The sequence below is a fragment of the Hibiscus syriacus genome, unplaced genomic scaffold, assembly GCF_006381635.1.
Source record: "Hibiscus syriacus cultivar Baekdansim isolate YM2019G1 unplaced genomic scaffold, ASM638163v2 tig00111166_pilon, whole genome shotgun sequence".
In the NCBI taxonomy this organism is placed as follows: Eukaryota; Viridiplantae; Streptophyta; class Magnoliopsida; order Malvales; family Malvaceae; genus Hibiscus; species Hibiscus syriacus.
Genome location: NW_024063008.1, coordinates 1,588,334 through 1,703,883, shown reverse-complemented (window position 1 = coordinate 1,703,883; position 115,550 = coordinate 1,588,334). Strand labels below are relative to the sequence as shown.

General features: G+C 34.7%; 4 protein-coding genes, 1 non-coding gene and 3 pseudogenes across 7 annotated transcripts; 2 read left to right on the top strand and 6 right to left on the bottom strand.

Annotated features, from left to right (window-relative positions):
- Window positions 1-46,931: 46,931 nt before the first annotated feature.
- LOC120155326 lies at window positions 46,932-48,739 on the bottom strand (annotated as a pseudogene).
- Window positions 48,740-49,371: 632 nt separating this feature from the next.
- On the bottom strand, window positions 49,372-52,492 carry LOC120155327. The gene is made up of 3 exons (XM_039166878.1): window positions 52,256-52,492; window positions 49,618-50,897; window positions 49,372-49,554 (listed from the first exon to the last, which is right to left on the bottom strand). Exons 1-2 carry the CDS (start codon window positions 52,367-52,369, stop codon window positions 49,644-49,646), a joined length of 1,368 nt encoding a protein of 455 aa, XP_039022809.1. The 5' UTR covers window positions 52,370-52,492; the 3' UTR covers window positions 49,372-49,554; window positions 49,618-49,643.
- Window positions 52,493-57,126: 4,634 nt separating this feature from the next.
- On the bottom strand, window positions 57,127-57,198 carry TRNAT-UGU. The gene has a single exon. It is a non-coding gene; the product is annotated as a tRNA-Thr (tRNA).
- A 1,557-nt stretch (window positions 57,199-58,755) lies between these two features.
- Window positions 58,756-61,676, bottom strand: LOC120155328 (probable E3 ubiquitin-protein ligase RHB1A). Of its 3 annotated transcripts, none has more exons than XM_039166880.1 (5): window positions 61,456-61,676; window positions 60,234-60,371; window positions 59,196-59,571; window positions 58,996-59,105; window positions 58,756-58,897 (listed from the first exon to the last, which is right to left on the bottom strand). In XM_039166880.1, the coding sequence occupies exons 2-5, from the start codon at window positions 60,297-60,299 to the stop codon at window positions 58,868-58,870; spliced, it is 582 nt and encodes a 193-aa protein (XP_039022811.1). In that variant the 5' UTR covers window positions 60,300-60,371; window positions 61,456-61,676; the 3' UTR covers window positions 58,756-58,867. The 3 variants fall into 3 exon arrangements, with proteins under 3 accessions (XP_039022811.1, XP_039022812.1, XP_039022810.1); XM_039166881.1 differs by lacking the exon at window positions 61,456-61,676 and having other exon boundaries at window positions 59,196-59,325; window positions 59,362-59,571; window positions 60,234-60,645; XM_039166879.1 differs by lacking the exon at window positions 61,456-61,676 and having other exon boundaries at window positions 60,234-60,645.
- Window positions 61,677-61,981: 305 nt separating this feature from the next.
- Window positions 61,982-64,482, bottom strand: LOC120155330 (annotated as a pseudogene).
- A 13,639-nt stretch (window positions 64,483-78,121) lies between these two features.
- Window positions 78,122-80,366, top strand: LOC120155141. The gene is made up of 8 exons (XM_039166714.1): window positions 78,122-78,221; window positions 78,296-78,317; window positions 78,739-78,795; window positions 78,881-78,962; window positions 79,424-79,519; window positions 79,608-79,732; window positions 79,825-79,843; window positions 79,926-80,366. The coding sequence occupies exons 1-8, from the start codon at window positions 78,122-78,124 to the stop codon at window positions 80,157-80,159; spliced, it is 735 nt and encodes a 244-aa protein (XP_039022645.1). The 3' UTR covers window positions 80,160-80,366.
- Window positions 80,367-81,677: 1,311 nt separating this feature from the next.
- LOC120155303 (V-type proton ATPase subunit E-like) lies at window positions 81,678-89,944 on the bottom strand. Its single transcript, XM_039166861.1, has 9 exons — window positions 89,839-89,944; window positions 88,074-88,079; window positions 87,851-87,942; window positions 84,900-84,970; window positions 84,407-84,563; window positions 84,262-84,272; window positions 82,462-82,644; window positions 82,068-82,167; window positions 81,678-81,778 (listed from the first exon to the last, which is right to left on the bottom strand). The coding sequence occupies exons 1-9, from the start codon at window positions 89,942-89,944 to the stop codon at window positions 81,743-81,745; spliced, it is 762 nt and encodes a 253-aa protein (XP_039022792.1). The 3' UTR covers window positions 81,678-81,742.
- An 11,917-nt stretch (window positions 89,945-101,861) lies between these two features.
- LOC120155253 lies at window positions 101,862-104,346 on the top strand (annotated as a pseudogene).
- The last annotated feature ends 11,204 nt before the right edge of the window (window positions 104,347-115,550 follow it).

Here is a 115,550-nt window from a genome sequence, read left to right as displayed (position 1 = left end):
CTTCATGTTGTAGATGTTAGAATTGTTGAACAATTGAATTACTATAGCCAAAATCGTTAATATACAATTAAATGTTAACATTCAAACTTGATTACAATCTCAGGCTTAACATTGACTATGTACTTAATAAACTACCTTTGTTGTATGACCATTTTCTATTCATTTGGGTAAGATGAATGTCATTACACTTTGCTGACTTTTATTTGTCTATGATTTAACATATAAGCGTACAAAACTTTAATCTCATTTTCTTCATGTTGTAGATGTTATCCTCAGAACAAGATTATATGAATTTATGCATTTTTGTGTAGACAATTTTGTTGTTGACATTTGGTCTTCCAATATGTGGTTAGAATTGTTGAACAATTGAATTACTATAGCCAAAATCGTTAATATACAATTAAATGTTAACATTCAAACTTGATTACAATCTCAGGCTTAACATTGACTATGTACTTAATAAAACTACCTTTGTTGTATGACCATTTTCTATTCATTTGGGTAAGATGAATGTCTTACACTTTGCTGACTTTTATTTGTCTATGATTCCTACATATTTATGTTCGACTGTTTGTGAACAGGATAATGCAAAGTGTAAAAAAGACGATAATGTTACCTATTGTAAAGATCTCAATGATGTTTGGAATGTGTTTCTTGATTTTAACGACCTAAATACACTGTTGGTCGATGATTCAACGGAAAAATGATTTATAATCCGGTAAGTTACATGTATGCAATATGTTTTTCCAGTTAAAAAGGTGTTCATACATTGATTGATTAATAATTTATGTGTTTATATAGAAATACAATTACATATGTCCACATCCCTTCGACTGTGCTTCTCATTTGGTCGACAATGCTCTAGGTATGACACAAATTTATTCCTGCTTATGCGAATTTAGTTTCTTGTTAGTAAAATTGCACCTCATTAGTTTGATAATTAAAATCATTTATAGATGTCCTCAGAAAAAACAAAACATAGTATTTGGAAAATTACTTGAAGGCGCCTAATGTCCCGACTTCGTTAGAAATAACCATTTTTCATCGGATTATTTCGTTGTGGGTACATTATTTTGAACATTGTTATGTATAAATTTGTTGTGTATATTTTGGTTTGATTATATTGTGTGTATATTTTCATTCGATTCAAAAATATTATAACATATAACACAGTTGTCAACACACCTTTTTCGTCCTACTAGGATTCAAACTCTCAAAAATAGGATAGAATTCTGCTAGGATTCAACTCCTAAAATAGGATAGAATTTGCTATGTTTTAAACTCCTAAAGATAGGATCCACAAGCACTATAAATAGCCATTGTAGCTCACTATTGTAACACCGATTGGCATACGAAATTACCAAAAAAATACGAGCAATAGATTGTTTTGAAGCTATTGTAAACAATTCAGGAGCAATAAAAGGTGAAAGCTTTTACCTTTCGCATTCTTTTCTTCACTTGCATGTGTTGTTATTCGTCTTTGTGCTTGAAAAAAAAAACAGTTTTGGAGGAAAAGGGGTTGTCGTCGAAACTTTTCTTTTAGATCTACACAACCCGAGGCCGCTTTGGAAAATACTAGGATATTTAAAACGAAGAAAAGGTTTGCGCCGATGAACGCCCTTATGTATTATTTTCATATTTTTTATTTATTTCTTTTTGATAAATCATATTATTAAGTATATATTATTATTATTTTTATTCTAATATATTTAATATTTTTTAAGTTATTATATATATAACTATTATTTTTTTTATTTACTATTAACGTATAAAATATTTTTTTCTCTTTGTTACTATATTATTATGTATATTTTTTTTTTACTTTATTAAATTATTTTTTTTCGTTATTATTTATATATATATATTATATTCATAATGTTTTGTTTATTCATTCTTACTATATTATAGGGATACATCACACTCATTTATTAACTACAGTTCCACCCTTATTGTCTTTTTCCTTCCCGCAGTTATACTTCACCAAACCTTGACTTTCTTTTTTTACTTTTTTTGGTGTGATTTGCGTTTTTTTATTTTACTACTTAATCATTATATTATTTGCACTTAATAATTATATGTTTTTATTCCTCTTTTGTTTTTCATCATTTTTTTTTATTTTTTTTAAAAACAACTGGAAATTACGTAGTACCGAAGGGCGGTTCAAGGGTGCTAATCCTTCCTTGACCGTAACCGACTCCCGAATCCGATATATCTTTGGTAAGACGCAGATCAGGTAAGATATAAGGTATCCGATTAACCTATTTATTTTTTTAAATAAATAATCGGTGGCGACTCCAATCACATTTTTCAAGTCGAAGCCCAATTCCGGGAACCAACCGAAAGACGGTACGACAGCTTGGCGACTCCCGCTGGGGAGACAAGTAAGTGAGTCAGGCTAAGGTAATTTCCAGTTGTCTTTTTAATGAAAAGGGTAAGTTTAAATTTTAAGATACTTTTGATTATATTTTCAAGTAAATAGTTGTACTGACCGTTTTTAATGATTTCAGCCCTTAAAGATTTTTCATCTAAGGCTCTAAACCCGAGCTCCAAACCCTGCTTTAAGTGGGGGTGAAAGCGACACCTTCGTGTGAATTTATTCACCGTGCGGGCCTAGCAAGTAGCCTTCGGGATTCATATACCTTATGTCTTCGTGTGAATTTATTCACCGTGCGGGCATAAGTGAATGTGTCCCCTCGAGTTTAACTTAGTCCACACAAGCCTGCGATGGGTTTAGGACTAAGGGTCTGGCAAGCCCAAGGGGCACCGACAAGGAGAACTCGGGTACCGTTTTTAGAACCTAAACTGGGAGACCATGGAGAATTAGAGCCTACCTCGAAACCACATTTCCGAAACCTAGGATATTTTTACCTTAACCATGTCTTTTTTTTTCCTTTCGTCATTTATTTATTTATTTATTTATTTATTTTACTAACATTTCTGCCTTTGTGTTTGTTTTTTTTAGCATTTGCATCATAACAAGAGGCTATTGATCCTTAAAAAGCGTTTGTTATACACAAAATAATCTGAATTAATGGACAAAGGTGTGTAATACAAGAGATTAAGAATGCCGAGCACGGACTAGGTCCGAGACTTTAGAAAGAGAAGGGAGACAATCTTCAGGGGAACTACGTGTCAGAGCTGGTTAGCTATGCCTCTGTCAGCCTGAAACAGAATGATGTCCAAGAGTTGCAAAACATTTGGGACAGTTGGAAGAATGACAGAAAGCAGAAGTTCAGCCAACGATATGGTGATATTGCCCTCTTACTTCATGTCAAGACTGATGAGCCCCTGCTCCGAGCATTGATTCAATTCTGGAACCCGGGATATAGTTGCTTCACCTTTAACCGGGAGGACATGGTGCCCACTATTGGAGAGTAAACTACCCTACTGCACTGCGAAAACATCAGACTAGAGAGGGCATATATCAAACACATCAAGAGTCAGCCTTTCAAGAACGGACTAGCTAAGATTGCAGGGGTTGATGAAAAATGGGTGACTGATCGACTTTGACACAAAGGTAACGGGGAAGGAATCGAGTGGATCCATATAAAGCAACTAATGAAGAACCACCCTAATGAATGAAAGACTATAGATCTTTTTGCACTGGGTCTGTACAGTTTGATTATCTTTCCGAAGACCTTGGGGTGCATCGACGCAGCCGTATTAGAATTATTTAAACAACTTCCAAGGTGAGTCAACCCAGCGCCGACCATCTTAGCCGAGACCTTTCGGTCTCTTAATCATTGCAGAAGAACTGGTGGAGGAAGGTTCATTGGATGTGTTCAGCTCCTTCAAGTCATGATTCACAACCAATTCTGGAAGACAAACGGGGTTGCCTACCGCCGATTCAGCACTACCTATTCACCATTAGGAGAGTTCATCACTATGAAATGGTATGAAGGAGCTTCGAAGGAAAAATGGATAAAGGTCTTTACGCATCTTCAGGATCGTGATATTACCTGGAGAGACCCCTGGTTGTTCCACAGTGATGTTCTTTTCAAGTGTAGGGATTCTGACACTATGACCCTATTTGGACTTTGGGGTACAGTTGGGTATGCTCCGTTGTTGGCACTTAGACAGTATGGAGCACGTCAGTTTGTCCCAGCAACATATGGATTATCTACATCAGAATTTATGTATCAGGGTGACAGTTATAAGAAGATGATTAAGGAAGTAGCCGAGTCATGGAAGAAAGTATCCCACATGGATGTTGTAGCAGCCAGGGACATGCTTACTCCGGATTATGTGGAGTGGCGAAGAGTGAGGAAAAATGACAATATTCCGGTACCAGACTGTGAGAACACCCGTACCATGGAAGAACATCTCAGGCATGCCCCTTCTGAAGTCGATATAGCCAAGACAGAGTTTGAAGCTGTGAATAATGAGCTGAAGCAGAGGATAAAGGAGCTTGAAGCTGAGCGCTATCAGTGGAAGCTAGATGCCGACTCTCAGAAAGATCGAGCAGACAAACTTGAAAAAGAACAAAAAAGAGTCCGTTTTGAGCTCGAAGACTTGAGAAAGGGGTATCAGGATACGGTTAAGGATAACTCCAAGTTGAAGGTATCTTATGAGTACTGGAAAGATGAAGCTCACAGCTTGAAGAGAAAGTTCGAAGGACCTGATGAGAGAGCCTGGAAGGAACAGATAAAGACTGCCCAGAGGCGTTTAGCAGACTGTCAGTATCAAAACCAACGCTTGAGAGTCCAGATGGCTGATCTGGAGAAACAACATGAGAAAGATGGTAAAACAATAGCTGAGTTAGAAGCCATTGTAGAAGGATTCAAAAGCAAGCAAGCGAGCTTCAGATAGTGCCTTCGACGGGGGTTTGCAGTGGCGTTTCCGATGGGAGCAAGCACAACAAAGGGTGAAAGCCCAGACGCGGTCATCCGAGATTTCCTGGATCAAGTACAGAAGGCAGCTCGCCATCTACACGGCCTGGCAAGGAAGCGGGGAGTGGTCCGACAAGGTATACAACCGGTGACAGATGAAGGCAGAAGACTTGTCACCTAATAGAGGCTGTTCGGGGTCTAGAGGATTTAGTCCGAGTGTACATTGATTGTTTTATGTCTCTTACAAGATAAAACATTTTTGTCTAAATAAAGATTATTCATAAAACAGGCACATTTCTTGGATCAATGCTCGAACATTTCATGCATTCTTGCATTTTTGCATCTTCATCTACATTTTTAAGCATTTTCATAAACATGAAATTAAGTCACGGAGGATTCGATGAAGTGGTCTTAACCACATTACACCACATGAAAGCAAGATTTTAACAATTAAAGAAAAACTGAAATCAGTACAGGGGGAGCTGGATCAGCTGATTGTAGGACTAAGCCTGCCAGGATGATCTGAGAAAAGAGTACTCATCTCCTAAGGGCTACGATGTTGAAGCTGTTGCCACATAAGGATTCCCAAAAATTCTTCTGAAAACTGTAAGGCGCTTGCCGAAGAAGGGGGCATGGCATATACCATTTGTACTTATAGGATTGTTTTGTTTGAACACATCTTTTAAACGATTGAATTCATGTTACTTTCTAAGGTGGAGCAATTGAACAAATTTTAATCGTTAGTTCTTTGAATATTAAATGAATTAAGGATTCTTTTAATTCTTCAAGAATTATAGATTTTTGACACATGATAAGATTAGACCTTTCTTACCCTGTCTCAAACCCTAGAATAAAATACCTTGATTCTTTACCCAAAATAACTCATGGTCATTACCAAAAAACCAAAATTTGACATTACCTCCATTTAAAATTCTTGAACATTACCTTTATCTTTTTGATACACCCATACCTTTCTTTGAGTCAATAAGATCACACATCTGTCTTTTTAGACTCAAAATTAACCTTTTTTACCATTAAAACCCAAGACATTGAGTTGTTCATTTGAACATGAGCATTCTTCCAAGATACAATTTGGGGCATCTCGCCGGGAGCCTGAACATTGAGACATGATGGGAGCAAGGAGCAGAAAAAACAATTCATTCGAAATAATTCTATCATGCATTAATTGCACTGTTTTTATGTGAATAGAATTAATCCTGAAAATCTATCCCCCTGGGGATACCTCTCCTGTGAAGACTTACATGTATGAAATGATGAACGGTTTTCTTTCTTTATCCCTTCACAGCAGGAGAAAATATATATCCCTTGCGTCCCCTTTTGAGCCTATAGTATTTTTTTCTTCTGATTCAACCCTAACCAAGGATCACCCTCCACACTGGGGGCCAAGATGGAGAAAATCTGCTCATGTGAGTGAAGACATTGATTCAGATGAGTTACCGAAAGGTGAACCAAATGCCAAGTGCGATGATTCAATCAGAATAAAAAGGGCAAAAAGAAAAAAGAAAAGAAGCAAAAAGGAAAAAACAAGAACAAAAATAAAAAAGGGGACAAAAAGCACATGCAAAATTCCCTAAAGACAAATGGTGCATCAAGCTTCAATGAGATTGATCAAGCATAATCATTCCCGAATCACTGAATCCCTTCACTCAAAGATCATAGAGCATCAAGAGAAAGAGACATTTTGAGCAAGACAAGATTGATGGCATCAGAATGAATTGATCCTTGGTTCAATACCCTGAAACACTTGTTTGGGCCTATTTATCCTTTTCTTTCATAACCACAAACCTTGGCCTACATTACGTGCCTTAAAAGTCCCTTCTAATCATACATGGATTTCTAAACAGAAGAGACTATCTTCAGATTTCATCCCGCCCATCAGGATTAATCTTTGTTTGCAAAAAAACAATGTAATTAATGTATGGTAGAGAAAATAACAAAGGGGGGTTCAAGACGTAAATCCTGAATAAAGTCTTGAAACCAAAGGAGGATTCGAGTTGAAAACCTAAAAAGGCGGCTCGAATATAAAAATTGTGCAACTGAGGCGATCACACAAATTCCTTGATAAGGCATCGCACAATCCGAGTGTGACAACGAAGGTTGGGAGCCAGAGAACACTTCCAGTAGAGAAGCATGCAAGCTACCCCATCAATCCTTTGAGCATCAAATACCAAACCTTTGAGCATCAAATGCCAAACCTTTGACCAAACACAATGACCTGAGACTTTTTATCCTTTCCTTACTTGACCATCTCTCAAAGATAGCTTTGATCTTGACACTTGTCAAATAGCTATAATTTATTGAAGGATTAACATTGTAATTAATTCTTTGATATCCAATGAACTCTAGTTTTATGATTCGTCTCAATTGTAAAACCGTGAAAGGGCATATTTTAAAACTTGGGATTAAACATTTTTTGAAACTCTTTTAATTGATATTAAAAGAGAAAGAAAAACATTTTTTTCAAACAAGACAGTCTTTCTAGAGTGAATCTTGGTAAATGACATGTGACTCTTAGACACAAAACTCATGCTCAGAATCAATGCTGAAGCAAGAAATGAGGAACATTTGGGGCATCTTTGAAGATTCAACATGAAATATTGGGGCATTTTTTGGGCATCTTTGGGGATTCAACATCCTAATGCGAATTATCAGACCTTTTTCAGGAGATAAAATATAACCAATTCATGTTACATGCATCTTATGCATACATTTTAGATCGTCATATCTATCATTTTCTTTCCACGTACATAATTTTTACAGCTTTAGAGTCAAGTTCGACTTCAAGACGAAGGATACTCGATTCAAAAGCACCTTTACAGATTGGTGTCGGTTGCTTAGCTCAGCAGCAAGAAGCTACACTTCAACCATCTCGACAGATAGAAAAGATCGACATTCATTTTCAGATTCGACATTTCCAATATAAATTCTGTCTCACTTGAGACAGTCTCATTTAATGCAGATGATTATCTCACTTGAGATTGCTTTTTTAAAACAGACTTTGTCTCACTTGGGACTGTTTTACTAGAAAGAAGATTTATTTCACTCATGATTATTTTTCTTAAAACAAGATTTGTCTCGCTTGAGACCGTTTTCACTAGAAGAGTTTTGTCTCTCTTGAGACAGTTTCCCTTGAAACAAATTTTGTCTCTCTTGAGACAGTTTCTCTTTAAACAAATTTCGTCTATCTTGAGACAGTTTCCCTTTAAATAAATTTTGTCTCTCTTGAGACAGTTTCCCTTGAAACAAAATATTTGAATATGTTTTCTTTGAAACAAATTCCGTCTCCCTTGAGACAGTTTCTTTTGGAACTAAGTTTTGTCTCTCTTGAGACAATTTCTCTTGAAACAATTTTCATCTATCTTGAGACAGTTTCCCTTGAAACAAAATCTTTGAATTTATTTCCCCTAAAACAAATTTTGTCTCCCTTGAGACAGTTACTCTTGAAACACAAAATCTTCAAATTTATTTCCCTTAAAACATAATTTTGTTTCCCTTGAGACCCTTTCTCATGAAACAACAAATATCTTTGAGATTGTTTCCCTTGAAACGAGTTCTGTCTCTTTTGAGACAATTTCTCTTGAAGCATCATCTGAACTGTTACACTCAGCTCAGGCACATACTTGGGATAGCATTTCTCAAATCAAAAAATAGAATGTGCACATCAGATTTGAACAATTGAAGAATTTGAGACCATGGATCAGAACTTGAAGATTCCAGAACCAAGATTCTAGAAAAACAAACCAGAGATCGAGATTTCTCTCCTGAGCCCCAAAATAACATATGTTGCATATGCATTTTAGGCATACCTAAGAGCATTGCATCCATCTCATCACATATATGCATAACTTTTTCAGGTTTTAGCTAGAGTCAATTTTGACTTCACAGCGAAGGATATTGGACTCGAGACAATACAAGTTCAACTTCACAATGAAGGGACGGCTGGTTGTCAACAATAATTTCCCAGTTTCAGGGCCAATTTCAACTTCACGGCGAAGGATATTGGACCCATGACAGCACAAGCTCAACTTCACAGCGAAGGGGCGGCTGACTGTCGACAAACAATTTCAGAGCCAATCTCAACTTCACAGCGAAGGATATTGGACCCAAGACAGCACAAGCTCAACTTCACAGCGAAGGGACGGCTGACTGTCGACAAGCAATTTCGGAGCCAACTTCAACTTCACAGCGAAGGATATTGGATTCGAGACAACACAAGTTCAACTTCACAGCGAAGGGACGGCTGGTTGTCAACGAACAACTTTTCAGTTTCATCCACGATTTCAACTCCACGACGGAGGATATCGTGCCACTCGAGACAACACAAGTTCAACTTCACAACGAAGGGATGGCTGGTTGTCAACAAACATTTTTCAAATTTCAGAGCCAATTTCAACTTCGCAGTGAAGGATATTGGACTCGAGACAACACAAGTTCAACTTCACAACAAAGGGACGGCTGATTGTCAACAAGATTTCGTTCAGAGTCAATTTCAACTTCACAGCGAAGGATATTAGACTCGAGACAGCACAAGCTCAACTTCACAGCGAAGGGGCGGCTGACTGTCAACAAATAATTTCCCGGTTCCATAACCAATTTCAACTTCACAGCGGAGGTTATTGGACTCGGAACAATATTCACAAGCTCAACTTCACAGCGAAGGGGCGGCTGACTGTCAACAAATAATTTCCCGGTTCCATAACCAATTTCAACTTCACAGCGGAGGTTATTGGACTCGGAACAATATTTGGATTTCAACTTCATGGCAAAAGATATCCAATTCTCAGGCTCAACTTCACGACGAAGGGGCCCTGTACGATTCTAATTTCACAAACAGATTGACCCAACTTCACGACGAATGAGTCATATGTAACGCATCAACACCGAAGTCTTCAGGTCAAGTTTCACCTTCACGACGAAGTATTGATCCAGAAGACGATTCAAAGGCCACTCGCCAAAGCTTTGAGTTCGATTCCAACTTCACGACGAAGGTATAGTGCTCAGAAGCTTCCAGATGAACTCGACTTCAGACGGAGGAGTCATCCGTAACTCAACTCGACAGGGAGTTATTGAAACATCAGAGTAATTTCAACTCCACCGAACGAAAGTGTGTTTTCAATCTTTGCCCTATCCCCATTACACGACTATGGGCAAAGAGGGGCAGCTGTCAACACACCTTTTTCGTCCTACTAGGATTCAAACTCTAAAAATAGGATAGAATTCTGCTAGGATTCAACTTTCTTCACTTGCATGTGTTGTTATTCGTCTTTGTGCTTGAAAAAAAATAGTTTGGCCGAGGAAAAGGGGTTGTCGTTCGAAACTTTTTCTTTTAGATCTACACAACCCCGAGGCCGCTTTGGAAAAATACTAGGATATTAAAAACGAAGAAAAGGTTTGTCGCCGATGAACGGTCCCTTATGTATTATTTTCATATTTTATTTATTTCTTTTTGATAAATCGTATTATTAAGAATATATATATAATTATTTTTATTCTAATATTATTTAATGTTTTTTTAAAGTTATTATATATATATATATTTATAACTATTATATTTATTTTTATTTTACTATTAACGTATTAATATATTTTTCTCTTTTGCTACTATTATTATCATTATGTATATTTTTTTATGTATTTTATTTTATTTTTACTTTTTTGAAACATATGCATATATATTTAATTATATTTTTATATTTTATACTTCTTTATTTTTTTTGTTTTCATGTATTTATATTATATTACATTATTATTATTATTACTTTATTAAATTATTATTTTTTTCGTTATATATTTTATTATATATATATATATTATCATAATGTTTTTGTTTATTCATTCTTACTATATTATATGGATATATCACACTCATTTATAACTACAGTTCCACCCCTTATCGTCTTTTTCCTTCCCGACAGTTATACTCACCAAACCTGACTTTCTTTTTTACTTTTTTTGGTGTGATTGCGTTTTTTATTTTACTACTTATATCATATTATTATTTTGCACTTAATAATTATATGTTTATTCATCTTTTAGTTTTTCATCATTTTTTTTATTTTTTTCCTTCTATTTTTTTTATTTCATTTACTCTTATTCCTTTTTCCTTTAACGCGTTTCTCGACTTTTTAAGGGTACTCTTTCAAATTGATCGGAGGTAAGTAATTTTGGACCATAGTTACCTTTAAATTTAACTTTCGATTTTCTTAATTAAAAACAATGGAAATTACGTAGTACGAAAGGCGGTTCAAGGTGCTAATCCTTCCTTGACCGTAACCGACTCCCGAATCTGACATATCCTGGTAAGACGCAGATCAGGTAAGATATAAGGTATCCGTTATATTTATTTTTTTAAATAAATAATCGGTGGCGACTCCAATCACAGTTTTCAAGTCAAAGCCCAATTCCGGGAACCAGCCGAAAGACGGTTTCAACAACAGTAATTGTGTATTTTAATATTTCACAGTATAACATGTGACATATATGGTAAATATTCCATTCAGATGGGTTGTGCATAACAAAACAATCTATCTAACTCTTCCATATGAGTACTTTATTCCTATGTGACAAGTGTGACAACCCCATCAACTCACAACTCAGCTTTGAACTGAATCAATATTATCTTTTACCCGCTTGATGGTTCATAACGCATGTAATTTGAATAGTATGAAACAATTATGCAATTTCCATGTTCAATTTAACACTGTATTTCAAGTTCGTTTCATATGTAATTGGAGTTTGAATTTAAATTTCAATTTGAGTTTGAATTTCAATATAAATTTTGGCTCCACTATAAATATTACCCGAGCCTTTGTTCCGACAACAACTTACTCAATGGAAGCATCGGTAGTGTTTCAAATTTCATTTCTAAGGTAACAATTTACCTTTTTCAAAACTTATTAACTTAGACAATGTGCATGTTATCATTTATTATTCCTAATTTCCATTGTTTTTTCCCAACTTTAAACGCGAGGGAAATCCCGACCATCGTAATTTTTGGTTAACAAGCATGAAGATTGGATATCCGAAGAATGCCTTCCGGATACTATCCATTTCAGCCTGCTCATTGAGGTAGGTTAACCCTAAACCAAAACCGTCTTAGCCAAACATACTTGATGTAGAAGCAGCTATAGATTTAAAATCTCAACGGTGATGCATTTTGTTCTCAAACAGTTAAAGCGTCAGAAACGTTTCGGATGTATGATCTGGGTGGTATACGGGAAATGCAACAAATGTCAACTAAAAATCCCGATAATTGAGGGCTATAACTTGTAATAATAACAAAAATAATTGAAGGGTACACGTGATAAACTATCGATACTTTGCTAAATTAACAATGTAAAAGGTAAAATTCTACCGGTGCAATGATAATAGGCGTACATGACCAGCGTATGAACTTATCATTTACGACTATTTTTATTATACCGGAGAACTTTTGTCTTTTTACATTGTTAATTATATCGGGGATTATGCTTTATGTGTGTATCTTCCATTATTTAACATTATTATTAAAAGATCTAGCGTTTAATTCTCGAGAATTTTTTGATGCATTTTGTTGCATTACCCGTGTAACACCCAAATAATAAGTCTGAAATCCTTCCGATGCTTTAAATGTTTGAGAACCAAATGGATCTCCTTCGAGATTTTAAATATGCAGCAACTTCTACATCAGGTATGTTTCTCTCAGACGGTTTCGGTTTACGGTTATCCTATCTTCGTGAGCTGGATGAAATGGATAGTATTTGGAAGGCATTCTTCACATTTCCTGTCTTCCTTCTTTTTACTCAAAATTATGATGTTCGGGATTTCCCTCGCGTTTCATTTAGGTTGATTGCTCCAAAAATATAATGACATTTGATCTCTGAATCGTTGTTGGATGATTGGTTGGGCTTTTATATCCATATTTGCTTCTCTGTATACTGAGACATTTGAGGATTGTTGAAATATCAATACTAGTTATTAATGTATTTTATATCTGCGTGCAAATGTATCGAAACAAATTATTAAAGAATCATTTTCAGTAATCTCCAGAATGAATGCCCAACCGAGGTGCACGAATAAAATGTCGATACATTTATTAAAAGTATCGATTGCAAAAATATCGAATATGATAATTATAATGTAATAGGTAAATTTCCAATGTAACCGGTAGATATATACCGGTTAATTAGAAAATAGGTCTACATAATATATCGACACTTTTTATATTGTGTTGATATTTTTTGTCCAGAATGAATGACCAACTGAGGTGCATGAATAAAATGTCAATACATTTATAAAAAGTATTGATCCCAAAACATCAAATAAGATAATTATAATGTAATAGGTCAATTTTCCAATGTAATCGGTAGAAATATACCGATTATTAGAAAATAGGTCTACATAATGTATCGACACTTTTTAAATTTGTGTCTATACGTTTTGACCAGAATAAATGCCCAACGAGATGCATGAATAAAGTATCAATACATTTATAAAACGTATTGACCCTAAAAACATCAAAACCAATAAATATAATGTAATAGGTAAATTTCCAATGTAACCGGTAGAAATATATCGGTTTTATGAGAGAATAGGTCTACATCATGTATCGACATTTGTGGAATTTGTGTCGATACTTTTTGTCCAGAATGAATGCCTAAAAGAGTGCACGTATAAAGTGTAGATACATTTATAAAATGTATCGATCCCAAAAACATCGAAATCGATAATTATAATGTAATAGGTAACTTTACAATGTAGCCGATAGAAATATACCATTTTTATGAGAGAATATGTTTACATCATGTATCGACACTTGTGGAATTTGTGTCGATACTTTTTGTCCAGAATGAATGCCTAAAAGAGTGCACACATAAAGTGTTGATACATTTATAAAACGTATCGATCCCAAAAACATTGAAACCGATAATTATAATGTAATAGTTAAGTTTACAATGTAACGATATAAATATACCGGTTAATTAGAAAATAGGTCTACATAAAGTATCGACACTTTTTAAAATTGTGTTGATACTTGTTGACCAGAATGAATGCCCAACGAGGTGCACGCATAAAGTTTCGATACATTTAAAATTGTATTGATCCCAAAAACATCGAAACCGATAATTATAATGTAATAGGTAACTTTACAATGTAACCGGTAGAAATATACCGATTAATTAGAAAATAGGTCTACATAATGTATCGACACTTTTTAAAGTTGTGTCTATACTTTTTTAAATTACGCATGTTTTTTTCCTTCATTATTTATATGTAACGCTATATAAACCCCAAATCGACAAACCTTAAAAGCAAAAGAGAACTCTTCCTCTCCGACGAATACCAGCATTCATAACAGTTACGATCAGTTCTTCATGTAAATTTATCGATATTATGGTATTCAAATTAGTTTTTGATTGATTTTCAGATTGGACACTTTTTCCTTTCATGTGTTCGATAGGTATGTTGTCGAAACCCTAATTTTTTAGAATATTAGTCTTCGGAAAGAGGGGTTAGGTTTTAAAGTTTACTTTTTTTAAATGGTTATAGGCTGAAAGTTCAATCTTTGTTCGCGAATATGATGACCTTCAAATGGAGCCCTAACGTATTAATATTGAAGAAAATCGAAAGCGACCAGTAAGTATCAATGTATTCATGTAATTATTCTTGAAGTGGTAATTGAATTAAAGTATTTAATCTAATTTAATTTACTGCAGTCTGACTGAATGCAAAAGAATAAAGGAAGCTCATAATCATGTTGACTGCATAGCCAATAAAACCCCTTGCAGGGTCCAAATGGTAAGTTAGGAATTGGTAAGGCAAGTTTTCTTTGAGAGTTTAGGGTTTATAGCCCTCCAACGTAAGGAGTGCATGATTGAACATTACATATAATAGTTGTATTCAGTTGTTGAAAAATTGTTCTTAATTTTATATAAGGATAGTTGTAATGATATACGTTCACATTTCGAGACCAATTAGTTAGATGTATGCTGTACCATATATCCTCGAGGCAGAGCACAAGAAATCTGGCACTTAAAGATTTACCAAGAGCGGTAGTTTTTGCTCTGCATGAAGACCGAACCTAGATTCAACTTTGCAATTATGCCTATACTACTGAAGAGATCCTGCTGAATAATAGGATTTGCACACAACTGCAAGCATTTTAAACCCTAAACCCAACTACTCACATGAAAAATTATGCAACAGAGATGTCAATCATTTTATAGGAAATCCTGACATCTCTGTTGCATAATTTTTCATGTGAGTAGTTGGGTTTAGGGTTTAAAATGCTTGCAGTTGTGTGCAAATCCTATAATTCAGCAGGTTCTCTTCAGCATGATAGGCATAATTGTAAAGTTGATTATAGATTCGGTCTTCATTCAGAGCAAAAGCTACCACTCTTGGTAAATCTTTAAGTGTCAGATTTCTTGTGCTATGCTTCGAGGATATAGGATACTGCATGCATCTAACTAATTGGTCCCGAAACGTGATCGTATATCATTACAACTATCCTTATATAAAACTAAGAACAATTCTTCAACAACTGAATACAACTATTATACGTAATGTTCAACCAACCACTCCTTACGTTGGAGGGCTCTAAACCCTAAACCCTCAAAGAAAGCTTGCCTTACCAATTCCTAGCTTACCATTTGGACCCCTAGGTTTTATTGGTTATGTAGTCAACATGATTAACCTGGATAATCCCATTTACAGAACTGATTCCGGCCATGATTACGGGAGACTCTAGTCTACAGATTGTTTGGCATTTATGTGATGATGCAGATGGAATATTAAACGGTCTCGTAAGCTACAATCAAAATAGACTAAGAGAGAAAATTTTGTTAATGTAGGGGAAATTTTGTATACAATTCATAATTTTTTATACGATTTATAATTTTGTATGTGAATGTAATTATGTATGAGATGAGAAAAGTTAGCAATATGTTGTTGTGCATGTTTCTTATACACAATAGGAGTCATGTTGATACTTACGATATATGGAGATCGTTGTCATCACGTGCGGGACTGAATGGCCATTCCATTCCGTCTTCGAAAAAATCAGTTGATGTAGGTTGTGTTCTTGTATTCAAACTGAGCTTGACTTGAGGACATGTTAGTTTGTTATGTCCCTTACCGTTGCAGAACCCACATCGCCTAATTTTCTTCTCGACCTTGTTCTTCAGTACTTCTTTTCACTTGCGTTATCTTCGTTGAGGGTCGCAAACGTTGTTTACTACACTGCTCTGGTTGACTGAATCATTTAAACCAAACGAGTTTTCAAATTCTTCTGTTAGTCTTTTCATCTCATCTCTTGCGGTTTTGAAAGATGCGTCTGTCTTTGATGCAATGTAGTATAACCTACTTGATGTTGCACGTAGAGCAGCGAACCTGGCCATTTGCATTACTTCTGGAGGCACATTCAAGTCAACAAAACTGGGTGCAGAAGCCTTCGCATCCTTAGTCTACCTACTTTGAATCAAAGTCTAGGGCAAATATATGTAATCCAAGTGCTTCAAAATGTGAAGTTGATGGCAACACAGAAGTCCGACGGTCTTGAATTTTTTATAGGAACAATTTAGGGTTTCCGTATGAGAATAAAAACTAATTTCAAATGTCCTATTTTTTTCTTTGTACTTTGTCAAAATATAGTTTTGACATTCATGTGATAAGGACTAAATTTCTTCTTGAATCCGGTACAATGTCTCCCATTGAAGTTCATCTTGGAATACGTGAAAAGATTCGCGTGTATAAATCTCAGCAGTATGGCTTTCAAGGTCAACCAGTTTTGTGATCTGGTAGGATTCGTCTGGGAACTTAAGTAATCCGCTTTCAACTCATTCATACGCATTCTACTAATTCTATCTTCAATTGCATGAACAACATCTAAATATGTCTTCTTGTGTTTTAGTGCAATCGTGAGTGAAGCATTCATAGACTCGCACCTTTGTGTTGAGCGAATATTGACAAAGAAATAACCGATTAGATATGCTTGTGCCCATAAGTACCGAGTATTTCCATTCTCAATCACCCATGGATGCTTTTTGACGTTGAATTCTGAAATAACCGAATGCCATTGAATATCAAATTCCTCGATTGTCCACCAGGAAGCCATGCTTTTTGAGAATGTTGCTGTAAATTTTGGCAATGTTAGCTTGTGCATTGCGAGAAAGATGGAAAGAACATAATTTATGCTTAGCATAAGAGATAACAGATTTGATAGCCCTCTGCATTGCCCTATCCCCATCGGTGACAACTGAAATAGGCGATTTATTCATCATGGCTTCTAAAAAATTATATAGCACCCACTAGAAAGATTAGGACGTCTCGTCATCGATTATGGCAGTGGAAAACACAATTATGTTATGGTGATGATTGATACTGACAATAGGCATAATTGGTCGACCATACAAATTATCTTTGTACATTGTGTCGAACGCAATTACATCATCGAAACATGTATAATCTGATCTTGATGTAGAATTCGACCTAATAAGATTATGCAATGCACCTGATTCGTCTACCGAGTATGTCATAAAAAACTCGGGATTATCATGTTTCTTATAATCAAAGTAAGCAATAAGCGCATTCACATTCCCATCGATGATTTCCTTTGCTTTACCTCTTTGAAGTGCATTGTAGAGGTCTTTATGTGTAAATCCAACATTATGATAGCCCCCTGCCTGCTGCGTTAAATAGTTCATTACTTGTGACGTGCCAACACCGACCTTTTTCAATGATGTTGCCTCATCGATATCAACCTTACTTATAGCTCTATTAGAACGCATAAATTATGTCATAGCAGGTGTGCAAAATGCATGATTATGTTTCTAATAAGACTTACTTATAACCTAGTGATCGTTTGTATTTGTTGTTGTATCTACGACTCCAGCATTTCATCTTGTTCTTGTGACTAGCGTATGAGCATGTTGACGATCAACAATATTGACTTTTGATACTCAAAACTCTTATTTGGAACAACAAAATTCTTGTGTTTTCATATTCCCTTCCACGTCAAGCCATGTTGTTCCCTTACGTGCACTAAACCCATGTTCCCGTGCGAATCCCTTGTAAAAGTACCAAGCTTGATCACGTGAAGAGAAGAGCTGACCAACCAATCTGTCAGATTCATCAACATTATGTACTTCATGGCATTCCTCAGTTGGCTTAACATTGTCTGCATCAGTATGATCCATGGCAAAAAAAAATTTGTGCAAGTTCAGTGGTTCCAGAGTTGATGGAGATGTAAGTAAATGTTCATTGAACAACATGTTTCAGTCGTGCTTTCAATAGGATATGGTATTGGTAATTGAAGACACTCAATTTCGACCACATAAATTATAAATTATAATATGTATATAATATTATAATTTATAATACACATGGAATTTACATTTATGTGTTATTATTTATAATACATTTGTGTATTACATGATATACAACACATTTATCCATTTGGGTTTACATGATACAGGCCCAAGGAACTACAAGCCCAACAGCGATGATCCAAGACCCGTTCCAAGATCAGGGTTTCCAGAAAACCCTAGTGCGCCGCTCTCCTTCCATCGCCTCACCCCAGCGCCACTTTGAGACTCTAACAGCCCACGCCCGCATTTCACGGCAACACGTCCCCATGTCTGATTTTCACTGCGCCAACGTCATCACCAACAACCAAAAACAAATAAAAGCATTAGAGTTGGAATATGACTCTAAAAATAGGATTTTTACTCCTATAAAATGCTATGTAATTAGACCTATAGGAAGAAAACGATTTTCACGAGATTACTGGAGGCACAAATCTACAAAAAACATCACGAAAATCCTAGGTATTTTGTAACGAGTTTTCGAAGCAAATAAAGGTATTCTTTTTTTCTTTTTACCTTCGATTCGGCGTGTTCTTGGTATGTATGTGACTCTTCTTGATTTTGTTATGACGATCTTGATTTGAAAAACTCAAAAGTAAACACTTTTTTGGGCCGATGAACATAAGGGAACCGAGATCTTTTTCGTAGATCTACGGTTCCCCGAGGCTTAATTGTAAATAATATTTCGATTTTTGGAACGAGGAGGTCAAGATCTTTCAAACGAGGTGAAAAAGTTGGGGGGTTCGTCGCCGATAACCGACGGCCGACGCCGATCAACGACAGTCGACGAGGTGGCACAACCGTAGAAATCTAGAAATGCCGGCCCTTGTTCTTCGTATAGAAGAACAGATGAGAGGATTTAGAAATGGGGGAGGGGTGTTTGGCTTGAAGAAGAAAAGAAATGAAAATTTTAAAACCATTGTTGGCATATATACTCGACCCGTTGGACCGTCCATGACTCGACCCATAGCATGCATACCCGCACATTTTTTAGGATTAAGGGGTAAACCACGTTTTGGTCCCCCGCATTTTCAATCTTCCATTTTACTCCTTGTTTCGATTCTATCCCAAAATCCTTCTAAATTGGCCCTTAAAATTTATCTTTTTTCAAATTAATCCTCTTATTATTACTATTATATATACATTTCATATTTTTATTATTTTATTTATTTCTTTTTTATTATAACTATTACGATTATTGTTTTTTTATATATATATAATTATATTTCTTATTTTGTTTTCTATATTACCTTATTTTTTTGTTTTTTATTTATTTATATTATATTATTTTTTATTATTTTCTATTTTTACTTATTTATGTATTTTATTATTTAATTTCTTTTTTTTATTTTTATTCTTTATTTTTTATCTTTTTATCTCCCTTATATTTTTTTAAAATTATTTGTATTTTCTTCTTTATTTTTTTATTAGTTATGTATATATTATTGTTACTACTTTCGTTCATTTTATTTCTTTTATTTGCTTCATTCATTTTTATCTTCACTTTATTTTTATTTTCTGTATTTTTTTTATTTTATTTCATTTCTTTCCTGTCTAATGCATCTCTTGAGGGTACATTTTCGATCAATCAGAGGTAAGTTTTGGATCGTTATTTTACCTTTTGATCTAAACTTTCGATTTTATTAATTTAAGACAACTAGAAATTATGTAGTAACGAAAGTGCAGTTCAAGGGTGTTAACACTTCCTTGACTGTAACCGACTCCCGAATCCGATATATCACAGGTGAGACGCATATCAGGTAAGAAATAAGATATTTGATCAACCTATTTATTTTTTAAATAATGATCGGTGGCGACTCTAATATATTTTCCTAAGTCGAAGCCCAATTTCGGGTCCACCCGAAAGACAGTTATGACAGCTTGGCGACTCCAATGGAGACAGGTAAGCGAGTCAGGCTAAGGTAATTTCCAGTTGTCTTTTTAATGAAAATGGTAAGTTTAAATTTTAAGGTAATTTTTCGATCCTTATTACTTACTTTTGATTATTATTATTTTTTCCAAATAAATAGTTGTACTGACGGTTTTCTCAATGATTTCAGCCCTTAAAGTCTTTTTCACCTAAGGCTCTGTCGAAACGATTTTTCCCTTAAAAGGTGAAAAGGGGTGATTTTAAAAAATCACATTAATTTTTAAGTTACCTCCTTTTAATTTAAAAACAAATGCGATTTAAAAAAAGTGAGATTTTAAAAACCACATCAATTCTTAATTATCTCTTTTTAATTTAAAAACAAATGCGATTTAAAAGACCTCTCATTTCGAAAATTTTTGAATTTCCTTTACGATCGAAAAATACGGTTCGAAGAGTCGCCACCAATCTTTGATTAGGGTGTGATTGGGCACCCAAAAAATGTTTTGTTATTTTAAATAAAAATTAATTTTAATTAAAACAACAAATTAAGGTCTGCGTTACCAAAATCCGAGTTCGGGAGTCGGTTACGTGCAGGGAAGGATTAGCACCCCCACAACGCCCTAAAACGGTACCTAGTTGATTAATTAATGTCTTTGCAATGAACTTTACAAATTTGAATTTAATTTGATTTTTGATCCCATAAAATAAAAATTTAAATTTAAAACATTCAAAAGCACTCAAATAAATTAAATTAAATTTACCGAATCGTTTTAGAAAGATAAAGATGTTCGATTATTTACAAATATCGAGACCAGATCTTAAAAGTTATAACAACCTTTTCTCGATATATTTAAATAAACGAACATTTCTTTTTCTCTCGTTCCCAAATTTTAGGTGACGAATCAATTTTTTGTTTCACTTTCGGGATATACTTTCATTTTAAAATTATTAAAAGCGGACCTCAAATCAGTTATGACTACCCACTTCAACAATTTTAAACTGAAAGGATATTACCCTTAGTCCAATTATGAATACGGTCGAGTGATGCACGTGAGGCTATCATGCATATTATGCAAAATAATATCATGTAAAAACTAATTAAATAGTATCCTATATTCAAATGAACACCTAAGTAAAAATAAGTATGATATGGTATACATGCATACAACGACATTGGCATACATTAGAATAAAACAAATATATACAATAAAAATACTATTAGTAACTCGATTTCATATTCAAAATTACCATAAAGGACCAGAATAAAATAAAATTAAACTAAGCATGCAAAATAGAAATTAACTATTAAATAAAAAAAAACATGCTAAGTGACTAAATGGTCAAACAACCAAAATTACAAATTACATTTCAAAAATAAAACATAAAAACATTTCAGGACTAAAATGAAAAGCGCTCATAAATATGAAGACAAAATTAATAAGGTGCAAAAGATTCGTTTAAGGACCAAAATAAAAGTTCCGTAAATTACACAACCAAGGTAAAAATAGTACGAAAATGGCTCTAACATGATTCTGGGCTAAGATATAAGACGTTTAAAATTAAGAGACCATATTAAAATAACAACAAATCTCGAAATGCCTGATTTTGGGGACCGAAATGGAATGCGCGCAGAATACTGGGTCAGAAATAAAAACTAGGAAAGTATCGACTGAAACGACGGCGTTTTAGCTAATTCTAAGATAAAATCTAACCTAAAAACAAAACCCTAATATCTAAACCCAACAGATCCCTCACCGTTATCTCTATCACTCTCAACTCTCTAACCCTCTTTCTTCCTCACGCAACCTACCAGAAAAAGAAACCAGCTGCTAAATCTCTTCCCTCTCCAATCTCCTCACCTTCTCGCCTGTCACCGAAACCCCATAACCAGAAAATAGCCAAGACCCACACTCCGGTTGCCTTCTTTGGTGATTCGGTGAGACCAAGAGTGAGCCTAATAACCCCAAAGTGTTCAAATAACTTCCCGGAATCCCGATCCAGTATTGACATCACCAAACACTCATAAATGGCCCCTAAATCTCCTTGACTTCTCGGCTATTCACTCTCCCCGACGACCTTTATCTTCTCTCGTGCTATGCTCAACAGTTCAATAATGGTGTGATGCTAAAACATTACGGTAAGTTTTAAACCTTATTTATTTCTATTTTATTTTTTATTTTTTTGAAACCCCGATAGATGATAACCCATGACCCAAAAAATGACATGCAAGGACTCAAATCACTCATGGTAATCCTACCCAACTTCGACGATCTATCACCTCGACAGTGGAACTCTAGAGTCTATGATCCATTCAATTTCAACAACAAAGCTATACCGAAGGTATCTACTTCTATTTTCAGATTTTTTGATTTGCACAAAAAAAAATAATAATAATAATAATTAAAACAATTGAAGAACAGATAAAAAATTAATGTAAATAACAACGAATAAAAACCTTGTATGAATTGAATTTCTCTTTGTATTGCTCTGGTTCACCGAAAGGAAGGAATTCCTCTTTGATCTTCAAATGAAAAAAAAACAATACAATATTTTCTGTTTGTTACTATTTTCTGTCAAAAGAAACGATAAGGAATGTTTTTTATTCTACTCTCGATTCCTTGCTGATATGCCTCTTTTTTTCTGTGTGTTTTTGATCTCCTTCTGGCGGTTAATTTTTGTTGTTGTTGTGGAATGCTTCCTAGTTTTCCTCTGTTTTTTTTTTGTTAATCTCCCCCTCTGTGCTCTTCCTCCCTCTGGTTCCTCCCTGGTAGCCCCCCTAATGCTCTCGTTTTTTAGTGGTTAAATGTCCCACGTTTCTGGTAGTTATTTCCCCACTATCTTTTTTCTGGTTTTTAACTCCTAAAAACTACTTTCATTTGCCCATGATATAGGCCCAGACAAATTAAGCATCTACAGCTGCCCCTCTTTGCTCATTGTTGTGCAACGAGAATAGAGCAAAGATCAATAGATGATCAAGTTTGTCCGGCCATTAGAACTTCAGAAGATTAATCCACTTCTCTGCTATTTCAGGATAAGCGAGACTTGAAAAAATCTTCAAATGGCGGGTTTGTTCCCTATTCTTTCATGGAGTATAAGACTCGAACAATCTTCAGTAAACGTGTCTGCTCCCTATTCATTCAGGGAGTATAAGACTCGAATAATCTTCAGTAAACGTGTCTGCTCCCTATTCGTTCAGGGAGTATAAGACTTGAACAATCTTAAAAAAAAAACGGGTCCGCTCCCTATTCCTTCAGAGAGTATAAGACTCGATCTTCAATAAACGTGTCCGCTCCCTATTCCTTCAGAGAGTATAGGACTCAATCTTCAACGAACTTGTCCGCTCCCTATTCCTTCAGAGAGTATAGGACTCAATCTTCAACGAACTTGTCCGCTCCCTATTCCTTCAGAGAGTATAGGACTCAATCTTCAACGAACTTGTTCCTTCAAAAAAAAGCCATTGGATATTTGAATCTGCTTTGACTCAATTTTCGTCTGAACAACATTCTTGTCAAAATCTCAAGACCAGTTATCTTCATCTCGATGCTTCAAACTCTTCAATCTTCAACTATCATTGGGAAACCTGCAAATGCTTAAGTCATCATGTAATTATGAGTGCCATGATCCTATTCATGCCTAAATGTATGCAAATATGCAATTTGATGCACTTTCTTCTTCGAAGGAACTCTATCTCCTTTGATCTCGATAGAACTCGGCTTCATCTTGGGCACAGAACGTTTGACCAGTTCACCCCAGTTGACACTCTCAATTCCATATCTCTTGCCTTAACAGTACCTTGACTTATTTCTTTCTTGAAACCCGTCAGTACCCATGACCAACTTCTTGATTAATGGTAACCTCATTGGGTCATCTTTTAATGGCTGAGATTTTCTTTGAATTTGAGGATTTTAGTTTCCCATGGCCACACAAGCTTACATGTTTAAACCATTGTCAACTTCAGAATACCTGCATTTTCCAAAACCTTGTGCACAATAATACAAAATGATCTTATGTACTTCAAGTTAAGCCATATGTTTTAACCTTTCAAAATAAGATGTTTGCAAAAGGGAAATTATCAAGAAAAGACATCTCTTTATTTATATAAATACAGAGAATTTTAGGCAACTAAATGGAAAACTTTTAACTGGAAACAGTAAAAGAACAAAAGAGTAGGCGTCTTCAAATATCAATAATGCAAATGCTTTTGAACTGGCACGCCGTTAGAATGTCTCGAGCGTAGCTTCTGTCAAAAAGATCTTCAAAATTGTGATGCTTAAGAGTATGAAGCTACTTCTAAACTCCTAAATCTCATCATTGAATGCTCTAAACCAGTATCGAATCTCATATGCATTCAATTTTTCTCCTGGTTGTTTCAATCGAGACTCATTAATCTTTGGTCTCATTCCTGATCACCAACTGTCATTGTTACTATCCATATCAGGAGCTCTTTCCACTTTCAAAATTGATTCAGAACCTCCACCCTGCACGAATTCTGAATTTCAAACTCAACTCAAGTCGCCCTTTGCGAGTTTTCAATTTGAGACCTCCTTTGGTTCCAAGACGCCCTTTTCGGGCTTTCGTCTTGAACCCTCCTTTTATTTCTCTTTTTTTCATTTTTCTCTTTTTACTTTTCTTTATTTTTTTTCATTTTTATTTTTTCTCATTTTTTCTTTTCTTCTTTTTCTTTTTCTCATTTTTATTATTATTTTTTTTCATTTTTCATTTTTTTTTCTCTTTTATTTCTTCTTCAAGCGAAATATCTCTTAACAGTGTCGGAATTCACTGGATATGGTAATTCTGATCCGTCCATTTCAGTTAGGACTAGAGCTCCCCCAGAAAAGGCCTTCTTGACAACATAAGGTCCTTCCCAATTGGGCATCCATTTTCCTCTAAAATCCTTCTGAATAGGCAAAATGCTTTTAAGCACCAAATCTCCCTCATGGAATTCTCGAAGGCGAACTTTCTTACCATGTGCCCGTATCATACGTTTTTGGTACATCTGACCATGACAAATAGCTTTCAATCTCTTTTCTTCAATCAAATTCAACTGGTCATACCTAGCTTGGACCCATTCTGCCTCATCAAGCTTTACCTCTGACAAAATCCGAAGTGAGGGAATTTCCACCTCAATAGGTAAGACAGCTTCCATCCTATAAACCAAAGAAAACGGAGTTGCCCCAGTTGAAGTTCGTATTGAAGTTCGATAAGCAAACAGAGCAAAGGGCAACTTCTCATGCCAATCCTTATAGGTCTCAGTCATTTTCTCTATGAGCCTTTTGATGTTCTTATTGGCCGCCTCTACTGCCCCATTCATCTTTGGGCGATAAGTAGTGGAATTATGATGCTTTATTTTGAACTGTTTACAGACCGAGTCCATCATCTTATTATTTAAATTCAACGCATTATCGGAGATAATCCTCTCGGGCAAACCATATCTACAAATGATCTCCTTCTTCAAAAATTTGTATATTGTAGACTGGGTAACATTTGCGTAAGAAGCTGCTTCTACCCACTTGGTGAAATAATCTATGGCTACCAGAATGAAGCGATGACCATTTGAAGCTTTGGGCGAAATTTGTCCAATAACATCCATGCCCCACATTGAGAATGGCCACGGAGCTGTCATTACATGCAACGGATGAGGAGGAGTATGTATTCTATCTCCATAAATCTGACATTTGTGACATTTTCGGGCATAATTGATACAGTTTGTTTCCATAGTTGACCAATAATACCCAAATCTCATAATCTGCCTAGCCATAGCATGCCCATTAGCATGGGTACCACATATTCCCTCATGCACTTCTTCAAGAATCAATTTGGCTTCTTTCGCGTCAACACATCTTAACAAGACCTGATCCAGACTTTTCTTGTATAGGGTCTCACCATCAAGCACATACCCTGATGCCATTCTTCTAATGGTTCTCTTATCATTCTCAGTGGCCTGTTCTGGATAACTCTGATACCTTATATATTGCAAGATATCATAATACCAAGGGTTTCCATCTTCTTCCTCTTCGATATTAAAACAATGGGCTGGATACTCATAAGCCTTCATTTCAATGGGCATCATATTTGTTTGCTCGTTCATCTTAAACGCTGCTGCCAGTGTGGCTAAGACATCTGCCATTTGATTCTCTTCTCTAGGGAGGTAATTGAAAGTTACTTCTTCAAATTCTTCAACAAGCTCCATAACCAACTTACGGTATTCTACAAGCTTGGGATCTTTTGTCTCCCATTCTCCTCTGAGCTGGTATATTACCAAAGCTGAATCTCCATACACCTTGAGCATTTTTACTTTGCGTTTAACAGCAGCTCTAAGACCCAGAACACAAGCTTCATACTCAGCCATATTGTTAGTACAATCAAAATTAAGCCGACTGGTGAAAGGATAATGCTCTCCCTCTGGTGAGACCAAAATTACCCCGATTCCATATCCCATGGCATTTGAAGCACCATCGAAGTTTAATTTCCAATATTTGCTAGTGGATGCAACTGTTTCTTCTACCGAAATAGCCATTAAATCTTCATCTGGGAAATCAAAGCTCAACGACTCATATTCTTCCGAAGCCCTGCTTGCAATGAATTCCGCTATAGCACTTCCTTTAATTGCCGTCTGGTTTACATACTGGATGTCAAACTCGGACAATAAGATCTGCCAACGAGCTAATCTTCCAGATAATGCAGGCACACCCATTAGATATTTCAAGGGATCAAGCTTGGATATAAGCCAAGTAGTATGATACAACATATATTGTCTAAGCCTTCTGGTAGCCCATACTAAAGCGCAACACAACTTTTCAATGGGTGAGTATCTTGTCTCACATTCAGTGAACTTCTTGCTGAGATAATAAATAGCCCTTTCTTTCTTCTCAGTTTGGTCACGTTGCCCCAGCACACACCCCATTGAATTTTCATAAACCGACAAATACAGAATCAAGGGTTTGCCTGAGATGGGTGGTGCTAAAATCGGAGTGCTCGACAAATATCTCTTCACTGCTTCAAAAGCTCTTTGACAGTCCTCACTCCATTCTCCTGAGTTATTCTTGCGAAGAAGGCGAAATATGGGATCACACTTTTCGGTCAGCTGTGAAATAAACAGAGCTATATAATTTAATCTCCCCAAAAATCCTCTGACTTCTTTTTGTGTTCGTGGGGGTGGCAAGTTTTGAATTGCCTTTACTTTATCTGGGTCTATTTCAATTCCTTTTCGGCTCACTACAAATCCCAACAGCTTCCCAGATGTCACCCCAAAAGTACATTTATTTGGGTTGAGTTTTAGCTGGCATCTTTTTAGTCTTTTAAAGAGTTTTCTCAAATTCCCGATATGTTCTTCCTCTGTCTTGGCTTTGACTATCATATCATCGACATAAACTTCTATCTCTTTATGCATCATGTCATGAAATAACGTCACCATGGCCCTTTGATATGTTGCCCCTGCATTCTTCAGTCCAAACGGCATTACTTTATAGCAAAACGTTCCCCACATGGTAACAAATGTCGTTTTTTCCATATCTTCAGGGTTCATCTTAATTTGATTATAGCCAGAGAAACCATCCATAAAAGAGAACAAAGAATTTCCAGCAGTATTATCCACTAGCGTATCTATATGTGGCAAGGGAAAATTATCCTTTGGACTAGCTCGGTTGAGATCTCTGTAGTCAACACACATTCGAACTTTCCCATCCTTCTTCGGTACTGGGACAATATTAGCCACCCATTCAGGATATTTGGCCACTTTAAGAAACCCGGCATCAAATTGTTTCTTCACTTCCTCTTTAATCTTAAGCAGCATCTCAGGTCTCATTCTTCTCAGTTTTTGCTGTACCGGTTTACATTCAGGCTTTATTGGCAGTTTGTGAACAACCAACTCTGTATCTAAACCCGGCATATCTTCGTATGACCAAGCAAACACATCTTTGTATTCTTGAAGCAATTCTATCAAATCATATCGACCTCTAACTGACAGAGTGGTACCAATCTTTATTTCTCTCTTATCCTCATCCGTCCCCAAATTCAAACTTTCAGTAGACTCTTTATGAGGTAGAATCTGCTTATCTTCATTCTCCACCATTCTCAGTAATTCAGAAGGTAGTTCACATCCCTCATCATCATCACAATCCTCGATTTCTCCTTGACATATAGGCTTCTCGAAATCAATCTCCGGGTCAGAGTCATTAGCATTCATATTATTGATATTTGAGCTCCTGAAAAAAATAATGAAAGAGAATATATATATACATATATACATATGGGAGGATCTTTTCCCATATAAATAAATAGAAAGAAATAAATACATACATATATACAACAAAGAATGAATGAATGAAATGAATGGGAAAATGTTTGCCATTTGGAACTAACAGAATGCATCTTTTATTGAAAGCAAGAAAAAACAAACAGCTTAACCCTTTACATAAAATCACCTATTGCCCCAGGGTATGAACAACAGGGAGAAAGTTCCAGTGCATTACTCTGTAACAGATTTGTAAACTACAGGCAGTTCTTCCGCGGTCCAATTGTTCAACACGAAGCCCGGTGGTGCAGGATAAATGCCCATAGCTCTCATTTCCTCGGATTCATCATCAGTTATAACATTAATGCCTAAATCTCCCTAGGCATTCTCAACCATCGTCTCAGTGTTCTTTGAATTCCCTTGAAATATATGCCCCCCAGACATGAAAATGCTACTCAACGGCGGGAAGGTCATGGGTTTCCAGCTAAGGTCTTCACCAGCCCATCTGGCCTTTCTGATTTCTTGGACCTTCTTAATTCCCCTCATCTTATCCCTCGAAGTTGGCTGATATCCCAAACCAAATCGATCTTTTTTAGTAATAGGGCATATGGGATTCACTGGTCCTTGCAACTGTCGGCCTAAACCCTTTCCAACTTTTGCTCCTCTTCCAAGAGTCAATTTAAGCCCTATCTTGGTACAGTTTGACAATCGAGGCTTTGGTATCTTCTTGCCTTCAGCCACAAATGTAGCATTGACAAACTCCAACGATCTGAAAAAACACTCGACGGCTTGCTCATCAACTTCAATATACGGAGCAGTAGTAGAAACAGAAGCAATAATGTCCTCTTCAGCATGAATACATACCAACCTTCCATCAATCACAAATTTCAGTCTCTGGTGTAATGTGGACGGAACTGCACCGGCCTGATGAATCCAAGGCCTTCCTAACAAACAATTGTACGTAGGCATAATGTCCATTATAAGAAATTCCACTTCATAAGTTGCTGGACCAATATTCAGAGGAACATCAATCTTGCCCAACACTTCTCTTTTAGTCCCATCGAAAGCTCGAACCACACTTTGACAGGTTCTCATAAGTGTGCTATCTAATGAAAGCTTCTTCAAAGTCACTAAGGGCATCACATTCAAAGCTGAACCATTATCAACCAAGACCCAGGACAACACATACCCTTTAGATTTAACTGTAATGTGCAAAGCCTTCTGACTACCAATCATCCCAGAAGGGATCTCATCCTCAGAAAAAGATAAAAAATTATCAGCTTGTATATTGGAAACTAACCGATCCAACTTTTCAATGGGCAACTCTTTCGGAACAAAAGTCTGGTTCAAAACCTTTAACAGAGCATTCATATGGACCTCTGAACTCAAAAGTAATGATAAAACAGAAATACGGGCAGGCAACTTGTGTAACTGTTCCACAACACTGTATTCACTGTGTTTCAAAAACTTCAAAAATTCTACCGCTTTACTCTCGGTTACTGGTTCATTAATAACAAGCTTATCCTCTTCTATCTGCACATCCACTTTTTCCCCTTTATCAACTGCAACCTTCTTCTCAGACTCTTTAGGTGGATTAAGAGAATAACACCTACCGCTTCTAGTAAAGCGTCCCACCTCATCTATTTCCTCATTCTCTTTTGTTACATCTCCCATCTGGCAATTATATCTCCAAGGCACTTGTTTATTATCCCGATATGAGAATGGAGATGGAGGTGTAATAACCACTTTCGGGGCTACCTTCTCAGCAACTCGATTTTTGGGAGTAATAATTAGGGGACAACTGGCATTGTATACCCCTTTAGACGATCCTTCTGAAGCGCAAACTTCTGCTTCCTCTTCTTCAGCAATCTCTCTAAAGAACTCAATTTCTTTACTGTCCATCATGTCTTGTACCAAAGATAGGAAGTCAGGACATTGTTGAATATTGTGTCCCTCACTGTTATGATACTGACACACCTCTCCACTGTTAAACTGTTCACCCATCAAACTGGGTTTCAACAATCCTACATTGACCATCTGGAACCACACCCAACTCATGGGTGATACCACCTCACCAACATTCCTTACAATTCTCTTTCCTTTCTCTTCAGTAATCGCATTAACTCCTGCCCCTGCATGGCTTGGCAATGGATTCTGAGCTATATTTTGCTGCTCACTGTCACCAAAGTTGATGACATTCCTAGTTCTCAAAGCTTGGACAACCTTCTTAAAAGCAGTACAATTCTCAATGGAATGCCCAGGGTTCCCTGCATGGTACTCACACTGAGCACTAGCATCATACCATTTGGGAAAAGGAGGTTGCATTAGTGTCACGTGATACGGCGAAACCACATGTCGATCATACAAAATCTGAAACAATTCCTTATAAGTCATCGAAATTGGATCAAATTGAGGCCTCTCTCTCCTCTGGTCCCTTGCCCCTTGTCTATTATCATTTTGTGTTGACGACCCTGCTCCTTGAGGATGGGAAACAGTGATGTTATTAGAATCGTACTGCCTCACATTACTAACTTTGCCTTCCTTTTTCCTCGTTGGTGGCCTCTTACTAGACTCTCCTCCCTCGAGCTTCCCACTCTTAACAGCCATTTCAATCATTTCTCCCCCCGTAACTACATTAGCAAAATTTCGATAAGGATTACCGATAAGATGCGAGAAAAAAGGAGCCTTTAAGGTGTTGACAAAAAGCATATTTGTTTCCTCCTCTTCCAATGGCGGGTGGACTTGCACTGCTACATCTCTCCATCTTTGAGCATATTGTCTAAAACTCTCGTTAGACTTCTTTTCCATTCCTTGCAATATCATCCTGTTGGGCCTAACATCCTTCACATGTTTGTATTGCTCAAGAAAGGACTTAGCCAAGTCTTTCCACGATTTAATATTAGCTCTACTCAGCTGGTTATACCATCGGATTGCCGAGCCAGTTAAGCTTTCCTGAAAGTAATGTATCAACAATTGATCGTCCCCTATGTATCCGGTCATCTTCCTACAAAACATTGTGATATGTGCAGAGGGGCACCTGGTACCATCAAACTTTTCAAAGTCAGGAACTTTAAACTTTGGAGGCAAGACCAGATCGGGAACTAGACTTAACTCATTTGCGTCAAATCCATAGACATTGGTATCTTCTTTCATGGCTCTGACCTCTCTTTCTAACTGCTTCCATTTCTCTTCCAACAGATTATTTTGGTCCTTCTTGGCTTCTTCATCAAGGTCCGGAACTTGATGATATTGATGTTCTTCCTGATACGAACTAGATCCAAGTTGAACGTTAACAGAAGCACCGACTGGATTAATGTGCACCTTCCCGACATGAACAGGGGTCACTTGAACATTCTGAGATTGTTCTGGGGTTAACCCTGGATGATGAAGTGGGTCATCAGTTACACCTTCTGGCATAGGGCTTTTCCCATGTTCTGGATTTCTTCCTTCCAACATACTCGCAAACTTGGCAAACATCTCCTTTTGGGCATTCATCATATCTTCTTGCATTTTCTTGATATTATCTTGTAACTCCGACTGAGCTTTCTCAATTTGGGCAAGTTTGTCTTCCATAACTTTCTTCCTGGTTCTGTAGATATGCTTGGGATTTTCCAGTATTATTCTGTCACAGAGTCATTTTGTTATCGCTGATATTTATTAGTGAATATGAAACATATGATTATGAATGAATAAAATGCGATGCAAAAATTAAATGCATTAAAAATGCATATGCAAAATGCAGGGTGTTGATCCTGGAACGACTCCTTAGAACAACTCTTTATATTAGAACGACGTTCAAGTACAAAGTTGAAACACATCACAAATAAATCTGCACCATTTCTCCTATTTGCTGTACATGTGCTAGCAACTCCATGATCTTCTGGTTTTCTTCAGCCTCAGGATCCAGTTCTTCAGTCACATCAGCAGCTTCCTCAGATAGAATGACCAAATATTGAGCTATTCCCCGCGCGTGGTCTAGGTAACAAGCAATAAAATCCTCTATTTGCTTAACTCTCGCCTGAGCTCGCTCCCACCGAAAACGCCACTGTATATCCCCCTCATAAGGGACTATCGATAGCTCACTTGCTTGCCTCTGAAAATCTTGAACCATGGCTTCAAGCTTGCTCACTTGTCTCTTTAAACTTTCAACCTCCCCACGGCTCGAGCTACCTTCCTTGTTTCGGTATCGTCGTAATGCAGTCTCTAAACTTGAAATTTTCTCCTTCAACTTCTCATTCTGGGCTTGACTCTTTTGTAACCGCTGCTCTAAAGAATCTTTTTCTTTCGATAAAATTTTCACTTGGTGCCTGCTTTGCTTGAGCTCTTCTTGACTCTCTCCGGCTACCCTTTTGAGGCTCGCCACCTCTTGCCTCAATTCAACAGACTTACTCGAGCTAGAACCTGTCTGAGCTTTTACCATTCGCTGATAAGGTTGACCGAAGATCGTCAAAGTCTAGCCGAAGTTGCTTCTCCATTTTTTCAATTCGATCTGCTCTACTCTTCTGAATGTCAATCTCCAATCCCTTTTGATACACTTCATCTTCCAGTTTCTGTAGAGTCATTCTCCATTGTCTCCGTTCTGCTTCGAAATCGCGCTTGGCTAACTCTAATGGAGATGGCACCACTCTCAACTGTTCTTCCACCGGCTGAATATTTTCAGGATTCACCATCGGGATATTGTCATTTACTCGACCGCTTCTCCACTGCTCGTACTCTTGAGATAACTCGAGATCATAGGTGAACAAATTCACGCGACGAGTTTGCTTCCAAGCCTCAGCAACCCCTTTAACTTTACCCTTATACTGATCTCTTTTGAATGAAAAATCCGACCCTACCAAGTCCCATGTGGCTGGAATGAACTGCCTTTGACCCATACTGTCTGGAAACTAGTAGCGGTGCATACCCAACAGAACCCCATATACCTGGCAAAAGAACCCAATCTCGCTCTCCACATCGGTAAAGTATATCCGAAGAAGTATTCCACGAAGCTCGCCACAAAATATCTCCATCTCTGATATCCTTGAAGATGCCCATCCATTTTTCTTCAGTAAAACCCCCAGGCCACTCTTTAGAAAGAAAATCCTTCAAAGGTGAGAAACCGTCTAAAAATACTCGTCCTGGTGCCCTTTCAACATGTTTGAAATGACTCAGAATCCACACTAGCAGCAAAGGCGCACATCCTATAAAGCGTCATTCTCCCTCGCGCCTACAAGAACTCAAAGACCGGAACGTCTCAGCTAGAATAGCTGGAACAAGATCCACGCGCTTGTCTAATCTTTCAAACAGGTCAACAACTGATACGTCTACATATCCTAGCACTTTTGGAAAAATAACGAGCCCATAAATCCCTAAAGCAAACAAGTCAAGCTTCTTTCTCTTATCAGGATGATGAGCAATTACTTCTTTCAAAGCAGCCCAAGAGATGCACTCACTGTCTCCCTTCTTCTTAATGTTTCTGATTACCCAATCTTCACTCATTCCGGTCATCAATAGTAATTTCTTCTTAAATGAAGGAGTGACTGGCAACTTGGTATATATTTTATCTATCTGGGACCTCGGACAACGGACCAAAGCTTGATATTCCTCTATTGTTGGTGTCAGGTCCACCCTACCAAATGTGAAACAGCTATAAGCCGGATTCCAGAACTGCGCCAATGCTCTAAACAGATTTCGATCAATATGAACATCCAGAAGATAAGGAATATCGTCGTACAACTGATAAAACCTCTCCTTATCGGCTACTGTCCATCTTCCCCATATCTCCTTTAGCTCACTTAGATCATTCTGACGCACGTTGATGTGAGTATAACCAAATAACTCCGACACGTATCCAGGCATCACGCTGTCTCCATTGGTCAATTGGGACTGTTCCGACCACCTCAGAACATATGCATTGTCCTCAACCTCTTTCTGAACTGTTCGTTCCATATTACTAGCCTTCTATATGGACATCGACCCCAAATCAACACCATGTAATGGACAATGCAATGCAAAACAGAAAAGAAACAAGGCAAAAACAACAAAAGATCGGTTAGTAAACATGAAGCAATTAATTCAAGATAAAAAATCCTACCCACATATGCTGACTACCCAATCATGCTTTATCAGATCCTACCCAACATGATATCTACCCCCATGCTTTGTTATTCACGAAAATAAATCCTAACCGCATGATATCTAATTCGCATGCTTGTTCAAAAAATAAACCTAACCGCATGATATCTAGTTCGCATGCATTTATTCGAAAAAATGAAAATAAATGACTCAAAAAAAACTTTTCCTTGTGTACCCTCCTCACGGGATTCTTAAGGTTCGGGTTTAGCTCAACCTAAGTTCGGGCTCTACGTTCACTATATGCCGGGTTAGGTTCTAAAGTAATAGGTTCTCGAATTGTCCTTGTCGGTGCCCCATTGGGCTACCGAACCCTCAATCCTGGCCCATCACAGGCTTTAGGGGATCGAGTTCAATTTCAAGGGAACACACCTCCTTATGTCCATGCGGAGGTGATTACCATCACGAGGACCATAAGGCGTGAGCTCCAGGAGCGATCCACTATCCCATGCGGAGGTGAAAACCACACGAGGGCATAGTCTCTCACTCCTACTTAAATAGGACGGAGCGGGGTTTTAGCTCATGTTATGATAATGCAGTTGTGCAGTGTGTGAGGAAAAGCGAAAAAACAATCAATAAAAACACTCAAAATCAATTCCTAAAACAAATAATTATTCTGAAACCATTAGCAAACAGATTAGTACAACTATTTAATTGTTAATCGAATTAAATTAAAAAAATCAAAATATAAACAAAACTTATTAAAAAACCAAACAAGGGATCAAAAATCAAATTAAAACGAATTTGTAATTTTCAATTGCAAAGACAATTAATTAATCGACTATCGGCTTGACTCTCTAAAAAAGATCCCCAGCAGAGTCGCCAAGCTGTCGAAACGATTTTTCCCTTAAAAGGTGAAAAGGGGTGATTTTAAAAAATCACATTAATTTTTAAGTTACCTCCTTTTAATTTAAAAACAAATGCGATTTAAAAAAAGTGAGATTTTAAAAACCACATTAATTCTTAATTATCTCTTTTTAATTTAAAAACAAATGCGATTTAAAAGACCTCTCGTTTCGAAAAATTTTGAATTTCCTTTACGATCGAAAAATACGGTTCGAAGAGTCGCCACCAATCTTTGATTAGGGTGTGATTGGGCACCCACAAAATGTTTTGTTATTTTAAATAAAAATTAATTTTAATTAAAACAACAAATTAAGGTATGCGTTACCAAAATCCGAGTTCGGGAGTCGGTTACGTGCAGGGAAGGATTAGCACCCCCACAACGCCCTAAAACGGTACCTAGTTGATTAATTAATGTCTTTGCAATGAAATTTACAAATTTGAATTTAATTTGATTTTTGATCCCATAAAATAAAAATTTAAATTTAAAACATTCAAAAGCACTCAAATAAATTAAATTAAATTTACCGAATCGTTTTAGAAAGATAAAGAATGTTCGATTATTTACAAATATCGAGACCAGATCTTAAAAGTTATAACAACCTTTTCTCGATATATTTAAATAAACGAACATTTCTTTTTCTCTCGTTCCCAAATTTTAGGTGACGAATCAATTTTTTGTTTCACTTTCGGGATATACTTTCATTTTAAAATTATTAAAAGCGGACCTCAAATCAGTTATGACTGCCCACTTCAATAATTTTAAACTGAAAGGATATTACCCTTAGTCCAATTATGAATACGGTCGAGTGATGCACGTGAGGCTATCATGCATATTATGCAAAATAATATCATGTAAAAACTAATTAAATAGTATCCTATATTCAAATGAACACCTAAGTCTAAAATAAAGTATGGTGATATGGTATATACATGCATACAACGACATTGGCATACATTAGAATAAAACAAATATATACAATAAAAATACTATTAGTAACTCGATTTCATATTCAAAATTACCATAAAGGACCAGAATAAAATTAAATTAAACTAAGCATGCAAAATAGAAATTAACTATTAAATAAAAAAAACATGCTAAGTGACTAAATGGTCAAACAACCAAAATTACAAATTACATTTCAAAAATAAAACATAAAAACATTTCAGGACTAAAATGAAAAGCGCTCATAAATATGAAGACAAAATTAATAAGGTGCAAAAGATTCGTTTAAGGACCAAAATAAAAGTTCCGTAAATTACACAACCAAGGTAAAAACAGTACGAAAATGGCTCTAACATGATTCTGGGCTAAGATATAAGACGTTTAAAATTAAGAGACCATATTAAAATAACAACAAATCTCGAAATGCCTGATTTTGGGGACCGAAATGGAATGCGCGCAGAATACTGGGTCAGAAATAAAAACTAGGAAAGTATCGGCTGAAACGACGGCGTTTTAGCTAATTCTAAAATAAAATATAACCTAAAAACAAAACCCTAATATCTAAACCCAACAGATCCCTCACCGTTATCTCCATCACTCTCAACTCTCTAACCCTCTTTCTTCCTCACGCAACCTACCAGAAAAAGAGACCAGCTGCTAAATCTCTTCCATCTCCAATCTCCTCACCTTCTCGCCTGTCACCGAAACCCCATAACCAGAAAATAGCCAAGACCCACACTCCGGTTGCCTTCTTTGGTGATTCGGTGAGACCAAGACCGAGCCTAATAACCCCAAAGTGTTCAAATAACTTCCCGGAATCCCGATCCAGTATTGACATCACCAAACACTCATAAATGGCCCCTAAATCTCCTTGACTTCTCGGCTATTCACTCTCCCCGACGACCTTTATCTTCTCTCGTGCTATGCTCAACCGTTCAACAATGGTGTGCTGCTCAAACATTACGGTAAGTTTTAAACCTTATTTATTTCTTTTTATTTTTATTTTTTGAAACCCCGATAGATGATAACCCATGACCCAAAAATGACATGCAAGGACTCAAATCACTCATGGTAATCCTACCCAACTTCGACGATCTATCACCTCGACAGTGGAACTCTAGAGTCTATGATCCATTCAATTTCAACAACAAAGCTATACCGAAGGTATCTACTTCTATTTTCAGATTTTTGGATTTGCACAAAAAAAAATAATAATAATAATAATTAAAACAATTGAAGAACAGATAAAAAATTAATGTAAATAACAACGAATAAAAACCTTGTATGAATTGAATTTCTCTTTGTATTGCTCTGGTTCACCGAAAGGAAGGAATTCCTCTTTGATCTTCAAATGAAAAAAAAACAATACAATATTTTCTGTTTGTTACTATTTTCTGTCAAAAGAAACGATAAGGAAGGTTTTTTATTCTACTCTCGATTCCTTGCTGATATGCCTCTTTTTTTTCTGTGTGTTTTTGATCTCCTTCTGGCGGTTAATTTTTGTTGTTGTTGTGGAATGCTTCCTAGTTTTCCTCTGTTTTTTTTGTTAATCTCCCCCTCTGTGCTCTTCCTCCCTCTGGTTCCTCCCTGGTAGCCCCCCTAATGCTCTCGTTTTTTAGTGGTTAAATGTCCCACGTTTCTGGTAGTTATTTCCCCACTATCTTTTTTCTGGTTTTTAACTCCTAAAAACTACTTTCATTTGCCCATGATATAGGCCCAGACAAATTAAGCATCTACAGGCTCTATACTCGAGCTCCGAACCCTATTTAAATAAGGGTGAAAGCGACGTCTTCGTGTGAATTTTTTCACCGTACGGGCCTAGCAAGTAGCATTCGGGATTCATATACCTTATGTCTTCGTGTGAATTTATTCTCCTTATGGGCATAAGGGAATGCTTCCTCTCAAGTTTAATTTAGTCCACATAAGCTTATAATGGGCTAAGGACAAAGGGTTTGGCAAGCCCAAGGGGGAACCGACAATGAGAATTCGAGTACCTTTTTTAGAACCTAAACCGGGAGATTACAGGGAATTAGAGCCCACCCCAAAACCTCATTGTAAACCCTAGACTGCCTTGTTTTTATTTCCTCCTTTATTTTATGTTCAAAGCATGTGAACTAGAAATGTATGATGTTAGAATTTATTCAAAATTAACATGCGGATAGAGATCATGTCCGGGTAGGAATGATAAGTATGTGGGGTAGATATCATGTAGGGTAGAACTTTTATTTTCATGATCATTTTTTTATCTTTACCTTACTAACTCTTTTCATTTTTATTCTCTTTTATTTTATTTTCATCTTTTGCATCATCATTCAAAAGAGGTGTTGATCCACTAAAAATGTGTTCGTTAAACCTAAATAATTTGCATTAATGGACAAAGGGGTTGTAATATAAGAGGTGAAAAACACAAAGGTCCGACTATGCTCAGGGAGACAATATGCAAGAGAATTCAACCAAGAAGACATGGCACCCGTAATCGAAACTATTCCACTTTGCTGCATTATAAAGGTCAGAATGAATCGGGTTTTCACCAAGCACAACAAATATCAACTTTGGGTTGGCAGAGGTTACAGGGGCAAGATGAAGGTTATTTATCTTGGGAGTCCCTCCAAAGACAACAATGGTAAAACGATAGTTGAAATTGGAGACCATTGCTGATGAATTCAAGAAAGATACAGATGAACTTTACATAGTTCCTATTATTGAGGGCTCCCATGACGTATTCGTTGGGAACGGGTTCAACAAAAGATAAATGACAGAGATGCAGACATTCGAGACTTCTTGGACCAGTACAAAAAGCAACTCAACATTTGCACGGCTCATCCAGAGAAACCAAAGCAGTTCGACAGGTTATTCAGAAGCTGTCAGGATATTTTTGTCTCTTAAAAGATAAAACACTTTTGTCCCTAATAAGGATTATTCATAATAACAGACACCTTTTTTGGATCAATGCCTCGGGCATTTCATGCATCATGCATTTAGACATATTTTGCATTCGCATTAACTAATAGAAGCATGTCTCATAAAAAAGGAACACATATTGGATACACCACCTCAAGCATTGGACACACCTCATCCGCATAACACCCACCTGAAAAAGAAGAAGATGGAAGAGAATATTAAAATATTAGAAGATCAAATGAAGATGGTCCAAGGGGATCATGATTATTATGGAGTGGACGCAATGGAGCTGAGCCTGGTTCTAGATTTGGTGCTCCACCAATGTTTAAAGTTTCTGAGTTTGAGAAGTTCGATGGGAGCAGCTGCCCTTCAGCTCATATCACTATATTTTATCGGAAGATGATGGGATATGGGGGGAAATGACCAACTCCTGATTCACTGCGTTCAAGAGAGTCTGTCCGGTTCAGCTATCTGGTGGTACAACCAGCTCAACTGAACTCATATCAAGACATGGAAAGACTTAGCCAAGTCTTTCTTAGAACAGTACAAGCATATCAATGATATAAGACCAGACCGAGTTATGCTGCAGAGCCTAGAAAAGAAGCATAACGAAAGTTTCTGACAGTACGCACAGAGATGGAGGGATCTGTCTGTACAAGTTCATCCATCTTTGGATGAAAAGAAACTAGAAAGCTGTTTGTACAGACCTTGAAGACACCTTACTTCGGGCACCTGGTGGCAATTACATTGGGAACTTTCTCAGATCTATTTAAAGCTGGTGATATGATCGAGCTAGCTATAAAACAAGGAAAAATTGAGGGAAGTGACTCCAGTGAGAAGCCTCACATGAAGAAAAAAGAGCGAGAGATCAACAATATCAACACCTACAACGCCAACAAAGGTGTTACGATCTCAACTACTGCAGTTGTACCATCCGGTACTTCTAAGCGAATTCAAAGAGAACCAATGAACGAAAGGGAATATTACCTGAATAATCTGGGGATTAGACCTCATAATGTATTCCAAAAAAAAAGACTCGTATTAGTCCAATCCCAATGACATATAAGGAGTTGCTCCCAATGCTAGTTGAGAAGAATCTTGTGACTCTGGTTCGATCCAAACCAAGAAATGCCCTATATCCTGAAGGTCATGACATTAACGCCATATGCATCTATCATATTGGGAGCTCATGACACACCACAGAGAAATGTGGGGCATTGAAACGTAAGGTCCAAGATCTGATCGATTCAGGGGCATTTACTTTCAATATGTAATGGGGCATTCTGATCGAGAGTTGGATGGGGTATCCATCATGAATTTTGTTGCATTATCAAGCATATCATCTTGTTTGAACTTATTTTTCTTTCGTACTTCTTATGCGTGAACATTTTTAAGTCACTTCACGTTTAAACATTTTAAATAAAATGTTTCCTTCTTAGGAAATGAGCAAATTTTAATCTTGAACTCCTTGAATATCACCTTAATTAAAAGTTGTTTAGGTTGTAAATCTTTGACGAATGAAACAAAGACCCCTTGGTCCTAATTTAAAAGATACATCATACTACATGTTTTTCTCTTACCGAGCCAAGTTTTCTTTTCTCATGAAGAGTCCATCCAAGGTTTGGCATTCAGACACGTATTAAGAGCGAATAGAATGGGGCAAATAGCACATGATATTGCAAAACTAATTGGTTATACCTTTGTCTATGACGTTTGGTGATGATAATGATCTTCACAGATGGAATAGTCGAGTAAGCAAATCTAGTTTAGGTCAGTTGTTTGGAAATTGAACTCTAAAGATGAGATCCCTTAACTTTCAAAAAACACCTAGACTATAACAGGTTCTTCTTGACAACCTTAAATTTGTAAAACTGAGCTATTCCACTAAGGCAATTGGTTATAGAGGAAACTCGAAAGCCATGGCTTTATGAATAGATTTCATTCAAACTATGATATCTTTATGGATTCGACTAGCCAGATAACGATAAATTAAATCTAAATAAGGACGTTCGGTAAAAATGGACTAAGGGAATTAAGAACACATGTTATAGTCAAATACACACGAGCACTCAAGAATTTCATTTTTAGACCGATATTTCTGCACCACCTTTGTTAGAGGAGCTTACAAAACTTGAACAAATGAAAGATTTTAGAGAACTGAAATAGAAGTTTTCTAAAAGGTCTAGCCATTGATTATGCTAGTTGTGTCATTTTGGTCGCATCCGATTAAAATATCAAACCAAGAAAGAGGGGCGAGAGAATTTCATTTTAGACCGATATTTCTGCACCACCTTTGTTAGAGGAGCTTACAAAACTTGAACAAATGAAAGATTTTAGAGAACTGAAATAGAAGTTTTCTAAAAGGTCTAGCCATTGATTATGCTAGTTGTGTCATTTTGGTCGCATCCGATTAAAATATCAAACCAAGAAAGAGGGGCGAGCCCTAACCAAATCGATGAAACAAACCCACCTCTAAATCAACTTTTTCGATTTTGATATTTGTCAAAGCTTTGCAGCTATCAAAGCTTAAAAGAGAATTTGATTCTTGTGATATCCAATGAACTCTTGTTTTATGATTTGCTTCAATTGTGAAACCTAGAAGGGGGTAATATTTTTCAAAATTCCTTTTGATATTTTTCAAAATTCAAAGGAAGAAAAGCATTTTCAAGCAAGATAAGTTCTCTGGAAGCATATCTTGGAATTCAACAAATATCACTCCGAAGCTCAAGGTCGAAGATGAGACAAAGGAAGCCTTTTTTGGGGCAAAATTTGGTAGGGGAATGAAAAAATTGTCTTAGGTTGAGGTTTTCAAGAGTACACCCTGGTGAAAATGAAGACAAACTGAGTCAGGGATAGATGGAAAACTGCTCACATATCAACATTTTGCATTGATTTAAGCATGCCGAAGAATCTAAGATCAAGAATCAGAAATTCAAGATTCCAGAGTCAAGAGTCATCATGACTGACAACCAGTGATTGAGATTTCTCTTAATATTTCATATATACATCAACACATGCATACATTACGCATGAAATTTGTATCTTTGCATTCATCATCATGTGCAATAAAGACTTTGATTTTTTCTCTTTTGAGGAAAAATTCAATAAAAAAGCAAATAAATTTCATCTTGGCATACATCAAACATCCATCATCAGGATAGTTACATCCAGATACATTTTACAGATCTTTTAGGAGAAGATGAGATTAAAAGACAACAAGGCATCCTCATCAAGAGGGAACAATCATCTTCAAGATTCAACATTTCCCATACAAATATTGTTTCGCTTGAGACAGGCTCATTTAATGCAGATGATTTATCTCACTTGAGATTATCATTCTTAAAACAGACCTTGTCTCACTTGAGACTGTTTTACTCAAAAGAAGATTTATTTCCCTCAAGATTTTTTTTTCTTAAAACAGACTTTGTCTCACTTGAGACCGTTTTACTCGAAAGAAGATTTATTTCCCTCAAGATTGTTTTTCTTAAAACAAGATTTTATCTCTCTTGAGATAGTTTCCCTTGAAACAAAATTTGTCTCCCTTGAGACAATTTCTCTTGAAACATAAACATTGAAAACATTTCCCTTGAAATGAATTTTATCTCTCTTGAGACTGTTTCCCTTGAAACAAATTTTGTCTCCCTTGTGACCGTTTCTCTTGAAATATAAACATTGAAAACATTTCCCCTGAAATGAATTTTGTCTCTCTTGAGATAGTTTCCCTTGAAACAAATTTTGTCTCCCTTGAGACAATTTCTCTTGAAACATAAACATTGAAAACAGTTTCTCTTGAAACAAAATCTTTGAATATGTTTTACATTAAACTAATTTCGTCTCTCTTGAGACAGTTTCTTTTAGAATAAAGTTTTGTCTCTCTTGAGACGGTTTCCCTTGAAACAAAATCTTTTGAATATGTTTTACATTAAACAAATTTTGTCCCCCTTGAGACAGTTTCTCTTGAAACACCAACCTTTGAATATGTTTCTCTTGAAACAAAATTTGCCTCCCTGGAGACAATTTCTCTTGAAACACAAAAAAACCTTTGAAATTGTTTCTCTTGAAACACAAAAAACCTTTGAGATTGTTTCTCTTGAAACACACACAAAAAACCTTTGAAAATGTTTCTCTTGAAACACAAAACCTTCGAGTTTGACTACGCTCAACTCCAAGGGCATGTCAAATTTACAGTATAGCTTAAGTCGAGAAAAACTATATGTTAATAAAAATTGTCGAGTTCGATTCCATTCAACTCGATGACACATCATTCACACTACTTGCCGGTTGTACTCGAGGTTTTCAAGTCGAGAAGAAGACCTGGCTTGACTATAATTGGGCAACGAGAAGCCGCATTCTGATTCAAATTCTGAACGACAACTTCAGTTCCATATCATTTCAAGATTGACCCAACTTCATGACGAAAAAGTCATTTATGACACAACAACACCAAAGTCTTCAGGACAAGTTTCACCTTCACGACGAAGTATCTTGAGCCAAAAGACGATCAAAGAGTCACTTGCCAAAAGCTTTGAATGCGATTTCAACTTCACGACGAATGATATCGTGCTCATAATTTTCTAGTTCAGCTCAACCTCACGACGAGGGAGTCATTTCATGATTTAAATTGACAAACCAGTCTTGATATCGGATTTCAACTCTACAACAGAGGATATTCGATATGACCAAAATTTGTGTCTTTTAATCTTTGCTCTATTGTCGTTACACGACAATGAGCAAAGAGGGGCAGCTGAAGACACTCAATTTCGACCACATAAATTATAAATTATAATATGTATATAATATTATAATTTATAATACACATGGCATTTACATTTATGTGTTATTATTTATAATACATATGTGTATTACATGATATACAACACATTTATTCATTTGGGTTTACATGATACAGGCCCAAGGAACTACAAGCCCAACAGCGATGACCCAAGACCCGTTCTAAGATCAGGGTTTCCATAAAACCCTAGTGTGCCACTCTCCTTCCATCGCCTCACCCCAGCGCCGCTTTGAGACTCCAACAGCCCGCGCCCGCATTTCACGACAACACGTCCCCATGTCCGATTTTCACAGCGCCAACGTCCATCACCAACAACCAACAGCAAATAAAAGTATTAGAGTTGGAATAAGACTCTAAAAATAAGATTTTTACTCCTATAAAATGCTATGTAATTAGACCTATAGGAAGAAAACGATCTTCACGAGATTACTGGAGGCACAAATCTACAAAAAAACATCATAAAAATCCTAGGTATTTTGTTACGAGTTTTCGAAGCAAATAAAGGTATTATTTTTTTCTTTTTACCTTCGATTCGGCGTGTTCTTGGCATGTATTTGACTCTTCTCGATTTTGTTGTGACGATCTTGATTTGAAAAACACAAAAGCAAACACTTTTTTGGGCCGACGAACACAAGGGAACCGAGATATTTTTTCGTAGATCTACGGTTCCCTGAGGCTCGATTGTAAATAATATTTCGATTTTTGGAACGAGGAGGTCAAGATCTTTCAAACGAGGTGAAAAAATTAGGGGTTCGTCGTCGATGACCCACGACCGGCGCCGATCAACGACAGCCGACGAGGTGGCGCAACCGTCGGAATCTGGAAATGTCAGCCCTTGTTCTTCGTATAGAAGAACATATGAGATGGTTTAGAAATGGGGAAGGGGTGTTTGGCTTGAAGAATCAGAGAAATGAACATTTTAAAACCATTGTTGCCATATATACTCGGCCTGTTGGATCGTCCATGACCCGACCCGTAGCATGCAGACCCGCACATTTTTTAGGATTAAGGGGTAAACCACGTTTTGGCCTCCCGCATTTTCATTCTTCCATTTTGACCCCCTTATTTCGATTCTATCCCAAAATCCTTTTAAATTAGCCCCTAAAATTTATCTTTTTTCAAATTAATCCTCTTATTATTACTATTATATATACATTTCATATTTTTATTATTTTTTATTATTTTATTTATTTCTTTTTTTTTATTATAACTATTACTATTATTGTTTTTATATATATTTAATTATATTTCTTATTTTGTTTTCGATATTACCTTATATTTTGTTTTCTATTTATTTATATTTTATTATTTTTATTATTTTTTAATTTTTACTTATTTATGTATTTTATTAATTTATGTATTTTTTTATTTTTATTCTTTTTTTTTATCTTTTTATCTCCCTTGTATTTTTTTAATTATTTGTATTTTCTTCTTTATTTTTATTTATTAGTTATGTATATATTATTGTTACTACTTTTGTTCATTTTATTTCTTTTATTTGCTTCATTTATTTTTATCTTCACTTTATTTTTATTTTTTGTATTTTGTATTTTTTTATTTTATTTCATTTCTTTCCTATCTAATGCATCTCTTGACTTTTTAAGGGTACAGTTTCAATCAATCAGAGATAAGTTTTGGATCGTTATTTTACCTTTTGATCTAAACTTTCAATTTTCTTAATTTAAGACAACTAGAAATTACGTAGTACCGAAAGGGTATTTTAAGGGTGCTAACCTTTCCTTGACTGTAACCGACTCCCGAATCCGATATATCATAGGTGAGACGCAGATCAGGTAAGAAATAAGGTATTCAACCAACCTATTTATTTTTAAATAAATGATCGGTGGCGACTCTAATCCATTTTCCTAAGTCGAAGCCCAATTTCGGGCCCACCCGAAAGACGGTTACGACAGTAGTAGTAGTTGAAGGATGGGTACAACATGAAATTAGCAAGACATATTTAGGTATGTACAATAACTACCTAAATATGTGTCGATACATTTTCTAAAAGTATTGACCCAAAAACATCGAAACCAATAATTATAATGTAATAGGTAAATTAACAATGTAACCGGTATAAATATACTGGTTAATTAGATAACAGGTCAACATAATGTATCGACACTTGTGGAATTTGTGTCGATACATTTATTAAAAGTATTGATCCCAAAAAATCGAAATCGATAATTATAATGTAATAGGTAAATTTACAATGTAATCGGTATAAATATATCGGTTTAATGAGAGAATAGATCAACATAATGTATCGATACTTTTTAAATTTGTGTCGATACATTTTGTCCAGAATGAATGTCAAACGAGGTGCACGCATAAAGTGTCGATATATTTATTAAAAGTATCGATCCCAAAAACATCGAAACCGATAATTACAATGTAATAGGTAAATTTACAATGTACCTGATAGAAATATACCGGTTTTATGAGAAAATATGTCTATATAATGTATCGACACTTTTTAAGTTTGTGTTGATATTTTTTTCCAAATGAATGTCCAACGAGGTGCACGCATAAAGTGTCGATACATTTAAAATTGTATCGATCTCAAAAACATCGAAATCGATAATTATAATGTAATAGGTAAATTTGCAATGTTACCGGTATAAATATATCGGTTTAGTTAGAAAATAGGTCAATATAAACACTACCTATTACATTATAAAAGTGCTACTTAATATGTTATTGTACTTTATAATATTTCCGGTTAAATACTTATTTTATTATATAAACGCTACCTATTACATTATATAAGTGCTACCTAATATGTTATTGTACTTGATAATATATTAAATGTATAACATAACCAGTCTAAATTTTAACCGATCATGTCGGTTTTTAGCCGTTTTTTAAGCGCCGCACAACATAAGTTCCCGAATGGAAATGGAAGGCATAAAACTTCATACAACAGGAAGCAGAATCCCAAGACAATCACAAACAACAACAGTAATGACAATTCACCACATTTTGAATATGGCATTAATAGACTAAACAACAAAAGGCCTGCATCTTCTCATTTATGATTCAATAGTACAGAAATCTAATATGAATTCAATCACCAAGAACCAAATCTATGACTGCAAACAATTTTTCTTTTCTTCATTCTATGACTGTAAACAATGTCCTATCTACAACAGCTATCCAACAATACATTTATAATTTAAGAAATAGCTTACTGAGTTCTAGTTTGATCAACATTCTTCCATGCTACCACCAATGCCTCCAAAGTTTAAAACCACCTTGTCGTCGAACCCTGCCAAATCTCGACAGCTTGCTGATCCTTACGGGTCACAAACATCTTGTTTCCACCAAATGTCAAGTTGGTTATCCTCAAGCCTCCTGTATCCTTCACTCTCCCCATCAAATTCTTCCTAAAAACCCTTCCCTTTAATTGACCCTCACTGGTCTTCTCTGAACCCATCACGACCTCCGACCAGAACTCGATATCTCCTCCTTTACTGCAAAACACGTAATTTCCATGACTCTCAATTCTGCACCCAAACCCTTCTTTCTTCCCATTAACAACCTTCCTTCTATCCCCAACACAAATCCATGGATTACTATTATCATCTGCATCATTATTCACACTCCCTAAACACCTCAAATCCGCATTAAAAACCTCCCCGGAATTCACTCCAACCTTAAAGAGCACATTCAAATTATCCGAAACACAAACATCAGCAAAGCAATCAACTTTCTCCTTCAATTCAAAGACCACATTACCAGACCTATATCCCAAAACCTAATATTCCCTGTCACACCCGATAATCCGCGCTGTGACCCGGATGCCATAAGTAATCCATAACTCGAAACCCGTTTCAGCTTTGTAGCAGGGATGGCTGAATCAAGATCAGCCCCGAAAATCTCGTTATGCCCGATCTCAATAACAGGGTTCAAAGTGTTCAAATCATAAACCAGGATAGAATTGGAGTTTCTCCTACTGGATTCAAAGCTAGAAAACAAGAACTCGCCTGATGAACCGATGGCTTGAACCGTGGAGCCAGAGCGGGTCGAATTCACCCAGTTGAGAACTTGTTTGACGCACCCTTCATGGAGGTCGAGAATATGGAGCCCCGGGAAATCTGTCGCCCCGGCCGCCGCGATATCCTGGGATAAAGCGAGTAAGGAATCAACGGCTGTGAATTGGGTCAGAATCGTTGACTTCCTTGTCAGCGACCTATCGAAAGATGTGATCTTGCTACCGTGGGAGACATGCAAGGACCCAAACGGCGTCGAGGCGATCGCGGCCGTTTAAGGGCAATACGGATTACTTTTGGAGGGCAAACCCGTCAAAGTGAGAACGGTTGGTCAAAGAGCTGGTCAAGAGGGACTCGAGGCCATAGAATCTGGATTCTTCGATGAGGTCACGGAGGTCGAAATCCTTGACTTTGGAAGGAAGGGTACCGCTACGGAGGAGGGAGAAGCGATCCGGGTCTCGGTCGACAAACCGGTCTGAACCCGTTCCCGCAATTTGAGAAAGGAGAGATTTAGGGCCGGCTTGGGTTAGGGTCTGCTTGGTGGTTTGGAAAATCTGGCCGCCGACGTTGATCGACACGACATTGCTGTCCAACTCCGGTTCTGATTCCAAACACTGCATTGCAATCGATGACATGATTTTTCACCACACAAACTCTTGGAAAAAGATGAGAATGTTGGGTTTTTGGCTATATGTTTTGAAGAAGACGTGGGTAATAAGAGAATATAAAGGGGGGTTGATTGTTGAGGTGCTGTAGAAGGCGACAGAGTTAGGTTTGTTGTAACAGAGAGAGATGAAATCCCAGCTCCAGAATGCATATTTAACTTCAACCGAGTGAACCGAAACTGATTAAACTTGCCGTCAAACTCCAATCTGGGCAGACTTTTTTGTTTGATTTGGTTTATTTGTGCGGAACGAGAATGCTGTTTTGTTTTCTTCTTCTTCTTTTTCCAAGTATTTCTTTCATCATTATTATGGAAAACATGGATGGATAATCTTTTTTTTTTTTTTTTGGATATTTGTTATCTTTTTCCAAGTACATTTGGTCTTGTTGAGAGAAAATAAAAAGAATTAATTGATAAATATTATTTTATTATTTAAATTTTATTTAATACCTTTCGAATTTAGTTTATAAATTTTGATAAATCAAAAACTTTAAATGTCTAAGTTAAGACAATTTTTTATAATATGATTAAATTTTAAATTAAAGCTTATATATCGAAAGCATATGTATAAAACATTTTTTCAAAGTAAAATAAGAGATTTTAGTATGGTAAAATAGATTTATTAATTTAGTATGGGTCTCAGAAAAACTTGCAGATAACTGCAAATATCAGCATAAGTAGACATTATCCCCGGAGCGAATATAATTCAATCCATTTGCAAATATCAGCGTACTAAACATTACAAAAATTTCACTTCTTTAACTGCAATCCTGTCATTCATATTTTACATAGGAGGGCACAAATCAAAGACTGTTTTTGATATGATATCTATCTGCTTATGTTGGAGACGTGTACTACATCTATGAACAACAAAAATATGCCTGAGACCCTGTTTCTCTTAATCGGCAAGGACTCGAATACATTCTTCATGCAATACGCCATCCGAGTAAAAAACTAACATTATAGTTACCTGTCGTATAGTTGATTAATTGTTCCCTGTTGCTTTTACCAAATTATTTGGATAGCGGATCGTCTACAACGCATCTAGTTCCTAAAATGATGTGAAAATCACAAGGCATCTACTAAAATGCATACCGGTTAGCTAACTCCTGACTGCATCATGGGGAAGAAAGACCAATTCCTGGCTGCACTGTCGTCCTTTCCGGCTACCTTCTCATTCGCCCACCAATCAGAACTAACAATAGGCTTATGTGCATCAACTCCATCAACATTGTCAAAATTGAATTCTTTAGCTGACCCACGTGTTGGGCACTGATTCTCATGGTGGTGTTGTGTGCCTTCCCCATCTGCTGGAGCTTTCTCTGGTCTTTCATTGGATGTTTCACCAACACGACATTCATGATCATCCACAACCTTCGTTTCGTACTCTTCTCTTTCTCTTATTGCTTCATTCCGTAGAGATTCTGACACGGCTTCAGATGGTGTTGCTGCCTCTGTTTCCACACTTATAACTTCTCCAGTAGTCAAATCAAATGAGACTCTATAATTAACTGCAACCTGATCTGTTGGATAAATATCCACATGAAGATGTGACACAGTTTCAGAGATCGGTCTATCCAGAAGAAAACCACTGCAAGGTGTGGACGTTGTAGCATCTGGGGTTAAAGTCCCAGAACCATGACATGATATCCATTCACGGTTGGAAAGTTTATCAATGTCAAAGAGCTTAGGAGGATCACCCATCCGGAACTCGGGAAAGCGTAAACCAGCAGCAAAATCATAATCAGGGAAAGGAGATGATGTGCCAGAACCCGAGATTCCTGAGCTTGGTGAGATCAGTTGGCCAACTGGGCTCCCAGGTTGAAGCTGATAAGACTGAAATTCATAGTGGGATATGGGGAATCTCTGTCCAGCCTCTCCAAACTGAAAGGTGGGGCCAAGGAACTGAGCAAATGGCACCTCAGGTGAGGAAGGCGTAGTCAAGTGCATCAACTCGGGGGGAGGAGTGAAGGGAGCAGTTGATGGTTCAGTGGTGAAGGTCGAGAAAACAGGTGGTGAAACTAACTGAGTTTCATGAGCATAAGGGCCAATTGCAAATATAGAAGCAGGCCCTGGAGAGTACATACTAGCAGATATAGAGGTGAGAGACACTAAACCAGCTGGAGACTGAATAGCAGAGGGGGGTTCAGATGGAAGGAATGACGCAGGAGAGGAGGGTGGTGCAACAAAGGGAAGTGTCATGGCAGGTGCTTGGGTTCGAATTTCAGCAGCAGGCACATTAGCATGGGAAGCACTCATTTCAGAAACAAGAACAGCAGGTCCAATTCGCTTTTTTTGTTTGTAAGATCCAAAGCACCAATATTTGCTCCAGAAACCACCCCATCTTTTCTTCTGAAACTCAAGATAAAATGCATTATTACAGGAAATCATACTAAATTCTTAGGTAGCTAGAAGAAATCAAATATATGACAGGTACGGTTAATGAAAACTTTTCTTCTAAAAGACATAAAGGCATATTACAGCAACAATACAACCAATCCTCATTGAACTTTACCAAAGTGTATCAAGTAATGAAACATACTAAAGTATATATGCTCAAAGGTTATTTGGCATCATGCTCTAAATGACCTTTCAACACTTTGGCGGAAAGAATATGAGCTTGTGGCTTCTTTTTCCATTTCAAAGCTTTTAACCTAGAAGATAACATAACCCATTTAAACCCAACCTTTTAACATCTAAGTTAGGGTCAAGGAGCTGAGGCACCTCTAGTTTAAGTATTTCCGAACCTTTCCCTCAGTGATTATAGATTACTATTCTTCAACTAGACATCCAGGAAATCATACCTATGGGAAGAAGTTTATATTATTCAGAACCACTAGCTATACCCATATCATGGCCATATCAAAGATTGCCTAGTACAATTAGCAACTATATCAAGTTCCAAATTGTACAATATCAGCGTGACTATACTCTTCTTTTGTTTCTTTTAGGAACTTCACTGAATGAAAGTAAAACTGGAAATAAGGCATGAGGAAGATCATCTAAATGCAAGATGTTTTCAGGGTAAACAGGGGACCAAAAATTGTTATATATGCCATATATACAAATTAGAACTGTTTCATCAACACTGACTATTCTCAGTCCCCGACCTGCCAAGCAGGGTTTTAAATAACGGTCCGCGACCGTGATAGCGCCCTCAAAATAGCGGTAGCGCTGCCTTACGATATACCCGCAATAGCGCCATCTATGGCCGCAATCGCGGTAAACGAGACATGACCGAAAACGCGACCACAACCGCAATTTGAATCCCTGCTGCCATTTCAAAAGGTTTAAAAAAAACATGTATGTTTTGAAGTACCAAAAAACAATTTATAAAAGCAAAAACTGCAACATCTACACCTAAGTATCCCTAAACACGAGCAACAGTTAAAGATTCTTGATTCACGAACAAGTCAACCTTAAACAAAATCTAAGCCTAAAATCAAAAGCATTTAACTTACCATTTCTGAAGCAAAGAAAAAGCCTCAATTTGAGCAAAGATATAAGTTCACTAAATCAGCATATAATATAATCAAATAAAAAAAAAGAGAAACAATCAAATCGTGCAAAAACATATCACAAAATGAGTATCAAAGAAGTTTAAAACACATCTGGAACTCAACCAAATCGAAATAAATTCAATTAAAACAATAAAGTCAATGAAAACAACAGTATTAAACATACATAAAAAAGGAAAATAAAAATTTTACCTGACCATTAGATTGTGGAACACGATTCTCAGCTGAAGCGATCGCGTTAGCAGCAGCAAGTATAGTCTCCGAAGGGTTATTCATAGCTCTAGATTCTTCATTTGCGCCTCTCATTTCTACTTCTTTTTGTTTCTTTTTTCTATTCTTTCTGGCGACCCAAACAGCTCAAAACTATCTTCCGCTCGGATTGTCAAATTTTCTCGAGAAAAAAAAAACGAGAGAGAGAATGTCGAGAAGTAAACTGTTGTTTATAGAAGAAGCTTCCGTTGTGGAATCGAAAATGAAAAATATATATATCAGAAATCAAATCTTTGAACTCTTAAATCTAAATCTCACTTCCATATTTTTATAGAATTATATGTTCTATATGTGAATGTTAATGAGAATTTTTATAATTAATCTTGTATGAAATATAAAGCAAAGGCTATGGAGGTCAAACACGGCAATCACTTGGTTTTCCAAAATTTGGCTGTGATTAAAGAAAAAGGCCCGAGCTTAGGTAATGTTTATAAATTGCCTAAGGTTTTTCTACATTTACTTAAATGCCCTTCCCCGTTCACATTTATATATTTATATACTATTATGATTATTAATTTTAGAGGCTTAATTATAATATATAATACGCTAATTATTAACTTTAAATTTTCATCATACACATATCCCTGTAAAATGAATTAAAAATAATTAGTATTTTTAAATTTAATAAAAAAACCAATCATAAAAAAGAGAGAAATAGCTGTGAAATCGAATTGGACCAGATTATATTAATGTTGGTAGGGGTGAAATTAGATTTGATGTAATGAAGTGGTTGTGGAAGGTGAGCACGTGTGGCCATCCACGTGTTGATGGGGTTTCGTGCGCGGCCCTAACACCACCGCATATAATAAATAAAGTAATAAAGGCGAGGGGGTCCCATTCCATGGACTTCCTCGAAAATTCTACCCTTTTACCTGCCACTTCGACTATAACTCCTCCGTGGTCCCACCTTTCTATCGATTTCTTTACCTTCGGGATACTCGTACCATCATATAATATGGACCTAATTTTAAACAAATATTATAGTTTTGCTAAATTACATTTATTACAAATACTTAACGAGGAGTTAATAGGATAATTAACAGAATTAATATAATTGTATATTTAATCTTTATTATTTATATATTATATAATTTTAATTTTGATTTTAATTTAATTTTAAATTAGATGATAACATGTGTTACTAGTAATATTTTTCACAACACGTATCGATATCTGATTAGAAGAATTATTTAAAAATATATTATTTTTATTTAAAATAAATTAAATAAATTAAAAAAAAATATTTTATTATTATTTCGGATCGGATCGGATCGAGTGAATGATGTAGAATTTCGGGTCGTATCAGGTTGACCGAAACCTACTCATGCCCATCATTAATTCCATATATGCATGGACTAAAATACATAAAATGTGGGAATACCTTGACCTCCGGTTTTTATGTTGAATTATATTTTTAAATTTCTAATAATTTTAACATTGATTAAATTATTTTTTAAATTTAAATATTTTTAAGTTTAAACCAATAAACTAAAGTATGATTTTTTTTAGTTTATACACTTTTTATATACTAAATCAACTTTCTTAAAAAAACAAATTTATCTTAAACGTTTCATACTTTCATCCAAACTTTATATTTAGAAAATGACATAATTGAACTAAATAACATAAAGAAAACATTGATATATAAATATATTTTAAAACACGATTGTAATAAAATAATATGAACACATCAACTATCATATATTTCACTTATACGAGCAAATGTTACCACTTGTCATTCTTTCTAAAGACAGATCAATATGTCTTTTTTTATATAAATGGCCAACTTTATGTTGTCGTTTTACAAAAATATAGCATTATTGACAAATCAACACAAACTTAAGATTATTTTAGAAAAAAAAAATATATGAGTCGATGATAAGACGTTTTCGCTAGACTCATATTCGATGGAAATTTTTCACTATTATTAAAACTTAAATTAAGAAATAACAATAATTTCAATAATGGTAGTAAAGATTAAGTAATAATTTAGATTTTTTTAATAATTATATTTTTTATTAGGGTGAAGTAAATAAATGGTCCCCGGTTATATTATATAATGTTGCTTTGTTGAGTCTATTAACTTTTTTTATAAAAAAAAAATAAGTCCATCAACTATTAAAAGGTATAAAATAATCCTCTAATTATAGGACGATTTTTCTTCTGTCTCCTTACTATTAAGAGTTATAAATTTGTCACTCGGCTATTCATATTTCCAAACTTACCCATTTTCGTTAAAAAAATGGCGTTCGTTTGAGCTAGACGTTAACTTGTTAGTTGGGATACGATAAAATTATATTTTAATGATGTTTACTGACATCGTCGTTGCTTTTTCAAGCACCGACTCGACAACATAATGGATCGAGCAGTGGTTCGACGACATAATATAAATAAAGAGTCGATCCATAAAATACAGCTCAAACGGTTATGAGATCAAATTTTATTATATCACAGTTAGTAGGTTAACGTTTAGCTCAGACGATCGCTGATTTTTTAACGGAAAAATACGAGTTCGAAACATATGAATGATTGATCGACCATTTTGTAACTTTTAATAGTTGAAGACTCTACAAATCAATGTCCTATTGTCAATAAACTATTTTATAACTTTTAATAATCAAAAGACTTAACAAAATATTATCTTATATAATTGGAAAACCATTTGTGCAATTATTAATGGAGAAAGGTGCAGATATAACTGAAAAGGCAAATGAAATCCCTTTTGACCAACAAGGAGAGCGTCATCCCCATCTTATATTGCAAAGCATGCCTTTCAAAAAGCTGTATTCTTAAGTTTGCTTATTTTCGTCATACTTATTTCCTAATTATTGAAATTGAAACTTTTTAGTCAACATTTTAGGTCAAGAAAAAGGCAGGTTTAATTCTCCCTTATCAACCTTTTAATAAAAGTGTACTTTTCATAAGGCGCTTGGGGCGGTAGAAGTTGAAAGATTAAAAATTATAAAAATTTTATAAAATAAAATAAACACACATGATATTATATAAAAAAAACATGTAATTGCACAAATACGAACACATGTTGGACGATGACTATAATGCATGTGTATAAATATTGTATTTAACCACTCAATGGGTGCTTGTTTAACCTATTATATTTAAACGCCTTATAATCTATATATATATATATATATATAAATAATATGAGATTTGAGAAGTTTGTGACCAAAATGTTATTTTAAGCTATCAAAGATAGGTCACGAACTTAATTAGACCAACGTTGGCACATCAGTAAAAGATAAATTTTGATATCGTGATACCAATAATTTCGAATGTCGACAACTAACAAAGTTTAGGACTCGAGTTTGATTAAATTCATAGTCTATCTTTAACGGCTCAAAATCAACATGTTTGGCCACACTTCTCTAATCTCATATTGGTTAGATATAATTTTTTAAGTATTTAGATATATTTTTTTAGATATATAATAAATGAGTGATTAAAGATAAGACTAATGTGTGCATCTTATCACCATTGTTTGGTTTGTGCTCGTACATGTGCAGTTACGCGCCTTATACATACAGTACACGTGTTTATAAAATCCGCATAATTTTCTCATATTTTTAGTCTTTTAGTTTTTCCCCTCCACCTATAATTATACTCTTACAATTATATTGCCATTATATAAACAAAAACATATGTTTGACATAATGTGTTTTGATCTTGGTGACAAAAGAAATACTAATCATAAAAATAATATGGAATTAATGTTAATCTCGGAAATAATATTTGTTAGGATGATATTTTGATAAATAAGAAAAATCACAAAGGGGAAGGGGGTTAAGATGAAGATAAGACTTTATACCTTAGCAAATAGGAAAGGAGTTGGGAGAGGTGAAGAAGGCGGAACAAGAGAATGGAAGAGTTTGAAGTAGTCATAGGACACGTGCAATTAATTCCTCTTGTGCGGAAACAAAAACGATGGCTATTGAGCTGTTGCAAGTGTACGAAATTAACCCCCCCCCCCACCAAAGAAAAGAGTGGGGAGCCAGTGCAATTAGGGATAGTACTGTAAATCGGCGGGGGAGAGGGGGTTGTTCTAGTCTTCTAGATAAGAGAGTTGACCATTGACTTAACCTCCCTTCCCTTGGCTTTCGTAGGCCATCAGATATAGCACTCTTTTTAACATCTGCTTGTGACTTAGTAGTGGCTGTGTCAAGGACGCCCGTTGAGGCCGAGAACTGGTCCAAATCCTGGAACTGACATTTGCCTGGGAATATGCTTCTCACAAAGCCCAAAACGTGCCATGTCTATATTATTAAAATAAAAAAAAGTTAATTCCATCATTCTATCCCCAAATCATAATCCTAGTTTTAAATCGGTCCTTCTATATTATTACATATTTTTTTCGAGATATAACTCCTAATTTTTAATTTATTAATCGATTAATCTGAATCGGATACTATAAAAGCAAGGGCGACCTTCCAATCAAGTTTGCTCAAACGCCAAGATTCGAATTCCTAATCTTACTTAAAGGATTTAATGTCTTATCTTACTAGATCAACCTATTATAAGTAATATTGGATATTTATTTAAAACACATTAAGCACGTTAATTTTGTATTAGTAGCGTATTTAAAATCAGTAAATATACAGTTTTGGGTCAGTCGTGTAAAAGTCAGAAAGCTGAGGTTTTGATTGTCAAGGCAAATCATGTTATGTTGGACTGGGAAAGAGAATCAACAATGGTAGGAAATGACAAAAAGCCTGCACCTTGGAACAAGAAATCAGCCGACAAAATTAACTACCTGTTTTCTTACATGATTAAGAACAATATGCCCTCACGCAGGATTGAACTGCGGACCTTCAGTTTACAAGACTGACGCTCTACCACTGAGCTATAAGGGCTAATTTGAATGTTACGGCCGAATTATCCTACACATCTTAAATTAAACTACGAAGATAAGATGATGAAGAAACACAACATTTTGGGGCACCGAGATTCCGCATTCCATGTACTTCAAACTTTGTTAAGCATATATGTTAGTATTTATTATTCTTGGGTTGGCGTAATTAGTTGAGAATTCATTTAGTTAATAAATGATTAAAGAATTATCAAAAATTAGTTAATTTAGTGAAGGTATTAGAATTTTTTATGAAGATTAAGAGTTCAAATTATAGTAGTGTGAATGAAATAGACTATACTGAAAGAGTTGCACTCATAACTTATAATGGACTTTTGGAATAATATTCGATTCAAATTAATTAATCAATAGATCGAATAATAATGACTAAACTAAATAAACGACTAAAAACTATTATCTTAAATGATAATTAATTTTATTATAATGTACATCTTTTTATATAATTTTTAAATAAATCAATTATATAACATTATTTAAATTGAACATGTATCATGGACTTGGTCAAATTTATGCACGAAGTTAATATATTTGTTCAATCAATCTGTTTTTTATTCTTGCATACGATAACATATTAGTATATTTTAAATGTCTATATTGTGGTAATAATTTTTGTGTGATATAAATTATATAATATAAAATAATAAAACAATTACAATATATTACTTAGAGAATGAGTTGGATTAGAGCTTGAGTGTTAGATTCCAAACTTGGCCCATATTTAAAACGAGCTTAATTATTTTTTCACTCATTTTTAGATTTAATATTTTTGTCAAAATCCTCCCATTCTTTTAAGTGAACCTCCGGATTTTTGTAGATACTTTAGCATTTTAACAAGTCAAAATTGATCACAATGTAAGTCAATTTGTATAAAAATCTTTTATCACTTTACCTATAATAATTTTTTTTTATAAAAATACACATTTTATAAAAAAATATTTTTTATTTAAATCATATTATGGATGTAATAAAATCTATTACTAATAAGACACCCACTGAATAAACATAGCAGAGATTATAATTTGTATATTATTATTTATATTGTAATATTATTTGAAAAATTATATGTTAATTTAAAATTTGATTAGCTAATAATCCATCTTATATCAATTGTAATAAGTTCATGTATGAATTTTAATACGTTCGTTACCTTTTTCAAGTGAAAAAGAAATTATGAGACGTCAAGTCCTTTGAATAATATCCACTATTCTGCCATCAAGCAAATTTTCACATAAAGATGAACCGGAGATGATTGCAGACACATGCCACTTACAGAAGCAATCCTAAAAAACAGAGACACAACATTGGCTGATAAGATCCAAGTTTCCAGACTCATGTGAAAGATGTATATATATATATATATATGAATGTTCGTGCGTGCGTGCGTATGCAAGAAGAAAAAGTGCTTCTATGGACAACTAGGAAGGTTTTCTGGACAAACAAGGCACTATAAAACTACCAATGTTCACAAATAGGCAAGACTCCCTTATAAAAAGGAGAGAAAATCCAAAACAAAATCTACAGCAGCCACTAAATATATGATGATGAATGAGGGGTAAACAGTAAAAACTGAAATTCTGATGGGTTTAGTAAGCTGTAACCTTTGCAACTAAACTTAATTACAAGCAGTCAAACTTGAGTCCAGCATCAGGAAACTAATAGGTGGGTAAGTCAAATACCATTTCCTGCATTAGAAGATTAATAGGACCTTCTTGTTATCCCCTTCGTTATATACAATAATTCCTATTGACTTATAAGAGATGAAAATAGTTTCAAGACAAACCTTATCACACACAGGACATGTCTCACTTCTTTCCATCCATTCAAGAATACACGCAAGGTGAAAATGATGTTCGCATTTTGTGATAATTTTTGGATTTTCTGCTTCATATTCTGCAGGAGAGAACAGTAAAAAGAAACTGGGCTGTAAAACTTTTTTTGCAGTATGCACAGAAGTTCATAAATTGCAAGGGGAAGACATACCTTCTAAACAGATTGGACAACAATCGTCCTCCTTTGTAGACACAATTGGTTCAGCTGGTTTTGAAAATTCCAATTCCTTTGCATCCTCAGATTTTATAGAAGTTTTTTGAGTGCTGACAGCAACTGTTTCTTGAAAGAAACAAATATTTGTAGTTTGCACTGCGTCATCCCTCTTACTGTTATGAATTCCTTGGGCAGCTGAAGGAGTTTGAGGATGTCCTAAAGCTGCATCGAATGGAACTGGAGCAGGAGGAGGTTGGTAAGCATCAGGAACTGATACCTCCAGATTTGTGTCAACCAACAGCCCGGAGGAGAGGGCAGAGGCAGTAGCATTGCGAGAAGATAAAGGCACATGCCTATCGGAGCCTCTTGGGTTCTGTTAAAAAAGGAAGTTCAACTCAACAAAGATAATGAAAAGGATTTCAATACGATGAACAATTTGTTCAACATAGTTCCCTCTTTAAGATCACCTTTGGATAAGTATTTAAGCTATCCATTTATAATAAATAACAAGTATGAAAGCAGACAGGTCAACAAGAAAATCCAATGTTCATTTTTCAGTTTCAAGTTGTTCTAGAGTTTAACTATGGCACAAGTGTATGCTGGTAGAAATATTTTACTCGTGAGCAACTTAAAAACGAGGATCAGATCAAGATTCATGAGCAACTTAAGGGTAATAGAGAATTAACTATTGGAAATATCTATAACCAGTTGCATCCAGACACCCATTTAGTACCATAAGGAAAGATAGAAATGAAAAGGCCCCAGCATTTCAGCACGTTTAAGGCATCTTCATCCTCTCAAGTGCACAAGAGAGTTCAGTTTAACTAGTTTTTTAGTCAAATCATACATTCGCCATAAATTTTGCACTGAGGCACTTAATAGAATATATGGTACCCTACACTAAACCTGAGGTGAGCTGAAGCCAAATTTGAAACATAATAAGTCAATTGCACCATGAAAATGAGGATGAGAAACTAAGCTGAAAAAAAAGCAAAAAATAGAGAACAATTCCATGGTGGAAGAAATTGTACTAACATAATAATATGCCGGTGCACTATTTTCAACTCCTCTAGAAGAGAAACAACAGCAACAACCCCCCATTCCTTTTACTTACGCATATAACAGTACTAGTACTTTGTACATTAGAAATCCACACATCACAAGGAGAGAAATCTGTTATAAGAAAAACATTAAATCACTCTTGAAGATATAAAAGGCAAACTGTTTCATTCAGTAAACCATATTCATGCCAAATGCCGCATGAAAATGTGAAAAATATTGTAGATAGTATACCAAAAAAAAAAGTTAGAAGCAGTTAGATGTACCACACCCATATACAAATAACATAATTTCTGATAGATAGTTCCTGAAAATTAATGAACAGCATGAAGTTTTCTGAGCAAAAGTAAATTCGAAAAGAAAGTGACAAAATTACTTATATCATCTCACTCACAGACAATAATAGAATACACAGGAAATAGCCCAAACCAAAGTCAAACTGCCTGATACTCTTTACATCACATGCTACAAACATTCTTATATTCTGAAAAACTAGTAGCAGAATTATAAATGCAAAAACAAATGCAGCATTCATTTCTAATTGTCAAACACAAATACCATTTAGAAACTTTCCCCTTCCACTCTGTTCAATTGTTCTGTTACAATTCCATATCCAGAATTTCAACATGAATTCATCAAAATAGACCGATCAAGTCAACTGAAAACCAAACCAGATTCTGATAACAGGAGAAAGTAGAAGAGTAGGAGCACTGTAAGTCTGTAACAATCAAGGATGGTCTGAATCTCAAATGTATAATCAAAGCACAATTTCTTCTGGACAAAGTTTAATTAATATATGTGGTGAAACAATAACGAGATATAAAACAGGTAAATTCAGTAAGAAACCAGTCAAGAATCAATTGCCTTCAGTTCTCTTCATCAACTAGCACCTAAAAGATTTTTTAATCAATAACAAATTCGCATGGAAATTACTAAAATGATAAGAGCAATAGAGAAACTATAAAATAATCTAAACAAACAAAATCAATCTCCAACGCAAAACCTATAACGACAACACAAACAGCTAAATTTCATAACGTTGAGAAACAAATCCAGTTAAAATTTTAAAACAAGTCTAGAGCTAGTAAGAAAATAAAATCTTCTGCTTAGTGAAACCCTAGGGATAATCATAATTTAATCAATAAACAGCAATCCAAATTCCAAAATAAGAAGAAAATTGAATAGGATATGCAATCACCTCTAGATTGAAACTTCAACCGAAAATGAATGCAATAATTTTCCAAGCGAAAATTCAATGATAAAATAAAGTTTAGTCATTCATTTTTTTATTGGTTAGGCTTTGTTTCGTGTATGGAAAGGATTTTCAGTGAGAATGAAAGACTTCCCAAATTTCAAGCCTCCTTTTAAAAACAGATTCCACTATTTGCAGAATTTCATAGAAATGCTGTTTCTTAGTTTTCCATCCACGCGCCAAGCTCTCACGTTTATTCCACGCGCCATATTTAAGAGAATAATTTTAACAAAATCCGGCTAAAGACGACGTTTTTTTAACAAAGTCGGAGGGCGTTTGGTGATGACAGTTAGTATCCTCCAGAAAACAGACATTGAAATTTATCTTTTTTCGTAACATCTTCAAATAAAAATAAGACAAATTTATTTAGGTTTTTATTCTTTTCTTTATTTTATAAATTTATTTTTTTCCTTTATAAAAATCACCATATCTAATTGAAAGAAAAAAAAAAGCAAGTTCAGGGCATGTCATTAACATAAACATTCAAGATAGAAGAGATAGAAGGGCGACATTTATAATGATACCACATTCATTCATCTATGGTAGCCACTGTCATCACCATACAAGGAGTGCTCTGAGTGTGCCCTCCTATACAGAGTCATAATTAGGGCTTCTCCTTCCATAAGGAAAAATATTCGTCTCTCATCTTCGATGACCACCATCATCACCGGACAAGGTGTGCCTTTTGCGCCTCCTATATTAGTCATGATCATCACTTTGCTTACCATATGGAGAACGGGAACAGGATCTTCCTTGTCTACCTTGAATGATAATCTCTATCATTTCGTCTAGGTGAGTGGCTACGAGATCGTCTATGACCTTGTCCTGCAAATGTTTGGCAAGTTGATCACCATATAAGAAAAAGTGACAGATGAGAATGTTCAAAATTTAAAACTTTAACATGCTCAAAGTATCGAAGCAAAATAACTTGAAAACGTAATAAAGAACTTCCAGAAAATGCAAGAGAGACAATGATACTGGTATCTACATCTTCTATCTCGCAAGCCTTGATACCTCCCAGGTGTTGGTGTTCTTACTCGGGACTTTTTGCCTGCATTGTTAGGACAAAAGCAAGTTAAAATATGGTAAGATAAAGCAAGCCGTTGATATACTCGAACTAATTATTATTGCCGCAACATACAAAATCTGAAACTTTCTGCACTATTAAAGTTGACTACATAAATTATATAGAACTATGTAAGGGGTTTACACAACCAACAAGAAATTCTAAAATATTAAACGTGTGTGAAAGCCTCAAGTTGTTAGGCAAGAATTTTAAATGACGCATGAAAAGACCAAAACATAGATGAAATGTGTATGTCAGGACGGTATTTCAAAAATGACAGAAATAATAAACAGTTTCTCCAGATACTGCTACTGGTGTGTAGAAAAGGACAAAAAGGGATGCAACCCTTAGCAAAATACTTGAGTTTGAATCCATGAGTTTGGAATGTCGATGCAGAACTCAGGTCATGAGAGGGTACAGGTTGAACTGTTAAGAGCTTAGTTTTCGATGAAGCTATACATGCAAGACCTGCTGCCAAAATTTATCAGGCAAAACTTCTGAAGAAAGCAAAATTTAAGATGAAATTCCTCGCATGATATATCTTCACTATAAACTAACAACAAGATCCTTTGTATGAATTAATACCTTTTCCACAGTGATCAATCCACCTTCAAATACTGAACATCCAAATACTTGATGCAGCAGACTGCACCCTCGACAGTTTCCATGGTCACAAAACCAAATCCACAAGATTCTTTAGTGTGTGGACCGGTGACTAGATGGCACTCCACAACCTAGCACAAAAAAAAAACTCGTGATATAACTCCAGAGACAAATCACCACAACAATCCAGACCCACTTATAATCCTAAGGCGACTCTTGTTATAACAATTTAAACCTTTCTATCATCATGAAAGTTCTACAAAGGCAAAGGAAAGAACAATTTACACCCTTAACATAAACATGTTGAAGGTTCATACTGCAACTTTTAACGCAACACCAAAAGAAATAGAATTACTTGAACAAACAAAGCATGTTATCTCCACAAAATATCACTTATACCTTTCCTTCATTGCCGAAATACTTCTCAATATCACCAGCGGTTACTCTTGTGGATAAGCCAGTAACATATAAGGTAATTCCTGGATTGGCTGCATCCTGAGAGTCGCAACTCCTGGGGCGATAAAAACTAAATCACTACAAACGATTTGAACTGCTAAAAAAACAGAAAAAATATGACACTGATATATTATATGAACCAAGATAATAAGATAAACAAATAACTAAGCTCTTATATAGCTGGACCTAGAGCGACTCCTTCGGGACTTTGGCTGACGTCCACTTCCCGGAGAAACTGGCCTGAAAGTGTCAGTTTGAAGGAAAATTCAATTTATTTACATTGATAGAAAATCCTTTAAGAAAAACTGACCTTCCTTCCCTTGAATATGACATCTGCCAATACAGCCAAAAAAAATCAAAATGTTAACATTAAAATATGCACTCCCTTACCTTGCTAATTTTAAACATTCCTATATTTTCTTTTCATTATTTTCTTCGCTATCAGACATTTTCGCAGGCCGCAGCAACCAAACATAGTAATTTCAGCCTTTTAAGTTATAAAATACTTTTATTCATGATTTCCATTAAAAATTGCATAAAATTTATGAGTTTTTCCTCTTGAATTTAATACTAGAACATAACATACAAAAAATTGAAATCATAACACAGATTCACAACCATAAAAACACTGAAAATGTTTGAAAATATGATAAATTTAATTCTAGACAAAATGATATTTTACTAAACTGGTGAGCCTTTACACATTCAAAATAAAAAAAAATGAAAAAGGAGTCGAGGAATAAAAAATTGAAGATTTACCTTTTTATCCTTAGAGAATTTGCCTGAGTCCACTCAGATGCCCCAACTCGGTAATGGCTGGTCTATGCCGAGGGAAAGACGGGAAATCAACGATGGTTAAAGTGAAAATAAATAAAATTGGGAACGTCAATGATTAAATAATATGGCACGTGTTATTCACGTGTTTATACCGGACGGATTGGGTACTTGGGCTTATTCCGGGTTTGAGAAATAAATTTTTATAAAAAAAGATTAAGGTGAAGATTAATTTTAATTTATAGGTTATAATAGAAGTTTTTAATAAATTTATAAATTATTGAATATTAATGATAATAATAAGAGGAATAGAGTGTGCTGATTGAATTTAGTTTGATTTTATTATTGATATAATACATAAAATAATGTGAAATTACGTGTCAAAAAGAATTGTTACATGACGATTTTGTTTAAAATTAATGAAATGACTTTACTTTCGCAATAACATTTAACTTTTTCTTAAAATAATCATTTAATAGTCTTAAAATGTTATATTTTTCTTATTATCTACCTAAATGTCTGTAGTGATAAAAGTATGAGTGAGAGAGTTAGAGAAAATCTGATAGGTAAAAAGTCATTTGGTGAGGAATGGACGGCGTTTGTCGATAGTCTTAGCAAGAGAGTCTCTAGGAGAGCAGTCAGGGAACTATTCCATCATCAAGGTAATTTTTTACAGGTCTATATTCTGAATGTTTCCAACAAGCCAAAATACAAGAACCATACATTTGTGTTTGTTCAGTTCGAGAAGGAGGAAGGTTTAAGGAAGGCAATTGTGAACATTAATGGAACATGGATAAATGGTAAAAGAGTTTATATTGGGGCTGCAAAATACCAGAGTTATCGGTCCAGTTTAGCTGCTACTTCCAATACCCAAAAAGAAGTAAAGAAGTCTAAAAATGGTGTAATCATGAGAAGAAGTGAGGGGCCAGAGCCTTCAGGTAGTTTGAGGGATGGAAGATCATACAAGGATCTTCTGGTATTAAATGGAAGGACGAGGGATGATCAGGTGATTGAAGATATCAGTGAGGGTCGTAAGGGGAGGATTTCTGGGATAAGAAATGTGTGGGAGATGCACATTCCTTCGGTTAAATCGGATTGGGTCAAAAGGTCTTTAACAGGGATCATCAAACCTCTCTTTGACTTGGAACTGGTCCAAAAATGGTTTAGCTATTGATGAAATTAATGTTATGATAGAAAGCTGGGCCTATGCTTGGAATTCTTGCATTGTCACCTTCAGTTCGGTTGAAGAACAAGCAGAGATATGGTCGAAGAAAAAGGAGGAATTTTTATTTTGGTTCCAATGGCTAGAATATTTGTTGAATGAGGATGGTATCCCTATAGCATTTTATTCGGTAGAACTAGTCGGAGTTCTTTTGTTATGTTGGAATATTCAATTTATGGAAAAGATTGCTGGCCAGTGGGGGAAGTTGATGATCATCCAGGAGTCGACGACAAATAAAAAGGACATGTCAGCAGCAAGGTTACTGTTGAGGGTGGAGAGCCCTTTTGATGTACCTGAAACAATCACGATGGGATCTTATGAAAGATCTTTCAAAGTAAAAGTTAAATTGGGTTCGGTGCATAAAAGACAATAGTTTATGTCTGAGATGTCATCTGAGGTTGCAGAAGAGGGCGTGTTCAGAGAGATTGCAGCTTCAAAAGAAGAAGAAGAAGGAAGTGCAACAGATGAGGGTGGCAGACCTGACCTGGAAGTTGAGAATACTAGGTTAAGGGTAGACACTTGGTTGGAAGGGGTGGAGTATTTGAATTTTCAGGCGGCAGTGGGGTCCAACAGTTAATGCGGTAGGAGAGAGAATGTGAACAAAAATAAAATAGGAATGTCATATTCTTTTAACTTTGGGAAAAATTATAGTGGGGATTTTTGGGGATTAGGGTTAAGGAAAATTATCAATTTGGAGGGAAGCAATCAAGCCTATTCAGAAAATAACAGTGAGCCCATTTCCACAGATTTTAGAATGGTCCCGTCTGGGCATGTGTTGAACATAATAAAAATGGGCTATAGAGGCTCAAATGAGATACGGGTGAAGCCTCCAGAAGTATTGAAGCATGTTGTTCTAATGGAAATTGATCGAGGGAATGTCATAGATGATGAGGGTGGTAGTGGTGCAGCATCAGAAAAAAATGATAACCAGAAGAAGTTCGTCGTCCCATCTTTGAATCGGAGAAGATCAAGAAGTGTTGTTAATATTTTTTATGACAGATTATACAATCGATCGAATAGGAAAAAAGCTGCAGAAGAATCAAAGATGTGATTTTCTATTTTGTATGCTTCAACAGAAAATAATAAATTAGTTTCTATTTGGCAGGTGAGCAGTGTAACATCCTAAACTGCGGGTTAGTGACTAAATCATAAATTTTCAGAATTTGGTGATTAAAGTGGAAAAGTTGAAAGGTTCAATGATTTATTTGAAAGTATTTCCTGAAAGTGTTTAGTAATTATCAAAGGAAATAAAGGGGCAAAATGGTCATTGAACAAATAAAAGAATAAAATAATATTTGGGGTTATCTTATAACCCACGTGGAAGAGAAATGTGGGAAACAAATGTTTCCAGACATTTCTCTCATCTTCTTCTCATTCTTCACCGTGGAAGCTAAGCAAAGGTAAGTTTTCGGTTTAGCTAATTATTTGTTAATTTTAATATTGAGTTATGATCATTAGATGATAACTAAGCTTAAAGAAAGCTTAAGTTATCTTAAAATCAAAAGATAAAGGAGTTAGGAGAGATTAAAGATTTTGAGTTCTTGAGTTGAATCTTGAAATAAAGTTGATAAGTTGAATTTGAAGTTAAATTTGACTTGTCATCAGCTTAATTAAGAAGTATTAAGTGTTAGACTTGGATTTGAAACATGTTGAATATTTGGTATGATTTTTGAAGTTTATATAGAGGAGAAGATTTTGAGGTTTAAGATGTGAAATGATAAATAATAATGCACATGTTATATAATACTATAGCTATAGGTATAGTTGGCATGCCAAGAGTCGAGGGTCTACGTGGTCCTACGAGACAATTCTACGTGGTCCTTCGGGACATATATGTAATTCAGTGGAATATGTATGTGGTACTTTGGTACACTTATTTGGTCCATTGTATTATGTATATGGTTCTTAAGGAGTGGTCCTTCGGAACAAATGTGATATGTGGTCATTCGGGACATTTCTACGCGGTTCTTCGGGACAAATATTCAGTGCCCCTAGTGGGAATTTATACGAGCTGTGGTGACAACATTAATGCACAACCTCAATGTACTCACATACCTTCCGTTCTCAACAGTGTACATGGGCTAATAAAGAAATTTAATAAGTATACTGAATATGATATGTATATATGATTTATTATATGGAATAGATCACAGGATTTATGAAATGGTGTATTGCTTGGTTAATGCATGATATGTTATGTATAAGGGTGTTAAATTATAAGAATTAATGATAATGAATGTGAAATGTGAAACGTGTTGATAATGATATATGTGTTTCATGATCTGTATAAAAATGTTTATATGATAAAAAGAATTAGTGACATGTGTACATGAGTTAAAATGAGATGATAACAAATACATTATATATGATATGAATATTGGTAATATGAAATATGTTATAGAAATTACATGATGATATGTTTATTCCTTTGGTATAGTGATATATGTGTTATATGATGAATATATGGTAAGTAAAAGGGATTAATGATAGTATTTGCATATGTATACCTTTTGTTTATATGAAATGTTATATGGTTATATAATATGTTTTATATGACTCACTAAGTCAACGACTTAGCGTGTGATTGTTTCACGCGTAGGTTTTGAGAAGAGAAAAATTGATAAAAGTTATACAAGACAGGTCAATTCCTCCTTTCCAAAGATCAGATCAGAAAATAAGTTAATAATATGTATTTTGTAATGCTTATAGTGGTTGGCATGTAAACAAAAATTTGAATCCGATATGTTTTAATCGGTTTTGTAAAGTCATATGATTGAATTTTGTAATGTTTTAAATGTGTATATGTAACTGGTAATTTTATACGGATGAAACCTAATTTATATGAATTTATACGTATTTTATGGAAGTACTACAACAGTACTGTAGCAGGGTAATCGGTTCCCCGATGACAATTTGGAAAATTTCAACATTCGAGTATTGCAGCAGTGTACTGTTCACGATACTATTCATACCATATTTTACTATTCATAAATACGTTTTTCCCTCAAAATTTTATAACAAACACAATTCAACAATATATGATCGTATTTTCTTAAAATGAGTTCAAATGTTTTGATATTTTGTAAGAATATCATTTTTAAAAGTTAATGTGACATCTCGGACTCGTATTCGGGTCGGGTACGGGTTAGGGTGTTACAAGAAGAATGTTGGGTGTATCATTTAGGGGGTGGGAAAAAGGTGTTTGCTCAGAAGTACTCGAAATTGAGCCAGGGGAAGGAGGATGAAAACTAATTTCATTCCCTGTTTTAGGTGTATGAGCAATTGAAAGTATGATTAAGTTTTCTTGTGTTACATGGAACATTAGGGGTCTAGAGAGGAAAGAAAAGGTTAGGCAATAAGAAAGATGGTTGTTAACAGAAAGCCACTTGTCTTATTCCTGCAGGAGACGAAAGTTGAAGTGGTGAGAACAGATTTGGTTAGACGTTTAGGGGGAAGATACTTCAAGGGATTGCAGTTTCTCCTGCAGAAGGATCTTCAGGAGGTTTAATGAGCCTTTGGGATGAAAATTATTTTGAGTCTCAAATAATAGAAGTTTTGAAACAATTTGTGGCAATAAAAAGGAAATTCAAGGTTGCAAATGAGAATGTATGTTTAGTAAATGTTTACGGACCCATTATAGAATCGGAGAAGTAGGTCTTTTTTTAGGAGTTACTCAGTTTCTTAGGCGATGTGGATTGTCCATTATGTATGGGTGGTGATTTTAATTCGTATTTATCTCAGGAGGAGAAGAGAGGTAAATCACATAATTTGCATTCGATGAGAGTTTTTCGAGATTTTGTATTTCAGGCCAAATTGGTGGATTTACCGATGATGAGTGGTAATTTCACATGGAGCGACAATAGGGATGATCCTGCTTTTGTTAGATTGGATATGTTTTTAGTGAATGTAGATTTTTTGTCGATGTTTACAGATATTGATCAGATCCTACTTCCGAAGTCCTTATCGGACCATAATATAGTGGTGATAGAGAGAAGAGATGTCAATTGGGGTCCGAAGCCTTTCAAATTATTCAATTACCTTATGGAAGAGGAGGGTTTCCAACAGATGATGGAGTTGAAGATTAATGAGGTGAAGAAGGTTAAAAGCAGAGGAATTGAAATTATGTTAAAAGAATTGAAGAAACCTATTAAATGTTTGTCCTCTAATAATCATATGAAATTATCGAATTTGATTGTGAGGCTGGAAAATTCTATTTCTGAAATAGAGGTAGCAGTGTAATAGGGGTCTTCTTAGGTGTCGATGGAATCCATTGCGAAAGCTAAGAAGGAGCTGTGGTTGTTGTACAAAAAAGAGGAACATATTTGGTTTCAAAAATCTCTAGCGAAATGGATTCAAGATGGATATCAGAATTCTCGATATTTCTATCAGTGCTTATCAAATATGGGAAGAATAAATGGCCTAAAGGAATTGAAAGTGAATGGTTAGGTTATTTCGAATCCGTGAGAGATAAAAATTAATGTCTGTGGGTTTTTCAAGAAAAACTACAATTTGAAGCCAACTTTGGAGGTGTTGAAATTTGATTTGCCTTTCAAGTACTTATCCGAGAATCAATGTTCAGTGCTGGAAAGAAAGTTTTCAGAGGAGGAAGTTTGGGAGGCTATTAATTTGTCAGATAACAATAAGTCCATGGGTCCGGATAGATTGAACATGGTTTTTTTTAAAAAAATTGGCCTTTACTAAAAGAATATATCTTGAAGTTCTTTGAGGATTTTTACTTGGGTAAGAAACTGCAAAAAAGTGTGAACCATACGTTTATTACTCTGATTCCGAAGAAGTCAAATCCGGTTGGAATAGAAGACTATATGCCAATTAGCTTGGTGGGTGGATTGTATAAGATTTTGACAAAAGTTCTTTCAATGAGGCTACGGTTGTGCTTAAATTACATGATTGACCATTCACAGTTCGAATTTATCCCGGGGAGGCAGATATGTAATTCTCCTTTATCGCGAATGAAGCCATCGACTATTGAAGGAGAAAAGGTAGGAGATGTATCACTTTCAAAGTGGATTTTAAGAAAGCTTATGATTCAGTTGATTGTGATGTCTTAATGAAGATTATGGAGCACATGGGTTTCGAACAGAAATTGCGTTCTTGGATCTTCGAGTGTATTTCATCTTCTACTATTTCTATCTTGGTAAATGGCTACCCGATAGAAAGTTTTAACATATCGAGGGATTTACGTCAAGGTTGTAGTCTATCGCCTATGTTATTTAACTTAGTAAGAGAGCTGTTTAATTTGATGCTATCAAAGGCAGTTGAGTTGAGTTTGTTTAATGGCTTTCAGATTAGTTGTGACAGTAATTCGTTTCTGTTATCTCATATGTAATTCGCTGATGATTTAATTAATTTTTGTGGAGTGACTGAAGGTCAATTGAAGAATGTTAAAATGATTTTATTTGTTTTTGAGATGTGCATATGTTTAAAGTTAAATCTTTCGAAAAGTAAAATTTTTTGGGTAAATTTAGAGACATCGATTGTTAATGATTGGGTAATGTCTATTGGGTGTAGAGCTGATGTTTTTCCGACTAAGTATCTCGGGCTCCCTCTTGGATACAACCGGAATTCGACAGTTTTATGGGAGCAGATTATCAACAGATTTAATTAGAAATTAGCTGGTTGGAAAACTTCAAAGATTTCCCTTGCTGGAAGTGTTGTGCTTGTGAAATTTATCCTCTCGGCGCTTCCAATATATTATGTGTCTTTGTTTAAAATGTATTCTCAAGTTGCTAGATTGTTGAATTCAGTTATGGCAAATTTTTTATGGGGTAGTACTTCACATAAGAATAGAGTTCATTGGGTTAAATGGTCGCAAGTTTGCAAAGAAAAGAAGTTTGGAGGGTTGGGGATCAATGATTTAAAACTTATGAATAAAGCTCTATTAGGTAAGTGGGTTTAGAAATTTGGAAGCGAGAAAGAAACCTGGTGGAAAAAGATGGTGTGCTTTAAGTATGAATTGGATTGAAGAGATATAAGGTTGAGAAGTAGTTTGTGTACCCAATCTTCTTGGCTTTGGAAGTGAGTTTTTAATAGTTTTTGGTCTGATGACATGTTTAGCATAGGGTTTCGTAATCTTTTGGTGTTGCAAGTAGGGAAAGGGAATTATGTTCGATTTTGGCAGGATGTATGGATCGAAAACCTTCCTCTTAGGTTGAGATTTCCTATTTTTTTGCTTTATCGATTAACAAAGATGGGGTTATAGTAGAATTTGGGTCACTTAATTATGGAAGATGGGTGTGGGATATTCAGATGAGGAGGAATTTGTTAGACTGAGAGGTGAATCTTTGGGTTAAATTGCTTTCGATATTAGACAAAGTTAGTGTTGGAGTAGGTGATGATGACTATTGTGTGTGGAGAGGAAATAGTGAAGGAGTCTATTCGGTAAAATCAGACATTAAAGCAGTGTCAAGCTCATCGATTTTGAATTCGCTTTGGTCGAAGTTTGTTTGGGCTAGTTTGGCTCCTCCTAAAGTTGAAATTTTTTATGGCAGATTTTTCACCATAAAATGGAAGTTAAGTCTGCCTTAATTAGGTGGGGTGTTAGCGAAATCGATGATCATCTTTACCCGTTTTGTGGTTCGAATGTCAAATCGGTTAGTCATTTATTTTTATCTTGTAAATTTGTTTGAGGGGTGTGGATGAGATTCCTGAGGATGTGGAACGTTTGTTCAACTTTGCCCAATTGTCCTAATGATTTCATTTTCGTGTGGGTTGATTTAGTTTCGAATTCTGAGATTTGGAAATTTATTTCATTAGCAGTTATGTGGTTTGTTTGGTTACGTAGAAAAAAATTGGTTTTTGAAAATGGAAGGTTGTATCTAACCAGAAAAACCAATCTATGTTTTCTGGTTAGATATAGGGTGACTTCTTGGTTTTTGACGAAGAAGTCTGGTTTTCCAATTTCTCTTGATCTTCTGGTAGGTAACCTTACGCTGACAGATGTGCACAAGGGCAAGTTGAAGAAATTTTCAGCATTCACAGGTTGGTGTCTTCCCCCTTTAGGTTGGTTTAAAGTTAATGTGGATGGGGAAGTGGGCTATGATTGGAGGTGCAGTGGTATTTGTGGGTTGCTTAGGGATACAGAAGGCAAGAAGCTGGAGTATTTCTAGGTCGTGTCAGGACCTGGTCTGCCGGTTCTGGCAGAGCTCAAAGCTATTCAAGCAGGGTTGAACTTGTTTTTAGCTTCAAAGTGGAAAGATAAGGGGTGTCTTATCTTGGAGTCTGATTCTCTGGTTGCTGTGAATTAGATAAAAATCCCAGAGTACTGCCCTGATGTGTTTAGCAATCTGGTTAAAGAAGTAGCGAAGTGTGTGTTGGATTCAAATGTGTCGCTTAGGTTTGTGAAGAGAAGCAATAATTGGGAAGATGATGCTTCAGCTAAGGCGAGAATTGGGTAAAGGTTGTTGTGGTTGTATTATGTTTTAGGAGTTTGTTTGGAATGTTAGTTTTCATTCCTAGTTAAGGTGTAGTTATCTATGATAGGTTGTAATCTAGGGGGTTTTTCTTAGGATGTACTCTATGTTTCTATTAATAAAATTTGGGCACTCTTTTCCTCATTCCAATGCTCGTTAAGATACCTTGTATCTTAACAGTTATGAAGGGGATTTTTAACGAGACCTCTTCTTATCAAAAAAATAATAATTATGTGCCTAAATAAGCTTCAAAACAAGAGAAAATTGAATTATGACTTGTTAGAGTTTGTGTTTAGACAAATTATCTGATTATCAAGTATCTAATTTGAATATAAAATAAATTAAGATACCTTGTATCTTACAGTTTGAAGGGGATTTTTAACGAGACCTCTTCTTATCAAAAAAAATAATATTGCCTAAATAAGCTTCAAAACAGAGAAAATTGAATTATGACTTGTTAGAGTTTGTGTTTAGACAAATTATCTGATTATCAAGTATCTAATTTGAATATAAAATAAAATTAAGAAATCAACTAATTTGAAGTAATTATATATAAATTAAAAAAAACTAAAATAGAGTAATACATATAAAATATTATTATTTTAACAAAAGGGATCATAAACAATGAGGGGAAATGATTTATTTTAGGGTAAAGTATATAAATGGTCTTCGATTATAGGGTGTTGCTTTGTTGAGTCTCTTTACTATTAAAAGTTATAAAATGATTCTTTGATTATAGGACATTGTTTTGTTGAGTCCCCAGACTATTAAAAGTTATGAAATGGTCACCCAACTATTCATATGTTTTAAACTTGTCCTTTAAAATTGACGATCATTTAAACTGAACGTTAACCTATTGACCGAGATATGATAAAATCATATTTTAATGATGTTTGTCGACACTGTCGTTACTCTCAAGCACTGGCACGATAACATAATGTTTCAAGTATTGGCTTGATAACATAATATAAATAAAGACTCAGTCTAAAAAATACAACTTAAACAGTTATATGATAAAATTGTATCATATCTCAGTGAGCATATTAACATCCATTTCAGACGGTCACTAATATTTTGAACGAAAAAGGAAGAGTTTGGAATATATAAATAGTCAAGTGATTATTTTGTAACTTTTGATAGTCAAGGGACTCAACAAAGTATCACTTTATAGTCGAGGGACCATTTTATAACTTTCAATAGCTGGGGACTCAACAAAGTAACACCCTATAATCGGAGGACTATTTGTATATTATACCATTTATTTTAATGGTATTACTATTTATATTATTTGTATTGCACGAATAAGATTTAAGTAAGAAAACCAAAAGGAGGATAACGTTTGAGGCAATGCATATAGAGAAGTTGAATAATATATATATAGTAATTTTAAGGCTTAAACTAAAAATAAATGTTTAAATTATATTTCCTCTGTTTTATTAATTTCATCTTATGTTGATAAAGTATATAGTTTTAGGAGATAAATTCAATAGAATTAACGGAGGAGTACATGTTTTTACTTTAAATTTTTAATTTATTTTTTTGTCAAAATAAATCTTTAAACTATTATATATAACCACTTTAATTATTAAAATTATTTTTTTGTGTTCAAAATGACTCTCCAAATTCTGATTTTTTTAAGTTCTTAATTTTTTTTTATCAAAATAAATATATAATTCGGTGTAATATGTTAACATCTCATTGGTTGGAAAAAAGATTTTAATCGAGAAATATCAAAACTTAGAATGATTATATATAATAATTAAAAGATCTATTTTTTAAAAAAACAATTTAAAAATGCAAAGAAAAAAACAAACAAAGTTCAGAAGTACAACACCCAAGCCCACATGTAGAAGCCCAAACTCGACATCAACAGTTAGGATTTTTCACCCTAAGGAAAAGCTACCGCCGCCAACAACAGATCCAGGTTGTCCGATGGCGTGTGTGATGCACGCGTCAGTCCTTTTATCTCCCCGCTGCGTGAGCTTCACCGATCGCCTCTCCAGCCTCGTGAGCTGCTGCCGATAACTCCCACACCGCCATCGCCATCAACATAGGTCAAACAGTGAAAAACATGCAACCAAATAAAAAATGAGATCAAAAACCCATTAAAAATCGAATTAAATATCGAAAAATCAGATATTTCACCTGTTCAAAACTAGGGAAAATCTTTACTCTACAACCGACTGTTATCACCAAAACACCACCATAAATCAAGGGCAACAACCAAAAATCGAGTGGGGCTATTTGGTGGAACAAAAAGGGAGAAACCAGAGAGATTTTTTCGAACAGGAAAAGGGGGATTCGAAAAAAAGGGAGAGGAAGATTAGAACCAAAAAAAGGAAAAAAGATCTCACCTTTAGGATACCCGACAACAGATTTATTCACCGGAGCAACCTTATCCCACCCTCAAAGGAAAATATTTTACATTTAGTGATTTGGTTTACCATTTTCGGGTATGGGTGCTTTTGGGATGGGTTTTAGGGGAAATTATAAGGGATGTTTTAGGAGGTCACTCTAAGTGTTATAAGCCTTGTGGCCACCGATTTGCGGTGGTCGGGCCTCGGGTTTTGTCCCTGACGACGGAAGGGAATAAAGGAGGAGGGAGAGAGCATTTTGTCAAGGTTCTCTTAGTCTAAAGAGTAAAATGGGGAAAATGGAAATGGCTAGTTTTGGCCCTTAAATTTTACCATATATGGGGCTAGCCGAACTACGCCGTTTTGAAGGGGAAGTGCCGCTTGTTTTGAGAGAAAGGGGCTAATAGCATTTTTAGGTCCTTCAACGTTTGTAATGTTCTGTTTTGGGTCATGAATAAAGTTTCGTGTTTTTTTATTTTAGCCTCACTTTTATGTATTGTTATATTTTCGTCCTAACATATGTGTTGATATTTATGACAATATTTTACATTAAGCTTGGAACTTACGAAAGTTTCATTTCAGTCCTTACCTGCTTTGTAATATATGTTTGGTTTACTGTCTATTCTCGTCTATTGATTCATGATTCAGTTCATTTAGGTCCTTGGTTGTGTATTAGTGAATTTATTAATATTTATGACTAGGTTCTTGAGTTTGTTAGACTTATGTTTGAGTCCCTAAGCTTTATTTTAGAGAATAAATATTCAGTTTATACTATAGATCTTAGATTTTAATGCGAGTTCATTTTGGTCATGGTTTTGGTTTTACAAGTGACATTGCATGGGTTTATTACATATTTATGCTTTATTACTTTGTCCTTTTTATATTTAATGTTTATTATTATGTTACATGTAAATATATTCGCTTAATATTCCATAATTCTTGTACGTTTATATATTGATTATCCCTATATATTATATTCACATAAATTAATCTTGTATCGACATGTTGTAGATCTCTCATGTTTGATTAAATATTTTAGTAGTTAATTCGAATACTTTCAAAGTACATCCGTCATAGAATAGACGTGAAAATCACAAACTTTCAAAGATAATTGTTTTCAAAATGGTTATGACAAATGTTTAAAACCATCATATAAACATAGTCTAGAGATATCTGATATACTCTTCAAATATTAATTTGTATTGAAATGCTTTTCATCCCAATATCTTTAACAACTTGTTATTGTTTTTTTTTAAAATAAATTGTGTGCACTTAATACAGCAATAAAATGACATGTTTTCTGCCGGAAATTGAAATAAATAAATAGAAAAAACTTAGTTTGATTTGATAATTTTAGATTTTGTTTTAATCCTACTTAAAATATTGAGTCGGCCGTAACAATATAAAAGAAAACACACAACCACACTCTTAAAAATTAAACTTTGAATTCTTATATTAAACATAAAATAAAAATAAAGCAAATAAAATCCTTGATTTGAATCTCAATAATTTCTATTTAAATAATAATAACCATGATCGTTTTGATATTTTTCTCTCTCCTATATATTGCTAATTTAATGGCATTTTTATAATACATAAATGGTTAAATTTTGTAAAAATCCCTTTTATTATAAGAGTGATTATTCAATCAAGTTGAGTAAAGTGAAAACAATAATTTAATTGGGTTTATGAATATTATTTTATTATTTACTTTTTAAATTTTTTTAATCGAATTTAATATATTTATTTGAGTTTCTATTCCAATTTAGGATTAATATAAAAATAACTGCCCAAACTATATATCTTTTCTCATTTAGGTGTCTAAACTTTATTTTGGTCAATTTAAGTACCTAATATTTTTAATGTTATCATTTAGGTACATACACCATAATAACCGTTAAAAATAAGTCAATCAAATCAAACAATATTTGACATGTAGCTTTATTTTTTATTTTATTTAATTTTTTAAAATAAAATTTATAAACTTTCAAAAAGACCCAAACTTTTCCTATTTGTCATAAAATGTCCCAAGATTTTCAATTTCGATACCGACCACCACCACTGTCAGTGATCATCGACTCACTGATTGGGATGAATGGGTGTTGAAATTTAGGGATTTTGAGGGTTTGACGCCACGATTAACAATTACCTGTGAAGATAGCATCAACGAATGATCGACGGATGAGGTGGATTCTTTAAGATTAAGGATTTTTGTTTTTTTTTTATTTTAGATTTTTATGTTTTTCTAAAATAATTTTATAAAAATTTATAAAGGTGTCACATTTTGAATGGTTAATAGAATTTTTGTAACATTTATTACAGTCGAAATACTAAAATGATAATATTAAAAAATTAGGCATCTAAATTGATAAAAAAAAATACACTTAAAAATGCTATAATTTGGAAAAAAAAATTATATTAAGACTACAATTTAGGCAGCACAAATCAATTGAAATTGACAAAATTAAAGTTAAAGCACACTTAATTGCTGTAGCTATCGAGGTTTTTTTTATTCTACATTTCCTCGGGCTTCTCGCTGTAGTCTGGATTGGAACTCTATTTCCTTTAAATCCAGTCTGTTCCCGGTCTTGTTGACTTAGTTTTTAAGATAAAATTTCAAAGTCAAAATTTATTCTTCAAAAGACGTTTCCATTCCTCCCTTCCATCTCTCGTCTTTCTCTGGTAGTGGTTTCGGGTCTCAGATATCATGGCGTCGCAAGAATACATGGACAAGATGCAGCTCCGCCAGAACTATCGGAATCTCTGGCACTCCGATCTCATGGGCACCATTCAACAAGATACCCCTTGTAATTATTCTCTTGGTTTTTATTTTTTAAAGTTTAATTGATTAGTTTTAAATCGTTTTTTCTTTTTTTGGCAGATTGTTGCTTGGCTTTTTGGTGGTAAGTGATTCTTAATCTTTTATTTATTTATTTTGTTGTTGTAGATCTGATTCTGAGTTCTGACTATCCTGAATTTCGCATTTTTGATTTTGTGTTTTTTTTAGTTAGTCTTAATAAGATTATAAGGGTTCTTTTCATTAGTTATGGTTTTGGGTTTAAAATTTGAGACGTTGGTGACTGGAGTGACCTAGGGTTGACTGAGTCTGCCTGATTTTCATGTTTCTGTTCTAAATTGGATCCTAAAACTTTTTTCTCACATCGTCTTTCTCATATACTCACCTCTTTTTATGATGTTTACCTGCTAATTGATGTGAAGTGTTGTACTTAAGTTGATGACTTTTCTCCTTGACGTTTTAGAACCGTCTGCATTCTAAGAGTAAATTTCTGTCACTGCTACATTGTTGTTTTTGTTTTACTGCAGTGGGCCATGTGTATCTTACATGCTCCGGAAACGAGCGCTTTATAATGACATGTCAAGGTAATTGTTCCATTTGACCCCTCTTTGATTACAAGTTGATGAAATGATATCTTGGCTTAAACATGTCGTTTTGTTTTTGTTGTAGGTATACATGTTGCGCTGGTTATATGCCATGCAGTGGTAGATGTGGAGAACGTAAATGTCCCGAGCTTTGCCTTTTCACTGAGGTAGGATTATGAAGTTTGTCTATATGGTCTCTATTGCTATTTTCTTTTTGTTTTTTCGACTTACATCTTAATTTATAAGCTTGCAAGTTTAATTCTCAACTCCAAGTGTATAAGCTTTCAATTTCGATTCTCAACTCCAACATGAGGAGTAGAGATGGTGAGATTGACCTTCCTATTTGTAAAAGATCTAGCTTTGGGTAAAAAAAAATTTTAGCCGATGTCTACAGGCAAACAGTATGTTGTGCTATGTGGGAAAGGAGAGGGTGGAAAGGTCATTGTATTAATTTAGAAAGCACCGCTGCACGGTGTTAAAATTGTTTATGGAACCTATTTTATGCCAAGTTATCCTAATTGTCGTAAGAGGCAGATAACCTTTTTGTGTGGCTTTCTTTCAAAATATTTTTGGAAGTTGCTGTGGCCTTTGTAGTGATCTTCCATTCATATTTGTTTCTTATTTCCAGGTTTTCCTCTGCTTTGGAAACTCGGTGGCTTCAACCCGATTTCTGTTGCAAGATGAATTCAATATTCAAACAACAAAATGCGACAATTGCATTATTGTAATCTATTCCTTTCTTCATCTAATGTATCTTAATTATATTTGCACTCGTTGGTCATTGAATTAACATATTTCCACTTGATGTTTAGGGTTTCATGTTTTGCCTGCAACAAATTGCTTGCATATTTTCCATTGTTGCAATGATTGTTGGGAGTGGTGAGATTCAAGATGCAGCACAGTTACTGAACTGTTTGGCCGATATGGTTTATTGCACGTTAAGTATTCTGTTCCATTCACCCCACTCATCTCAAGCTAATTTTTCCTAAAGATCATACCCTGACGATTCGGCTTTATTTTCCTTTGCAGGGTCTGTGCATGTATGCAGGTAAGAAGAGTTTTAAAACAAGCAAATGGAGATTTTTGTTATCCTTAGTCTGAACCATTTCTTAAATTGTCTTTGGTTACAGACACAACATAAGATCGAAATGGACAAACGAGATGGCAAGTTCGGTCCGCAACCAATGGCGATACCCCCTGTTCAGCAGATGTCACGCCTTGATCAAGCAATTCCTCCTGCAGTTGGCTACCCCCCAGCAGCATATGGACAACCTTATGGGCCACCTCAAGGGTACCCGCCATCTGCATATCCTCCTGCTCAGTACCCTCCACCTGGTTACCCACCATCTGGTTATTCTAGGTGATCTTTCTCTGGTTTAGGATTTGCTTTCATTCGCCTGAGACTGGGTTACTGAGTCATGGATGGAGCTGGTATTCTTTATGAACTTCAGCTTTGCATGCTGTTGGAGTTTATAAAGTGATAGCTTATATATATATGTTGTGTGATTTGCTTTTCACATTGCTGATTTGAACAGTTAAAAGGTTATGTTGAGACGAGCTTGTTTATCGTCGGTAACTTTTATTTACTTAAATGTTTCTACACTCTCGAGTGTTGTCATTAAATTTATCTTCAAATTTTGGCATATAAACTAATATGGTTAAAAATCCATGTGGACTGGTATTTTCTCAATGGATTACCCACCCCGTATGTGTACTCAAATTATACGACACCTAATTAAAGTTATTTGTACCACAAAACCCAAAGTTTTTGGGTGCCATTTATAACATCTAAAATGGGTGCGCCACCAACACATCTTATGGCCTGTATGGAATGATTTGACAAAGACTTTTATTAGAATTAAAATGGGTGTCGTTTTCCCTTCAAGCTCATATTAGTAATTTGTTTGAATTATTATTTAATAAATAAGAAATTAATTTTATTTTAAAAACATTCGATTTTGAGACGAGTGAAATTTCGCTATTAAGAAATGATCTCACTATTACACTTGCAAATATTTTGTCCAACCAATACATCTAGTGGTTCACTCAAGATGCTACAGTGTCATTATCAGCTTTGAAAATTGGTCTTGGTCTTTTCAAACTTCCCCATATTTGTATGAGTTCCTCGTCGTCGTCTTTTACGAGAATTATTAACTCAATAATTTTAAGTTTGAATTTATTATTCAAATAATAAATATTAAACATTAAACATTAACTTTTAATTAAATTTAGCGCATTATTTTCAATTTTGTGCAATTATATAAATAAAATTCTAATTTTATTTAATTCCGAAAATTATTAAAATCTTTAGTAATTTAACATCATTTTATGTTTACATATTGTATATGTAAATTATTATTATTATTATTATTACTATTACATATTGTAATGTATTTATTTTTAAAAATATATATAATTTTATAAAATTAAAATTATATATAGATAATTAAATCAAGATTATAATTCCATGTATATGGTTGAATCAAAAACAAAATTCATATATCATATTACATATATAAAATTCATATGTAATTTTTATATTTATCCCTTATATTTAACCATGAAATTTTAAAGTTTTATGGATAATTATGATCTTTTTCCAATTTAAATAAGACCGATATGATTTCTTAAACTCCAACATAAGTACTAACATTTAAAAAGTATATTCGAACTAAATTATATGATCGATTACAATTTATCAATTTTTTTTTAAAATTATTATCTCACGTACTAAATTATTAAAAATGAATAGCATAACCAGTTAACCACATGTAAGGCTCTGTTGAAACCCTAGTGATCTGGCAAACTTCTGTCTAAGATTGTCGAGAGAGTTCAACATCCCACCTCGAGCTGAAAACACTTGATATTTCATTCATAATTTAAAAGGGAGTACCCCTCTATGTGGTTGATGACCCAAGCTGCCGAGAAAACAATACAGTCCTACCCTTCAAGCAGCAACCTGATCGAAGAGCCACTTGCGTATCTGCAATAATAGCAAATAAACAAAGTTGGGAGGAGGGAATATAGTAGAAAAGGCATACAGAGAACCATGCAATATGATGCCTCCGCAAGGCGGGTTGGCGGGACGGTCACCCCCGAAAATTTCAAATTCTTATATAATTTAATTTTTTTTTATTGATAATCTATTTTCGACTCCTTACAATTTTATAAGTTCGCCCCTAGTATAAAATCTTGCATCTGTCGCTGTGTGTAATTACGCAAAACAAGGTAAAAACTAAGCTAAATGCATCTATAGAAAACTACCAACGCACCTCTGGAAGCTTTTTATTGAACGCAACATCCAACCGTGCATCCAAGGTGTTCTCATAAACTATCTTTCCATCTCGGGATGCTAGGACAACACCTCCAGAGCTGCAAAACGAGAAAAAAAAAGGTCAGTATCATCAGTTTTCTTTTTCGTTTTTCCAGTAGAGGAAGGCGGAAGGGGTACATCAAGGGGATGTTGCTCGGATCATAAAACTATGTTGCCATTATTTCATACAAATAGTAGAACCATACTAGGGAACAGTTAATTACAACCTCAAGCCAACCACATCACAACCCTCCCCAGTCATAAACTACAAGGAGGAAGGTAGGTCGAAAGAATAATGAGTCCTGCCAAATCATTGTACAACTTGTAACATGTAATCTTGCATTAGTATATACCAGAAAGGACCATGAGCATTGTGGTGAGAAGGTGCAGGGGGAAGATGGACATCGTCGATGAATATCTCCGGTGGATCAACATTAACTTTAGAAGCATATTCCTCTTTTGCTGAATCCAGTACAGACACCACTAAATGCACATCATCTTTGAGACAACGCAGTAAGACAGCAGGTTCTTTCAGTCTGTCATAACCATTTTTCGGTATAACAATTAAATATTATTTAAAAAAATAGTTACGACTTTTAATTTGAAAAATTCGGTGATTTCGAATTAAATTGCATAGAGTCTGAAAAAGAGTCGCCATCGACCTTTGGGTTAGGTAGGTCGAATACCTAAAAACGTCTTCCAAAAACAATTTTAAGAAAAAATATTTTTAAGACGAAAAACTGGTATGCGTTTACAAAGATTCGATGAAAACGGGTTCAGGAGTCGATTACAGTTAAGGAATGATTAACACCCTTGAACTGCCCTTTCGGTACCATTTAATTTGTCGGTTGTCTTAATTACAAAAATTAAAATTTAAATTTAAATATTCAATCATAACTATTTACCTTTTGATCGATTAAAATTATCCTAAAAATATCATGAATAAAGTAAAAAAACAAACAAAGACAAATAGTTAGTATAAAAATAAAATATAAAAGGTAAATAAAAAGGAATGAAAAAATTTAAATTAAAACAAGATTAAATTGGAAAAAAAATTAAAATTCATAGATCAAATTAATTATAAAAATGAGCTGCAAGAGAAAAAATCAAAGACTTAAGGGATTAAATAGCAAAAGGAAAAAAGTAAAATACTAAAATAACACAAATAGAAAATTAAAGGATTAAAACAATATTAATAGAAACTAGAAGGACCTAATAAATATGAACAAATAAGATCATAAATAATCAATTTAAAAAAAATACAGGGGCTTAAATTATAATAAAATCTAATTATATGGATTAAAATGCAATAAAACAAAAGACAGTAACTAAATAAAATTAAATAGTGACTAAATTCGAAGATTATTAAAATCATTATGCATATTCGAAACACATAATAAAATATATGACCAGAGTGCAAAAAGCATTAAAATAACGGAGCTTAAAGGTGATTTTACCCTGATAGGACCAAAGCACAAAACACGCTGAATATGAGGACCTTATACGTGATTTAACAATTAATATATATGAACAAAACATAAAGCTCCTAAAAACTAGTGGCTTGACAAGTGATTTAACCAAAATTCTTTTAAGCTTAATATATTTCCTTTCTTCCTTCTACACGTAAACCAGATCAGTCTTTCATTTATAGTCTTCTGTTTTTTTTTACTTCACCAGCGCGACAGAACAGACATGGCGACCAAATCTCAAGTGAACTCGAGAGTTATACCGATCATTCGACTCTAGAATCGACGACGATGACATCCCTACTCTGACGTACTGCAACAAGGTAACTTAACTCCCTATCTCTATTTTAATTATTTTTTTAAACTCATGGAATTTACGTTAACTACAAACAAAATTACAAACTAAAATTCTTATTATTAGTTGCATTCGAATTGAACAAATAAATTAAAGAAACTAAAATACAAACTGAAATACTTTAAGATTACTAAAAATTTTCTGTATTTTTATTGCCTTTTTTTCCATACATTTTGCTCGGCTTTTATAGCCAAACTTTACATAATTTCAACATAAAAAATTACAAATTGATCATGCGCAAATTTCTGCAGGAAACATGGGATGATGGGAGCAGGTGTGGTGGGTAAGCTGTTTTTCTGACTTTTCATTTTAAAAATTGGTGATTACACAATCTGACCAAACTCTGTAATAAACAGCATAACTTTAAAGATTTGAGTGTAGATAAATATCATTCGATTCAAAAATCTTATCTAATGTTACAATTTGCAATATTTGCAACAACAAAAAAAAGATTACGTGATCTTGACATTCACTGACCTGAACAATGACATCTTTCAAAAGATTTTTGTACACATGGTGATCATTGCTCACATTCAGAAGTTCCTTGGATGCCGATTCTTTCATTTCATTAACCACATCATCTTGAGCCTGAAGGACCTTGATCCTAGATGCATTAAGCTGCATCGAATACTCACTTCAGCAAAAGAATAACGCACACTCTTATTCATAAAAGAATGACTATATATATTATACTAGAAGTGCCAATTCTGCATCAAAACAAACTAAACTAACTTTCCTTTATCTTTTATTATCATCCTGACAATCAAATTTCTTCAATTTTCTAGCTTCACCCCAATCACATCACGGTTTCTGATTCCTAATCAAACTAGTGTGATAAACTATACAGATCCAGTGTGATAAAGCAATTTAACTATACAGACCCAGTATGATAGAGCATTTTAACTGACTAATGAAATTTACTCAAGGAAAAAGTACAAATAAGTAAAATATTTTAGAGAAATCAACTTGCATCTTCTTTCGAACTTCGACTTGCTTCTCCTTCTTCTCGTACTCTTGCATGATCTTCTTGTTCCCTGCCTCCTATGAAGCACGGGGACGGCACTGCTTCCCACGTTTCAGTACCTGATACGTCCCTGACACGGGGACGACATGGGTACGTACTGGGGACGTGCCATGTGACGGGATATGGTTGAACAAACTTGGGGACGTTTCATTGCTTACCCGGAGACATTTCGGGAATGGCATGTGACTATCACATAAATAATTTAGAGATTTTTAGGGTTTAACTTTAGAGTTAGTCCTCAAATATTTTAGGGTTTATGAAACAAGTTACATGCTTTACAATAATTACAATTTGGTCACATAAATATTTTAGAGATTTAGGTCAAAATTCCCAAATCTTAGGGTTTCAAGTTTTCTATGAAGTATTGACTTTATGAATTTTATTTTCTAATATTTACTTATGGATTTTATTTTTTTAATTTTATTTTCAAATTTTATTTTTATTATATGACGTATCTTTGCCATCCCCGTACCCTATAATTTTAAGAATTGCCATTTTTCATCCCCGTATCCGTAAACTGGAGCCCTTTTTTAATGTGTTTGTCGAAACGATTTTTAACGGTTGGAAAAACACGTCATTTTTAATTATTCTCTTTATGTTTGATTTTTAATTAAAAACAATGTGATTTTAGAAAATCTCTCGTTTCGAAAATTTGGAAATTCCTTTACAATAAAAACATATGGTTCGAGGAGTCGCCACCAATCTTTGATTAGGGTGTGATTGGGCACCCAAAAACATTGTCATTTTATAAAAAAATAATTTTAATTAAAACGACAAATTTGCGGTCTACATTACCAAAATCCGGGTTCGGGAGTCGGTTACGCGTGGGGAAGGATTAGCACCCCCACAACGCCCTAAATCGGTACCTCATCAATTAATTAATGTCTTTGCAATGAAATTTACAAGTTCAATATTAATTTGATTTATCCCCAATAAACAAACATACATATTACAACATTCATAAACACCAAAACAGATTAAATTAAAATTACCCAACCATTAGAAAGATACAACCTTTAGAAAAATAAAGAATATTCGATTATTTACAAATATCGAGACCAGATCTTAAATAGTTATAACAACCTTTTCTCGATAAATTTAAATAGCCGAACATTTCTTTATCTTCCGTTCCAAAATTTTAAAGTGATAAATCAATTTTTAGGTGTCACTAATGGGATACATTTTTAATTTAAAATCGTTAGAAACAGACCTCTAATAATTAAGACAGCCCACTTAAAACGAATTTAAATTAAAAGGGTATTACCCTTAATTCAATTATGTCGCATGGTCGAGATATGCACATGAGACTGACATGCATAAAATTTACAACTAAATATGTGTGTATGAACAACATACCCGAAATAATGCATACATTTAAAGTAAGCCTAAATTAACCCTACAAACATGCATAAAATATTAAAGGGACTAAAATATAAAAATAATAAACAACAAACTTTTTTCATAAAAATTCATTTCCATCCAATACAGCCAATGGGATCCAATTAAAAGTTTTGCAAGTCACATATCCAATGTACAAACTGCACGAAAATAAACCTAGCATAATTTGGACTAAAATGAAACGCGCTGAAAACAGAAATGCAAAATTAGAAAGCATGAAATACTCTATTTGTTAACTAAAACGACTAAGCCAAATAAATGTGTGACTACAAAAGAAATAAACCCACAATTACATATAGCAGTAAATCGCAACTTAACAAAATTTTACATCCAATGCAAAAATAAATGAAAATTTGAAATAACATCACCTAAGATCAGAAACTTAAAATGCGGAAACAGGGAGCCAAAAACGAGTTCAAAAGTCCTAGAAGAGGACCAAAATGGAATAGGGCAGAAACTAACGTGATCTCATTTAGTTCAATCTTTACAACACCCTTGCTCTCTTCTCTACAATCACTCCGATAACCACTTCTCATGGCTAAAGTAAACTCAACTCTCATCTCTATTTACTCTTTATTTCGATTCAATAACAATAAATAAAAATGGTTGCATGTTGTTGCGTAAAGAAATCCATAACTTTGTTTATTTTGCTCGTTTCAAAACCAAGAGCTCACACATACATCACACTAAAAATGAGTAAGAAAATTACCTTCAACACTTTCTATTATTCTTGGTAAATCAAGGAATGACCTCTACTACACACTATTTTTCCTTTCGGTACAAGAGACCTCCCTTACAAACTTTTTTTTTTGTTTTCTTAAATGGACACCGTTTTCTTCGTTTTGCTTCCCCCTGCTGTTCATGAACCTCCTTCCTCGAATGTCCCTCTTGTTCGTGAGCCTCCTCTCCAATGTCTAGCCCCTCTCGTTTTATCAATACTTTCTTTACCGAATACTTTGTCTGCATGTTGATTTTCTCTGTGTTTGGTGATATTTGGTTGAGCAAGTATTGACTTTGTGCAGAATATGGACACTTAACAAAACATGGGTGGCCAGCAAATATTAGTGGTGGCCAGCAAATATTAGTGGTGGCAGTATGATAGAGTTAGTGCTCCATTAATAGACTGCTAGTGCAGAAACAACATGGTGTGGGCTGGCGTGAGGTACTGTGCGGCCACATGTGCTGGTGAGTGCTTGTCTCCTAGCTGAAACATGTTTTTCCAACGTGTATATGTCTCCATGTTCATAAAAAATCTGTTCCCAACGTGTATATTGTGCAAAGTAAAAACAATTTTTTTGTTGAAATTCGTAAATCCCGTATTCAGCTTGCACAGTCTTTATCTCTCTGAGAGTATCTCGAGCTATCGATATCGGATTGATGCGATTAAAAGTGCGTTGGAAAGCTAAGAGATAATGGAATAATGTTAAGACTTCAACATCCAAATATGTTTGGAACATGTTCAAAATTGGCGATACATCTGAATGTCGTGATCTGCCCACTGGACAATTTCCAGCCTGCACTGTCTTCATTAATTTAACCATATCTCGAGCTCCAAATATCGGATTGATGCGGTTCAAAGTACGTTGGAAATCTAAGAGATGATTGAATAACTGTTACGAAGACATCAGAAACCGAAGATGCTTAGAACATGTTCAAAATTGGCAATTTCCATGGCTGTCGTGCACTGTTTGTAATTTGGGACCTGAATTGTGCTTGGCGTACCTTGGCCTGCAAAATGATAACATAAACAACTTTAACATTATTAATAATAAAATAATATAATAATAATAATAATAATGATAGTATCCCGGACAAAACGGGTGTCTACAGCTGCCCCTCTTTGTTCATCCTTGTGTTAACAAGGATAGGGCAAAGATAAAAAGACAACGCGTTTTTGTCCAAATTCATCTTCGCTTTGAAACTTGATAAGGGATTTGTCCCATTCCTCCTTCAAGGTAAGTGAGACTTGAAAAATCTTCTGCAAACGGGTTCGCTCTCTTTTTCTTCAGGGAGTATAGAACTCGAACAATCTTCTTTACGGGTTCGCTCTCTATTCTTCAGGGAGTAGAACTCGAACGATAATCTTCTACGAGACTGCCCAATTTTCTTCAGGGACTAGAACTCGAACAATAATCTTCCTACGGGTCTGTCCAATTTTCTTCAGGGAATAGAACTCGAACAATAATCTTCCTACGAGACTGCCCAATTTTCTTCAGGGACTAGAACTCGAACAATAATCTTCCTACGAGACTGTCCAATTTTCTTCAGGGACTAGAACTCGAAAAATAATCTTCCTACAGGTCTGCCCAATTTTCTTCAAGGACTAGAACTCGAACAATAATCTTCCTACGGGTCTGCCCAATTTTCTTCAGGGACTAGAACTCGAACAATAATCTTCCTACGAGACTGCCCAATTTTCTTCAGGGACTAGAACTCGAACAATAATCTTTCTACGAGAATGCCCAATTTTCTTCAGGGACTAGAACTCGAACAATAATCTTCCTACGGGTCTGCCCAATTTTCTTCAGGGACTAGAACTCGAACAATAATCTCCAACGATCGCGTCTGCCCCCTATTTCTTCAGAGAGTATAAGACTCGAACAATCTTCAACAATCGCGTATGCCCCCTATTTATTCAGAGAGTATAAGACTCGAACAATCTTCAACGATCGCGTCTGCCCCCTATTTCTTCAGAGAGTATAAGATCCACAATCTTCATCAATCGCGTCTGCCCCCTATTTCTTCAGAGAGTATAAGACTCGAATAATCTTCAACGATCGCGTCTGCCCCCCTATTTCTTCAGAGAGTATAAGACTCAAACAATCTTCTTTTGCTTCACTACTTTTTTTGAAGGCTTTAGTTTGGTTTGTTTCAAAGGTCGAACCTGAAAATCAAACATTATCAATCATTAATGTATGTTTGAAAATATTATACTCGAACATTCTGAGTTCGAGAAAATTTCTGAAAATTCATCTTCATCGCGAAAACTCGTCAGAAAGCCCTTAGATACATGGATCTATTCTGGCTCAATTGTTGTCACCATTCTTTTTAGGAGTTCAAAACTAGTCATCATCTTGATGCTTCAATATTCAATCTTCCACTATCATTGGGAAACCTGTAGACATTTAAGTCACCATGCAATGTCATGATCCTATTCATGCCTAAAATGTATGAGATTACGCAATTCAACACATTTTTTCTTCGAAGGAACATCATCTTCTTTGATTCTGATGAACCTCGATTTCGTCTTGGGCACCGACATTTGACCAGTTCACCCCAGTTAACAATCTCAATGTCATATCTCTCGGCTTGACGGGACTTTGACTTCTTTCTTTCTTGAAACCCGCCAGTACCCATGACCATCCTGATGAATGACAATCTCTTTGGGTCATATATTAATGGTTGGAATTTTATATGAATCCCATGATTTCTGCTTCCCGCAGCCATACAAACATACATGCTAAAACCAACGTTAGCTTCAGAATACCTTCCTTTTCAACATCTTTTGCCCCAGTAACAATCTCAATGTCATATCTCGGCTTGACGGGACTTTGACTTCTTTCTTTCTTGAAACCCGCCAGTACCCTGACCATCCTGATGAATGACAATCTCTTTGGGTCATATTAATGGTTGGAATTTTATATGAATCCCATGATTTCTGCTTCCCGCCATACAAACATACATGCTAAAACCAACGTTAGCTTCAGAATACCTTCCTTTTCAACATCTTTTGCATACAATACAAATGATCTAATGTACCACAAGCTAAGCTATATTTTTAACTTTTTCAAATCAATGCTTGTAAAGGGGAATTGGAAAGGAAAAAATATCTCTTATTTATAAATGCAAAGATTTTTAGCAACTATATGGCAAACCTTTTAACTGGAAAAAGAACAAAAGGATAGGCATATTCAAATATCAATAACACAAATGCTTTTGAACTGGCACGCCGTTAGAATGACCCGAGCATAGCTTCTGTCAAAAGGAATTCCAAAATTGTGATGACACCTAAGAGTGCAAAGCTACTTCTGAACCCTAAAATCTCCCATTATTGGATGCCGTAAACCAGTATTGAATCTCATGTGCATTCAATTTCTCCTCGGTTGTTTTCATAGAGACTCGTTAATCTTTAGTCTCAATCCTGATCACCAACTATCATGTCACTACTCATGTCATGAGCTCTTTCCACTTCCAAAAATAATTCAGAACCTCCACCATGCACGAATTGAATTTAACTCAAGCCGCCCTCTGCGAGTTTTCAACTTGATCTCATTTGGTTTCAAAATGCCCTTTTCGAGTTTGCATCTTGAACCCCCCTTTTATTTTTTTATTTTTTTCTTCTTCTTTTTTTCTTTTTTTTTTTCTATTTTTTCTATTTTTCTATTTCATTTTTTTTCATTTTTTTCATTTTTTTTCATTTTTTTCATTTTTTCATTTTTCATTTTTTTTTATCTTTAAGCAAAACCCCTCTTAGTTGCGTCGGATTTCACTGGATAAGGTAATTCGGACTCATCCATCTCAATCAAGACTAGAGCTCCCCAAAAAAGGCTTTCTTGACAACATAGGATATTCCCCTTGGGCATTCAATTCCCTCGGAAATCTTTTGGAACGACAATATCCTCCTGAGGTAGGACAATTTTCATCCCATAAACCAAAGAAAAACAATTGCCCAGTTACGTCTGCACTGAAGTCCGATAGACAAACAGAGCAAATGACAACTTCTCGTGCCAATCTTATAAGTTTCAGTCATCTTCTCAATAAGCCTCTTAATGTTCTCATTAGCTGTCTCTACTGCCTCAATCACTCCGGCGATAAGGGGGAATTATGATGCTCTCTTTTGAATTGCTCATAGACAGACTTCATCATCTTGACGTTAAATTCTATGCATTGTCAGAAGTAATCCTCTCTGGTAAGCCATATCCCAGATGATTTCTTCTCAAGAACTTACATCCGTTGACTGGGTAACACTCTCCCATAGGAAGCTTCGTCTACCCACTTGGTGAGGTAATCAATTGCTACCAGAATAAAGCGATGATCATTTGATGCTTTCGGCAAAATAACATCCATGCCCCCACATAGAAAAACGGCCACGGGGCTGTCATCACATGCAACTAATAGAGGTGGTGCATTCTATCTCCGTAATTCCATTAGCATGGGTGCCATATACTCCTTCATGTACTTCAAGAACGGTCTTGGCATCTTCAATGTCCACACACTTTAATAGGATTGATTCGAGTTTTTCTCGTATAGGGTCTCCTCATTGGGTACATATCCCGCTGTCATTCTTGGCCGCCTACTCGGGATAACTTTGATACCTTATATATTGCAAGATACCCTAGTACCAAGGCCTTCTATCTTCTTCTTCTTCTTCTTCTTCAATCTAAAGCATGGGGTGAACACTCATAAGCTTTTATCTCATAGGCATCATATTTGCATGCTCGTTCATCTTAAGGCTGCTGCCAGAGGAGCCAATGCATCTGCCACTTGATTTTCTTCTCTGGGGAGGTATTGAAAGTCACTTCTTCAAATTCTTCATAAGTTCCAAGACTAATTTACGATATTCCACCATTTTAGGATCTTTTGTTTCCCATTCTCTTCTGATGGTAGATTACGAGAGCTGAATCGCCATATACCTTGGGCATTTCACCTTGAGTTCAATAGCAGCTCTAGACCCATGACACAAGCTTCCTACTCGGCCATTTGTTTTACATCAAAATTGAGCCGACTGGTAAAATGATAATGCTCTTCATCTGGTGAGACCAAGATTGCCCCAATTTCATGCCCCAAGGCATTTGAAGCGCCATCAAAGTTCATCTTCCAGTATTTCCTAGTGGATGCAATTGTTTCTTCCATCGAGATAGCCATTAAACATCATCTGGGAAATCAAAATTCAACGGTTCATATTGTTCGGAAGCCCTACTTATAATGAATTCTGCTATGGCACTCCCTTTAACCGTTTTCTGGTTTACAAACTGGATATCAAATTCAGGCAACAGGATTTGCCAATGGCTAATCTTCCATACAATGCAGGTGCCCCCATTAGTGAAAAACGTCGTTTTCTTCATATCTTCAAAGTGCATTTAATTGATTGTAGCTAGGGACCACCCACAATGAGAATAAAGAATTTCCAGCGGTATCATCCATTAAAGTGTCTTTATGTGGCAAAGGAAAATTATCCTTTGGACTCGCTCTGCTGAGATCTCTGTCGCTGATACATTCGAACTTTCTCATCCTCCTTGGCACTGGGACAATATTCGCCACCCACTCAGGATATTTGGCCACTGCGAGAAAACTGACATCAAATTGTTTCTTCACTTCTTTAATTTTGAGCAGCATCTCAGGTCTCATTCTTCTCAGTTTCTGTTGTACGGGCTTACCATTAGGCATCGGTAGTTTATAGACAGTCTTGTATCCAGACCTGGCATATCTTCGTATGACCAAGCAAATACATCTTTAAATTCTTGAAGCAACTCCATCAAGCTATGTCTTCCTTCTAGCAGACAGGTGGTACCAATCTTTACTTCTTTCTTTCCTCATTTGTACCCAGATTCAAGATCTCTGTAAGCTCTTCGTGAGGCAGAATTTGTTTATCTTCCTGTTCCACCATCTTTAGTAATCTTTAAATTCTTGAAGCAACTCCATCAAGCTATGTCTTCCTTCTAGCAGACAGGGTGGTACCAATCTTTACTTCTTTCTTTCTTTTACCCAGATTCAAGATCTCTGTAAGCTCTTCGTGAGGCAGAATTTGTTTATCTTCCTGTTCCACCATCTTTAGTAATTCCAAAGGTAGTTCACATCCCTCATTGTCATCACAACCTTTGACTTCCCCTTGACATATGGGCATCTCGAAATCAATCCGGGTCAGAATCATTAGCTTTGTATCATTGATATCTGAGTTCCTGAAAGAATACCGGAAGAGACTATACATACATATATATATATGGGAGAATCTTTTCCCATAAGTAAGTAGAAAGAAATAATATGTACATATACAACCAAAAATGAAATGCATGGGAGAATGTTTGCCATTTGGACCAATGGAATGCATCCTTTATTAAAAGCAAGTAAAAACACACAGCTTAACCCTTTACATCAGATCACCTATTGCCCAGGGTATGGACAATAGAAAAAAGTTATAGCGCGCTCCTCTGCAAAAGATTTATAAACTACAGGCAGCTTCTCCACAGTCCGATTGTTCAATACAAACTCATCCTTTTCCTTCAGCGATTGCGTTAATTCCAGTTCCTGCATGGTTTGGCAATGGATTTTGGGATATACTTGGTTGTCCACTGTCACCAAATTTGATAACATTCCTCCTTCTCAAAGCTTGGACGACCCTTTGAATGCAGTGCAATTTTCAATAGAATGTCCGGGATTCCCACCATGGTAATCACACTTAACATTAGCATCGTACCATTTGGATAAGGAGGTTGTATGGGTACCACATGATAAGGAGAGACTAGATGTCGATCGTATAAATCACGAAATAACTCCTTATAAGTCATAGGAATTGGATCAAATTGAGGCCTCCCTCTCCTCGGGTCCCTTGCCCCTTGTCTATTGTCATTTTGAGGTGGTGCTACCGTTCCCTGAGATTGGGACATTGTGATGTTATTGGAATCGTACTGGCTCACGTTGGTGACTTCATTTTCCTTTTCCCTCTTTAGCGGCTTGTTGCTGGACTCTCCTCCCTCGAGCTTCCCGCTTTTAATTGCCATTTCGATCATTTCTCCTGTCGTAACTAATCAGAAAAACTTCGGGAAGGATTACCGATAGGTGAGAGAGAAAAGGAGCCTTCAAAGTACTAATGAAAAGCATATTCATTTCCTCCTCTTCTAATGGTGGGTGCACTTGCACTGCTACCTCCCTCCATCTCTGAGCATATTGTCTGAACTTTCACTGTGCTTCTTCTTCATTCCTTGCAACACCAATCTGTTAGGCCTGACATCTTTCACATGTTCATACTGGTCGAGAAAGGATTTAGCAAGGTTTTTCCATGACCTAATATCAGCTCTTTTTAGTTGGTTATACCATCGTAAAGCTGAGCCTGTCAAGCTTTCTTGGAAACAGTGGATCAAAAGCTGATCGTCCCCTATGTACCAGTCATTTTTCTGCAGAACATTGTAATATGGGCAGAAGGCATCTAGTACCGTCGAATTTCTCGAAGTCGAGAGTTTTGAATTTTGGAGGCAGGACCAAATCAGGAACTAAACTAAACTCTTTAGCGTCCAGTCGATACTACTGGTGCCTTCCTTCATAATCTGGACTTCACTTGCTAATTGTTCGAATTGTTCCCGAAATTGTTTGTTTTCATTCTTTTTGGCCTCTTCATCAAGGTCTGGGACTTGGTGACATGGACTTTCTTCGGGGTGCGAACTAGGTTCCGGTTGAAGATTCACAGCAACGCCAACGGGATTGATGTGCACTTTGGTAGGGACAGACATTCCTTGGACATTTTGAGAATGTACTGGGGTAAACCCTGGAGGATAAAGTGGTTCTCCAGTTATTTGCTCAGGGGCCTTTCCATGTTCTGGGTTTCTCCCTTCCGACAAACTTGTCAACTTAGACAGCATCTTCTTGAGCCTTAAGCATGTCCTCTTGCATTTTCCTTAGATCATCTTGCAACTGCAGTTGAATTTTTTCAATTTGAGCAATCCTATCTTCCATGGCTCTCTCCCTTGTATTATAGTGATGCTTGGACTTTCCCAATATTTCTCTGCCAAAGTTCCTTCACGAGTTACTCTCATGTTTTCATGATTGATGCATATAAAAATGCTTAAATTAAAGCAATGCGAATGCAAATGTGGATGCCAAATGCAAATGCAAAAGGTGTTAATCCCAACAGTGACCACTATAGAACAACCTTCATTTAGACAACAAGATTTCTTTACACCATGTAATCAAAATACAATTGTGATTCTTCATTTACTTGAACCGTACTCTTCATAGAATCTAGCATTGCATCTCCAAAATGGTCGGCGTATTTTATCACATTTGATGAATCGGTTGTCCTTGGATTGAATCTTGGGATTTACATCTCCACTTTCAATGGAAAGTGCTCTTCACGTTTTTGTGAAGGGTCTTCTCGTCTTTGGCATTACTGCATCTATGGAACATCTTCAGGATGTCTTTCTTTGTGGATCGTTCTTCAATCAGGTTCAAATTTCTTCATTCATCAGATATCCTTCTTTATAAATCATCTGAACGCCTCCGGATCTTCGATTTTGATTACATGGTTAAGAATTTCTTGCCTCATTATGACCAGCCTTCTTATTAGTCAATCACTTGCGAATTAACACCTTTGGATGACATGAATATGCAAATGCAATAAATTAAAAATAAATATACATAAAACCAAATGGGTTAGTACACATATATAAACAACAAATAATGAGTATCGTAACAAATAAAACCTACCCTCACATGCTGACTACCCAATCATGCTTAGTAAATCCTACCCGACATGATATTTACCTCCATGCTTTTGTTATTTGCAAATAATCCTAACCGCATAATATCTAATTCGCATGCTTGTTCGAGAAAATAAACCTAACCACATGATTTCTAGTTCGCATGCATTTATTCACAAAAACGAAAATAAATGACCCAAAAAGCTTTTCCTTGTGTACACTCCTCACGGGATTCTTAAGGTTCGGGTTAGGCTCGACCTAAGTTCAGGCTCTATGTTTACTATATGCTGGGTTCGGTTCTAAAGTAATAGGTTCTCGAATTGTCCTTGCCAGTGCCCCCTTGGGCTGTCGAACCCTCAATCCTGGCCCATCACAGGCTTTAGGGGACCGAGTTCAATTTCGAGGGAGCACACTTCCTTATGTCTATGCGGAGGTGAATACCATCACGAGGACCATAAGGCGTGAGCTCCAAGAGTGATCCACTATCCCATGCGGAGGTGAAAACCACACGAGGGAGTAGTCTCTCACTCCTACTTAATTAGGACGGAGCGGGGTTTTAGCTCATGTTATGCAAATGCAACTGTGTAGTGTGTGAGGAAAAGCGAAAATAAAACAACCCATATTCTCAAAATACTTAAAAGATCAATCCTCTTTCAACACAATTAATCTAAAACCATTAACAAACAAATCAGTACAACTATTTATTGATTAATCAAATTAAAATCAAACAGGGGATCAAAAACCAAATTAGAACGAATTTATAACTTTCAATTGCAAAGACAATCAATTAATTGACTATAGGCCTGACTCACTAAAAAGTCCCCAACGGAGTCGCCAAGCTGTCGAAACGATTTTTAACGGTTGGAAAAACACGTCATTTTTAATTATTCTCTTTATGTTTGATTTTTAATTAAAAACAATGTGATTTTAGAAAATCTCTCGTTTCGAAAATTTGGAAATTCCTTTACAATAAAAACATATGGTTCGAGGAGTCGCCACCAATCTTTGATTAGGGTGTGATTGGGCACCCAAAAACATTGTCATTTTATAAAAAAATAATTTTAATTAAAACGACAAATTTGCGGTCTACATTACCAAAATCCGGGTTCGGGAGTCGGTTACGCGTGGGGAAGGATTAGCACCCCCACAACGCCCTAAATCGGTACCTCATCAATTAATTAATGTCTTTGCAATGAAATTTACAAGTTCAATATTAATTTGATTTATGATCCCCAATAAAACAATAACATACATATTTACAACATTCATAAACACCAAAACAGATTAAATTAAAATTACCCAACCATTAGAAAGATACAACCTTTAGAAAAATAAAGAATATTCGATTATTTACAAATATCGAGACCAGATCTTAAATAGTTATAACAACCTTTTCTCGATAAATTTAAATAGCCGAACATTTCTTTATCTTCCGTTCCAAAATTTTAAAGTGATAAATCAATTTTTAGGTGTCACTAATGGGATACATTTTTAATTTAAAATCGTTAGAAACAGACCTCTAATAATTAAGACAGCCCACTTAAAACGAATTTAAATTAAAAGGGTATTACCCTTAATTCAATTATGTCGCATGGTCGAGATATGCACATGAGACTGACATGCATAAAATTTACAACTAAATATGTGTGTATGAACAACATGCCCGAAATAATGCATACATTTAAAGTAAGCCTAAATTAACCCTACAAACATGCATAAAATATTAAAGGGACTAAAATATAAAAATAATAAACAACAAACTTTTTTCATAAAAAATTCATTTCCATCCAATACAGCCAATGGGATCCAATTAAAAGTTTTGCAAGTCACATATCCAATGTACAAACTGCACGAAAATAAACCTAGCATAATTTGGACTAAAATGAAACGCGCTGAAAACATAAATGCAAAATTAGAAAGCATGAAATACTCTATTTGTTAACTAAAAACGACTAAGCCAAATAAATGTGTGACTACAAAAGAAATAAACCCACAATTACATATAGCAGTAAATCGCAACTTAACAAAATTTTACATCCAATGCAAAAATAAATGAAAATTTAAAATAACATCACCTAAGATCAGAAACTTAAAATGCGGAAACAGGGAGCCAAAAACGAGTTCAAAAGTCCCTAGAAGAAGACCAAAATGGAATAGGGCAGAAACTAACGTGATCTCATTTAGTTCAATCTTTACAACACCCTTGCTCTTCTCTACAATCACTCCGATAACCACTTCTCATGGCTAAAGTAAACTCAACTCTCATCTCTATTTACTCTTTATTTCGATTCAATAACAATAAATAAAAATGGTTGCATGTTGTTGCGTAAAGAAATCCATATCTTTGTTTATTTTGCTCGTTTCAAAACCAAGAGCTCACACATACATCACACTAAAAATGAGTAAGAAAATTACCTTCAACACTTTCTATTATTCTTGGTAAATCAAGGAATGACCTCTACTACACACTATTTTTCCTTTCGGTACAAGAGACCTCCCTTACAAACTTTTTTTTTGTTTTCTTAAATGGACACCGTTTTCTTCGTTTTGCTTCCCCCTGCTGTTCATGAACCTCCTTCCTCGAATGTCCCTCTTGTTCGTGAGCCTCCTCTCCAATGTCCAGCCCCTCTCGTTTTATCAATACTTTCTTTACCGAATACTTTGTCTGCATGTTGATTTTCTCTGTGTTTGGTGATATTTGGTTGAGCAAGTATTGACTTTGTGCAGAATATGGACACTTAACAAAACATGGGTGGCCAGCAAATATTAGTGGTGGCCAGCAAATATTAGTGGTGGCAGTATAATAGAGTTAGTGCTCCATTAATAGACTGCTAGTGCAGAAACAACATGGTGTGGGCTGGCGTGAGGTACTGTGCGGCCACATGTGCTGGTGAGTGCTTGTCTCCTAGCTGAAACATGTTTTTCCAACGTGTATATGTCTCCATGTTCATAAAAAATCTGTTCCCAACGTGTATATTGTGCAAAGTAAAAACAATTTTTTTGTTGAAATTCGTAAATCCCGTATTCAGCTTGCACAGTCTTTATCTCTCTGAGAGTATCTCGAGCTATCGATATCGGATTGATGCGATTCAAAGTGCGTTGGAAAGCTAAGAGATAATGGAATAATTGTTAAGAAGACTTCAACATCCAAATATGTTTGGAACATGTTCAAAATTGGCGATACATCTGAATGTCGTGATCTGCCCACTGGACAATTTCCAGCCTGCACTGTCTTCATTAATTTAACCATATCTCGAGCTCCAAATATCGGATTGATGCGGTTCAAAGTACGTTGGAAATCTAAGAGATGATTGAATAACTGTTACGAAGACATCAGAAACCGAAGATGCTTAGAACATGTTCAAAATTGGCAATTTCCATGGCTGTCGTGCACTGTTTGTAATTTGGGACCTGAATTGTGCTTGGCGTACCTTGGCCTGCAAAATGATAACATAAACAACTTTAACATTATTATTAATAATAAAATAATATAATAATAATAATAATGATAGTATCCCGGACAAAACGGGTGTCTACAGTGTTCTATAATTTTATTGAAATATCATCTCAAATTATTTTATCAATTTTAATTAGAGTTAATTGTATCATTTGTCTTCAAATTATGATCCTCATTTTAAATTAGTCCCTAAACTTTTAAATATTCTATTTTCATCCTCAAACTCTATATCTTGTTCTAAATTAGCCCTTAAACTTTTAAACATTCTAATTTCATCCATAAACTCTAAATCTTGTTCTAAATTAGACTTTTAAATATTCTAATTTCATCCTCATCCTAAAACTCTAAATCTTATTCTAAATTAGCCCTTAAACTTTTAAACATTCTAATTTCATCCATAAACTATGACCCTCTTTCTAAATTGCTCCCTAAACTTTTGAATGTTCCAACTTCATCCCCAAATTCGTCCAAATATGTAATTAGTTTCAACCATAGTTTAACCTAAATTTTATTTTTTCAAAGTTATAACAATATAACTTGGCCTAATGATTTTATTAAGAAGGGATGTGATTAGTATATACATATAGTTTGGGATGAAATTGGAATGTTCAAAAACTTTAGGGATCAATTTAAAATGAATGTCATAGTTTAGGGAAGAATTGAAATATTCAAAAGTTTGAGGCTAATTTAGAATCATAATGCATCAAGTTATAGAAGAGGCTTGATTTTGTATCAATATATAATGTCTCATGTTGAAAACTATGGTGATCACAAATAAAAAAAAATCACATGTCATTATTACCATGGTTATCAAAACCGAACCGGACAGGCCGATTCAACCGGTTGAACCGTGAACCGGTGGCATGTTCGGTCCGATTACCTCACAAAACCGGGCTGGCAATGAACGGGCTGAAAATCGATAGAACCGGCTGAAAATCGATAGAACCGACTGAAAACCGGGGTGAACCAGCTGAAAACTGGCAAAACCGGTTTAAACCGCCAATTTACTTTTTTTCTTTAAAAAAAAACTTAAACCAAACGACGTCGTTTGTTCAATGAGCCAAGTCAAATTCGAGTATTGTTGAGCTCGACTCGAACTCGAAAACTTTAAAAGTAAACTCAACTCAACTCAAAAACTCACCAGCTAAAAATTATCAAGTTCAACTCGAACTCAAAATATAATATTAAAACTTGAACTTGAAAAGGCTCGAACTCAAAAAAAATTTAGAAGTTCAATTGAAGCCTCAATTGAAGCAAAAGAATAGTTCGCTATGAGCTCACCAAAATGCTCCATGATTTTGAATGTCAAATTACCTCTATTATTTATAGAAGTAAGTTGGGATGCTCTTCTATGTTTCTTAGCCATGTGTGATTGTTTTGTTCTCATATTTTTACTCTTTAAACTTTTGTGGTGCTCTTCTATGTTTCTTAGTCATGTGGGATTTTTTTTAAAAAAATTAAACCAAATGACATCATTTGTTATGATTTTTTAAGCCCTAATTTTATTTTTTGATTATAGTTATATAATTATATTTATTATTTAATATGTTTTACCTTAAATATTATGTTGTAGTTGATTTGAATCATTTTGTTTCACTTGATTTTATGGTTTTTAATTTATATATGTTATGACTTGTGATATTTTTATACCTTTTAATATTGTAAACTTAAAAAAAGTGTTACATATATATTAATATTGCTTTGAATATTATGTAAAATTAAAAAAAAATTATTTTATATAAAATCCGGTTCAACCGCGGTTGAACCCGATTGAACCAGTGAACCAGTACCTTCACCGTTTCAATGTCCAGTCCGGTTTTAAAAATATTGATTATTACGAGAAGTTTTTTTTTCATGACATTTATATAGTAATCCGAGATGCATTCATCTGGTCCATCCTTACGTCGTGTAACCCCAATCAAATTTAACATGAACCGAGGTCCACATTTAGGCAGGTCTATCATGCAAATTGGCAATCATGTATGTTATCAAGTTGGACATGGCATGTATGGTATAATAATAGATGCGATATAAATGTAATAAATAATTAAAATAAAAATTAAACACGTCATGATATGAAAAAAAAGATAAATATTAGAAATTATATTAATATAATTTATATATAATAGTATTATATGAATACAAGTCACATGAAGTTTGGCGTTTCTTCTGAAATCTATACAGATTAAATATATAAAATTCAGATGGAAGGCAAAAGACAAAGACAAGTTGTGATAAAAATGAATTTTTTATATGAAATAAAATACAAAGAGACAGTCCTCATTTGTCTTTCTTTTAGGCAATAAATATATGTTGGATAAACTAAATTAAAAATTACTATTGATTTATTTAAAAATTAATAATTTTTTAAAATTTAAAATAATTATCGAATTGTATTCAAAATGTTGTAAAATAATTATTAAATTAATCAATTTTTATATTTTTATAATATTGTAAAAATAGTTATTGTTCATGTATTGAATTCTCACCCAACTGGCCACCCTCTAATTTTCCTTTTTGTTGGGTTTCCGCGACCATTTTTAATTGCTCTTGCCAAATGCCAATGCTGTAAACTAAATGGCAATACATTACGGTTAAAGCTCTAAACTTTAACTGCAGAGGGGACGCATTCAATACTGTTTCATGGCAACAACAGCAACTACTACAACTACAAATGCATCATCTGTTGCTCAGCTTGAAGTCCAAGCCCAACCCACCAATCCTAGACACCGCAACTGTAAATAAACCACCATTTCTTCTTCTTCCTCCACCTCTGCTGCTGCTTCTGGTACTAATGACAACTCCTCTGAGTTGGGTTTTGCATGGAGTTTTAAGCCGGAAACTTGACTCGTCCACCATTGTTTCCCCTGACAACTCTCGGTGCTGCCCTTCTTCGAAACCCCTCTCGACTCCCCCTCCTTCTCCGCCGCAAGTTCGCCTGTTGGGGAACAGGGGTTGACGGATTCTTTGTCAGGTTTCAGGATCTGATATTCTCCGGGAAGTGTACTACCTGTCATGGACTTCGCAGGCGGAACAATGCTCTCCAATGGTCATTCTTTGTCGAGTTTCAACAAGTTCAATTCTGCCCTCACGGCGGGTCTCTTAAACCCGATGTCCCATCCGCCTCCGGCGGACAAGACACGATCCAGTCCCACCCTTTCCGAAATGATGGCTAGCGAGCCCGATATTCATGAAAGAACCCGAACCCAAAACCAAACTCGGATCCAAGTACCAAATTCAGCTCCGAGACAAAACCAAACCCCTCCTGTTATAGATAAGCAGGTACTGACCATGCAAAGAATTTCGTATCTTTTGTCGACTCGGAGCCCTGGGAACCAGTTTAACGAGCCAGGTTCGAGTGATATAAAGCTGACCTTGACTTCCAAGGATGGGCTAAGCGTGTCATTGAACATGCATCGGCAAATACTGGTGGCTCACAGTAGGTTTTTTGCGGTGAGGTTATCGGATAGATGGACAATGCAGCAGAGGAATGGATCAGCCGGACCGTACATTGTCGAAATAACAGATTGTGATGACGTTGAGGTTTATATAGAGACCTTGAGGTTGATGTATTGTACAGATTTGAGGAAGAAACTAATGAGATAGGACGTTTCTAAGGTTCTTGGAATTTTGAAGGTAAAGTTATAGCTTTTCAATTTAGTTTTGTTTACATGGCTACTTGAGAACTTGTATGAAGATTAGCAGTAATAGTTCTGAGCTTGTGACATAGCTTGAAAGAAGTAGGAAAATTGATTCTTTTGTTGTATGTAAACTGGTTGCTAGTGTGATGTTTTTGCTTCGTCAGGTTTCAGCGACAATTGGATTTGATGCCGGGGTTTTGTCTTGTTTGGAGTACTTGGAAGCCGTCCCTTGGGCCGAGGATGAAGAAGAGAAAGTGGCTTCTTTATTGGCAGAGCTCCGCCTAGAAAATGTTGGAGCTGGGGAGGTTTTGAAGAGGGTTTCTGTTGAAGTTACTAATGGAACTGATGAGGATGAAGATAATGAACAAGTGCTTCTCAAGCTTTTGCATGTGGTTCTTGAAGGCAAAGATGAGAAAGCGAGGTGTGAAATGAAACGGTTGGTCTTTAAGATGCTTAGTGAGAATTCATCTCAAAATGATCTCCGGAAAGAGTGTTATACTCGGCATTCGATGACTGTCTTGAACTGCTTCGGAAGAATTTTCTCCGAGCAGCATTTGCTGATTTGCAGGGTGCTTGTCAGATTGCAAGACAAGCAGATAACTTGCACTGGATTTTGGACATTTTGATTGATAGGCAGATTGCTGAAGATTTTCTAAAAACATGAGCTTCTCAATCTGAATTATCTGATGCTCATTCTAAAGTTCCAGTTGTCCATAGGTATGAAATCAGCAGAGTTACTGCACGGCTATTTGTAGGAATCGGAAAGGAGCAGTTATTGGCATCAAAGGAAGTAAGGTGTCTGCTTTTGCGAACATGGCTGGTTCCATTTTACGATGATTTCGGGTGGATGAGGAGGACATCGAAAGGCCTCAACCAACATTTAATCGAGGATCATCTTAACAACACAATTCTCACTTTGCCTATGGCTTGGCAGCAGGAAATTTTGCTGGCATGGTTTAATAGGTTCTTGAACTCTGGTGAAGATTGTCCCAACATTCAAAAAGGTTTTGAAGTTTGGTGGAGGAGGGCTTTCTGGCAATGCAGTGGTGAACGAGAACCACCGAGGCCAATACGAGTTGCAACGGCAGCCATTGAGAACTAAGTTCCTATCAACATGGTGCAGTTTGCAGAACCAATGCTGTACCTGTAATGTGTCCGATTCTTGTTCTCATTTTCACAATGCTTTGGCCTTCGTCCTACACCAATGGCTCATTTTTTTAATCCTCTTCCTCTCCTAACCGTGGCTCGACAGTATGGAGGGATCGGATTGTAGTATGTTGTGATCGGACTGTCATATTCATATATATATATACACGTGTGTGAGTAGCGGTGCCGGAGCAGAGGACGACGAGTTTTGGTGGCTTGCTGATGTGAGATCAAACTATCCAGCATATTTACCACGTATGTGCAATTAAGTATTGTTTATAGAAAGGAAAATGATGCTAAGCAATGACTTGTTTACTGATTTTCGAGAGACAACAAGTATAACCCGGGTATATAGGTTTGGAATAGCTTGTCCCCTGTAATATTTGCAGGCAAAATATACTTTCCCTAAACGAGGATTTTGGTTTTGATTGTTAAGAGAAGATACTGCCTTGTATATTGAATCAATGGATCTCAAGAGCACTTGAATTGGAGAAATTATTTCATGGACCCATATTATTCACGCGCATAAAATTTTATTTTCTAAGTCAGTTTATATATTAATGCATTTCAAAATTAAATCTAAATTTAAGCATTGTTTTTTGTGTCTTCATTAATACATATCAAAAAAACTTTTCCAAATTATCTTCACTCTTCCTAAAGTTTCTCTTTTTTTTCATGGCTTCCTAGACGTTTCCAAAAAGCTTTGTATTAGTGTCAATGGCGCTGTTGCTACCATCAAACCCTCGATACAAACAAGAAATAACTTTGATATTTTCATGAACATTTATTCTGTAATTTTTTTTATACAAAGTTGGTCATAACTATATTTTACACAATTCACCTTTAGCATTCAACAAATAATGTATACAGATTCATCGTATGGTAAAACTAATGGAGTACTCAAAGTGCAAGTTTCGAGCCAATTCAAATGCATAAATATTCGCAATATCGTATCAATTTTAAGTTTCATAGTCAAGGCTCTTAACTTTGTGGTCGTGGGATCGAGTCCCACGGTGGGTAATTCATAATTCTGACTGTCGGAGGTCTTCCACGGAAGCTGCTCTCAACCCGTTGAGGGCAGCCTACTATCTTACCTCCCCTCATCCCATTATATTTATATATATATATATATGGGAATAGGGTCACTAATAATCAATGTTTTCAAAACCGGACCGGACATTGAACCGGTGAAGGTACTGGTTCAACCGGGTTCAACCGCGGTTCAACCGCGGTTCAACCGGATTTTATATAAAATAATATTTTTTTTTAATTTTACATAATATTCAAAACAATATTAATATATATGTAACACTTTTTTTAAGTTTACAATATTAAAAGGTATAAAAATATCACAAGTCATAACATGTATAAATGAAAAACCATAAAATCAAGTGAAACAAAATGATTCAAATCAACTACAACATAATATTTAAGGTAAAACATATTAAATAATAAATATAATTATATAACTATAATAAAAATAAAATAAAATTGGGGTTTAAAAAATCATAACAAATGATGTCATTTGGTTTAATTGTTTAAAAAAAAAACAATCCCACATGGCTAAGAAACATAGAAGAGCATCCCAACTTACTTCTATAAATAATAGAGGTAATTTGATATTCAAAATCATGGAACCTTTTAGTGAGCACAAATCGAACTATTCTTTCGCTTCAATTAAGCTCAAATTTTAGGCTTCAATTGAACTTCTAAATTTTTTTTTTGAGTTCGAGCCTTTTCAATTTCAAGTTTTAATATTATATTTCGAGTTGATAATTTTTAGCTCGTGAGTTTTTGAGTCGAGTTGAGTTTACTTTTAAAGTTTTCGAGTTCGAGTCGAGCTCAACAATACTCGAATTTGACTCGACTCGTTGACCAAACGACGTCGTTTGGTTTAATTTTTTTTTAAGAAAAAAAGTGAACTGGCGGTTCAAACCGGTTTGATCGGTTTTCAGCCGGTTCACCCCGATTCTCCTGGTTTTCAGTCGGTTCTTTACTAGTTCTATACTAATCCGGTTTTGGGAGTTAACCAGACCGGACAGGCCACCGGTTCACGGTTCAACCGGTCGAACCGGCCGATCCGGTCCGGTTTTAATAACATTGCTAATAATAGTATTTTTTAAAATATCAAGATTATCCGTCAACTAACTATTGATTTTATTCCTATACATGAATGTCATTATTATAATATAACATGGTAATCTTTAGTTTTCGGAAGCCATGAAACCTTGATGAATTTGAGGGTAAAAAGAAAGACTTTAGAGGAAGAAGAAGAATTTGAATAACATGAAGTAATAAAACTTGGTTGAAGGAATGTAATTTCTTTTTATCTGTGTTAACGAAAGTCCTAAAAATAATGCTTAAATTTAAACTTAATGTTGATCTTTATTAATGAAAAAAATGATTTGAAAAATAAAATCCATGTGTGTGAACGACATGGAAAAAAAGATTGTTGTGTATCTTTCTAATTAGTTGAGACCGTTAATGATGTGATGGAAAGGGTTCATAAAATAATTTCTCCTTGGATTGAGAGTTTATATATTAATATATTGAATAATAGCTTGTTCATTACTTTTTTATAATTAAAAATTAAATGTTGTTACCTTTATATTTAAACATTCTAATAAATTGTTCACATTATTATTATTTTTAACCGATAAAAAAATATAAAGTTTTAGCCGATAACACCTTTTTATAGTTATTTTTTTTTTTTGGCCTTCATCAATGCCAACTCAATTTAATGACGTTCCCGTGACATTGCCCTACCTTAGGTTTTGTATATATGTTAGGTACCATTTCATTAAATCTTTGACAGATGTTTAAGGGTAAAATTATTATAGAAGTCCCTGTATTTAGATATAGTTATGGGTCGGATATATTTATAGGCTTCAACATAAATTACCACACAGCTCAGACATGCTTGATCACGCACATCTCTGCCCTAAAGTCATTTTGTTTGCTCGTAAATTTCATATAAAAAATAATTTTCATAGACTATATCTTAACCCATTTCATAGGTTAAAAAAATGAAAAAAAAAACAGTGTATTAGTCCACACAGATGGTTAATAATTAAAAGTTTTACCTTGTCCCTTGTGGGCCACTTCCCCCCCCCCCCAAAATCAATTTTTTTATCATTTGGGAAAATCTTCTATTTAGGACTTCAAATTTTAATTTATTTTGATCTTACCCCCATTTTCTATTGTTAATTATACCTTCCCCTTGAACTAAAAATCCTGACACTTTGCCCCCTTGAACTAAATCATGGCTCCGTCCCCGGAGATAAGGCTGATTATCTAGCAGTAAACCAGATTGCTGACAAAAGAAGTATCGATGTTTTGGAGGTTAAATTAGTGAGTTATTTAAGGAATCATAATCTCCTCAGTTTCTGCCATGGTTTGGCATATGCTCCCGGGATGACCTCAAAAGTAAAACACCAAGCTCTTGTTTATGTTAATTGTTAAGATTCTCTGCAAAAACAAACAAAAGATGAAATTAGGTTTATGATCGTTGTAACGTAATATTTGTAAAAATTTGATAAATCTAATAATATTTCTGTATCTTTTGAAAGTTTAGTGAATAGAACAATCGTTTGAACATAGTTCAACAACATTGGTAAACTTTACCTATAAATGAAATATCTTTGAATAGGTCATGAATAAGGGACGGGTATAGTCAAGTTGAGCTGGATTTTTGATCGATTTGAACTTGACTTGAGTCTTATATTTATTCAATTGTCACCTGCCCTGATTTGGATTCAGGGAGACTTCACCCGACTTTAAACATGATCCAATTTGTAGGATAAAAACTCACACCCCACCGATCTGACATAAATATATATAAATTCATATCTAACCCTAATCATGAATGTATTCTGAATGAAACCTAGAAAACAAAATAGTAGCAAACTAATCATAAATATATATTGTTTATTATGTTGTATACATGCATACGTGCAATGTATCTAATTTATAATATGGAGAAAAAAATGAGCTCAACCTGTGTGTAAACTATATGGAAAACACAGAAATGTCAAAGAAAATATTAATAAGGTATCTTTAATTAATTCCCTTTTATTGACAGATAATCCTCACTTGAGACCAAAAAAGAAGAGAGCCAGCGTAATCTATTTTTATTTTAATATTTAAACATTTTTAATGTATTTTACTTGTTTTTTTTTTCTGGGTTTGTCAGTTGCGTCGAACTCATGTCTTGTCGGTGACTTGTTCCGTGTTAGCTAAGGAGAAGAAGATGATTCGTCAAAAATACTTTTATTAAATTATATTTTTATTAAAAATATAATTATTTCAAGAATCTTTGTTTATTTATGATTGGAACACTTAATTTATATAAATTTACATATTCATCCCAACGACAATCATCATAATCAACTGTCGACGATCCTATTCATTGTCAGAAGATCATTTTTTTCAACCTCAGCTTTAAATTCTAGTTTACCCAATCTCCATCGATTTTTAGTTGATTTACAAACACTCCTCTTCCACCTTTTTTTATTTTGAAAGAAAATAGCGCCTCGTTAAAAACTCATAATCGACAATAAATACAAGGTTCAACGTCAAAAAACAAAAAGAGAAAAAGAGTACCAAGAATATGTATTATAAATCAAACATCATAATGTTCTTACAACATAGGAATAATACCAGAAAAAAAAGCAACCAAACTTAAGCAAAATCAACACAACCAAGGAAGGTAGCAGTCTGCATCCACTAGACTACAACATACCAGAAACAGAAGTTTGACTTTCAAAGCAAGAAAGTTATCCCCAAGATACTGGGTAAAGAGAGAACCAAGGAGTTCAAGAAAGCAATCGGTAAAACCAAAACACCACCGAGGAGAAGACCGAAACAGCCAACACGAAAAGCACTCTAATAAATAAGCAAAGCTGCAACTTATGAAACATAAAATGTATAGCTTTAACCATCCGATAAAAAAAATCCAGAATAAACCATAGCTTATACCTCACAGGGAATCATAGATGTTGGAAGAGGAAATTCCGTATAGCAACCTTTATAAACAACCTTAAATTCACCTTCACCCAAAAGATTACGGTCTAAAAAATATTCGTAATCTCAATTAATTCTTCATATGTAAATAAAATAATGACTTTAAATTGCTTAAACTGCCGGGTTTTGTCATCATTGGTGGTGACTATACAAAATCACTTCCGAAACTAGTTCCAATAAGAAGAGTTGAACACTGTGTCTTTGTATAGGATGAATTTATTAGCATGTACCATTGATCAAAACAGGAGCTCCAATTATATATAAATTAAAAATTATTTATAATTACCTAAGGAATTGAATAAACTAATATGCAGCTGTGAAAAAATATACATGATTTTGGGAAGAGCTTAGTGGGAATGGCATTACATAACCACATGTAAGTAACACAATTTTTCGGCAATGAATAGGATCGTCGACGGTTAGTTTGATGGTTGTTATTGAGATGAATATGTAAATTTATATAAATTAAGTGTTTCAATCCTAAAATAATTATATTTTTTAATAAAAAATATAAATTAATTATATTCTTACTAAAATTTAACTTAAATAATAACAAATGATTAATTGTGGACAAGTCATTATACTTTTTTTAATATTTATTTAATAAGGATAGTTTAGTAAATGGCGTGTATCAGGGTATCGCATTAGTGGTATTTCGGCCTCCAATATAAATTCTTTCCTCCATTCCTATATACAATTCTAATAATGGTATTCGCAATATCACAAAAACAATTTGCTACATATCAGTTTAAATTTTAAGGGCTAATTAATTTAAATTTTATATAATTTTAATATTTAAAAATAATAGTGACTACATATATTTAAATAATATTTTTATGATTTTTTTTTGTAAATATAGAAACGATTTTAACTTTAAGAATGATGGAGAGATGACATTATTTGAAGATATATATTTTAAGTCCCACACTTTAACATTTTTTTCCATCTAACTAATCTCTTTTATTGGGAAATTAAATTAAATTATCTGCCATATTATACATTATGTTGTTGTCACATAGTATATATAAATTATTTAATTCGATTTTAATTTTTTTTTGAAATTTTAAAAAAAATAAAAAAGTATTTTAAATTATAAAAATTAAAAAATGACACATTATAAAAAAGTTCAAAAAAGTTAATAAAATTTATCATTAACATTAGTAAAAAATACAATGATTTTTTTTATTTATAAAAATACGTAAGATCAAAATCATATTAAATGTTATCTCTTATATATATATTATGTTACTTTTATATTATTTAATTTTTTGGTTAGTAAATTTTAATAAAACTTTGACAAAAACGCCTAACAAAAATATAACCGCGGGGGAGTTGTTGAGATTGGAGTCCGTATGATTCCAAATACAAATGGGCCCTACATTTAGAATATAATTTCAAGGCAACTATCTTATCTCTTTCATTAAGCAATAACGGTCTCAATGAAAAAATCTCATGGAATCTGTACCTCCGCGGCTAAGTTTTTGGCAGCACACATCCCATTTCATTATTAATACATTAGTTTTTATTATTATTATTAAAAATAAAGTTAATTTTTGCCTTTTCCAAATTTTAAAATACTCCGGGAGTATTTTGGAAAAGCATAACGCACACTTTTTAGGCTGCCAAAAGAATTAATAATATTAAGGGTAAACAACATCATACGTAACTGAATTTTAGATTATCGCTTATATTATTAAACTTTTAATGTTTTAATTATGATACTAAATTTTGGTGGAGATTGATTTTAAGGTATGTCGTTTGTCCTCTTAAAATAATATTTATCATCGTTTTAATTTTCGAATAAATATTTCAAACTCCTCGAATATGAAAAAAAACTTCAAACCTATAAAAATGATGAGTTTTTTTTTTGTTTAAATTTATCGAATTTAGGTGGATTTCGTGAAAAAAACAATCCTAAGATAAGAAAAATAAGTGAAATACGAACGTTTTGATATCAATTTGTGGTAATTCACTACTACGGCCAGAAAAGTACAATGCCAAAAAGTGAATTGTTTAAAAATTTAGTGGCAAAAACGAAATCTAGTAAACTAGCGATAGTGTTTTAGCCATTAATAATTGTATCAAAACAATGTCGTATTCTCCATATCATCACGTTATTTGGATTTCAACCGTTCAATAACATAATTGAAGTCAAAATCAAAGTTTAATATCATAATTGAGATTTTTTTTAAAAATAATAATATAAATGATACACCATTTATAAGATACTATTTTGTTGAGTCCTCTAACTATTAAAAGTTTCAAAATGGTCCTCCGATTATAGGGAGTTGTTTTGTTAAGTCCCTCAACTATTAAAAGTTACAAAATGGTCACTCGACTATTTATTATGTTCCAAACTCATCCTTTTTCGTTAAAAAAATAACGATCGTCTGAGCTGAACGTTAACATGTTGATTGAAATATGACACTCATTTGAGATTATGATATCAAATTTTATCATATCCCATTCAGCAAGTTAACTTCCAGCTCCGACTGTCATTAATTTATTAACGAAAAATGTTGAATTTGGAACATAATGAATAGTCAGGTGATTCATTTAATAGTTGATGGACTCAACAAAGCAACTCCTTATAGTCGAGGGACCATTTTATAATTTTTAATAGTTAGAAGACTCAACAAAATAATATCTTATAGTTAGGGGATCATTTGTGTACTTTACCCAATTTAATAATATCTAATATAATTTACGCTAATATTAATAATCACAAATGATAGTATATTGGTGATGCCGGTATGCCTACGCAGAATACCAAAAAAAATGATTCGGACTAAATCATTTCAAAACAATTATTTCTTATTTTGATGTTTTTAATATATTATTTATTTATTTATTTACATTAATCCCTTGGAAAGCATAATTGACAGCCAAAAGCTAGCAGACAGATAACTTGAGAGTCAGACAAATTTATTTTTTAAAAATAGTTTTTTTTCTTGGTTTTATATTATTGTTTATTACCAAACCGCGTGCAGTAACTTGCATTGTTTACAATTTGATTGGTGTGATGAATATGTAACCAAATCAAACTCTCTGATGTCTTAATTTTCTAGATTGGATGAGTTACTTATGCTCATGGGGCCATATAGATGGTCGAAATTGTAGTGAGCAGTGATGATCCTAAAGATTTGTTATTCTCTTTTTCTATTTTTTTTAAAAAATTATGGATTGAAATATAAAAAATCAAAGACTTATGAATGGGGGGTAAAGGTCCGACATGAAATGAAAAACAATTATTTTAACTCTCATCACAATTTATAAATTGGACCACCAAAGAACATTTTTCTTCTTTCCTTTTTTGCATGTGGGTGCATTTCGTGGTCTGTTTTGGTCGCACATTTGTTGTGACAAATTGGAATTTCTCCCACAAATGTGGGACTAAAAGATAAAAAAGGAATAAAGATATATTATCCATGTGATTTATATGATATTTTAGATCTGATTATATAGTAATAACAAAATAACGAATAAATTGCGTTTCAATTTTATCGAAATAGTTCTTATTTGGTTAAAAAATAATGATTATTTAATGGTTAAATTAATTGGTGACATGACACATATATATGATTTTGAATATTGACGTGATGTTTTTACATGTAATCAATATTTTACGTTAAAATTATATTTTATTAGTGAGATAAATTAGAAACTAGTAAAATAATGATTTTGTATAAATCAATTTATTTCAGTGGTTAAAGGAATAGTTGTTTTTCTTAGAGATCATCGGGTACGAGTACCGGTGACTACAAGGGTGATTGAGTGCTCCTTGTAAAATGATTAAGAGTACTTATAACATATACTACTTTGGGATCACATTTAGCTTAATCAGGAAAAAAAGATTTTTTTGTCTATCCGCTAAACTAAGCTGCAAACTTGTTATAAAATTGATAAAAATATCATTTAAGTTAAACCGTGATTAAAATGAATTAAATATATATTCATAAAAACACATTAATTATAACTCAATAAATAATTCCCATTCAAATAACAACGAATTTTAACATTATATCCTAAGTTAAAATCATTGTTATTTTCAACAAAACTTGTTTACTAGAACAAAAGTAGCAACACCCAGTACCATCTTTGATTGAGCAACCAAGTGTATGGTGGAAACGAATTTGTTCCACTCAATAAAAACAAAGAAACCACGACATACACGTGCAAGAAAATGTAGGTGACCCTAAAGCTTCCTTTCCTCCATGAATAATTAAATTATTGCATTTGGGGTGGACGACCCTACCACTCCAAGGTATAAAATTACTACAGAATGTACCACTGCAAGTGATATTTCATCTTACTGCTGCAAAGAGTTGACCCTTGTCGGCTGCTAATGCTCCCGAAAACAACACTCGTTACTAATTTACACTAAAGTTATCTTTTTCGTTGAAATTAATTAAGCCTATGGTACATATATATTAATAAGATCACATCATTTCTGATATCAGTTATCAGTCAACGACACATAAATAGCTTCACAAACAGTTCCTAGAGACCCTAGTCTTTTTGTTCATTATTCCAATGTTGGCTTTGTCTCCGACCAACAGTTTTTAGGTCCAATGCTTATTGTGCAAGTTAGTCACGCCTAATGTTTTGGTATAAAAATATTTTCACTCGTCTTCAATAATATTTGATATATTAATAGTATATAAAAATGTATTTATTTATGATAATATTAAAATTATGATGACTAGAGATAATTCATTAATATTAATTTATAATAGAATTATTGTCGTTCAATATTGTCTGATTCTTATAAAAAAAAAAGAGCTCGAGAAGAAGTCATTTTTCAATATTTACTGGGAGATTTTATTGTAATATTTACATTCATTTATTGTTAGTGTCAGGTCTAAGATAATGGTTATTATTTGTAGATTCATATATTCAATTTAACTATCAAATAATATACTTGATTATGACAAATTACACAAACGTGTCAAAAATCATGTTAATAACTCATTTGTTGTCTAAAAAAAGGTGATATTCCAAAAGTTTAAATATATCTTTCAAAAGATTTCAAAAATCTCAACGTTTGTTGCAGATGAAAGTGTAATTAGAAATATTCTCTAAAAGAGATTTAAAAAATGTATAATAATATTTTGAATATAATTTTAAAATGTCACTTATTAAAGACCAGCTCCTAAGGCCATTCCACTAATGAATCGGTCCCAAACAATAATTAAAAGTAATCGTTGTGATTCTATGCTTTAAGACCGCGGTGGTTGATGATTATGGCTTTAACAGAAGATGACATATCCGGACAAACCAGTGTAGCCACAGTGGTCAGGCTGCCGCTGAAAACCCTATAACAAAATATGTATTCAACTCACATTTAGGTACTGTCTAGCTTAGGTATAGGATGGTCCAATAATCATGGATTTGCTTATAAAAGAATTTTGGGGAAAGGGTCAATGGATGGACCACCCTATAAAGTTCTTTTACAAGTTTCAAAAAGAAAAAGAAAGAAACTAATCCCAAAAGTGTGTTCGTGCTTCAGACGTACAACCAGACCACTCCCAGGTTATCTTTTCTACAATTTATGGTTATCTTTTCTACAATTTATACTGCCTCTCACCTTCCCCCGTCTATTCTGGGCTGCTCCTTCAATCATTCGTACGTTTTCTCATTGCTTTTGTGTGTAAAATTAGTAGTAAAAGAAACTCTATCTTTGCATGAATCAAACTCCCTCATTTATTATAAAGATTTGTTATCTTTAGAAATTTTAGTTAAAACACTAAAGATTACAAGAGTTGAGTTCTTATTATCAAATAATTATGAATCTTTAGAATAGATGTTATCTTATGATAACTCTAAATTACTAAAAGAAAACCCTTATCCTTTGTCTCATAGTGTAATGATATTAAAGGTAAAGTACATTCTTTTACGATCTTTGTCTATCATTTAATTGAACTTTTTTCTTATGTTTCACTTATTTTATAAAATGAAAAACCAGTTTATTCTTTGGATAGCGCTCTAATCTAATATACATAGAATCAACTATTGAATTTGATTTTGATATTGCTGTTAAACGCATGTCATATTTAGAGGTACTTGATCATATTTATCCCAAAATGATTGATTAGGGTTTCAATCTTAATAAGTTCTTTTGAGTTTCAAGACTGTGCCTACTGCCCGAGTTGCTATTGGTTGAAGCTGTGTTTTGTGTTTGGATTTAAGTGTCTGTTTTAGCTGTTTTTACCTGACACGTTCTTCATTATTTGCTTATATTGTGTATTAAATTTAGGTATTAATAAAAATCTAAGTACTCTTTTGTTCTTTCTGCTGTTCAAGATTGTGCTTCGACTTGATTTTAATTGTAAAAGAAGTTTTTAATGAGGGTCTTTTTTATTTCTTGAAAGAAGAAAAATTTAAGGCTTGTAGGTGAAGATCTACTGGAAGTTACGTAAGGCAAAAGGAGCTTAAAGTTTCTTTCTTTTTGGTGGTTTCCTTATTCTTTTTTCACGGTGGGAACTGGGAAGTGACAATTGACGAAGTGTGATGAAGATGAAGT

What these genes read in the sequence shown, in the direction of transcription:
- LOC120155327 (XM_039166878.1), bottom strand. Translation starts at nt 52,369, where the DNA reads ATGAGAGGCGCAAATGAAGAATCTAGAGCTATGAATAACCCTTCGGAG. An exon ending in TTCCACAATCTAATGGTCAG is followed by an intron (nt 50,898 to 52,255) that starts GTAAAATTTTTA and finishes CTTGAGTTTCAG; the next exon opens with AAGAAAAGATGGGGTGGTTT.
- LOC120155328 (XM_039166880.1), bottom strand. Translation starts at nt 60,299, where the DNA reads ATGGGGGGTTGTTGCTGTTGTTTCTCTTCTAGAGGAGTTGAAAATAGT. An exon ending in GTGCACCGGCATATTATTAT is followed by an intron (nt 59,572 to 60,233) that starts GTTAGTACAATT and finishes CTTTTTTAACAG; the next exon opens with AACCCAAGAGGCTCCGATAG. An exon ending in TTGTCCAATCTGTTTAGAAG is followed by an intron (nt 59,106 to 59,195) that starts GTATGTCTTCCC and finishes TCTCTCCTGCAG; the next exon opens with AATATGAAGCAGAAAATCCA.
- LOC120155141 (XM_039166714.1), top strand. Translation starts at nt 78,122, where the DNA reads ATGGCGTCGCAAGAATACATGGACAAGATGCAGCTCCGCCAGAACTAT. An exon ending in TGTTGCTTGGCTTTTTGGTG is followed by an intron (nt 78,318 to 78,738) that starts GTAAGTGATTCT and finishes GTTTTACTGCAG; the next exon opens with TGGGCCATGTGTATCTTACA. An exon ending in CTTTATAATGACATGTCAAG is followed by an intron (nt 78,796 to 78,880) that starts GTAATTGTTCCA and finishes TTTTTGTTGTAG; the next exon opens with GTATACATGTTGCGCTGGTT.
- LOC120155303 (XM_039166861.1), bottom strand. Translation starts at nt 89,944, where the DNA reads ATGGTCAGGGTACTGGCGGGTTTCAAGAAAGAAAGAAGTCAAAGTCCC. An exon ending in TGCAGGCTGGAAATTGTCCA is followed by an intron (nt 84,971 to 87,850) that starts GTGGGCAGATCA and finishes CGTGCTTCATAG; the next exon opens with GAGGCAGGGAACAAGAAGAT. An exon ending in GTCGAAGTTCGAAAGAAGAT is followed by an intron (nt 84,564 to 84,899) that starts GCAAGTTGATTT and finishes CTTTTGCTGAAG; the next exon opens with TGAGTATTCGATGCAGCTTA.